At 34.6% G+C, this 144,179-nt stretch overlaps 11 protein-coding genes and 1 non-coding gene across 15 annotated transcripts in view; 8 read left to right on the forward strand and 4 right to left on the reverse strand.

The window, feature by feature from the left end:
* The first annotated feature begins 15,623 nt into the window (after positions 1-15,623).
* Positions 15,624-20,665, forward strand: LOC121262765 (protein PSK SIMULATOR 2-like). The gene is made up of 12 exons (XM_041165358.1): positions 15,624-15,875; positions 16,684-16,892; positions 17,042-17,134; positions 17,221-17,311; positions 17,591-17,684; positions 18,350-18,447; positions 18,607-18,676; positions 19,359-19,462; positions 19,560-19,670; positions 19,843-19,919; positions 20,048-20,089; positions 20,186-20,665. The coding sequence occupies exons 1-12, from the start codon at positions 15,624-15,626 to the stop codon at positions 20,418-20,420; spliced, it is 1,476 nt and encodes a 491-aa protein (XP_041021292.1). The 3' UTR covers positions 20,421-20,665.
* A 4,581-nt stretch (positions 20,666-25,246) lies between these two features.
* LOC121263064 lies at positions 25,247-27,635 on the forward strand. The gene is made up of 6 exons (XM_041165848.1): positions 25,247-25,651; positions 25,780-25,828; positions 25,948-25,999; positions 26,544-26,701; positions 26,789-26,902; positions 26,981-27,635. Exons 1-6 carry the CDS (start codon positions 25,296-25,298, stop codon positions 27,134-27,136), a joined length of 885 nt encoding a protein of 294 aa, XP_041021782.1. The 5' UTR covers positions 25,247-25,295; the 3' UTR covers positions 27,137-27,635.
* A 15,809-nt stretch (positions 27,636-43,444) lies between these two features.
* Positions 43,445-46,633, forward strand: LOC121263036 (pathogenesis-related thaumatin-like protein 3.5). Its single transcript, XM_041165809.1, has 3 exons — positions 43,445-43,672; positions 43,814-44,507; positions 45,846-46,633. The coding sequence occupies exons 1-3, from the start codon at positions 43,612-43,614 to the stop codon at positions 46,063-46,065; spliced, it is 975 nt and encodes a 324-aa protein (XP_041021743.1). The 5' UTR covers positions 43,445-43,611; the 3' UTR covers positions 46,066-46,633.
* Positions 46,634-55,112: 8,479 nt separating this feature from the next.
* LOC121263047 (thaumatin-like protein 1) lies at positions 55,113-57,387 on the forward strand. 3 transcript variants are annotated; one of them, XM_041165827.1, is made up of 4 exons: positions 55,115-55,532; positions 55,618-56,293; positions 56,673-56,882; positions 56,917-57,387. In XM_041165827.1, the coding sequence occupies exons 1-3, from the start codon at positions 55,466-55,468 to the stop codon at positions 56,869-56,871; spliced, it is 942 nt and encodes a 313-aa protein (XP_041021761.1). In that variant the 5' UTR covers positions 55,115-55,465; the 3' UTR covers positions 56,872-56,882; positions 56,917-57,387. The 3 variants fall into 3 exon arrangements, with proteins under 3 accessions (XP_041021762.1, XP_041021761.1, XP_041021760.1); XM_041165826.1 differs by having other exon boundaries at positions 56,673-57,387; XM_041165828.1 differs by lacking the exons at positions 56,673-56,882; positions 56,917-57,387 and having other exon boundaries at positions 55,113-55,532; positions 55,618-56,297.
* Positions 57,388-57,709: 322 nt separating this feature from the next.
* Positions 57,710-58,633, forward strand: LOC121262766. Its single transcript, XM_041165359.1, has one exon. It carries the CDS (start codon positions 57,710-57,712, stop codon positions 58,631-58,633), a length of 924 nt encoding a protein of 307 aa, XP_041021293.1.
* Positions 58,634-64,805: 6,172 nt separating this feature from the next.
* On the reverse strand, positions 64,806-70,742 carry LOC121262836 (endoplasmin homolog). Its single transcript, XM_041165471.1, has 15 exons — positions 70,581-70,742; positions 70,257-70,374; positions 70,012-70,165; positions 69,847-69,927; positions 69,585-69,696; positions 69,349-69,475; positions 69,113-69,251; positions 67,977-68,094; positions 67,541-67,746; positions 67,237-67,452; positions 66,965-67,130; positions 66,523-66,664; positions 66,258-66,408; positions 65,735-66,139; positions 64,806-65,341 (listed from the first exon to the last, which is right to left on the reverse strand). Exons 1-15 carry the CDS (start codon positions 70,645-70,647, stop codon positions 65,066-65,068), a joined length of 2,478 nt encoding a protein of 825 aa, XP_041021405.1. The 5' UTR covers positions 70,648-70,742; the 3' UTR covers positions 64,806-65,065.
* Positions 70,743-71,838: 1,096 nt separating this feature from the next.
* On the reverse strand, positions 71,839-79,811 carry LOC121262816. The gene is made up of 2 exons (XM_041165428.1): positions 79,462-79,811; positions 71,839-75,362 (listed from the first exon to the last, which is right to left on the reverse strand). The coding sequence occupies exon 2, from the start codon at positions 75,251-75,253 to the stop codon at positions 72,200-72,202; it is 3,054 nt and encodes a 1,017-aa protein (XP_041021362.1). The 5' UTR covers positions 75,254-75,362; positions 79,462-79,811; the 3' UTR covers positions 71,839-72,199.
* Positions 79,812-85,786: 5,975 nt separating this feature from the next.
* LOC121263891 lies at positions 85,787-85,919 on the reverse strand. The gene has a single exon (XR_005940377.1). It is a non-coding gene; the product is annotated as a small nucleolar RNA snoR111 (small nucleolar RNA).
* Positions 85,920-90,268: 4,349 nt separating this feature from the next.
* LOC121262902 (synaptotagmin-2-like) lies at positions 90,269-95,353 on the reverse strand. Its single transcript, XM_041165595.1, is given in 13 exon segments — positions 90,269-90,563; positions 90,795-90,926; positions 91,161-91,511; positions 91,841-92,087; positions 92,162-92,238; positions 92,517-92,591; positions 92,960-93,061; positions 93,180-93,298; positions 93,886-94,009; positions 94,112-94,162; positions 94,276-94,304; positions 94,307-94,373; positions 94,853-95,353. Coding segments are annotated over 13 exon segments (1,617 nt in total). The 5' UTR covers positions 94,964-95,353; the 3' UTR covers positions 90,269-90,431.
* Positions 95,354-111,969: 16,616 nt separating this feature from the next.
* Positions 111,970-113,528, forward strand: LOC121263103. Its single transcript, XM_041165896.1, has one exon. The coding sequence runs from the start codon at positions 112,438-112,440 to the stop codon at positions 113,164-113,166; it is 729 nt and encodes a 242-aa protein (XP_041021830.1). The 5' UTR covers positions 111,970-112,437; the 3' UTR covers positions 113,167-113,528.
* An 18,411-nt stretch (positions 113,529-131,939) lies between these two features.
* On the forward strand, positions 131,940-138,010 carry LOC121263141 (rac-like GTP-binding protein RHO1). 2 transcript variants are annotated; one of them, XM_041165949.1, is made up of 8 exons: positions 131,940-132,060; positions 132,193-132,419; positions 135,727-135,814; positions 135,906-136,015; positions 136,143-136,206; positions 137,341-137,405; positions 137,491-137,556; positions 137,650-138,010. In XM_041165949.1, exons 2-8 carry the CDS (start codon positions 132,321-132,323, stop codon positions 137,746-137,748), a joined length of 591 nt encoding a protein of 196 aa, XP_041021883.1. In that variant the 5' UTR covers positions 131,940-132,060; positions 132,193-132,320; the 3' UTR covers positions 137,749-138,010. The 2 variants fall into 2 exon arrangements, with proteins under 2 accessions (XP_041021883.1, XP_041021882.1); XM_041165948.1 differs by having other exon boundaries at positions 131,948-132,419.
* A 1,388-nt stretch (positions 138,011-139,398) lies between these two features.
* LOC121262844 (vacuolar protein sorting-associated protein 35B-like) overlaps positions 139,399-144,179 on the forward strand; it is a 9,470-nt gene continuing 4,689 nt past the window's right edge. The window contains 13 exon segments of the mRNA XM_041165487.1: positions 139,399-139,608; positions 139,707-139,803; positions 139,891-140,014; positions 140,368-140,553; positions 140,997-141,084; positions 141,283-141,339; positions 141,430-141,519; positions 141,678-141,800; positions 142,448-142,522; positions 142,595-142,654; positions 143,409-143,525; positions 143,729-143,968; positions 144,043-144,108. Coding sequence (XP_041021421.1) covers positions 139,513-139,608; positions 139,707-139,803; positions 139,891-140,014; positions 140,368-140,553; positions 140,997-141,084; positions 141,283-141,339; positions 141,430-141,519; positions 141,678-141,800; positions 142,448-142,522; positions 142,595-142,654; positions 143,409-143,525; positions 143,729-143,968; positions 144,043-144,108 — 1,419 coding nt within the window. The 5' untranslated portion in view covers positions 139,399-139,512.

Genomic DNA, 144,179 nt, shown 5'->3' on the forward strand with positions numbered 1-144,179 from the left:
GAAAAATTAGTATTTTAATGTTTTGTGAATCAATTGTGGTTCTTCATATTTAGCCAACCACTGTAGCAAAAGTCTAAATTATTTTACATTTGCCCAATTCAATATGGGATGTTTTTTATATCAATTATACAAATTTTAGCCAACCTCCTCATCTGGCCAAGCCAATGAAAATGCTCTTATAAGACCACAAACCAATGAAGGGTTCCTTGGTTTGATATGTTGATTGATTGGTGCTTCGTTTAGTATGTTCTTTGACTTAAGAGTTTCTTGTTATTCGTGATCAACTACTTTTGAGATATGGGTTGATTGTATAAGATGGGCCATAACAGTTGCATCTGTTGATGATTCTCGTTGCATACTTGAACTCGTTGAAGGTGGTATTTATATGGACTGTGTTGGTATTTTGTGGACTGTATTGATAATTTATATAGACTGTCACCTTCATTTTTGGTAATATAAAGTGTATTTGCAAAATATATAAAAAAAAATTTCATCAAATACTATTAAAATATATAATATTAGATTATTATTTTGACTTTAAGATAGCTAGTCCAATATAGATTCACTTAGCCAAAAGTTGATGTTATAGCCAAAAATTGAGATTCTAGCTAAACTTTAGACTTGGCAATGCCATTGCTCTTAGGATTTAGCTAATCCAATGTGATGGTTTTTTATGTCCTATTAGCTATTTGAAGATGTATTTTGATGTTTAGCTAATCTATTGAGGATGCTCTAATGGTGATAATTTAGAGGTATTTGTCGCTTGTTTAGGCTGACCTATAAAAATTGGCCGAATAAGAATAGTGACAATTGACGGATACCGGGCCGTATAGCGGGAGAACAAACTAGAATGTTATCCATTTGGGGTTTACTATTCATTATCCTCAAACACTATATTTATTTTTATTTATTATTTTTCTTAAAATAATTAAATTTTTTTATTTATCATCTATGTACTAAATATTTGATACGAGAAAATAAAAAAATAAAAAATTATGTGTTGTGTGTAATATGAGAATGATGAGTAGAATTTTTAACAACTCTCATAATCATTTTATTTCTTCATTCCATTTCATTTAGTTCAACATTTCCTATTTAGGATTAAATAGATCTTTTTAGTTTTATATGTAGCAAAGAAGATTAGTCTATTTTATGAAAGTATCGTGGTACTGGGACTGATAATTTAACTGACAAAGTGACTATAAGTGCAAATGCATTTTTTTTAATTTGCCTTTTCTTTCAATCTTTTTTTATACATCTTTAAATATTTTAAAAAAATAATTCACCAATAATAATTTCCTTAATTATTATGTAAAAAAATAAAAAATAAAAAATTCAATAAGTCACTTTTATCAGCTCAACCGGTATTTTTTTTCTAAAAAGAATAATTCATCCCCAAACGCTAAACTCACTTTTTAATTTTTTTTTTCTTTTTTTCATAACAAGTATGTGGTATATGGATGATAAGTAGAATAACTCAATTAGTTTAATATGAATAAAATAAAAAAATTAAAATATGTGATGTGGTGTGGAATGATGAGTAGTATAATCCCTTTTCTGTAGAACTATCAATCCTCCATTTAAGCCTCCCATTATCTTCCTCCTCAATTTTTGTTACAGTGCCCAATGGTTGGTTTTCACCAGTCTCTCTCTTCCCATTTTCGACTAGAAAAATGCTAATTGCAAGTGCATGGTGTAAACGGCATAGCCACGTCAGTGTGCTGTCATTTTTCCTTCTCTCTCTTAATTTCGTCCTCTCTCTCTCTCCTTTGAAATTTTTAGTCGTAATCCCTCCCTCTCCTCGCCTCCGATCGACCGATTCCTCTCATTTCTCCTCCAACCGACCTTTGTGTGTGTGTGTGTGTGTGTGTAAGTAAACAACCAACATTCTAAACAAATTTCAATTACTATTTTTCTTTCTTCTTTTGCGATGTTTCTTTGTTTGGATTTGTGCATAAAGTAACTAAAAGACTGGATTTTGTTTTGCTTTCTAACGTTTTGTTTTGCTTTCAACGTTTTGGTATTTAGCATCAGATTTAAATGAGTAAAGGCGAAATCAAGGTTGAAAGAGCTCTTGATATGAGCCTATGAAGTTTCTCTAACTTTTTTTCATTTTGGGTTTAGGCTTTTGAACTAGTTCTATGAGTGCAAGTGTCTGAGATGGAACAATCTTTAAATACTGCAAAGTCCGGCCGCCATGGGAAGAAAAATGAGAGAGAGTTCTTATATTTCTTTTTTTACTTTTTCTTTTTTGCTCTCTGTTTTATTTTTTTATTCCACGTAAGACTGAATAAACAGCTAGTTATCTGCCGCTTGCACACCTCGCTTTTACCCAGCAGAACTGGAGAGAGAGACTTGTGAAACCCCCCTGATTGTATTCTCAGTCCATTGGACAACACCATCGTTTGCAGGAACAATAGTCATAAATGAATTGAAGTTTGGGAAGTAATATGAGATGAGAATTTTGTGAATAATAGTAAGATAGTTGAATTAATGTCTTGTGGGATTTTAGGAAATGAAAGAAAAAGTCGAGTAAAAAATATTATAAAGTTAACATTTTGTTAAAATATATATTTTTAATATTATTTTTGTTTAGGAATTTGAAAAAGTTGATTTTTTTTTTGTTTAAAAGTTTGAAAAAGTTGTAATGATTAGTTTGAAAGTATTTGTATTTAAGTGATATTTGAAAATGTGATAGGATGAAATGAGATAAAATAAGATGATAATTTTGAGATGGAAACTTTTTCCAAACAAGCTAGAATATTTCAATAAGTTTAGTTTTTGCACTATCATGAAAAATTCCCATCATTTCAGCGGCTAAAATTAAGTAATATAAAAAGTGAAAACACATTGTTGAAATAGAAATTTGGGAGAGAAAATGACATGCCGGTGACTGATAAGAGGGAAATTGAGAGAGAGAGAAAGAGCCCGAGAATTCTGAAATACCTCATCAATTAATGAATAATATTTACAGAGTATTTATACTGAAATAGAAACTGAGTAAAGAACATTATAGCTTACAGTGCACGTGAGTGTAGGTGATGAAGAATTAAAATTAATACAATATATACTAATAGCCCCCTCAAGCTGGAAGGTAAAGATTAATAACACCCAGCTTGCATAAAAGACTAGAAAATCTATCAGAACCTAAAGATTTAGTAAAAAAATCTGTTAACTGATGTTCAGAAGAAATATGAAGAGTTACAAGATCTTTATCTTGAACCATATCTCTAGTTAGATGGTAGTCTATTTCAATGTGCTTAGTCCTTTCATGAAATACTGAATTAGCAGCAATGTGAAGTGCTGCTTGGCTATCACAATAAAGAACTGGTGCAGATGTAAAATGGATCCCAAAGTCACGGAAAATATATAGTAGCCACTTGATTTCACAGTAGGTAGAGGTCATAAAGCGATACTCAGCCTCTGCAGAGGATCGTGAAACAGTGACTTGCTTTTTAAATTTCAATGAGATTAAAGAATCTCCAAGAAAGATACAAAAACCAGTAACTGAGCGTCTGGAATTTGGACAGGTGGCCCAATCAGAGTCACAGAAGCCTTTCAGTTGTAGGGGAGAGTTGCTGGGGAAGAATAAACTTTATCCTGCAATAGCCTTAATGTATCTCACAACTCGAACGGCTGCGTCATAATGTGACTGCCGAGGCTGGTCCATGAATTGACTCAAAGTTGCAATAGAAAAAGATAAATCAGGTCTAGTAAGAGTTAAATAAAGAATACGACCAATTAATCGTCTATAAGAAGCTAGATTATCAAGTAAAAGACACCAGAATCAATTCTAGAAAGTTTGAGATTTTGATCCATTAGACTGCTAGCAGGCTTGGCAGCTAATAAACCAGCATCAGAAACAATGTCAAGTGCATACTTGCTTTGAGAAAGAGAGATGCCCTTATTGGAGCGTGCAACTTCCAGACCCAAAAAATATTTCAAATGACCAAGATCTTTTAATTTGAAATGCAAATTGAGAAAGTGCTTAAGGGCAATAATAGATGGAGAATGATTAGAAGCAATGACAATATCGTCAACATATACCAACAAAACCATAAAAGATGCACCAGAACGTTTGGTAAACAAAGAATAATCAGATTTAGATTGAATGAAACCATAAGCAATCAGTGTGGAAGAAAATTTAGAGAACCATTGTCTAGAAGCTTGTTTCAAACCATATAAAGATTTGAGCAATTTACAAACTCGAGTATCTCCAGATTTAGAAAAACCTGGAGGAAGCTTTATATACACTTCTTCATCCAAATGGCCATGAAGGAATTCATTATGGACATCCAATTGATACAATTCCCAGTTATTAATAACAGTTAATGCAAGAAAACATCGAACAGTTGTTAGTTTTGCAACAGGTGAAAAAGTAACAAAATAATCAATGCCTTCGTGTTGGGTGTATCCCTTTGCAACCAACCGAGCTTTATACCTTTCTAAAGTACCATCAGATTTCAACTTACACTTATAAACCCATTTACAACCAATTGGTTGCTTTCCAGAGGTAATTCAGTGAGGATCCAAGTTTTATTTTCTTCAAGAGCAGTAATCTCAACTGCCATTGCATCCTTCCAATGAGAGTATGATATGGCTTGATGGAAGAATTAAGGCTCATAAAGAGAATCAACAGAAGCACAAAAAAGTTGATAGGATGGTGAAAATTTAGAATATGACAAATAAGAAGAAATAGGATAAAGAGTATCTGATAAAGAAGAACCATCAACCAGAGAAGATGGAATAGTCGTTGCATTTGAAAGCAAAGAACAATGGTAATGCTGCAAATAATCAGGTGTATTTCTATTTCGAGTAGATCTTCTGAGAGGGACAGGTGGTATGGTAGTTGGGGTGGAATCAGGAGAGGGGGAATGAGAAAATGGGATAGGAGAGGAATGAGAGGATCTAGGAGGTAAAGAAGATGGAAGTGTAACATCGGAAAGGGGAATAGGTAAAACAAGATCTAAGAAAGGAAAAATATTCTGTGTTAATAGTCAGGTGATGATATGGAGAATTTGATTTAAAAAGAAAAATATGTTCATGAAATATAACGTCTCAAGAGACAAGAATTTTATGAGTGTGAAGGTTATAAAGTTTGTATCCTTTGATGCCAGGAGGATATCCAAGAAAGACACAAACTTGAGCTCTAGCAGAGAATTTATGGAATAGAGAAGTACCAAGGGAAGAAGCATAACAGAGGCAACCAAAAGTTTTAAGGTGAGTATATTGAAGTTTAATGGAAAATAGTACTTCATATGGTGATCTGTTATTTAAAACAGGTATGGGTATTCTATTAATAAGATAGACACCAGTGAGGATGCAATCACTCCAAAAAGATAAAGAAATATTTAATTGAAAACGAAGAGATCTAACAACATTAAGAATATGTTGATGTTTTCGTTCAACAATAGCATTTTGTTGAGGAGTGTATACACAACTATGTTGATGTATAACCCCTTTAGTAGAAAAAAAAATGTTTCATATCAAATTCTAAACCATTATCAGTACAGACATATTTGATTCTACAATTAAATTGGGTCTCCACAAAAGTAAAAAAGGATTGTAAATATGATCGTTTTCAAATTTAGATTTTAACAAATAGATCCAAGTACAACGAGTGTAATCATCTACAATAGTAAGAAAAAATCTGAAATCATCATGTGAAGTGACTGAGAAATGTCCCCAGATATCACAATGAATGAGTTCAAAAAGAGAACTAGTAGTAGAAGAACTCAAAGGAAAAGAAAGTCGCTTTTGTTTAGCAAGTGAACAGACATCACAATGAGTGTTATTTGTATTTGTAGAACAAGGTATATCAGAAGCTAGGGCATGCAATCTAGAATCAGAAATATGTCCAAAACGACAATGCCAAAGGTAAGAATTGTTTTTAACAGTATTACAATGAGAAAGTGTATTTGATTTACAAGAAACAGAACTGCTGGAAATATGCAGTAAATGATATAAACCTTGAGAAATTTTAGCTACTCCAATCGTCTTCCAATTCAAGATGTCCTGAATGTAGCAAAAATCATGAAAGAAAATAAGAAAACAAGATAATTGAGAAGTTAGTTTGCTAACACAAACAAGATTAAAGGTAAAAGTAGAAACATAAAGAACATCATCTAAGACTAAAGATTCAGAGAGTTTAACCGTGCCTTTGTGTGTGACTTGAATGTAAAAACCATTAGGTAATTTTACAGAGATGTTAACGAGAATTGGTGGTAATGTAAAAAATGAAAGAGAACTAATCATATGATCACTTGCCCCAGAATCAAGAATCCAAAATTGCGGACTAATAACAGAGAAAGTTGAAGATATACTTGAGAGGGGTTGTGAAGAGGTCGATGGTGCATTGGAGCTAGTGGGATTGGTCATGACGGCGCAGTAGTAGATTAGGGTTTCATCGCAACTGATACCATGATAAGAGGGAAATCGAGAGAGAGAGAGAGCCCGAGAATTCAGAAATACCTCATCAATCAATGAATAATATTTACAGAGTATTTATACTGAAATAAAAACTATCATCAATCAATGAATAATATTTACAGAGTATTTATACTGAAATAAAAACTAAGTAAAGAACGTTATAGCTTACAGTGCACGTGAGTGTAGGTGATTAAGAATTAAAATTAATACAATATATACTAATAGTGACCATAAAGAAACACTTGATTTCTTCCTTTTTTTGCATATTCTTGTACATAGAAATTCCTTATTTCAATTTTGTCGACATCAAAAAATAACAACTAGATCTCAAAAAAAGAGGGAAAAGGTTACTTCACAATAAACAATGAACTTGAAACAACTTGAACTCCCATGAATTCATGAATGGTTGTCCTGATTGGATCTGGCTCCATCTTTAAGACTATAGCAGATGAAAACTCGATCTGAGAAATGCGGACAACACCAATGAGTCACTTTGGCAATTCTTAAATGACAAAGGCACCAAAGATCGACGGAGAGTGACAAAGGCACCAAACTTCGATGGCCTTTATGCTATGACGAAGATCGATAGAGAGTGCCCTTGATGATCGTGAGAGAGTGACGACAAGTGGTAAGAGTAAAAGAGTTGTGCTAGGCTGCTGCCAACTTTGACCGTTGGGCATGCTGCCTAGCACAAATGTGTGTTTTTATTTTTTTCTCATTTTTTTCATACTTTTTTAACATATTTAAATATTTTTAAAAAATAAAAAATACATCAATATACTAAAAATCAATTTCTTAATCATTAAATAAAAAAATAAAATAAATATATAAACGGTCAAAGCGAAGGAGCAAAATGAAGAGACAAACTAAAATTTTCTAAGAGTAAAAAGAGATAGCAACGTACATGTTGCTAGAGTAGAGTGACTTTTATCACTATATTTAAGTACACGGTAAGAATAATAGAAATATGACGTGCCTCACTGCCATTTAGAGTATTCTCATTGACTTCATCAAAAGTTTAGTTAAATATAAAATACGATAAATTTTATCAAAAGAGAGCTGTATTGGATTAGCCAAAGAGATAAGCGTGAAACTTTGAACTACAGTAAATGGATATATTTCTTCAAATTTGAAGGGTTATTGTTCACTCATCAAATCTATTTTTTATTCATTTTTAAACTCCAATGGTCTTTTTTATTTACGTTTAATCTCCAACCGTCTTATAATAATAATGTAAGAATAAAATAAAATTATCAATTAACATATGATTAGTGTAATTATAAAATATGAAAAAAATAAAATATTATTATTAAAAAAATAATATTATATTATTATTTTGATGAATTCAATAGCTAATCCAATATGGAGTTATTGATAAACAGGTTTTAAATATATGGAAAATATATACTTTTTATCAAAATTTGAAAATGAATTTAATGAGTCTAATGCTAATGCTCTTATAGGTATAAACTTCACTTTCTCATCTCATTTCGGTTTGAAGGTTATCTCCTTAAGTTTAATCATTGAAAAATGTAGCAACTCACCTCAACTTATCTCATCTTATCATTATAATTTTTTTAAATTTTTACACAAAATATAATAAACAATTCAATTTTTTTCAAATCTTAAAATAATAACAATATTAAAAATAATATTCTAAAAATATTTTATTCAATTTATCTAAATGTACTAAAGAAAAATTTACAAACGGGGCCTAAATGTACTTAAGAAAAATTTATAAAAAAAATTAATTCTCTACATGTAAGTTATTAATACATTGAAAATTATAAAATTTAAAATTTAAAATTTGAATTTCAAACGAAAACTAACAAAATGAGTCTTGTAAATAAAAATATGAATAAAAATATAAATACATGTAGCACTATACTAAATCATTTATTGAAAATTCATGAAAATGCTCGTTTTTTTAAATAAAGAACTCAAAGATGTCAAGTAGGAGAAAAAGTGACACGAATGAACACTTTTTCCTTTTTCTAAGATTGGTAAAGCATAAATTATTGTATAATTAAATGCAAGAGAGACTTCCACCATGGGTGAATATTATTGACATTTTCTGATCCTTTTCGGTTTTTTATTTTTGGAATAGAAAAGTATTTCCTTTTTTTCATTTTTTAATATTAGGGCGTCCTTTTTCACAGCCCTCCATCAGGTTGACCGAGACACATTTACTATCCCTGATATTGTGTATCACGTTAATAACAAAAACAATATTTAATTTAATTATCTATGAAATTAATAATATTATTGTTGATATTGTGTTTCGCAGCTCGAAGGGTTCCGCAAAACCTAAACTCCTTGTCGCCTGCAACTAAGAAGAAAGAGAGGCTCTGGTGACCTCCGGGGTCACTCCGATGCTTAAGTCAGTGGGTTATTATCTTGTGAAGAAGGGGAAAATATAGAACAAGGTTAGATTATTAGGCAGATTGAGTCTAGAGTCTCCTGTAGGAGGGTTCTCCCTTATTTATACCTGATTCGAGCTCTTTTGTTGAGGGAGATCGTGGCGTATCAGACATTAGGCCTGCCACCACTCATTCTATATCGCTCCAGTAGATGTCAGTCCGTGGCCTAGTGGGAGATCGTGCCGTGTCAGTCGTCCTAGGCCTGTCTGGCCGCCACTTCCCTGCCATGCCAGTGGGTGTCAGATCGTGGGCGAGCCGTCCTTTGCTCGTGGAATGTGCCGTCGCGCGCCAGATTCTCTGACATTGACCTAGGTTGCCTCGTGCCTTGGGTTCGTGACTCTGGGACCGGGTGCGTGCTGCTGTTACGCTGTAGGTGCATGTCTGGCCCAATGATTAGGTTTGTCAATTCGCCGATTCCCGAGAGGTTCCTTCTGATGTTCCCGAGCCCCGAGTTGACCTGCCAATCCTGATTCAGTTTGCACTTACTTCCTGATCCTTTCGCCCTGGTCTCCCAACTTCCTCCTTTGGGCGGATAATTTCGTAGGTCGGCCCCTTTTGGGCTTGGGCCCTTCTACAAGGTGTTGTGCGCTTGATTTTTAATTCTGTGGTCTAAGATCTTTAGCTCTCTCCTTTCAACCTAGGCTCCATAGTTGAGCTTTTTTAAGCTCGGGCCCTTTTGGAACGGGGCTTCCCCCACAATTACTGGGGTATGTAATGTGTTAAAGTGTTATGGATAGATGTTTACCAATTGACGTCAGTCAAACATCAGGGTGAGCATTAGCAACTCAATATAGTAGACATCTGTTGAAACTTTCAGTCATTTTACCGATTGTTTTTTTATAAAAAAATAAAGGAAAATGTTAAGTTTGTCCTGGAGTTTGATCATTAGTGTATTTTTTTTTTAAATGTTATTATAACTAAGAAATTTATGTCTTTTTTTAAATATTTTAAAAATATTTGTTTAAAAAAGCAAAATAAACTAGCGGTCAAATCCAGTAGTAAGAATTGAACGGTACAGTAGCACTATCCCAAAATAAATGAAAAATGATTTATCCACAATATTTTTGTACAATATATTGTATAACAATATATTAAATGAGGAGTATTTTTATAAAATTATGTTTCCTTTATAAGATGTTTTATAAAAATATCCCTCATTTAACATATTGTTGTACAATATGTTGTACAAAATATTGTGGATATATCATTACTCTAAATAAATTACAATAGTTTTTGATTGTGCAATATTATATATATATATATATTTATATTGTGTTAACAAAAAGTTGCATGCTTCTTTAATTTTCACATTTTTTTAACAATTATTTAGTAATAGCTCCTGCAAATAATTCATAAAATTATATTCGTTATTTTTAAATTAAATAGTTTTTTATCATTAGGAGAGATATAAATTTAGACCATTTAACTTAAATTTTTCATTAACATTTTGAAAAACTCCTTTAGTGTTAACTTAAAATTACCATATAACTTTAAGGATGATCAAAATGAATCTCACATGCGCATAAAGGGATTGTTAAATGTTTGAATTGAAGAAAGAATTGTAGGAAGAAAAAAAATTAAATAGGGTGGCGCTACATGCATCGATTGATCGTACCTAAAGGTATTGTTTATTTATTTTTTAAAATCATTTGTGTATATATTTTTTTAAATACTAAAAGATACACACATACCAATACTTAAAAAAGAAAAATGATAAATACACAACACTTTATACAACACTTTATATAATAATATTTTAAAAAAAGAAGTATTTTTATAAAATACCTTATAAAACTAATGTTATTTTATAAAAATACTCTTATTTTATAATGTATTGTAAAAAGTATTATATAAAATGTTGTATGTAAAAAGAACACTAATCGATATACTTTAGCGGTGTAATAAGCATTTTCTTTTCAAATAATATGTTTAGATGAAAACGTTTTGTAGATATTTTTTTAGTTTGAGATAGAGAACTAGGTGGAGTCCGTTGAAGTGAGATTAAGACATGTTTGGATAGTAAAAATATTTCATCTTATTTAATTATTGTAATTTTTTCAAATTTTTATATAAAATATAATAAATAATTCAATTATTTTAAATTTTAAAATAATAATAATATTAAAAAATAATATTTTATTAATATTTTATTTAACTTTTATTCTAATTTATCTTATCTTAACTCACTATCTAAATGATACCTAACGATTGTTTAGAGAAATAATAGATATGCACTTTTTGTTTTGTTAAAATTGTTTTTTAAAATAATAAAAAATTATATAAATGATTAGATTAATATTATTTTTAGATATCTAAAGATGTTTAGATTGAACGAAAAAAATCTAACAAAAAATTGAGTTTTTTTCTTAAAAAAATGGTTTTCAAAAAAAAAAAAAAAACACCACACAGATAAGATAAGGACACGATTACCGGTGTCTCTTTTTCTTGAATTGACTTGCATGCCCTGGATTTACGCAAATTATTTTTCTATTATTTACGTGAGTAATATTTTTTTGTTTTTTCTCGATAAATTAAGTATTTATAGATAAATTAACAGATATAAGATACAAGTTTAGTAGGGTAGGAGTCCCTATACTCTTCCTAAAGCCAACACACATTACAACACAAAAATAACAAAACAAAGTGGGTGATCGGAGCCAAAAGATTTACTCACACCCAATTCTCACGAGGGGAAACCGTTTGGTGACGGATTTTAAATAGTCTGATAAATAGACTATAAAACTGCAGCTAGAAGCCGTAGTACATAGGGGTGTGCTGCAACGTGTTGGTCTAGATTGACTGGAAGGAACTATTACATGCACTTTCACTTGATCTTTAATTAGGGAAAGCGGGAACATAGTGTAGCAACCAAAAACTCTGTCAAATCACTGGCAAGGGGGTGTTACTGGTGGTGGCGGCGCGTGCAGGCCACACGCCACAGTTGGAGTGAAAAGAACAGTCGAATCTGGAAGATCTGAAGCCGAAGATCCCGAAACTACCTCTCATAGTGGCAGAGTGTTCTCCAAGAGGTGACGGCACGTGAGGATCACGCACAGCATAAGCCGCGCGTGAGGCGAACGCGCTGCACGGATGGGCGGATTTCTTCCGCCAGATTGACGATCGGCACTTGGAGAAGCTAAAGAAGGGGAGCGTGTCCACCCTAGGTCGCCGGAAAGCAACAGATCGACAGAGATGAATGGTGCTACAAGAAAACTAAAAAAAAAAAGGAAAAAATACAGATAAAAGGAAATAAATGAAAATAAAGGCGAGGAGGGGAGGTGGGTGGAGCTGAAGCATCAACCCTCCTCCCCCTGGTGAACGAAAATACTTTCTGGGAGTGGCGATGGAGAGAAACGGCTGGGAGAGAACGAAAAAATGCTTGATGTCTACGTGAGTAATACTTGATAGTCCTACAACCGGCCAATTGAAGTTTGGAAATATTTTAGAAGTTTAAACTATGTCTATCTGTAATAGATATATATTTTTTTAATTTGTAATAAATACAATACCTTTAATTTATAATAAGTTAATGAGGAAGGTAGATAATGTTTGTGTGAGGGAAGGCCCGCTCCCGTAGGGCCCATGCCTAAGAAAGTCGAGGTCCATTCCTGAAGGGCCCAGGCCGAGGAAGGTTGAACCGCGAAGTCCGGGCCCGAGTAGGGGGCCAAAGACCTAGGGCGAGAGGGTCGGAAAGTTGAGTAAGCACATGACCAGTCTATCCAGCCCTGTCCATCTGGCCTATCCAGGCCTGTCCATTTAGGGTTCGGGAGGATCGGGGTTTGCAAAATCGAGGTACCGGGCACGGTGGACAACATCCCAGGCACGAGCCAACCCAGATCGATGTCAGGAAATCTGGCGCACAGTGGAGCATCCCACGAGCCAAGGACAACTCGCCCGCAATCTGACATCTCCTGGCATGACAGAGAGGTGATGGCCACACATACGTAGGACAGTAGACACGGCGCAATCCCTCGCAAGGCCGCAGACTAGCTCCCACTAAGGCGACAACAAATAAATGGTGGCAGGTCTGACATCTGACATGCCACGATCTCCCATGACTGGGGGGCCTGACTCAAATATAAATAATGGATAACCTTCTTATGGGAGGACCTCGGTTTAATTTGTGCAACTCTTATTCTGCATTATATTTTCCCTTCTCCAATGAACAATCACTGACTTAGGCATCAGAGTGATCTCGGAGGCCACGGGAGCCTCATCTTCTTCTTAGTTGCAGGTATCTGGAAGCTTGGGCTTTACGGAACTGTTCGGACTGCGAAACACAACATCAACAGTTTGCATAATAACTGACAATGCCATGATCAATGGTGTTAATAATATTTATTATCTTTTTGTTTTGTTGAGAATGTCTAAAAATATAATCTTCACATTCCTAATATCTTACCAAAAAGAGAAATAAAATTTACAATCTTAGAGTATACAATTCCCACATATTCATTTTGAAAAAAATGGATAAATATAAGATCTATATAAAAATATTATTTTTTTAATGGTGACGCTACTTTTTTTCTAAAAGGATATGCGAAAACTGCACATTCTAAAATTGTATATAGATGTTTGTATTCTTTCCCCCTCATCAAACTAAGCCACCAATTCGTTGTCTTATAATTCTTCTTTTATAGATAATTTTATAGATAAGAGAACATCTATTTATAAGTTTTCTTTTTTACACACTTAAGAGAAGTATGCTTAGTATTTTTTTTTTAAAATTATAACAGGTTTAACTATAAGTGGTGTATTAACACACCTGCTTATAAGTAGGAAAACTCTACAAATAATATATATATATATATATATATATATATATATATATTATATGGAGGTAAATATCTGTTTTTTTTAAAAAAAATTTTCATAAACAATGAAAATTCATCTTTTTTTTTTTTTGAAAATCCATCTTGAATAATGATTGCGCGTGAGTTAAATTGGCTGAAAAGAAACAAAGAATATACGAAGGAGATGGCCTTGGGGTAAATATACCATACTCAACTCTATATTATCTAATTATGCGTACTTTTTTTCGACTAATAACACATTTTATTAATGTTTGTTTGTTTTATTTCTTTTACAGCAATTATATACAAAATCAGTAGATTGACTCTGATCATAATTTTTTAACCGAGCTTAGCTTATATCCAGTGAACAATCATTAGACATCCTGTTATCAGTTATGTAAATGGATGAACAAGATTAATTGAAGTAAATAAATAGTATCTTTTTTTTTTCTCAACAAAAAGGGGAGGCGGTAACAACTAGCTTAACAATCTTCCATGGGTATAACTATAGGAGCTCCTCTTTATTGTGAAATATCCGGTTTAAGCTATAGCTATTGTCCAAAGGGCGAGCCAGTCACCGCAGCACCCCTAAAGTATCCAGTTAGTCCAAGACCTATCTACATGGCCCAAAAATTAGGTTTTAGTACTACAAGTAGTTTCAACTTATGTTTAGACTTGAACTTCTAAGTTCGAAACTATGAAATATCAGCTCGTAAGTCGTACTGGGCTACTATCTTAATGGTAAATAGTATATTTTTCACTATTTAATAGAACATACTCAATGAAAAACTATTTCTAAGTAAGAGTAATTATTAGGTATTATGGGAGTAGGGACATGCAGTATTAATCTCTTCTTATCATAAAATGCCACGTCAATTAAAATTGATACTTATATAAATAATTTTAATTATATAACATGTTGTATGATAAGATAATTGACGTTATCATATTTCTTCACGAACGCCTATAATTTTCCTCTAACCAATCAATCTAGAAAGTAAGAAAATCACATGTTCAATCAAGAGCCGTAGACCCAATTATTTTATAATTTGTTAGAGGATAACCTATTAGTTCCATTACGAGAGGTTTAGAATTTAAACTCATCTCAACTCATCATTATAAATATTTTAAATCTTAACATAAAATATAATAAATAATTTAATTTCAAATCTCAAAATAATAATATTATTAAAAAATAATATTTTAATAATATTTTATCATCTTAACTTAACTTAGTTCAACGTTTAAACGTACCATAATTTGATAGTACAGCAACACGTACAATAAACAACGGAATTTAAAAACTTCTAAACTGAGCATATTCCTTGGGAAGAACATTACAGAAGTTATTCGGTCATGTTCCGGACAAAGCTATGTATTTCTCAACTGGAAAAAAACAACAGGATTGGAAATTTCTCGTTGTTTAAGAGGTTGACTTTTTTTTTTCCACAATTATGTTCAACATTTCAAAGCCAAATTATGTTAAAGTCAATGGATCTCAGTAAAGTTATATATATATATATTAATCAATCGTAGATCATGCGCGCATGCATGGATGAGTCGACGATTGCTTGATGGAATGGACGCGGCATGGCAAGTGCTGTGCCGGGTTTGAACTTCGAGTTTGACCCTCGCATGGAGTTTTTTTTATATATTTTTTTTCTTTTTCGTGAATCTATATAACACAGTCAAAGCCATGAATCATATCCCCCTTTTCTCGACATTTAATCATTCACTGTAGCTAATCAGAAACTCTCCCTCCTCCTCTTCCAATTATTTGGAATCGGTACTCTGAGTCGACTGTGTCGTTCTGTTGACTTCTTCAGAAAAAGCTTGGTCGAACTGTTGCATTAGTCTCAGCTGATTAATGTCTACTTTTTTTTTTCGTCGATGCGGTTTCTTTGGGTGTTGAATAAATTAACTTAATCAAAATTGTGCAACACATACAAAGTTGCGAGATTTTTTGGGGGGAGATCGAACAATGGGAGCGGTGTGCTCCTGCGGGGTGGCGAAGTGCAATGACAAAGTAGCAGAGAATTTTTCTGAGAAGGTCGATATAAAGATCAGCTCCAGTGAACCTAAAGGGGATTATGATTTGGGTTCTCATGCAGATGATTCCGGCAAAGCGACAGGAAAACCTGTTTTGACAGAGGCATCGACGCCGAAATCATCAACGTCACCGACTGCAACGCCGCCTTGGTCGAAGCCAAAGCAGCCAATTTGGGCAGGCCAGGTTCGTTCGACGACTGCTAAATTGATTATGGTTGTTGATTTCAATGTTAGTATGAAAAAAAAAAAGGATAATTGGTTTCGTGCTAGCTATAATAAATGCATAATGCAATAATGATGCTAATTGCTAAGCAATGAATCTTCATGCCCAATTTCATTGCAAAAGGACAAAAGCTCCAACTATCATCTTGGTTCAAGTTATGGTATTGGGAGCTTCATGTTTCCAATCAATGGTGATCTGTGATTGAAGTCATCGGAACAGGACTGTTTGTCTCAATAAACACGAACGAGAGCACTCATCATATTATGCCTTTGAAATCATCACTTATCCCAAAAGTTTAAGCTGTTGGGAAGAGGTAGATTTTATTATTTATTTTATATCTTAACACTCTCACTTAAGTATAGGCCAGACTCTCATTCAATGAGTGAGCCTAACACATGGAATATTTAATTAAATATGATATAGTGTGGAGTCGGGATTTGAACTCAAGACTCCTGTTTTGATACCATGTGAAATCACCACTTATCATAAAAAGCTTAAGCTGATGGAAGAGATAGATTTTAATATTTATTTTATATCTTAACAATGCCTTCTCGGGATTTTGGAATTGGTTTCTTCCTTGCACAATCTAGGAAAAAAGGATTGAAGCTTGTATGGAAGTCTAAATTTTTATATCATATATATATTCCGGACTCAATAATATTGCTCTGCTTAGATTGGTGATACAAGTTTTCAGATAGTTATTTGAGAAAGAGAATGTTCATATTGTTCATGCTATTGATGCACTGTCACTTATCTAATACTTTTGTAGAGTTTTAAAAAGAGACTCGGTAGTGGGAAGAAAATATCCATATTGGCATTTGAAGTAGCTAATACAATAGCCAAAGGTGCAAACTTGTTACAATCTCTTTCTGAAGAAAATATCCAGGTCCTGAGAAAAGAGATTTTACATTCAGGAGTACAACAATTAGTTTCCACAGATACAAAGGAGTTACTGAGTTTTGCTACTGCTGACACAAGGTTCTTCCTTGTTAGATAGAATAGTTTGCTTTTGCTATGATTGTGCTTGTCTTTAGGCCTAGTTTGCTAGGATTTAATCACAACTAGTTTTGTTTCTTTCATCTTCTCTAATTTCGTTTTCCTTTTTTTGACCTTGGGGGCATTTCTAGGCTGGAGTATGAAGTTTTCTTGCGGGAAGTAATTAGATTTGGTGATCTGTGCAAAGACCCACAGTGGCACAATCAGGGTGCCTACTTTTCCAAGTAAGTTGCTATTATAAAATTCAGTATAGTCAGTATAGTTTGCTGAAAATGCAAATATAATTCTTGAACTGGTTGAAATACTTCAGATTAGATTCTGATGGTCCAAGCTGCAAACAACTTAAAGTTGATGCAGACAAGACAATTCGGGAGTTGACTATGCTGTCTCGGCACACTTCTGTAAGTAAATTCAAAACTTGGCATTTATATGTGCTGCTAATTGGAGAAGTACTACTGATTGTGCAAATTTGTAGGCAGCATTTGATCATCCTTCACAAAGGTTGCATGATAAACAGTTTTTAAAGTATACACTGCAGTTTTTTTTAAATATAGTAGTAATTTTTCCTTCTTTTTATACATTTTGTCATTTCATCCATCTGCCCTTGAAATTGGAATTCATATCTTGCATTATGACTAACATGTCTCGCTCTAAGATGCTAACTTGTTTCACTTATGTAGGAATTATACCATGAGATGAATATTTACAAAAGATTTGAACAAGATTATAGGCAACAGCTGAAGGAAATGGAGTCCCTAAATCTCCCTCGACAAGGTTAGGCATAACAAAAATTTCCACTCACCATAGATTTCTTAGATATATCTGTCATATTATATGGAAGTTTGTATCTGTCTAACACATGCAAAGCAATAGGTTCATATTCTATAGGAAAAATATACCCTTCTTCACATATCAGTAATCATATATCATTGATACGCAAATACTGCCTTGATAGAAGATATAATCCTTATATTGAAATCAGGCAAAATTACTATCCACCAAGTAATATACTAGTGTTATTATTTGCTAAGGATTTACCTTTTAAACGACTGACGAAAAAAAAATCTCTTTCTGTATCAGTACTTATTTTTCGTTTTCTACCTTCTGTCATGCTTTGTGGGACTTCTGTCTCTTCATAATTTACGAGCATGCATTTTGTTTTTTTGTTTTTTGTTTTTTGTTTTTTTTTTTGGCTTCTATTTCATCAATGTCCTCTTTAGTAGATAATATACTCATGGATGAAATTTCAAAAAAAAAAAAAAAATTCAAATTCTTACTGATTTTTATTTGTGCTACCATTATTTTGTTCATGGATTAATTTTGAAAAGGTTTTCAAAATTCTAGCTTTTGATTGTTTATAGCGTCTAGTTTCCTCCAGAAGCCAGTCAACAACAGCAGGACAGTATTTCATTAACTGGGCATTCTGTTTGTGATTGTAGGAGATTATCTCACAGTTTTTTACTCTGAGCTAAAAGAACAAAGAAAGCTTGTAAGGAGTTTGAAAAAGAAATCTCTTTGGTCTAGAAATTTTGAAGAGGTATATATCTATGAACATGTCATTATCTGAAGAGATACTCTGATACTGAGCATGGTGTCTAAATAATTAGTCTTACCCTCCACAGAACAGAGTAGAATTATTATTTCTCTCTGTAAAGTTACTTATTTTTCTGTTTCAAATTATTCTGCTCATTTGCAGATTGTGAAGAAGCTTTCGGATGTTGGCACTTGTATACATAAAGCTATATGCGAAGCTTTTGGAAATAATGGTATGAACTGAACATCTCATAATGAAGTGTTCAACATATGTCCATTAATCCCCCATAAATGTGATAATGCATGTGTTCATAATTTTCTTTTCTTTTACTTGCTGCATAGAACTTAGTAAGGTTATCATTTGCGTGATTACCCAGTCAAACACACGGCTTCTCATCTGGGTATAGAAGTGGTGAGTTCTAGGAGGACCATTTATGGAGGATATAGAAATCTGTTTGAAATGAAAGTTCTATACTGCTGAGTATCGACTAATACTTCCAAAGTTCCTCTACCTTCCCTTGAATCTCAGTAATTTCAGGTTTTTCTGGCCAAAAATGAAAGCTTGTGTAAAAGAAAAAAAGATCCTATTTTCTATTGCAAAATCTCCTGTAAGAATGCAAAATCTTACTCACCCAGAAAATATAGTGTAGAATCTCATCTGCAGCCTTTTGTCTTTTTGTAACTACAGATGCCCTGATCTTACTAAAATTTCTATGCATCGATCTTTTCTCACTTTATGGATTTATTGTGTCAATGCAATAGGGAATTGCTCCCAGATTTGATTCCATCCAATATTTATTTCCATCTGATCAAATGCAAGTCATTTGGACATGGTTTTTGAGTTGTTGGATTTGGATTTATGTGCTTCAAATGATTTTCTCTTTAATTCTTCTGGGGTTTTCCAATTCATGGCAGGTATAACATTGATTAGCATGGAGCATAGTCAGGGTTCTCCAAGACTTGGTGAAACTGGTCTTGCATTACACTATGCTAACATAATCAGTCAGATAAATATAATTGTAAGTATAAATCTCCCTTCTCTGCAATGGCATGTTCATATAATTGGTATATTTTTGCCTAACACATGTCCTTGAATGGAAATCTATACGTTAACAGGCGATTCACCCATCCTCCCTTGTCCCAAATTTGAGGGACCAATTATATAGGGCATTGCCCACCAGTGTTAAGATGGCTTTACGTTCCCGAAATCTTTATCCCAACGAACGGGTATGTTCTCTGAAGAATAGTTAAACCCTTGCCCATTCTTGTACTCTACTTGTTCATATTTTTGCTCCATGGAGATTTAGCCCAAAGGTTTCTTTCTCTTGTCATGTGTCAATGTCTGCATATGGATATGTAAGTGCCATTCTTAATTTCTTCGCATTCTGTTTTCGTACAGCTTTCAATTATTCAGGTCAAACATGAAGTGGAAAAGATTCTAAAGTGGCTCGTTCCACTTGCCACAAATACCATTAAGTAGGTTATACCATGTCTACTCTCTACGTACTTCTTGCACAAATAGGAGTGAATGTCTTCCACTTTACTCTTTCCTTTACAAAGAACACTTATTTTCCTTTTGTTGTTGTTGTTGTTGTTGGTGACAGGGCACAGCGTTTTGGCTGGGTTGGAGAATGGGCAAGGACTAGGTCAGTGTATCAGTGTGCGCTACATTTACTGAATGACAAGATGCTTGATTCCCTAGAATGATACTTAGTAGTGTTTGTTTTGTTTCCATTGAACAGTAATGAGTTCAGAAGGAAATCAAGCACAGCCATTAATAACCCGATCTGTATCCAGACGCTACATTACGCAGATAAGGAGAAGACAGATGAATACATCCTCAAATTGTTGACCTTGCTCCACCGTGTGATCAGTTTAACAAGACATAGAGATCATGCTTTCAGGCCTCTACCCTTACAATCTCCAAATCGTACGGCACTTGATTTCACTCCAAGATGCAGCATTTCCTATCCATGAACTGCAGTTCTAAAACACATGGACTTCAACTTTGTCAGGAAGATAGAAATCAGTTAGATAAGGTGATTGGCATTGCAAATTTGAGCAAAACATGATAGAAGAAGACTCATGTTTTGGGATATCTTGATCATATCCCTCCCATTTCAGGCATTTCTCCCTCTTCATACTATTGTGTATTTTCTTTATTTTATTTTATTGGGAGCATAAATACCCATACTCTAATGTACATACCTATCTTCGGTGGAAATAAATAAGCATATGATATGATAATTGTGAGTCATTTTTTCTTCTTGTCTCAAATTTTGAAACCCATTGTATTAGAGGTGGAGGGTGTTCACACGGTTCGGCTTCAAAATTCAGTATTGTTTTGAAACTGGTAGCATCCTGCAAAATCATATGCCTTTCACAAGGTGTTGTGAGCTTTTGCTCTCTTTTCTGAGCGAAACAACGTAGTCCAAGTCCAAGATTACGATAATAAAACGTGGGTCATATACAGGAAAAGATCTCAAGTTTTTCTCTCCCACTTAAAATCAGGTGCGGCACGATACAAATTAATGCTTAAGATAAAATTTAAGTGAGTTATTCTTAATTATAATACAATATAATATAAATTATTATATGAAATATTTTTAAAATTTTCAATAAAATGAGATCTTATTTAAAACTTTAAATAATTTATTTTGAACTTATATTTAATACAACTTAAAATGAGGTCTCAATGCAAATTTTGTACCTCAATTTAGCAAGATTTTTAAAAAAATTTATTTAAAGATATAAATATTAAATCTAGTATTATGAGGCCTTGCACACATTGAAAATATAAAAATTATTTAAAATTTTATTTAATAAAATGGTTTTTATTTTTTTCCCAAAAAGAAAAATTAATAAAAAAAACACCTCACTTTTATTTTTGAGGCCTTGCATAGGGTGAGGGGTTTTAGTCAATGGCCTAAATGCATAAAACATCATTTGACCAAAGGGTGTGCAACCAGACCGGTTTTTTTTTTTCGGTCTGGTCCGGAACCCAGAAATCTGGGTGTATCCGGGCGGTTATTCTCCGGGATTACACCCGGGAGGGTAGGAAGAATCCGGATCAGGTTATGTGACCCGGTTATCCGTAACCGGGTCCCTTAAAAAAAAAAACCACCCCGTCTTTATTCATTCTCGTCTTCTCGAATCCCCTCTCTCTCGATCTGGCAAAGCCTTCGAACTTGCGCATCTAGGTAGACTGGGTTTGCACTTACGCACTCGTCTTCAATTCTTCGCAATAGCCTTCTCTCTCAAGTCTCAAGTCTTTCCCCTGAATCCCTTATGGCCTTTGCTCTCAATTATTTCCATCGAATCTCTCAAGGCTCTGTTCTCTCTCAAGTTTCTCGACCTCATCAAAACACAGAAACAGAAACTTCGAAGTCATTTGCGCAACTGGGTGAGAGACGCGGAGGCTACCATCCATATTCTCTCTCTCTCTCTCTCTCTCTAAGCTCGTAAGGTATCTTTCTTTGTATTTAGGGATTTTTCTCATCTTTCTGTTAGATTCGTATGAAATTAGGGGTTTTTTTTGGTTTTTTTGGTTTATATTATTTGTTCTTTGCTCTATAAGCTTATTTCGATACCTTATCAGTGGATTTTTTCTATTCAATTCGTGTATGAAATGAAAAAAGGCAAGTTTTAATCACTGTTTTATGTAATACTCTATTTGTTTATTGAAAAAAGTCAAAGACAATGACTAGATCTATAGGTTCGTATTATTGAGATATGGTTGAGAGACCCATATGGATTTGTTTGTTCTAATATATCGATCTGAGGCTAGTTGTGTGCCTTAGCTTAAATGATCATCTCTCTTGTCATTGACTTATATTAGGTCGAATTTTTCCCATTGCGTTTTTGAACTGACAAATAGTGATTATATTTGGTTTCCTATGGTTCTATGACAGTACTAAAAACTTGCAGGGGATTACCTATTGCTGTTGAAAACACTAGCAAACATGTTTAATTTTGAATGTTTAATGGTCGTTTAAGAGCTCCTCAAATGTTTTTGGCAGCCCGATGTTGGATGTTGTTCTAAATAATTCCTCACTGGACAGGGAGATGGTGCAATGCCTGAAGCACAAACCTGCTATATTTCAGGCCACGTGGGATTGGTGACCCATTGCAGAGATTAGGAAAGCAAGAGTCATTAGGCAACTCAATTGTCAATTTGTCATTCATTTTGTATTGCAGTTTCTCCTCATTCTTGTGTACAGTTTTTTTTTCCACCTTTGTAATTTGTGATTCATTATGCAGTAAGGAGCATTGTTTATCTCTAATTTTATGAGAAAAAAATGAAAAGGAAGAAAAACTAGTTTGTATGATCAGGATTCTGTAGTTGTAATATATTTTTTTTTCTTCCTGTGGAAAGTTTTAAAGTCTTAAAAAAAAAAAAAGATTTAACCGGATTTACGGTTATAATCCGAATTAAATCCGATTATAACCCGGATCCGGTTGAACATTCCTAATTTGACCCCATATATAAAATCAGATCTTCTCAAATAGACATTCTCAAACTATGTCATTATTATTCATAAATAATGTGAGATACGAGCCTTAATCTTCAACATTGAGGTGGGAAAAAAGACTTTTAGGGGAAGTTTGGATAGTGAGTTGAGATAAAAGTTGAATAAAATATTATTAGAATATTATTTTTTAATATTATTATTGTTTTGAGAGTTAAAAAAATTGAATTGTTTATTATATTTTGTGTGAAAATTTGAAAAATTGTAATAATTAGATAAGATAAATTAAGATGAGTTATGATCAGATTGGTGAAGAAGGGGAGTGCTTGAGTGTCGTAACCAGTAGGGGTGTAAACCGATGGTATCAGTGCAGTTTCGGTCTTTGGACTGAAACTGCACTGACAGCTACTACACACTGATAGAACGGGCTGAAATCGGCCGGTAAAGGGGGAGAAACATGGCGACATTGGTTTTGGCATGATCCCAATTGGTTGTCGGTCTCCCTTTGGCGTCGTGAATGGCTAGAAACTGAGAAGGAGATGGCTCAGCGTCAGTCTCCCTTGGGCGAAGTCGTGATCGTGCGTTGAGAGAGGGAGATGGCTCGGTGTTGCGATGAGAGAGAGAGAGAGAGAGAGAGAGAGGGAGATGCGCCGCTGCCTCACGCATAGAGGAGAGAGAGAGAGAAAAAAAAACTAAAATGAAGAAGAATAGAAGGGGGAGGGGTATTAAACCTAAACTAAAATGACATTATTTGGTGTATTAAATCAAAAGGTATTTTTTTTTTTAAATTTTTTTCTAAACAATTTGTGTAAAATGATGTTGTTTCACTTAACAACGTCGTTTTACTTAAAACATATAATATATATATATATATTATCGTCCGGTTTGCAGGTTTGAACTTGGTTCAAATCTGATTGAACCGGCTGGCATCAATTTCTTCAAATTCCCATCGTCTACTGATTGGTTCTCCACCAATTCCTAACTTCGGCAGCCAGTTCCAATCGATGTTGGCTCGTTCCATATTTTCCTATACACCTCTAGTAACAGGCTTGGAGATGACACCCATCTCGTATCCTTTTTGTGAGAACTAACCACTCATCACATCCCGTTTACTGCCTATTAAAGGCATATGATATGGGATATACATCAACTCCCAATCCCTATCTCTCCATCCGAGTACCAAACATAAAAGGGCCAATCATAGACCAAGTTGTAGGAGGACAAACAACAACTATCAAATGATGAAATTCGGAACCGGCCTTTATTTTAATTTGAAAAATGATGGAGGCAACCAGCTGGGAAAACTGTGGGGTAATCTCCACCCACGTGGCATAAATAAACGCCACCGTTTCCTGCTTTAGTCCAAAACAGATATCATGGAAAAAGGAAATGTCTTGACGTAAACAAGGAAATATTACAGTGAGGAGTGATAAGGCTTAAAAAACAAACCAACTTGCAGAAAAGGAAAATAAGTGTATTAGGGGCAGCTCAAGCAGTATGACGAATCCAAACTCTAGAAGCCTTTGCTCATGGCCAACAAGGGCCAGATCTACGATGGCAGAGTAGGATGTTTTATGGACCAGGTGGACCTTATGCATTTTTTACTGGAAAGGATGCTAGCAGAGCTCTCTCAAAAATGTCTTTTGAAGGGAAAGATCTTACAGGGGACATATTCGATCTAGGTCCATTCAAATGCGAGGTTTTGTAGGACTGGGAATTCAAGTTTAAGTTTATGAGACGTTTAATTCAGTGGGTTTGTTCTCCTCTTTCTGAGATGGTGAGGGGTTGGGTTTTGGAAGGGGAGTTGGAAGATATTTTTGCTGAATATTTCATTGTGGGTCAACCTGTGAAAGTCGAGTTCTTTGGAGAGATGGTTATAGGCTCCATGCTGGGATTCTTTCTTCCTTTATCTCTCAATCTTTTGCTCAGCATATTTCAAGGACTAGCAAGTCGATAAATTTTCTTCATGTTTGTTATGAGAATTATGGTTAGGCTGATGCTGTAACAGAAGCTGCCATAAGTGCTGGGATGACAACAAGAAGAGGGGGCTTGGGGTGCGGTGAAACTGATTCCCTTGAGACCTTAGTTGATGAAGCGACGAAGAAGAAATTGCAATTCAGTCTTCCAAGAAATGAAGAAACGATGTTGTTTTCATTTAATGCCACGTGAGATTCGGTTACGCACGGTTTCCCCCGGCGGTTGCCTCCAGTAAACTGTTTTAATTTAGTTGGGCCTTTATGGACATCACCTTCTACTGATCGTATTCATATCCCTATCTAGATCGGGCCCAACTCCCGGGCCTCACGTCGGCTCCTTTTTTGAGCACACTGGTCCGGTGACGACGGCCTCACACTAGAGATCGGAGAGTAACACACCGTGAAATATGGCCAACCTGGTACGGCTTCTGAAGCAATGGCCGACGTTGCACCCCCTGTTCTGCGCTTGCGTAACGCCGCATCATTTCGCGTACTCAACCTTGGTACCAGTCACAAAAGCGGTCACTCCTCGTCTCTCCCTAACAGGAGTGCCTTCGGCTCACCGGAGCGTCCATCACCGATCACGTGGCCTCAGATTGCCCAATGCCCCAATTTCGTCCGACCTCGAAGAAGGCGGCGCCAGCGACTCCGATCCCGATGTAAGGAAAAGCCGAAACCAGCTCAAGCGCCAGGCTCGGCGCGCCGTCCGTTGGGGCATGGAGCTCGCCTCCTTCTCTACCCCTCAAATAAAACGTATCCTCAGGTTCCCCAGCTAAAGCCTCCTTATTACAAAACTAGCATTACATATACGTTTTTTGCCATATTGCCAATTGTTATATTCATCTCAACTGTGAGGTGTTATGGTGTTAAACTGACATTGGAGGATTGCAGAGTGGCTTCACTTGACCAAGAGGTGTTCGAAGCTCTAATGATAGTGAAGGTGCTTCTGTAGTTGTTGTCTTTTTGTGTTTACTTTGTTAACATTCTTCCTCGCGGTGCAGTAGTTTTGGGTCTGGGTTTTTTTGTTGAAGCTAAACTGTTCGTTTTTTGGTCTCGCAGAAATTAGGTCCTGATGTCCGGGAAGGAAAGCGAAGGCAGTTTAATTATATCGGTAATCAAGTTCATCCCTTTATGATATTGGCTTGTAATTGTTTGTGGGATCGGGTTGATTGGCTGCTTATACTGTTTTCCTTGTTTATCGGCATAGAATAGAATGTTGTAGTAGTTCGTCGCTACTTTGTGCATACATTTTATCGCATCGGTTTTTCAAAGAATTAGGGATGAGGAAGGAGAAGCGAGACCATTAATTATAGAGGTGTCATTGTGTGAGAAACTTTGTTATGTCTGAATGGTGCCTCCAAATTTTAAAACTTCTAAGCATCTAGACCCCAGTACATTACCATCTCATGGGATTTCACAACTGTCGAGTCTTCATACATTTTTCTTTTTCCATATTTTGTCTGATAATACCTATCATAACTATTGTTTGCTTTTATAAGTTTTGACATGCCCCTAAACCGGTGAAGTGAATTCTGCATTCCCATGCTTTTGTTTTAATGTACTGGATGGGGATTTTGTAGCAAGTTTGGCAGGTGATTATGTAAATTCTACAGTTTCTGCATGTGATGCTAATAGAGATGCTTCAACTATGTTAGGTAAATTGCTACGTGAAGTGCAACCTGAATTGATGGATGGCTTGATACAGGCTACAAAAGATGGAGACCAGAGTAGGCTGCAGGCATTGTCTGGTTCAGTACTTATTGGAAAGGATGACGAAGAAGCTGAAGAATCTGAATATGAGGAGGAAGAAGAGGTACCATATCATATTCTGGGAAACTTATTAAACATATCGATGTCTCTGAATCCTTATTCCATTTTATTTCTCGAGTGATGCTTCCAGGGTTCTGATGACTGCATTAACATGGCCACCAGATGGTTTGAAGGTCTGATCGGTAAGGACACTAAAATCACCAACGAGGTTTATTCAATCCGGAGTGTTGAGTTTGACCGTCAGGTTAGTTGAATTCACCTTTGCAGAATAATGGGATTGTATATTTTGCTCCATATTTCTTATGTTAGCATCTCTTGACAGGAATTGCGCAAACTTGTCCGGAAAGTTCACTCAATTCAAGAACGGCAGGCCACTACCGATGAAAATGAAAAAGAAGCAGATGCAGCAGTAATGGCTGCCAGAAAGTCCCTCACCCGTTTCCTTCTTTCCCTCGCGAAGCGAATGCCTAGTGATTAATATCTGATTATATTGGTTACTACGATTATTTTTGTGACACCTCTCTTTGATGCATGATAATATAGATACTTAAACAAGATCGTCCTGTGAGGGCACCGGAGTTTCAGAGGTTACACTGTTACAGGTTGATGGATGCCATATTAGGCCACCATCCGGTGTATGTGGTGCAAACTTTGTAGTGAATTGCCAAATTGAGAGGAGTGGAGACTGCCATATTTTCTTCTTCTTCTTCTAAGAAAATAGTAATGAATTGAATATTGGTGCTATGTACAATTGCGGAATGGCTAAGTAGTGCAGACTAAGCTATGGCTAGTCAAGGGCGGGCCCTCAGTATGGCATCTATAATTTTGACCTGTGGTGTGCTGGATTTTCAGGTTTGGGCCTTACCGGCCTAAAATTATGGTCCAAATTGTAAGCTTAATTTAACCAGATCAATCATTGTTCGCATAACTCTCTCACCCACCAATATGTTTCTAAGAATAATTATCTTCTACAACTATTTTATAATCTATTATACTACCAACTAATATGATAGTGTCACTCTATTTATTAGAAATATGAAGTTCTTTATTTCAAATTCCAAATTCCCCAATTTAAAATAAAGTTCTATAAAGGGTTGTAAGGATATTATTGAAATCAATATTGTGGTCCTGAGAAAGTGAACGAACCTCCTTACAAAAACATAAATTATAAGCCAACTGATGTGGACAGAGTGATTTGAGTGGTACTATGAGTAATACTAATATTCATCTTAAACTTTACCATTTTTAGTCATATATACTGATGTGGCATGTTTTAAGTGGTTTTCTATGTTTTATCATTTAACTTGTGCTAATCAGCATGGCATTTGAGATGACGGAAAATATGATGAAGAACATAATTGATCTAGTAGTATAAGCTTGGTTTGGATAGAGAGATGTTTCCATCTCATCCGATCTCATATCATCTCATCTTAATATCTAAACACTACAAACACAAATACTTTCCAATTTCAAATATTCAACTTTTTCATCTAATCATTACTTAATTATTACAATTTTTTCAAACTTCTAAACAAAACACACAAAATAATTCAACTTTTTCAAATCTTAAAACGAAAATTATATTAAAAAATTATATTCTAATAATATTTTAACTTTATAATCTTTTTATTCAACTTTTTCTCTCTCATTTTCTGAAACCTCATAAATCATTTTAACTCAAACTATTTCTAACTCATCTCTAACTCAAATATCTCATTATTATTTACAACTCATCTCATCTCATTTCAAGTTACTATCTAAACCAGGCCAAACTGTAATGTCGGCTATGATCAGATACAACTCATTGGCTTATGATCATCATGTTCCTGAACGTTTCTTTTATGCTTGTGAAGAACTACTTGGCATGTGAACAGAATCTACGAGTGCCATGCTGCATGCATCATGAGCCTGCTTTTCCAACAATTGTTCATCAAATTTAAATAATATCTTGTCAACTTGTAGCTATCAAGCATGGGGAATGATTCATTGGCGAAACATATAATATAAGATGGCCGGTGCTGATCGTTCTGATCATCTCAGATAAATGGGTTTTCAGTGTAGACAACTACTAAAGAATTGTTGCTAAAAAGACGCAACCATTAATCTTACATCGCAATAATGAAGTTGAGATAATGAAATTTGGCTAGTTTTTTTTGCATCGGTTGATGTGATTTTAAACCTTGTTATTAGTTTTATAATTTCGTCCGATCCAAATGGGTTTGTTTAATCTGGTGATTAACGATGCGATTTCAGAATTTGGGCCTCCTCACGACGAGATCAGCATGCAAAAAGATCTTTTGTTTTTGTTTAATGTGAATCGTCTTTGAGAAGGGCTGCAGGGTTATACTACTTGTCATGAATGCTCGCTCTCTCAACGGCTGCCATTTCTTTTTCGGCTTTGAAATCATAAAAACAGTCACTCTGATCAGCATCCACCATCTATCTTTCTAGCTTAGACGAAATTCCAGCTTTCTTGTAAAGCCCGACATCCTTTTTTTAAATCATCTCACAGTTTCAACATATTCTGCCTAGCTAGCTACCCCTTGATCAGGATAATTTGTAGTTTATGAGATCCCGGCCAGAAGCTGTTATTGTCAAGACACACAAGAAAACTCCTCTTTTGACGAGTAATTCATTTGTTTTATGCATGAATCAGCTAGAAAATGTTAGGAAATGAGTCATGACCAAATTGTAGTGTCGTTTTAAATTTTAATGACCTTGTTCTTTTTATAAATTTGCACGCGCCAGGATAAAAAAAGGCACTTGACTGTAATACTAGTTCAGAAGCATATTCCAATTAATGTCGTTTTCTTCATGGTAAGGAGGCCAGCTTTTAATACCTTTTTTTTCCCCTCATGATTAGGAAATGATTTGATAGAATTAAGGGTGAGTGCTTGCTGACGAAACAGTACTAGAAGTCTACATCTCATTTTGATTAATGAATTGGACAAGATTGTAAGATATTTATAAGCAAGACTGTCGACAGATCTTACGGATAGGATGAAAATTTTATATTTTATTTTGAAAGTTTAAAATATTATATTTTATTATTATTATTATTTTATAATTTCAAAAAATTAAATTAAAATTTAAAAAAATTGAATTATTTATTATATTTTATATAAAAATTTTAAAAAAATATAATAATTATATAAAAATTTTATATTTTATGTTAGGATTCAAACCAGCCATTGGAAGAGATTGTACGTATAAGATATATATTTTCAGTCTCTATGATCAGTACTTTCTTTTCTATCTTTATCGATAGTCGAAAATCCACTTGATATTTTTTCTATTGGTGTTGTCAATGTCAAATTAAGTGCATGCATGCTTGCCGCCCCTTCATCCGATGATAGTACAATATTAGGGTTTTAACTTTCCGTGCAAAACGATGAATGCAAAGGATTGAGGATCCTCTTGATTCATAGTACTCTCGCACTTAAGGGCATGCAGCTTAATTTGGTAGTGGGATCCATATTATTTTTGTTTTGGTTTTCTTGGTGTTTGAACTTTTTTTTTTTATTATTATGATTCTTAAAAATCTATTCTATTGGATGATTTTTTTTTTTTAATATTATTGTCCTCAAAATCATCAAGATATGCATTATATATGACAATGCCAAAAAAGCTAGAAGTAAGAATATACCAGAAGCGTGCATGCAGAAGGGGTGGACTAGCTAATTCACTGACATATTGTCTAAAGATCTCCCTTTGCCTCAGTTGGCACAAGATCTCTTCCTATCCAAGTAATGTTAGGTACAAATTTTAAATATATAAATTTCATGCAGGTTTTTTATAAAAAAAGATTTTAAAATAGATTCTACTAATAAAGAATAGGTTTTTTTTTTTAATACTTTTTCATGGTGAGGTCTGTTAATGCCTAAAAATAGCACAACAGGCCGAAAGGGGAGAAAGAAACGTTCCCGATCCGCTGAGATTATTTGGGCTTCGATCGATGCTATGGAGAGCCCCCGATGGTGGACCGGTACAGCTGTACGGTGTTTGCACGTGTGTTCATGGCGGTGAGCAGTAAATAAATACAGGAAAAATAAAGAGACGGGGATACACAAATTTACGTGGTTCGGTGTAATGTCTATGTCCACAGGAGTTTGAGGAGGGAAGAATCCACTATAATATAATTATTTTACAATCTCTCATGGTCTTTCATCCTTACTGTACAATAGAGATCTAAGCTCTATTTTCTGGTGGAGATCCCGTTGCTGGAATCTCTGTCATGAGGTTGAAGAAGCTCCCCCCCCCAAAAGTCATCTGGAAGCCCCCTTTATTCTCTGTTCCTCCCTTACTTTATGTCACATATTCTCTCCTTTAAGTCATATCTCCACCATTCCCCCTACACCATTTCCTTTATCAGCCTTTGTCCTCTCTTTCTCTCTTATTCCTCTCTTATTGCGTTGCCTTCTAGTAGGGACCCTTTAATGGACTGGGTTTTTTTTTATTTGGATCTGAGATATTTTATTCCCTCCAAATTTTTTAATAAAGAAACTGTGTGAGATTTATACAAATCATTATTCTCCCTATGCATGAGTGAGACCAATGGAGAATTCTAGCAGTACTCCCTAGGCTATGTGACACACAAACACACACACACACACACACACACACACACATATATATATATATATGTATCTTATATATAATAAGAGCCAATGTAGACGAATTTCGTTTAGCATTTGTTTCCCATTTCTGTCTCTGTTGTCATTATTAGTCAATTTACAATTTCATCCTTTTTGTCCTTATTTTAATTCTTAGTCAAATTCTTGTATTTTTTTTTTTAACTTCTAAATTTTTTCTGTTCTTCCGTTTCTATAGCCTTCTCGAATTCTTTTTTTTTTTCCATATTCTTGTCCTTCAATTGGTATTTGTGCCATTTCTGTCAGATTCTACATTTCCATCCGTTTCCCGCCGTCTCGACTGTTTCTCTTATTAAATTCTAATATTTTCATTTATGATTTTATCATTTTGTCTTTACATTTGTTGTTCTCGAATTTATGTGTTCTCATTTTTATCAGATTTTAAATTTTTCTTCTACCGTTTTCCGTCGGCTTCTAGATTTCTTCCTTTTTTTGCTTCTTCTCAAATTCTAGATTGTTTCTCATCTGTTTCCTACCGCCCCCACTGTCTCTGTTATCAGATTCTAATTTTTTTTTACATTTCTTCACCGCTTCCACCGCCTGCATATTTCTATAGAAATTATCTTCATTTTTACATTTCTACATTTATCAGAATCTGATCTTTTTTGTCTTTAATACTGCTTAAGCTACTGACTATCTCGTATAAGAGTAGCTTCCCTCTCCTTTAATTTCTACTGTTTACTATCTTTCCTTTTAACTTCCTGAAATCTGTTTCTTTAGACTCTGGATTCTAAATTTGTCTTCCACCTTTCGAATCTTGCAGGTCAGTTTTTTTATATCCGTTTTCTGACTATTTCCTTCAGTTATTTACATGTATGCAATGGTTAAGAAATAAAAAATTTACATCACTATTTGGATTTAAAAAACTAAATTTACTTCAGAAAGAGGATTAAATCTCCATTTCTTATTGTGCTGCTGTTCTGGCCTACATTATTTTATGAATCTTCATTTCTTTCTGCTCTCTTTAAATTCCATTCTCTGTTAATATATATAGTATCTAAAAAATTTCTTTCTGCTCCTTTTACATTTCATTCTCTGTTTATGTATACAGTATCTGAAAAAAAAATATAAGAAAAAAATACAAGTAAGAAATAAAATGAGAAGAGAAATAAAATTATAAACTTCAAAACATGTAGTACATCTATACATCTACAAATATTCATTAAACTCAAAGGAAAACTGATACTAAAAAAAAAAAAAAAAACTATCAGTATAGGTCGGGAAAAAAATTTCCCAACAAATATCAAACATCTCAAATTATACTAAAAGAACACAAAAGCATATATAAAAAAATAAATCAGAAGATGCATCTACAGATATTCATTAAACTCAAAATAAAAATGATATTGACAAAAAACTTTCAATATAGGTCAGGAAAAAAGAAATTTAGCAACACATGAACTACACATGTTCAGATGACATGTAAACAAACATGAGACATAGTAAAGTATGCTAAAACAACACAAAAACATATATAAGAAATAAATAAGAAGATAACAAATAAAAACTTCAAAAGATGTAGTACATGCGTACATCTACAGATATTCACTAAGCTTAAAAGAAAACTGATGCTAAGAAAAGAAAAATTCCTCACACATGTTCATATCACATCTAATCAAATATCATATACAGTAAAATATGCTAAAACAATATAAAATCATATATAAAAGATAAATCAGGAGATGAGAAGCAGAGTGGTAAAGATTTTTAAACATTAAAAAAAAACTTTCAACCAATATATTCATCACAACAGCCCAACGCATAAAATAAAATGGCAAAACAAATAAATAAACAAAGATTGTTTCCTACCGCCCCCACTGTCTCTCTTATCAGATTCTAATTTTTTTTTTTACATTTCTTCACCGCTTCCACCGCCTGCATATTTCTATAGAAATTATCTTCATTTTTACATTTCTACATTTATCAGAATCTGATCTTTTTTGTCTTTAATACTGCTTAAACTACTGACTATCTCGTATAAGAGTAGCTTCCATCTCCTTTAATTTCTACTGTTTATTATCTCTCCTTTTAACTTCCTAAAATCTGTTTCTTTAAACTCTGGGTTCTAAATTTGTCTTCCACCTTTCGAATCTTGCAGGTCAATTTTTTTATATCCGTTTCCTGACTATTTCCTTCAGTTATTTACATGTATGCAATGGTTAAGAAATAAAAAATTTACATCACTATTTGGATTTAAAAAACTAAATTTACTTCAGAAAAAGGATTGAATCTCCATTTCTTATTGTGCTACTGTTCTAGCCTCCATTATTTTCTGAATCTTCATTTCTTTATGCTCTCTTTAAATTCCATTCTCTGTTAATATATGCAGTATCTAAAAAATTTCTTTCTGCTCCTTTAACATTTCATTCTCTGTTTATGTATACAGTATCTGGAAAAAAAATACAAGTAAGAAATAAAATGAGAAGAGAAAATAAAATTATAAACTTCAAAACATGTAGTACATCTATACATCTACAAATATTCATTAAACTCAAAGGAAAACTGATACTAAACAAAAAAAAAAAACTATCAGTATAGGTCGGGAAAAAAATTTTCCAACAAATATCAAACATCTCAAATTATGCTAAAAGAACACAAAAGCATATATAAAAAAATAAATCAGAAGATGCATCTACAGCTATTCATTAAACTCAAAATAAAAATGATATTGACAAAAAACTTTCAATATAGGTCAGGAAAAAAGAAATTTAGCAACACATGAACTACACATGTTCAGATGACATGTAAACAAATATGAGACATAGTAAAGTATGCGAAAACAACACAAAAACATATATAAGAAATAAATCAGAAGATAACAAATAAAAACTTCAAAAGATATAGTACATGTGTACATCTACAGATATTCACTAAGCTTAAAAGAAAACTGATGCTAAGAAAAGAAAAATTCCTCACACATGTTCATATCACATCTAATCAAATATCATATACAGTAAAATATGCTAAAACAATATAAAATCATATATAAAAGATAAATCAGGAGATGAGAAACAGAGAGGTAAAGATTTATAAACATTAAAAAAAAACTTCCAACCAATATATTCATCACAACAGCCCAACGCATAAAATAAAATGGCAAAACAAATAAATAAATCAGAATCTCATCAATGTAACCTTATATCTGTAGTGTTGTGAAGAAGAATTTAAATATCAGCACAGACATAGTTGAGAAAATATATCAGGAAGAGTAAACCTCAGAAGATGGTAACTGTTAAAATAAAATCAGAATGTTATTAATGTAATCTTCGATCTCTCTATGTGTTGCCAAAAATAATTTACATATAAGCATAGACATAAGAAGGAAATATATTAGGAACAATAAACTTCAGATGATAGTAACCGGAGTATCTGAAAAAAACAATACAACTAAGATAATCAGATAATAAACAATATTGCAGTGACATGCAAGAAACAATATTAGAGAGATTTCTTAAACTCAAAAGAAAACTAAAAAAGTATGACTTACAAATACTCAAGCCACATCCAAAGAAATATCAAATATAGTCAAGTATGCTAGAACCAGAGGAAAGTATATATAAAAAATAAATTAGAAGATAAGAAAGACAAAAAGATTTCTAGCCATTCAAAAGTTAAAAATTTCCAAAGAAAATATTAATTCCAACATCCCAATATATAAATAAAATGACAAAATAAAAAAACATGAAAATAAATCAGAAGATGAGAAACATAGAGGTAGAGATTTATAAGCATTCAAAAAAAAAATCAACCAATATATTCATTACAACATCCCAACACATAAAATAAAGTAAAAAAATATGGAAGAAACAAAAACTTCATGAATATAACCTCAGATTTGTATGTGTTGATAACAACAATTTAAATATTAGCACAGACATAAGGAGAAGCTGGATCAGAAAGAGTAAACCTCGGACGATAGTAACTATTAAATCTGAGCATAAAAAAAAGGCCCATTTGGGGTTTTTTCAACCCAGATTCTTCCAAGAGGATGATAGCTTTGGAATAAATTTGAGGATTTTGACCAAATCAACGCTAGGGTTTCCAGGGGTGTACCAAAACTGAGAGATATGGAAAAGCTTTTTTTGAAGTTAGATTTATATGAATAGATCCAAACATTCTATAAAACCTCAAAACATACGGGAAAAGTTAAAAAAAAAATCGCACATTTGGGGAGATCCATCACTGTTCTTGTTTTGGAGGCACCTTTGTTTGTCGTTTGGGTGTAGCGTGAGGGTTCCTCGGCATCCGTCTTCTTGGTCTTCGTCGGGCTGAGAGTAGAAGCAGGTGGGGCTGAGAATAAAATGAAGGCAAACCGAGAAACGAAAAAATGGAGACAAAAAAAAAGAGAAATTGAGACCAAAAATGAGAGAAACGGAGAGCAAAAAGGAGAGAAACGGAGATAAATGTTGAAGATGAAGTATGAGAGAGAGAGAGTTTCCTGAGCAAGTTATAATCAACCAGGAAGAGAACAAAGGAAATTATAAAATGCGAGAAGGGAGAAGAAGAAGAAATGAGGATGAAAATGAGTCAGGATGCGTTTATACAAGTGAGTGTAAAATTAGGGTTTTACTTTGTCAAAGCGGTGTCGTTTTCGGTCTGAGATTGGGTGGATGGACGACTCATTCTCTTATTGGGTTCCGGATGAAAAAAATAATAATTTTTATGTGTTTGTAAATTTAACTACTACCACATATTTTATTTAGGTATATAAGATACACATAAAATTGTATTAAAAATTTAAAATATCAAGAAAATAAAATTTACATTGTCATAAAATTGTATTTGTTTTAATTTATATTGTAATAAATATTTCAAATCTAATATTAATGTTTATAAAAATATAGAATTTAACAATTTCTTATGGGAAAACAAATAAGAAAAAAAAAAAGAACAAGTTGGGTTGAAAAAAAAAATTAAAGATAAAAAAAATTGAACATTAGATCTTATTACAAAAAGGTTTAAAGATAAAAAAAATTATTGAAATGATTATGTTATGTCTTATAATATATTCTTTTTGCAACAGACTTTCTGCTTCTCTACTTATCTTCCTGTTCTTCAATTTGCTGGTTCTTGATCCGCTCTATTCCCGCTAATCTCTTATTTGTTTCCTACCTCCGGGTATGTTTTATTATTATCCACAGAAATAGATGTTATTGTTTTCATTTTATAATATTTTATGCATTTATTTGTGTTAGACATTTTATAAATATATGAAATTGTGATTATTAATTAGAATTATTCAATATTTGCTATAAGTCTATTTAGATTTTTAATTGTAAATAGTTTATTATTATATTAGTTTATTTGATTTAAATATTAGACAGATTAGATGGTATTTCTTTATGTTTTAAATATAGATGAATGTTTGACAAATACAGAAATATTTATTTTCCTGCTTTATATATACATTTGTACTCATATCTTTCATATGTTGTCAAATGATTTTTAGATTACATTCTGAAATTGACGCAGGATTTATAACCTTCTACAACTTTATGTCGATCGGTTAGACGATATTGTTAAAAACAAAAATACATTTAAACATTATTAACACCATTTATTTTCATTTTTATCTAATTGCTTCTATAAATAAACTTTGAAGAACATGCAAAAGATGTAGTAAGAAAAAGTTGGTATGTTGCCCAATTAGAAGAGAAAAAATAAGAGGTCTGCCGAAAAAAAAGAAAGAGATATGTTGAGTTGAAAAAAATTCGAAATAATAAAATTCAAACACAAATACAGTCTTAGCATATTCTCTCTTCTCTTTCAAATGACAATGAAGTCATTTGTATAGGAGAAGTTGATTCGTCTTCGAATGTTAATTCTTCTGAAACTTCAATACTTTGTCAAAGAGATTTATGTTCTGACAACATAATTGCATCTACCCCGATATTGAGCAATCAAGTTTATTCATAACTATCTCTTATTAAAAAATATTTCCTTCATTTTTTTGCCATTGTTACCAATAAATACTAGAAAAATCTCTTCTACAGGTTAATTCTCTATATGAAGAGGGATTCAGTTCTGAGAAAACGTCAGAATTTCATTCGGGACCTCGAGTAAACTACAAATTATCAACTTCTTGCATTTTTTTCTACATCTATTTAATACGTCGTCCTCAATTATTTTATTATTTCTTTTATATATATATATATATATATATATAGGAAAACAACAAGACAAATCTGCACCCTAATGTGTCTGAAAGAACAGAATAATTGTTTTAAAACTTCTTTCCAAAAGTTTAAATCATTGTAATATATAGGTACAAAGTACTTCTGTGTAGTTATAAATATGTTTGTGAAAGTTTATATCTTATAGTTATGAATATTTTCCAGATAGCATATGTGATCTTTTTTATGATAAGAGAAAAAATGTTAAAATATAAATAGAACTGCCTCATAGTTAAATTCGGAAATTTGTATATATTTATACTCTCATTTTTTTTGTTCATTGTGAATTGACAGGTAGCCAAATAAAACTTAATTTACTATCATATATGTAAATTTGTCGGAAATTACCTTCTATTACATTTCATAACTATATGTTTTAATTTTTTCTTTCTTATTATTTGTTTTTACAAGAAAGTTCTATTTTTAGGATATTTTCTATGTTTTTGCAACTGGGCACACATGCAACTTGACTTCTGTTATTTTATTTTTCCATTTTTACAATTTTATTCATCTTTTCTAACTTTTTATTTCTTGCAGCGATCCGTTAATGTATTTTCTATTGTGTTTTACAAAATTGTGTCCGAAGCCTAAAATCTTAAAATATGTGATTTTGTACATAATATATGTGATTTTTTTATGATCAGAAATAAAATCTTAAAATATAGATGAAATTATATCCATTGATATTTAAAATTAAAAAATTATATGAATTTAAATTATCATTTTATTGTTCATTGTGGATTGACATCATATTTTTTCAATTGAGCACACGTGCAATGCACATATCTGCCCTTACTAGTGTGTGTGTGTGTATATATATATATATATATATATATTTATTTATATGATCTTTTCCAATTCAAGTTAAATAAATAGTATCAATTTAGAATAGAACGTAGATATTTTGATAATTAATTATCAATATGCTAACAAGTGAAATGACATAATTACTACATGTTTGATATTAAATGGATGTGAAGTGCTACATATATAAAAAGATTGCATTAAAGTAAACTTAAAATTTGATATGGCTTCCTATGCTACGTTAGATCTATTTTATAATAAAAATAACTTTACAATTTAACGAATATTATATCATAATTTATAAATTTTTTTTTATAAATTATTTTTTTTTTTTTATGACTAAAGCATTTGATAGTATTATTTCACTTAAAAACGAAGATGAATCTCCTCTCAAGCAAAAGGAGTCGCATGAGGCAAAATGATCTATACGCGCAGGTATCTATATATCCAATCAATAGCTCAAACCTAATTTTTGAGAAGGATATAACATTTTTTACAATACTTTATATAATTATATTTTAAATAAAAAATATTTTTATAAAATATTTTATAAAAATAATATTATTTTATAAAAATATCTTTATTTTATTATTAAATAATATTTTATGTATATATCATTACTCGTCTGAGAATGGTCCAAGAATCAAGGCCGGCTGCTGGCTGCTGGCTGCTGGCTGCTGGCTCCCAAACATGCTGACCCACATTAGACGAGGATTTGGTAGGGACTAGACGAGGATTTGGTAGGGACAAACGGATAAGATAAGCCTCTTGGACTATTTATACACTGCACTGAAACTTCAAAGCCGCCTCCTCAACAGTAATCCGATTCATGAAGTCTAGTGCAGTGAGTGCTTAATTTTGAGTATTGATACACACATTAATATTATAAAATAAAGATATTTTATAAAATAATACTATTTTTATATAATATTTTTTAAAATTATCCCTTATTTAATATATTATTATAAAATATATTATAAAAAAGATTATGTATAAATTATTTTCCTTAATTTTAGTAGTATTATATATAGTACATCATGTACTCTAAATAAAGAAAAATATTTTAGTTATAAAAAGATTATAAACAGTTTAATAAATTATTATATTTGTCATATTATAAAATTATTTTTATTAAAAAATAAATCGACGATATTATAAGCCACATACGTCCAAATTAACGAAGAACCGAATTATTGGGAATTAATTACTAATAACTACCACCCATGTCGAAGAAAGGACCAAATCAAAGCAGGAAAGAATTACTTAGTACGGGTTCTTCAGTTGTTCAACAGAAGTAGTATTCAAAATTAAATTATTGGGAATATATAGCTTTCCTATAATTATAATTCCAGCCCTAGCTAGCTCTACTACCTCTACGGGCCGGTTAGCATCAAGAAAACATGGCTTCAAATACACAACTTTTTCAGTCAAGATTTTTGCGCTAAACATACATATATATATTATAAAGGTCGTAGACTAGTAGTGCATATATGCATGCATCTATTGTTTAACGCACGTGAATGAAAATCGCACTACTTGTTTTATCTGAATATGATGTTTTGAAACTTGAAGGCTCTTACATACGTACGTGTTTGGTCTTGATATTGCCAACACTAAAGGCGACACAGCTAGCTATTTAAAGCACCAAACAACAATAATATTATTTTCTGTCGCGTTAATTTGTTGAAAGTTCATCATGATATTTTCTCTGCTAAGACTAGTAGAGAGACCAGTAAAGACACTAGTCTGAGAGCTTGCAGTACTTCAAGCATTATATAAGGTGTTTATCATTTTTATTATAGCGCGCGCTTTGTGTGTGTGTTGTTTTTTTTTTTTTTTGGGGGGGGGGGGATATATAAAACTGTCGTTGGAGGAATCCGACGATGCTTGATGGGCAGCACTGCTCTTAGTGCTTATAATTGGGACAGACACAATGGTCATAGAGTAAATATGATTTGCTGTTGACCTTGTTAAGACATAAGCGAAACGAAACGCACGTGTCCTAATTCAAAACTAGCCTGTCAAAGTAGACTCGTCCAACATTACACTAAGAGAACTTTCAGCCTCTCTTGACTGTTGAATTAATCCATGTCTTATTCATCTTGACTGTTGAATTAATCCATGTCTTATTCAGCCTCTCTTGACTGGTGCGTATATGTTTTTTTTTTTTTTTGAAACATGCTGCATATATGTTTGAGATCTTATTAACATGTACTTTCCTTTTCTCTTTTGGGTACTAGCTAGTGATCTAGGCTACATCTCATTCATTGAATAATTGAGGTAATTTATTAGCTGCGCAGAGATATCTATATGGGTAAATGATATTTAGTTTCCTTAAATTTATTGTTTAAAGTTATCGTTTAAATATTTTATTTTTTTATTATTGTTTTAATGATTAAAAATTGATTATTAGTGTAGTAGTAGTAGTAGTATATATATATATATATATATATATATATATTATTTTTTCTTAATAATTAAAGATGTTAAAAAATATTTAAAAGAAAATAAAATTGAAAAAATGAAAAAATTTCACACTAGAGGTAAGGGTGGGCAGCAGGCTCCGCCCCCGGTACCCCGCCCTATATGGAACACCCCATGCAGGGGCGGGGGACGGGTTGATCCTAGCAGGACCCCACCCCCGCCCCCCATGCGGGTAGCACCCCTAACTAGAAGTATGCCCGACAGCAAACCCTCAGCGGCTGACTAGCACTATCCATCTATATATGTAAAATATACACTATAGTTGTACCAGGACTAACTTAGGGCTGGAAATCGAAACCGCACCGATACTTTTTTAAGAGGGTGGTGCCGATCGAAATCGGCCGACAAGGAGAGAGAGAGAGAACCGACTGTAATCTTATGGTTGGTACCAATTGGTTCAGTGGTAGGTTCGTCAGTTGCTAACCCATCCTCAAATTCACATCACACATTCACAAATTCAAAACAAATAAACCAAAATCCACAACATATAAAAAATTCACAACAAATCAACTCGAACTTCACAACAAAATCATAAATTCATAACAAAACCTCAGAATGAGAGGTGAATAGGAGAGATGAGAGGAGAATGAGAGAGGTGAACCGTCAACCATGAACAACAGAGAGCTTGAAAAGACAATTCAGAGATGAGAGATGAGAGAGCTCAGAGAAGTAAGGGACAGGTAGAGGATGTGAGATCTCGGAGAGATGAGGGACAGGCCTAGCGTCGAGCGGCATGAAGAAGGAAGAGAGGAGAGAGGAGGGGAGGGGAGGGGAGGGTTATTAAACCCTAGATCTAAACGACACCATTTGGTGTATTAAATCAAACGGCGTTTCACTTATATTCTTTTTTCTATATGTTAACTGTAAAATGACGTCGTTTACATCATTTAAGCGAAACGACATTGTTTTATCTAAGATATAATATATATATATATATTATATTATATTATATCAGCCGGCTTAGCGGTTTGAATCTGGTTCAGACTGGGACTGAACCTGCTAATGTCGATTTCTTGTATTTCCTACCGTCGACTGACCAGTTCTCCATTAATTCTAGCTGGTTCCTGACTCCGATGGTTGCTTCTCGTCGGCGACAGTCGGTTCGTTAGTTCCAGTACACCCCTAGTCTAACTTGATTCAATTGAGGAGTTAGAAAAAAGTAGAATAAAAAAAAGAAACTACAAAAATGGCATCATTATGTTTGAGTTTTCCAAATCAAACAAAAATAACAATAACATGAAAAAATAAAAAGTAATGTATAAGTCTTAAATAGACAAATTTCGTATAGATATTTTATAAAAAAGTAAATCTCACTAAAAAAATAAATATTTTTATTACACTTTCTTTTTGTAGGATTCAATTTTTTACAAAGTGATCGATTGCTCGAAATTTGTCTGACTTGTACAAATCATTTCTTAAAAATAAAAAATATATAAAAAAAAAACCAACGAAATGTGCCTGTAAATATTTAATTCTTTCACACCGTGATTTCAGTTTGTTTTGCGGACTTTAAACAAATATACAGTACTAAAAACTTGCATAACCAGGAATGGATTCATTGGAATGTAGACGATCCTGATTTAAGAGTTTCCTTGATTACTTGCATACCCGGTTTTGATAGGTGGGGTCATGTACTACCTAACTTCTCAAGCAAGGCTAACATAAGCGGAGTTCCCAAGCAACGATATAGAGCACTAATATATATATTGGGCAACAATATTTTCTATTTTTTTTTAGAGTGAAAAATATAGATAAAAGAGACTCTACGTATTTCATGTTTAATATTATCTCATATTTTTTATATGATTTTTTAAAAGCCTAATTATATGGAAAATATATTAGCTCCTTGAAACCACGAATTTAATTGAGTCGCACACTCTTTAACAGTGTTAGTGAATAGTGGGCAGCTATCCAATCTAGCTATCCAATCTAAATTTCATAACACATATATATATATATATATATTTATATTATATGGTACCTCTTAAACAATCTAAATTTCATAATATATAATTATATATATGTATATCTTAAAAACTCAGCTTCCTTATCTGTTTTTTCCTACCATAGTGGAAATTAAGACCCGCCACATGATTTCTGCTATGTAAAAAGGAGCAATACTACATACAATCTTTATTTTGGAGATTACAATGTAAGTCTAAATAATTTTATCTTTAAAATTTTTTAAAATTATAAAAATATCCCTCTTAAAACGATTTTTTTTCTCATTTAATAAAAGATCTGGATATACAATCCCAAGTAGGAATTACAAATAGACTTTCTCCTGTAAAAAGATTGGTAAGGTTGTTAGGAGCACTTGCTTATTATTTATTAATGTTAATGATCGTGATTAGAGGAAAACAAAAAACCTTAAAAAGGCTTTCCTTTTCGGGATTACTGTGCCATAAGTGATTACACAAAAGTAATTTCACAAATTGACGTGACTTCATATAATCTGTCAGATTTGTTTTATAATAAAAGTAATTTTACAATTTGATAAATCACATTAAACAACATCAATGTATGAGATTACTTTTGTGTAATTAATTTATAACTAACTAGAATATTTCTCTTTCCTTTTTCCTTTTTTGCTTTGATAAATTTTCTTTTTTCGTAATCTGCATAGTCTCTATCTTTAACTCTTTCTTTCCGTCTATAAATACCCCATTGCTCGCTGCTTTTCAGACCCTCCCACCTTAAACTCCCATTCCTCATTTTCCTTGCTGGAGAAGAAGAGTTTGGGATCACCACCACATAAAAGCACAGCTTCTTCTTCTCCTCCTCCAATTCCTACGTCTTTCCCCTCCCTCCCTCCCTATACTCACTAGTACTGAGTTTGAATGGCTCAAGTAACAGCATTATTATTAGTGCCATTAGTAACACTTCTCTTATCAGTATCAGGTAGTGATAATCAATAAATATCCCTTTACATGAAAAATATATTGAAAAGCTCTACTCTTTGATACTATATATAATCATTTTACTCATGAATTTCTTTTTATATGCATGCTTAATTGTATCGCTGCACTATTTCAACTGCAGGAGTAATTTCGACCACCTTCACAATTATAAACAGTTGCGGCCACACCGTATGGCCAGGCATTCTCTCCAACGCCGGTGTACCTCCGCTCTCCCCGACAGGCTTCGCTCTCCAAAAGGGCGAGTCCAAGATCATTACAGCGCCGACTTCCTGGGGAGGCCGCCTCTGGGGCCGCACTCTCTGCTCCTTAGACTCCACTGGCAATTTCTCCTGCGTCACAGGTGATTGCGGCTCCGGGAAAATCGAATGCTCCGGCTTTGGCAAGCCACCCGCCACCTTGGCCGAGTTCACGCTAGACGGCGGCAACGGTCTCGATTTCTTCGATGTCAGCTTGGTCGACGGGTACAACCTCCCTCTGCTGGTCGTGCCCAAGGGTGGCACCGGTCAGAACTGTACGACCACCGGCTGCGTGACTGACCTGAACGACTCGTGCCCCTCGGAGCTGAAGGTCACGAGCTCCGGCTCCGACGGCACTAGCGTGGCTTGTAAGAGCGCGTGCGAGGCCTTCGGCCAGCCTCAGTACTGTTGCAGCGGCGCTTATGCCACTCCTGATGTCTGCAAGCCGTCAACTTACTCTCAGATATTCAAGAGCGCGTGCCCGCAAGCTTACAGCTACGCGTACGACGATAGGACCAGCACTTTCACATGCGCCTCCGCTGATTATACGATTACTTTCTGCCCCACCCCTAACACCAGGTAATGCAATTTACTCAAAACTCCCTACTCCACCGGCTAGTTTTTAGTTATCTCAACTTAACGGTAAAGGGTAGTCATGTCTGGATAAAGGATTTTCTTCTCTAACGTTAATGTCCCCCATGTTCTGGCCCAACTTTTCATGCTAGACAATCTTAGACAGCAAGCATATCTTGTTATTTGTGGTACTTAACTCACCTCATTCGGCTGATCATTATCTCGGTAGACTGACTCTTCTTACAGGTGAGGATTGATATAAAAAGTTTTTAACTACCTCGTTTTGTTTTATTTTATTTTATTATTATAATTTTTAAAATTTTTATTTTAAATATAAATAATTTAATTTTTAAAATTTTAAAATAATTATAATATTAAAAATTAATATTTTATTTAATTTTCAATTTTTATATCAACTCATCTCAATTTATTATCAAAACCTCTCATAATGATCTTCCAGTGACTTAATAAGAATTCCCATATCCGGATTCCGGAGGACAGACAATTCGATCAAGATTTTCAGGGGAGAGAGGGAGATCACTTGTTTGGTTGGAAGGGGAATTATATTTATGGGACTGCCCTGTATCCTCTTTTCCTGCGATATTGTCTAAATTATCCGTAATCGGGGACAGTGGTCCGGTCGGAAGAGATCGACCCCAATCCCTCTATCATGGGTCTATTGCCGACCTGGTTTTTCTCATTAATTATCACGTCAACAAATTGGGCACGCATAGTAATTAGTGCGCACATCATTTTCTTATCTACATGACCCCTAATATGAAAAAAAAATTAATAAAATTTTACGATGCGCGCACTAATTATCAATGTTAATACATGTCTGTTTCAAAAAATAAAAAAATAATATATATATATATAATATATATATATCAATATCTCGAAATATTTTTACGACCTTTTTTTCTTTTGTTTTTTGCTCAAGTTGGGTCGTTTTCTGTGTTATTAATCAATATATCAGGTATGTCCGCGGTGAAGTAAATCTCTGAGAACTGTGATGCAAAACACGACACTATTACACAATGCTTTTCATAACATTTTTTATGATATAAAATAAGATATTTTTATAAAGTAATATTATTTTTATAATATTTTTTAAAATTATTTCTCATTTTAAAATATAATTATAAAATATGTTATGAAAAATACTGTATCTTTATGATTTTTCTATTATAAATATGTACTGACGTAGATATTCGGTTCAATTTTGTCAGATGCTTAGTTTAACGGTCACCTAAATAGGTTAAAGGCTGCCCAATTACACCAGTCACACCACGACACGTATTTATTTTTATATTTACTGACAGTTGAATTATTCTGTGCATGCAGCAAAAAGGCTTCGGAGGGGCAGACCACGGCGTCGAACCCAAGGACGACAACCACAGAGACACCGTCCGTCAACAGTGCGATGATCTACGAGGGCGCACTGGGCGAAAGCAATGCATCACCGCACACGCGTGGCCAGGTTTCACGGTCCCACGCCATCGCGGCTGCGCTCAGCATCGCATTGGCAATATGGCGGTCGTGGCACTGTCGTGATCTCTTCTAACTTCCTTCGCTTAGTTTTCTCAAGGCAAGGACCATGCATGTGACCCGGAAGGGACCCGCAGGGTTGGCCGGAATGACGAGGATACGAGTCAGAATGAAGCAGCTCTCTCACCTGTCACAATATATTGAAAGGGTTGCTCACTACCCAGAAGTTAGAGACATGCATTGAATGTCAACGAGAGCGAAAGGAAACTAAAAATATAGGCAGGGGATGCCATTTTTTGTTTTTTTTTTTTTTTTAAATCATTTGTGGTGGTGTGCAGAAGTGCACGTAATAGACCTGTTAGGCCAAGAAAATTCTTTCCAAACATTATTATTATTGAGTTCCATCTCTTTATAATATCGGATGAGAGATTCATTTGTTCAGTTTTGGGTGAAGTGTCAATCATTTTTCTGTAACCACCACCCCATTTGGTTGATCTATAGGTAGGTAGTAGTTTTTTTTTTTATAGAAGTTTTTTCAACTTGTATTCGTGTTTGATGTTGTTGTATAAACGATGAACACGTATGTGAGACGTGGAAGCTTATGCTTTGAGTGATAAATAAGCAGTTAATAACAGTACCCCGCCCCTACTGCTTTTGTCTCTTATAAACCTCCCTTGTGTGTTAATTTTTATGTTGGTGAGGCAATTGTCGGTTGGTTATCCTTTTTTTTAAAAAAACATTTATTAATGTAAATATATTTATAACTGTGAATTGTATAATTATCATGCAATTGCTTTAAAATAAATAAATAAAATATGAGACCCATACGAAAAAAATTAATTTTTTAATAGTGGACCTCACTCTTTTTTAAAACGATTACGTAATATTTACGCATTTCACGATTATATATAGAATTATTTTTCTTTCACTGAATGATAAAATCTAGAGTAATCATTTTTCAAAGAAAATGTTGTGGCTATAAGGTAACTTCAAGAGCAAGAGTTAAAAGTAATGTGAACTAAAACCCACAAAAAAAGCGATGGGTAATGGCCGCCCTATGGTGGACCCTATCATGATCATCGAATATCCTTAGAGCAAGTTGAGTATTCTCTACATCAAACATACAATTGAGCTCAACTTTGAAATCACATGCAGTAGCAATCAACTTTCTTATGGTGGACCCTTTAATCATTGATTATCCTTAGAGCAAGTTGAGTAATGATCAGTACTACATGATCAAGCATTCAGGCTCAACTTTGATATCACGGCAACAGTTAATTTCCTTATGACAACAGGCATATGCCACAATATATTTAGAATTTGGATGAACCATTAGTTAGTAGGTGAAGCAAATTAAATAGCTGTACTAGTACTCATTTCGTATTTATTTTTGAGTATTTTAAAAAAATACTAACACAAATAATTTTTAAAAAATAAAACATAACACACTATATATTCAGTTCCCGTTTCGGCATTTTGGTATCGTATGTAGGTGAGAGTAGTACTCCTCATTAGTTTATGATACGTCGGCCAGTCTCTCATAAAAAAAATTAATTAAGGGGTGTATATATTATCCATAATTTTCTAAGTATATATGCCCTTGTTTATGATATTTAAAATTATGGATACAGCTTTTGTTTATGATACAGCACTCCCCATTAGCTTTTGTTTTCCAGTAAATTTTAATTCTATTGTATTTAATTTGAAAAAATTATAATTTAATATTGTATTATTAAATTATAATTTTTTCAATATTTAAATTTATAATTATCTTAATGAAAGATATTTAAAATTAAAAAAAAAAAACCCACGTTTAATATAATTTACTATTATATATTATTTAGAAATTAATCCAAAGTTTTGTTTAATTATCTCTTTTTTATAATTCATATATAACTTGTTTTCAAAATTTAGCCTTTTTCTTTTAATTGCAATGCATGAAAGCTTATATGTAAAATTTTCAAAATTATTGCATGGAAGAATGAAATTTCGTATTTTTTCCTTCTTGTATTTTTACTCACTTTATTTATTTATTGTATCAGTTTGTTGTTGGTGTTCCTAAAAAATTCAATTGAACTATTTATTATAGCCTAAAAATATTTGGTCGCTCCAAATTTATAATTAATCATAAGAGCATTGGTATTGGCTTGGCCAAATACCAGTTCATCTTCAAAATTTGAAAAAATAGAGATGAAATCATCTACATTAGAATAGTCAAATACTAGTGGCCGGTTAATGGTATTTTGAAACTTAATGTAGATGGTGCAATCTTCAAATTAAGATCAGCTAAGAGCAGGTGTGGGAGCAATTCTAAGAGACTGCAAAAGTAAGGTTATTATGGCAGCCAGTGAGAAGGAAAATAAAGTGAATGATCCTACTGACATTGAACTTTTGGCAATATTTAGAGGCATGCAACTTTGTGCTCATCAAGGAATCCAAGATCTTATTCTAGAAGGTGATTCTTTGTTGATGGTTAATGCTATAAAAGCTGCAGGGTACTCTATGTCTCTCCTAGGAAGCCTCATAATGGAGATATAATGAAGATGTTTCACAACTGCACTATTCAACATACCATTCGTGAGGGCAATGAGGCTGCCCATAAAATTAGCAAAATTTGCTTGAAATGTAGATGATATTTGTGTGTGGTGGGGATCTTTTCCAAAATGTATTGCACAAGTCATCTGGTCTGAAAAAAATTTGTAATGTTTGGTGTGAAATGAATGTGATTTGGCTATCAAAAGAGAAAAAAAAAAAAAAAAAAAAAAAAAAAAAAAAAAAAAAAAAAAACTATGAGCTACAGTATTTCTTCATAATTAAAGATGTACTATTATTCATCTTCAAAAGTAATATTTTATTCTAAAATAGCAGACCCAACTACTTGAATATTTTTCACATTTTATTCTAAAATGTGTTTGTTGAATAATTAGGTTGAAGAAAAAAATTAATTGGAAAACAATAATTTAAGTAATATTTGGCAATTATTAATTAACATATGGTTAGTGTAGGGAAAAAATTAATTAATATTATTAAAAAATTAATATTATATTATTATTTTGATTAATCTAATGTGAAGTTATGGTTTGAGTGGTTTTGAATTTATAAAAAAAATATATTCTTTTAACTAAATTTTAAATAGCAATGCTCATACTATAACTTCGTTCTGATTTTAATGGAAATACCTAACACGCAAGATAACCTCCAGTCTCCACTTAGTGCATAAACCAGATTAATCCATGGAGAAATAAATATTCTTAAAAGTTTCAAACTTTGTGGCAAAGGTACATGTGGGCGCATATCCCATAGCCACAGGACTCCAATACGTTATCTTTTCATGTTTCACATGCCCTCAATCTACGCCACCTTTTTCTCGTAGCAGCAGCAGGAAGGGGTAGTAAAGTAACAGTAAAGAAAATGTAATGGTATTATCATGATTATCCAATTTATAATGTGACTCGCTTTTGCATCGTATATATATATAATATATCTAACTGGGATACGTCTGTCGACGTTGAAATTCGACAAACCTTTTTCTGCCTAATTCATGAACCTTCACTGTTTTGGTCTCGAGAAATAATTTCATAATCTGCTTGGATTATTATTGTACGTACGTCAAAGTTATTGTTCATGAACCTTCACTTTAAGACTTTTGAGGCAAGTTAGCTTTCAATCATCAATAGATAGATGGCTATCTAATTAGGAAAAAAAAGGATAAATCTTTTTAATAATTAAATATAGGTTTAAATTAGTTAGAGAGTACTGAATATATTGCATGCGTGCTCAAAATCATGAATATCTTCTTATATATACATACATATATATTATATATATAGAAAAATCTTCTTGCAAGTGATTTCGCACACCAAACCTTATACCAATAATAAATATAAGGTATTTATTTATTTATTTTTATAATAAAAAAATTATGTGAGTGTTGATACGCAGTTTGATGCACCAAACCGTTTATACCTAACAAAATCCTATACTGTAAATACCAATTTTAAGATTTGTACTGGTCCTATATCAGTTTGGCATGAGCTTGTATTCAACCAAACACCAATTTTAAGATTTTTACTGGTCCTGGAAAATGGATCTACTGTAAATATGGACAATTTAACATCCAAAAGCCCCGAAAATGTCACGAGGCCAACCCGGCCCAAAGCATTATTAATATTGTCCATATATATATATATATATATATATATGATCCATCTAGAACCTGAACCCTTCCATAATTAAACCAAAGCATTATTAATACGGGCTTAAGTTACTGTTCTTTAATCACTACTTGTCTGAATACATCTCGTCTTGTCGTTAAGTTTTGTGAATCCAGATTCTCCTAATTAATTTACTGGCGCTAGCTCAGAAAGTCATGTTGGTGATTTTTTTTTTTTTAAACAAAATTGGTATTCTAATTTTATTGATAATTCTCTCTTATAATAAAGAAATACCTAGGTAACTTAGCAGTGAAGATAATCGTGAATATTCACAATCAATTTTTAAACATATATAGATAAATATTCCTTAATTTTCTGTTACATATATAGGAAAAAAAAAATTCTGCTTTGGTATTGGAAAACCCAAAAAATTAACGACACATGTTCATGACTTTGCATGTCCTGTTACAGTCTTATATATATATATATATATATATATATATATATATATATATATATATATACAGAAAGTATATATAGTATCTGACCCAGAATATAATCTAAAAGGCCGGCCAGGTACCACATGCATCAATAGAAATAGCTCCAGATCATGCTGTCTACGCGGAACCCCTTATGGAATCCAAAACTAAATTCCACAGGGTCCAGATTCGGATCTTTGATGCATGGGTGGACGTGTGCCTTTACGCCTATGTTGTTCCTTTTGATGTCTCGGATAATCTGATCTGCATATGAACGCTTAGTCAAACCAATTAACTTATCCACGAATGCAAATTGCCCTCCGATCCATACTTCCAAAAGATTTTTTCCTAAATTCACGGTAATTAATTAACATTCTGTATTTTTTTTTAAAATATATATATATATATATATATTTGTAAGATTCACTTGATCACAATTTAAAAAAATTAAATAAAAATTGTTGACAGTTTTTATATATACAGCTTTTTATAATAACTGTATGGGTCTCACGATAATTTATGTCATGATATGATTAAATATAACAGAGCTAGCTACAAAGAAATAGAGACGCAGAAAACTTGGCTGCGAAGATAATACAGATGATCCACCTTTTGCTACTTTGTGAGAAACTAATTAGTAGTCAGAGACTACGTACTGATCATAATTTTCTTTAGTACTACTGGTCGCTAGTATATGCGTATGCCTCTTTTGCATGTCCACGTCGGCCATTATCCACTTTCTTCACCTTTAATTCCCATCAAAATCAAGGTCAGCTTAGCATGTTCCGTGGCCAGGGAAGAATATATATGCATGAATATAGATCATGTACACATGAGATGACTCGTCAGAGTCTAGTCATATATTGTTCGGAGACACTCATGACCACGAAGTACTGAAGTATTCGATCGAAGTTTGGAGATCAACAAAAGGAAACATGAGTTAATCCTTCTTTAGAGGTTTCAAACTGCAAAGGCTGTCTGCTGGTAGGTGTGACGCAGATCTTCAGTAAAGATAAAGCATGCACAAAGAAAGAAAGATCGATATCATGAGTCGGCAAAAAAAAAACAAATTTGCATACGTGCAATAATTATCCGAACGGTTCTTTACACGACAGATAACATGTGTCACTTTGCATTCTAAATTTGACGTTGAGAGAACATCATTACTGAGGGGTAAAGAGATCGGTTGTTCGATCGTCCGTCACCTTTTTGAGATGTAGACCACTTCAATATCCTAATTAATTCGAGCTAGAAATTTCAGCACTCTCGTTACTCGTAGTATAGATTATCCAAACTGCATGTTACTTTAATTCCAAGCTTCCAAGGGGTAAAGCAATTTATCCAAACTGCATGTTACTTTAATTCCAAGCTTCCAAGGTGTAAAAAGCAAAATTGCTTTACAAAGTTATAAGGTTCCCTTCCACTTGACGTGATATATATATATATTATATGTGATCGATCGATGGTAAACCTATTTTCCACAAACTGGATGATGATGATCTCTGTTTGTCGATATTGAATTTATTAGCAAAATTATGATGCGGGATGGGCAATAAAGCTACAATATCAAAATGTTGATCTGCTTGGCCAGCACATGCATGCACGAGACCGTTGGAGCTTCTTTTTTTTCAGTACTGTATTAATAGAATATGGTCCAAAAGATACAGCGGTAGCTTAAAAACCACAAAATGTTTGGCTGTTTAGGACGAGGAGTAGACATGGGCACGTCACCGACCATGAACTTTAGAGCATGCAGCGTCGGCATCCCACTTTTGCATGTCATCACGTAGAGTACGTAGTATTAATGCTAACATTAATCCGATAAGTGTTTTACTGGGTCAACAACCACTTCTAGCTAGCTGCTAGCTAGTTTGGATTGAAACAATTGATCTGGTTCTGCTTTCATGCATCCTGATCGGTACTATTTTCTGATCTTTTATGTTCTTTTTTTCTTACTTCTGCTTTATATTGATCTGAATATTCAAATCTCACATGCGTTAATTCAATGAACCACGTCCTTTCTTTTATAAAGCATAATCTCCCAATTAAGATGAAAGCTAGCTGTACGTAAAAGTTTTATTTTACAAACATCAGTACGTACTATATATATTATCTGATTCACTATATATCTATCGTAAAGATCTCACTTGAGACTAGAGTACTTTTAGCGAGCAAAGTTGCCATTGTATATGCTGTAGCACGAATTTTTTAAATTTTTTTAGTAAAATAATTTTTACTGAAAAAATCTATTCATCGACGACTTGACTTGATACTATAATTTTTCCTTAAACGTTTAGATCAACCCAATTACAAACAGCTAGCTAACTTGCTTATGTAGAGATGAGATTGAAGTAGTTTTGAACACATGAGACCTTGTCGCGGGACTGGAACACGATCGAGTCCTGCTGCAAATTCATAATAATACGTACTCATGAAAGCAGGCAGCACTCCCCCAGTGAATGAGTTGTGGTAGCTATAGTTAGGGACCCACGATGAAAGTGCATTCCACGTCAGCATGTTCCGTTTGGTGAGTCTCAAAGCATGCATGCAAAGCCGGCTCCCCCGACCCTTTTTCTTTTCAAGGTTCCACTTCCACCTATGCACGCATAATAAATTAAATAATAATAGATACAGTTATAAACGTAAATGTTGTGTATTTTTTTTAAAAAAATATAAGATTTATTATTAAAAAATTAATAGGTAACGCATATGGATTCCACCTAGCTAGCTAGCTACCTAGCTAATAAACGTGTTAGGGCCATTATATTTAAGAATCTTGGCTTTTGGTTCTTATATATATTCAATGATTCGAAATGGCAAATCTTCAGACATTAATTTGCATGCCGTTTGACAGCTTTCCTAGCTAGCTAGTGCCATGCATGCATATATGGAATTGGATTCCAACTGAAAATGACAAAAGGAGGACAATTTTTAAACATATATATATATATGGATCAATCATGAGCTTGTTTGATTATAACTAGAATCACGTAATTGAGTTTATTCAACAAACGTACTACGATAACTTTTTGAAGTTGACACCTAATTAATCATCATGTCCAGTCGACCGATCGAATTAATCTCATCAGAAACAAAAGAAAATATTCCCACCAGATTTCGATCTGTTTAATTATTATATGGTCTGACGTTGTTCTATCACAATATTATTTAAGCTGTATGCAGTTCGCATGATAAATTTTGTCCAGATGTATACACATGCATGCATATTTGTCTCTGGGCCAGCATTGCATGCAGACCCAATATCCAGAAGTATATATAGATAATAAAGAGCTATTCAGTTTCTTCATCCTATTTTACAGACTGCAGGCAAAAACATATACGAGCTAGCTAGGCTTATATACAGTTAATAGCTAGCAATATGTTTTTTAAAAAGATATATAGAAATAAAATTAAGGAAATATTGATAATCATTCCTCGGAGTACTAAAATGTTGGATGCATGTCTCCCAAGTGGTGCTTAAATCATGAAAAGGTGAAGAAATATTTCATTCCAACTAGAAATGATCCGGAAATTCTAGAAATGATGCATGGGTCGGAACTACTAAGGGGGCTTGGGGCCCTTGGCCTAGAAATTTTTAAAATTTGATGAAAATTAAATTTTGAATTGTGTTTCTATAAAATAGTTTATATAAAAATTAACATTTGATCCCAAAATTATTTTTCTGTAACTTGTCCCCCAAACCAGATTTTCTGGTTCCAACCTGGTCGGAGCTAATTAAAATTCATTTGACTGTTTTTTGGCCAATAAACTTTACCAATACAGAAAGTAAAGTTATCAATGACCACTAGATCAAAAGTCAAAAGAATTTTTTCATATATATCTCTTTGATTTGGTTTGATCATTATCATGTCCCCTAAACTCACTTGCTGGATATTCATTATCTCTTTGTAATAATATATTGAGAAATGCTTGCCTCAAAGTTGACAGTATTGTGCACATATCAATAAATAAATATTATATATGTATAAATATATATTTAGAAAAAAAAAATCTATTTATTATTTAATTTATGAATACACTCAATATACTAGTATTAATGTGACAGGCTCTTACCTGATCAGCTATTAATTAGATCAGTTTCACCATCCAATTTAGTAGAAACTAGAAATTAGCATGCAGATCCCCACAGACAGTAGTATTTATGGTATCGTATAAGTGGGAATGGATAAAAGTAGTTGTACAAGAAATTTCCTCTGATCTAAAGAAATGGGGCCTCCATACCATAATGATCTCCTGTTTTTTTATACTCATCCAATCTGAAAGTTTTTTATTTCTTCCATACACATTGATGCTCCGTCTTGATCTCTTTTTACTGTCATCTAATGATCTATATATTTCATATTTAACTCTCTCTCTCTCTCTCTCTCTCTCTCTCTCTCAATTGGAGTGTTTGACCATCGTCCTTATGGAACAGTAGATTTTGATCCAGCTTTCACGTACATATTATATATATATATAGAGAGAGAGAGAGAGAGAGAGAAGTACAGACTTGCGTATACTAATCTCTTTAATTCCCGTCATCAGAAATCTTCCTACCATTTCCATTTCTGCCATTAAAAAACAGTAAAAGCATTTCCTCATGAATACTTTCATGGTTTAAAAATCCCATCTTTTTCTTCATATATTCCTCTTCCCTCACAATCACTGGTATGCATCATCTATCCTATATTTAATCCCTCCCTACAATACCCATCATCTCTATCATCGTCATCTTCTTGTTGTTGTCAGCAGGCAATGCAGCTTTTCTTTCCTATGAGAAAGTTCTAATTGCCACCATTAACCCCATATTCTTCATCTGTATCGTATTAATTGTATCTCCGAAATGGATCCCATTGTGTCCTACACTTCTCTTTACATCAGTCTCGTAGTTTTGTTTGCATTTTGCAGAGGTAATGATTTCTCAAAGGTTCCCCATAATGGTCGCATATAAATCTTGTTTCTTTCACCTAATTAAATGGTCTTTTATGCTACCAGGTATATCGGCGGCTTCATTAACGATAATAAACAGGTGTGAATACACGGTATGGCCCGGGATTCTATCCAATGCCGGTAGCGCCGTATTAGATAGCACTGGATTCGAGCTCCAGCAAGGCAAGTCTCGCTCCTTCCAAGCCCCGCCGAATTGGTCCGGAAGATTCTGGGGCAGAACCGGTTGTACATTTGACCCCAACAACGGTCAAGGGAGCTGCGTCACTGGTGACTGTGGCTCCAACCAGGTCGAGTGCAACGGGGCAGGAGCGACCCCACCGGCAACACTCGCGGAGTTCACGATCGGGTCGGGCGCCACGCAGGACTTCTACGACGTGAGCCTGGTCGATGGGTACAACGTGCCCATGATCGTCGACACTAGTGGCGGGTCGGGCACGTGCTTGTCAACCGGGTGCGTAACCGACTTGAACCGACGATGCCCGAAAGAGCTGCTGGTCGGGGACGGGGCGGCGTGCAAGAGTGCATGCGAGGCGTTTGGGAGCCCCGAGTACTGCTGCAGCGGCGCGTATGGTTCACCGGCTACTTGTAAGCCATCGATTTACTCGGAGATGTTTAAAGCCGCGTGTCCGAGATCGTATAGCTACGCTTACGACGATGCCACGAGTACATTTACGTGTACAGGAGCAGATTATACGATAACATTCTGCCCTTCGGGAACAAGGTAAGGATGGTATTCCCACCTTTCTCCTTTTTATTTATTTATTTATGGAAAATGTTTGCAGATTCCACAATAATAAATTTATAAATTAATATAATTTAATATGTTTTTTAAAATTATAAAATGTATTAAAAAATTTACAATATAAAATGTTTCTTGTATAAATTGATGTAAATGTTTAATATTATGGCTTTTTTAAAATTGGATGATTTAGACCTGTAGAGAGTCTTATTTACAGGCCGTATTGCTATACAATTCTATGAAAAAATTGATATCATTTAGTGTATTTATTTATATTTACAGGCCGTATTGCTATACAATTCTTTCCATAATTGGAATTTTCTAACCCTTTTTTTTTTTTTTTTTTTTGCCTATTGATCAGTCAAAAATCCGCAAGAGATGCATCTCCAACAACAAATAGCTCCGGAACAGAGTCGCAGGATGTGGTGCCAAACGAAGACAACAGTCCCTCATGGCTTCCAAACTTCTTCTCTGGAGACTCATCCAAGACCCTTTCTCCTTCTGCTTCAGTGATTGCTTCCCTGGCTTCGTTTCTCTCTCTCTTTTTGCTGCATTCTTAGTCTCTCTCTCTCTCTCTCTCTCTCTCTCTCTCTCTCTCTCTTTCTGTGATTGCAAAGCCCAATTTTTTGCGCCACCTGTGTAGATAATTCTCAGTACTTAAACTTCGAGTCAAACTGTTCCCTCTTACCTTGCGAGGAATTTGTGATTAAGAAGTATTATTCAACATCAAATGATATTGTATTAAATGATTGGCAGATAAATTAAAGATAACAAATACTTATTTAATTATTTGATACTATATCAAGAGATAATGAAAAGATAGTATTCAAAAAAAATGACGAATAGTATTTTTATTTGTTAATTTATACCACAAGATACAAAGAAATCGCTTTTTTCTTTTTTTTTTTTGTTTTAATAATGGAGCCGACATACATTTGCTAGAAAAGAAGTGTTTGCTTGACTTTAAATCTACATATGTTGATTGGTGATCAACAACTAAAGTAGGCCAACTTTGCTGCAATTGCAAGCTTACTGATTGTATATTATTAGTTTGGAAGGCAATGGTGGTATCTATTGGAAATGGGGCATGTAATCATTCATTACAAGATCCATTCTATGTTTGCAACACTAGTTCTTGGGAATCATGAAGCTTCTGAATATAATCCATTTCGCTAATTAATAAATGAACCGACCCAAGAAGGGGAAAATAATGCAAATGAATAATACTCCATATGAAGCGGAAGGGAACACTTGGGAGAGTACTCAAAATCTTGTATCAATTGTCCTCTCTCGCCCACTATGAGTAGAGGTTTTCTTTCTCGCCCACTGCGAGTAAAGGTCGTTTTCTTCTCTTTTCACGCGTTTTGTTTTATCTATTGTTTGTGGTTTGTGGGGCTAATGGCGGAGGATTTGGAAGGTCTGTATGGAAGGTTGTCCTTAACGGAATCTGAGGAAGAAGTGGTTTTCGTCGATGAAGAGGTGGTTCGCGATACTGTTCGTCGGGGCGAAAGGTGTTTGATAATTCAGTTCCTGACTCTGAAACACTATAATAAGGAAGCTTTGAAGCAGATGCTGCGAAGAATTTGGCGTCCTGCGAAGATGATGCATATTCAAAACCTAGATTCAAATTTCCTGATTGCAGAGTTTGATGATGTTAAAGATAAGGAGAGAGTGGTCAGGGATGGCCTATGGACGTTTGATAAACAGTTGGCTTTAGTCAAAGATTTTGATGGTGCTCAACAAACGCAAATGTTGCATCTCACTGAGGCGTCATTCTGGGTGCGAGTTCACGATCTGCCTCTGATGGCCCGCAATGAGACTGTGGGTAAATTGATTGGAAATGCGCTAGGTATTGTAGAGGAAATTGACCTACTGGAAGGGGAACTTGCTTGGGGTGAATATTTGCGGATTCAGGTTTGTATGGATATTACAAAGCCTCTGTTAAGGGGCAAAAAATTTTGTGTTGGTGCTCATGTGCCTTATTGGGTAAGATTCTCTTATGAGAGATTACCTGATTTTTGCTACGTGTGTGGGAGAATTGGTCATGCTCAGCAAGACTGTGATCAGAGGGAAAGCAATGACTCGCATCAGGGTCCTCTTCCTTATGGTCAATGGTTGCATGGACTAGGTCGTGGAGGAAAAATCTCTGAGGGTTCAGGGCATCCTCAACCATCTGCGGTGAAGGGGGTGCCGGACCCTGGTTCCCGTAAAACATGCACTGTTGCGGAAGCCGTTATTGAAACGACAATGTTGAAACCCTTGGGTGCTGATTTTTTGGAAATTCCAAACCCACCCATTAAGGCGATAAATTTAACTGAGTGAAGTATCTGGGAGTCGGATGCGGTTATTGTTGCGAATTGTTTGAGTTTTACAGGTGGCGTGGCGAGTGGGGAGCGTAGTATTGGTTCAGAGATGGTAGTGGAATCGTTGGCAGGGGTGAATGAAGATTGTGTGGGCCGGGCTACGGCAAGATTTCCCAAGGTGAGTGTAGGCCTTGGTAAACATCTAAGTCAGGATGCTAGTTCCGTGGGCTGTGCGAGCTTTGATAATATGGTTATGGGCACTGCCAAGGAAGGCTTTCAGAGTGAGTTGGGGCCTTCTAAGAAGTCTAGTAGGGCACTTGGAAAGTGGAAACGGAAGACTCAGGATTTCACTCATCCAGTCCCTGTATGTTCTATTTTAACGAAAGGTAGAAATGTGAATAGGAAGGTTTCCTTATCTCCTTCTTTGGAGATTGCGTCTTTAGAGGGGAAGAGGCAGAAGGGTGGGGCTCTCTCGCAGGATGAAGGCGACCAGCTCCATGAGGTTCGAATTGAAGTATCGGCAGAGGCTGGAGTCCAACCCTGCCGTCAGCCATGAAAATTCTGTGTTGGAATTCCCGTGGGCTTGGGAACCCATAGGGAATTCGAGCTTTACGTGATCTGATCACGAAAGAAGATCCCAGTTTGGTCTTTCTTCAGGAGACTAAGCTAAAGGTGCGAGCTATGGAACGTTGTAAGTTTCGATTGCACTTCACTCACTGTTTTACGGTTGATTGTGTGGGTAGAAGCGGGGGTTTATCCTTATTGTGGAAAGGAGATTCTTGTGTTCGTATTCAATCTTTTTCCTTGAATCACATTGATGCTATGATCAAAGATGGGGATAGGTCCGAATGGAGATTTACAGGAATTTATGGAAATCCTTACGTGGCTAATAGATTTCTGACTTGGAATCTAATTAGACGGCTAAGTTCTGGGATGGATGGTCCTTGGCTTGTAGGGGTGATTTTAATGAGTTATTGCATTTCAATGAAAAGAGGGGGAGGTAGACCACGCTCAGAGACCCAAATGGAGGCATTTAAGAATGTCATTCTCGACTGTTCTTTGCGTGATTTGGGGTTTAGAGGTCCAAATTTTATGTGGTGTAATGGTAGAGAGGGTACTCGAGCCATTTCTGAACGTTTGGACAGGTTCTTAGGGAACAATCAATTATGTGCTTTGTTTCCTCAATTTGGGGTTATGCATGGCATGGCAGCTTATTCAGACCACCTTCCTGTGTGGTTCGAATCTGAAGAGGTAGATGATAGAAAAAGGGTAACCAAACTGTTTCGGTTTGAAGCTATGTGGGTGGGTGAGGAAAAATGCTCTCAGATTATTGACCGAGTATGGAATCATGGTGGGAACCGGAGGAGAATGGAGGAAGTGATGAGGTTAATGAAGAGGTGTGGGGAGCAGCTTTCTGAGTGGAATAAACAGTCGTTTGGGAATGTTTTCAAAAATTTGGATTTGGCAAAGAGGAATTTGCAGCAAGCTCAAGATAGAGATTCATTACAACCAGACGGTATGGGGGTGAATAATGCTAGAAAACAAGTTCAGTTATGGCTTGAGAGGGAGGAAGTCATGTGGAAGCAAAGATCTCGGGTCCAATGGCTTCAAGAAGGTAATCAAAATACTCGATTTTTTCATTCTCAAGCAAATGGCAGGCGAAAGAGGAACTTTATCAAAGGTTTGAAGGATGCAAGGGGTGTTGTTAGGGAAGGTTATCTGAGGGATAGATTAATTGTGGATTTCTTTTCTAAGCTCTTCACTTCTACACCATAGAGGCATCAAGAGGAAGTTTTGGCATGTGTGCATCAAAGGGTGACACCAGAGATGAATTCAGATCTGTCAAAGCCGTACCATGCAGATGAAGTAAAAGCTGCCCTCCAGCAGATGCATCCTTCTAAAGCACCAGGCCTTGATGGTATGTCCCCCATTTTTTTCAAAAAATATTGGTCTATTGTGGGTAGTTCTGTGATTGCTGTTGTGTTGCACACTTTGAATTCTGGTCACTTTCCTAGAAACCTTAACCATACTTTTATCAGCCTCATTCCAAAGAAAAAAACTTGCGATTTAGTTTCTGATTTTCGCCCAATCAGTCTTTGTAATGTGGTTTATAAGTTGGTCTCAATCTTCATCTTCCTGCGATTATATCAGAATCTCAATGTGCATTTGTGAAGGGTAGGCTAATTTCGGATAATGTGTTTGTTGCTTACGAGTTGGTTAATTATCTAAGGCACAAGAGGTATGACAAAAAGGGTTATATGTCTCTTAAATTGGATATGAGTAAGGCCTACGACTGGGTGGAGTGGAGTGGAGTGGAGTTTCTTAGAAAAAATAATGATCAAACTAGGATTTGATTATGGTTTTGGGCAGCTGGTTATGAAATGTGTGACAACTGTGTCTTTTTCTATTTTGATTAATGGAGAGCCTCATGGCCCTATTAACCCTACTAGGGGGCTTAGGCAAGGGGATCCGCTTTCCCCTTACCTTTTCCTTTTATGTACTGAGGGCCTCACTGCGTTGTTAATGGATGCTGAGAGTAAACAATTAGTCAGGAGAATAAAGGTTTGTCGGGGTGCTCCTATTGTAAGCCACTTGTCGTTTGCTGATGATAGTATAATTTTCTGTAAAGCTGATGTGCAAACTACCAAACATATTCAAGGGGTGCTTGACAAATATGAGGCAGCGTCGAGACAAAAAGTTAATAAGGAAAAAACTGATGTGGTTTTTTCAAAAAATGTGGATGAGGGGCAACAGCGCGAGTTGCTGAATTTGTGGGGTGTTAGGTCTTTCCAACAATATGATAAATATTTGGGGCTGCCTAACTTGGTTGGGAGGTCAAAATCTCTTGCTTTTGCTGATATTAAAAGGAGAGTTTGGAATAAACTACAAAGCTAGAAGAAGAATTTGTTATCACAAGGAGGTAGAAAAGTCCTTATTAAGACTGTAGCTTTATCGATCCCTACTTATGCTATGCCGTGCTTTCAGCTACCTTTGGGTTTATGTCGGGAATTGGAAGGAATGATGTCTCGGTTTTGATGGGGACAGAAGGGCAACGAACAGAAACTGCATTGGTTAAGCTTGAGGCATTTAGGTGTTCCAAAATTCAGAGGGGGGATGGGGTTTAAAAGTTTACACACTTTTAATATGGCTCTCTTGGCTAAACAAGGTTGGCGACTTTTACATAATGAGGGGTCCTTACTGCAAAGGCTTTATAAAGCTAAATATTTTCCCAGGAGTACTTTCTTTCAAGCAAAGTTGGGTTTGCATCCTTCTTACGCATGGAGGGGGATTTTTGCAGCTAAGAAATGGTTATTAGAGGAATGTAGATGGCGGGTTGGGTCTGGAGCATCTATTTCTATTTGGAAGGATTATTGGGTTCCAGTTCATAAATACTTAAGAAGGTGTGCTGAGAATGGGTTTTCGGCTTCTCAAGAGGAGGCAACTGTGGATAGCCTTATCTGTCCGGAAACAAGAAATTGGAGGTTTGAAATTGTTAGAGCTCTCTTTGATCCAATGGTAGCTGAAGAAATCTTGAAGATTAGATTGTCTTTTATGTCTTGTAGTGATAAATGGATATGGTCCGAGGAAGTAAGTGGTTGTTTTACTGTGAAAAGTACTTATAGGTTATTTCAAACTTTGAGGACGAGGGAGATAGGTGAATCATCCAGCTGGGTGCAAGATCGGCATATGTGGAAAAAATTATGGAAGATGAATGTACCAAGGAAGATTAAAGTTTTTGCATGGTGAGCTTGTAGGAATATTTTGCCTACACTCAAAAATATGAAGTATCGAAAAATTGAAGTGGAAGGGGGTTGCTATTTCTGTGGAGAGAAGGATGAAGATGTTACTCATGCACTGTTGTTCTATCCTCAGTTAAGTGAGATGTGGAGGCGGTTTGGTCCAATAGGTTTCAAGTTTCAACATGAAAAAAGCTTGATGGATAATGTGAAAGGTGTATTAAATTCTAGAAGTGAAGCAGATTTTACCCTCATGTTTGTTCTATGTTGGGGCATGTGGTTTCGACGAAATAAGTTGAAGATGGAAAGTGAGCTTATCACCCCCTTTGCAGCAGCTAATATGGCTCTTTCTTTGTACAAATCCTTTTCAATTTTAAAGGGTTCAAATGATGTAGATGGGAAGAAACTGTGCAAGTGGATACCACCTCCTTCTGATTTCCTGAAGCTCAATGTTGATGGGGCGGTCTTTCCAGAGTACAAAAAGACTGGGATTGGAATGGTTCTATGTGATAGTACGGGCAAATTGGTGATTGCTGCAACTGTTGCTGAACCTGCAGTGAATGAACCATCTACCATTGAGTTACTTGCTATTCTGAGGGGTCTACAAATGTGCCTCCCACTAGGTATCCCAAAATTAATTGTTGAGTCTGATTGTTTGTTGATTGTGGAAGAGTTGAAAGATGTTCAGGAGTCTCTTTCTTCTAATGGTAATTTAAGTTAGGAGGTCAAGAATCTAATGTGCCTTTTCCAGGAAGTGATTATTGAACATGTATATCGGGAAGGTAATGGTGTGGCTCATTGTTTAGCTAAGTACGCATGGAATGTATTGGATGTTCAGATGTGGTGGGGTGCTATCCCTGCGTTTGCTGATCAGGCCTTGTCGTTTGATCATGCTGTCATGTAAGTTTGTTTTGTGTTTGTGAAATGAAGCTGTTACCTTTTATCAAAAAAACAAAAAAAAAAAAAAAATCTTGTATCAATTAATTATCAGAAAGTGAATGATATTATATAATAGAAAAATGATGCTCATCAGCCAGTTTAATAAATCTACATCCACAAGTTAGGTGGCAAACTGGGTACACTAAAAAGTGAACCGGTTATGCACCTCAGTCCCTCCCGAAGCAGCAAATCATGATTTCTCCCTTCCCCTTTCTTCTGTGCTCCCCCTCCCTTTTGAAATTCAAATCAGCAGCTCCCCCTCCTTTTTCCCCTCCCAGTGCTTCATCCCATATCCCTCTTCCTTCTTTCGCTCTTCTCTGTGACCAATTTTCATCACTCCATAAACTGAGTTTTTCTGTGTGTTTCATTTGAGAAATGGAATTTCACCAAATGGAATTCCCTTCACTAATAACCAGATATTTCAGACCACAAAACAAAGCCTACCAAAATGCCAAGGAAGAAACCAAAAAAAAAGAGAGAGAGAAAAAAGAGAGAGAGAGAGAGAGAGCTTGCAAATCAAAATGCCCGAAAATTGAACAGACGTCGAAATTCCCGATCTACCACTCCACAACACAACACAAGCGCAAATGCATAACAAAAATACTCTTTGCACAAGAAAAACAAACGAAAACAGAGAGAGAGAGAGAGAGAGAGAGAGAGAGAGAGAGAGAGAGAGAGAGAGAGAGAGGTATTGCATTGGGAGGGAGGAGCTGGCCAGAGGGAATGGCAGTTAATCGATTAGTGACAGCGACGCAGCACTGGGCAGAGGGAGGGGCGACGACAATGCGGTATGCTGGGTAGAGGAAGGGCGACGCGGGGATGAAAATTGAATGGGTTGAAATTCAAATGAAATTATTGGTATTTTTACGTCTGGTGTGGGATGTATAATGAACAAGGGCTGATGTCTAGTACCACTCTATATAATAACTAGACTTAGGTGTCGTTTGGATTCGAAGATAGTTGTGAATAGTAGTGAGATGAGTTGTGAATAGTAGTGAGATGAGTTGTGAATAGTAATGAGATTTATGAGTTAAAGTTGATGAATAGTAATGAATAATAGTGAGATGAGTTGAAATAAATTGCGAATACAAACCTCTCCTTAAACCAATTTATCTTTGAGCCAACTTTTTCAAAGAGAGAATACAATAATAGTAGAGGCTAGACCTAAAAAACCAAACACCTAGAATCGTGAAAATTAAGCGCTTACAAAGGGAGTGTAGAGTGTCGGTATTCATTTTATTTGATTATTTGTTATTCTTTTGATGGGCACAAATAACAAGTAAAAACTACTTCATGTACCAAATTGAGCTGAACTTCTCGCCCAGCATAAGGTAAATATAACGAACGGGCTTAGGATTGGATAACTAGACTATCTGCTAGACAGCTAGAGATAGACATCACGAACAAGATAGTGGAGCATCTTTTCCCAAACTTTTAAAAGGAAAAATCTTGTTTTCCGCAAATAATTGCCGAAGAAATCAGGAGATCACAGATGAAGATAAAATGTATAAACAGTTTTTGCAAGGCACGCATCATAATTTATAAACTCATTAAGTAACTGGGTGGGTGGTAGAGAGCAAAATTCAGGGCGGTAACAATTACAGTTCCATCTATTGATCTAACGTTTCCTCTTAGTGAGCTTCTACCAACGTAAACAAAATGCGAGTAGTACCTTTCAAGTCACCTTAACCGCAGTGAAAAACCCCAAAAAAAAAAAAAAAAATTTAAAAAAAAACGAAAAGAAAACAAGTGATGTTGTCTTATCTTCAAGCAATCTACAACTCATCCTTGTCAAAAGAAGGCTCTGAATCTGCATCATCCTTCACAGCTTCAGCCTTGGGTGTAGCTGCGGCTTCTTTCGAATCAGTTTCAGTCTCAACTTCTTCGGCATCATCTTCCTCCTCAACTGCTGCATCAGGACTGATGTTTAGGCTAGACTTCACCGAGCTGTAGATACGAGATGCAAAATCCTTGGGGTCACTCAGCGTGAAGCCGCTCTCCATGAGTGCAGTCTGGTAGATAAGATATGCTGTTTGCTTCACGCTCTCATCCTGGGCGGGCAAACAAAGCATGTTTTTAACAGAAATTAGCACAAATTGCATGCCGGATTAAACACATTGAATGGCATACCGTACTTATGCAGTGCACAAAACATATTGGAAAATGCTATATACTACAACCTTGTCCCACTCATAATCCTATTCCTTGAATTTTTCATCATTTTAAAAATCAAGAATTGAACCAATGGGCGTCCAGGAATGCAGCCACATCAGCAATGAAATAAGTGAAATGCATAGCATAACTAATCATGTTATTTGCAAGGGATTCCATATCCTCCAATCACTTCTTACAGGGATTGCTGCATGTGATGCACTAATTATCTTTCTAAACCAGAAAGTTGCTGAGATTTTCTTGTCGAGAATGGGAAAAGTTCTAAAATGTACCTCAGGGTTCGTCACCACTCTCTCCTGGAGCTCCTTAATAATTGGGTGCCTTGGGTTGATCTCGAGTACCCTCTTTCCACGCATATATGCTTGCTTGTTAGCATCGGATAAAGTCTGCGACTGCATGATCCTCTCCATGTTTGCACTCCATCCATACTTTGATGTCACAACCACACATGGTGTGTCAGCCAAACGGTTGGATATCTTCACATCATCAACATTATCACTGGCAAGAGCACCCTTCCACCATTTAGTGAGTTCCTTGAACGATTCTTTGAGTTCTTTGTCTTTAGAGTCTTTCCCAAGTTTCAGACCCTCTTTGGACACATTCTGGAATTTTTTGTCTTCATAATCCATAAGGTATTGCATCAGGTATTCATCGACAGGATCGGTAAAGAAAATGACCTGCAGCAATATGAGCAAAACAAAGATGTTTACCAGCGTCAAGATCAGGGGAATGAAACACAACATCAAGGAATGGAGACTTTTCCATTCAAAGAATGGAGAATTTTTGAAATAGTACCTCATAATTTTTCTTCTTAAGCCGTTCAAGGAATGGAGACTTTTCCAATTGTTCCTTGTTGGTTCCTGTTATGTAGAAGATATCCTTCTGCCCCGATCTCATTCTTGAGATATACTGGTCTAGAGAAGTCAATTTGCCATCTGATTTGGTACTGTAAGAGAGTTCAAAGACCAAAAAGTCCCTCAGATCCCCAGAAAGATGGATTACATTCAAAAGGCAGCAACACTAAAATGACATACTATTAAAAAAAATAAAAAATAAATACCTCTCAAATCTGAGAAGTTTTGCCAATCGATTCCTGTTAGCTGCATCTTCAACAATACCAAGTTTAATGGACTTGCCAAACTCATTCCAGAATTTGGTGTATTGACCCTTCTTCTCATTGTCATCACCAGATTTGTCAACTTCTGCTCATCCATCAAGATTCAATACCAACCAAACAGCAAATCAAGTGAAAATCAGCAACACTTCCAGATCGTTTAATAATTAGCAAGAACAAAACCAAACGTTGCGGATCAAAAAGCAGAAATTAGCATGTTGTTCTCTTTTATAACGTACTAAAAGTGTATGTCAGGGTTGCCAATAACAAAACAGGAACAGAATGGTCACTTATCCAACCGTTAAGCATGACACAAATCTCTAAGTTGATTGTCTGAAACAACAGATGAAACTGTTTACCAAAACTCAGAAGAAGCAACTGCATTCACCTTTCTTTTCTTTGTCATTGGATTCATCTGGATCCTCATCAGCAATTTTACGGATCATATCAAGAGCCTTGCGGATGAGCTTCTTCTTGATTGTTTTCAAACTGCTATGTTGTTGAAGCATTTCACGTGATACGTTGAGTGGCAAAGTGTCAGAATCAACAAGACCCTGCTCAAAATGAAAACGTACTTGAGCAGAAATTATAGAAACCACATTTCTTCACCATTTCATTGACATAAGCCTTCTTTCAGCAATCAATAATACTCTGATTTACCATTAAAAAGTTCAAATACTTCGGCAAAAGCTCATCAAATTCATCTGAGATGAAAACCCGCCTAACGTACAACTTCAAGTTAGATTTTTTGGCATTGTAATAACTCTCGTATAGATCATGAGGCGCCTTGGGTGGCACGAACAAAACTGCCTTGAACTCAACGTCACCCTCAGCTGTAAAGTGACTCCATGCTAAAGGTTTCTCATCACCAAAGTCCTGTCGAGTGCAGAAAGTACAACTAATAAAGAGAACTAAAACAAGAAGTTACTCAGTCATCCAAAAAGTTATCAAATATGCAAATTACCTTTGAGAGAGAATGGTAAAATTTGGCGTATTCATCATCTGTCACCTCCTTCGGGTTCCGCAGCCATATAGCTTTAACATCATTCAGAAGCTCCCACTCTGAAGTTGTTTCCTTAACCGTTTTCTTCTTTGGTTTCTTTTCAGCATCTTCATCATCACCTTTCTCAGAATCCTCATCTTCCCCTTCCTCAGAAGAAGTGCTTTCGGCTGTTCAGAGCAATTGAGCAAAGAGAATCAGAGTTCGTAACAAGAAAAGATGCAAACATTAGTGCATAAGATGAATTTTGGCTACCCACAAAAGTCTTAGAATACATTAATAAACCAATACATATTAAATACATACATACATGACAAAAAAATATATATTTTGATATGTATGTATATACACACATAACTAGGGAGTAAATATAAACATTTCAGGCATTTGAATTGCATACATGATTCCTCTTCATCGCTAGATTCATCTTCATCAGCTGGAACCTCTACATCAACCTCCTTGGTTGACCAGATAAAGATGGGGAAGTTGATAAATTCAGAATATTTCTTCACCAATTCCTGCAAAAAAAGAACAACCGTGCATTATTAATATCTTAACTTCAGTCAAATAATAAACCAAAACTGGATACCGACAGAAACATTAATATATCCCTTGTAATATAATCTAACAAGAAAATGATTGCAATTGACATAATTCAAGAAAATAAATATCCAACCTTTAGTAAGCAACCAAAGCATAAAAAAAATATCATCAGAAGACTTGATTACAAAAAAGCACAAACAGCAATTGTTCGGAACAAGACAGGACAGCTGGAACGGATAAGCATGATAAAATCCAAGAATTATCACGCAACAAAATGCATAGTGAAAATGCCACACAAGAAACTAGATACTGAATTATTGTAGAGTATATCAATTTCCAAGGTTAACACAGCACACTGGAATGTTTAATTATGTCGAGGAAAGGGTAAATTTAAAGCCTATAATAAAGAGCTTTACACCAAATTAGAAAATGGATGAGAATGTTTCGGCTGACACTCCTCTTGGTTCAAAGTATCTGATGGTTTTCCAGATATTAAGAGCTTCTGACTATAAAGGAATTAGCAATGATTGATATGGCAAAGGCATCAACAACACATTGTCGGTGAAAAAGTTATAAGAGCAGGACAGAGTAATATTGTTGATGACTGAAAGAAAGTTTAAGTGCCAGCAACCAGTCGACGATGATCTCAAAAATCCAATAGGATTAAGAAAGGACCAACTAACCACTGCTTTCTATAGATGCCAAAACCAATTACAACAAACGGGACAAGGAAGTATCAAACAGTAATAGCAACATAAAACTGTAACACTAACCAGCAGCATATTAGAAAGTTTACAGGAACATGGCAGATCAAACCTATCATACTAAGGAGGGGCAAAAGCAAAATAAATCTCCAACTACATGAGATGATAGTCAAGTAAGTGCTTACCCTCTAGCCATAATGCATGTTTTCATGTTTAATACAAGCATCACATGTAACAACTAAAGAGGCAACAAAATTGTTCAAGGTCAAATATGTTCAATAATACGCACTTTTAGTTTGCTCTCCTCCAAATACTCCCCAGCTTCATCTCTGAGGTGCAATCTAATCTCAGTTCCACGTCCTAGTGGTTCATTCCAGGTATCCTCAGATACGGCAAATGCCCCATCAGCCTTCGATTCCCACACATACCTGAACGGAGGGTAAATTATATGATGAACAGTTATGTCGATTCAACAGTCGGAGAAACAGATTCAATTAAGCGTCATATTGAAGCAACAAGTCTTACTGTTTGTCATCATTATGTTTGCTAATGACTTCAACATAGTCCGCAACAAGATACACAGAGTAGAAACCAACGCCAAACTGTCCAATGAGATTGAAATCCCCACTTGCCTGCATTTTCTCCACAAACGCTGTGCAGGAAAAAAAAAAAGATCCAGATAGTCAAAACCCAACTGTTCTCGATAACAAAACTTTGGGTGTAAAGTATTAAGTACTTCGAATTTAGCGTGACATAGATACCTGAAGTTCCAGACTTTGCTATGGTACCCAAGTTCTTGATTAAATCCTCCTTTGTCATTCCAATACCTCTGTCACGAATTGAAAGGATTTTCTTCTCCTTGTCCAATTTAATCTGCATTATATAAGTTCATACTTCCATATTCAGCATTGGATGCAGTGAATATAACGGAAGAATTTATGCTTTCTTATTCCTCTCTTTAGCGAAAAAAAATTCTAAATTTCACTCTCGTGTGTGAAAATTGCAACGTATCGTCATTCTGACCTGGATCTCAAGCTTCGCGTCATCACCTTCACCCAAAATCTCTTTGTCCGTGAGAGAAAGGAACCTGATCTTGTCCAGTGCCTGAAATATACAAGTAAATAAATTTTCATTATCAAAATTAAATCCTACTAATAATCAGAGAATATCGTTAAAACACAGGCTTACATCAGAAGCGTTGGAGATCAACTCCCTGAGGAAAATGTCCTTGTTGCTATAGAGGGAGTTAATAATAATATCCATAAGCCGAGACACCTCGGCCTGGAACTGAAACTTCTCCGCGCTGTTGCGCAGAGATCTACTGGAGATTGACTCCGACTCCCTGCAATCGAAGTTAATTTTTAAGTTTCAGCATTCTAAGTGCCATATGCATGTGCTGTGGGACTGAGAGTATAATTAAGAAATTCACAAACCTCTTGACAACATCAGAATCGGTAGACAGGCCATTAGGTACGGCACCGATCTTCTCCTCCACCTTCGGAGGATCTACAAGCTCTTCCAAAGCATCTGCATTAGCGTGTAGCTTCCGACCTACATAAACAAATCCAACCAAGTAAACGGCGCAGTTTAGCAGGGGAGAGCACCAGTAACAAGATCAGAAATTCAAGATCCAGAAATTTCAAAGTATGCGTAAACAGAAAACGCCGAGATCCGATAAGCAGCACTTTCGTTTCCTGTGAATAGCTTTCCGAAAGAAAGCTTAGTGGGCGAAAACAATGAAATGTAGCCTACCGTACCTTGATCTGGAAGGACAAAGAGGAGGCAGAGAACGAGCAGAGCTGAAGGGATCGTCCACTTCCTCATCGTACTCTAGGACTTCTAGTATTCCTTCAGGAAAATCAAACAATCCGTCTAGGTTAGCCAAGGCCCAAGGCTTCTTGGGACTTCGGGTTTCTGCGAACGTATATATAGCTCTGTTAATGAACCGGAGACCGTGGTTTTCACGGGACCTTGACCCTCCTACTGGTTTAGGAGGTAAAGGTGCCTTGGATTGGTTCCATTTTGCCATCGTGGATCGTCGAGCGGCTCAAGATTTGTAATACGAAACGTGTCGTGATTTGATTGGGTAACGTTTGTTTTCTTGACGTGGAGAAATCGAGTGTGGAGGAGTGACCCACTAGGAGACTTGAACGAAGTAAGTCTACTTGACCCGTCCGAATAACTTCGATCTGCCACCGTGGATGATCTAACGACTACATTTTGTTCCCCTCGTTTTTGTGGAAACATGGCAGGGCTTTATTGGTCTCTGCTCTCACCATGACGTGGAGAAGTCGAGCGTTCTAGATAATTCTACGGGGCTTGTTTGGCTACCTTCGATTTTGTAGCGTTGTCCATGTCCTAGATTAGAATTGACTTCGACTAGGAACATCCTCCCAATTCCTAATTCCTGTTTTTTTTTTTTTTTTAAATATATATATATGGTTTATCTTAAATCTTATTATCCTTATTTTATGTTTGAAAATAAATGTACAATCAAAATTACACAACATAAATAAAAAAAATTATAAAACAAAGAAAATAAAATAGAAAAAAGGTTAAAAAATTTTAAAACACAGTAAATTAAAAAAATGATAAATTATTTCTTTTAGAAAATAACAAAAGAGTTTAAAAAAGTATTAATAAACAATGGAAATTAAAACAGAAGTACAAAAATTTTAAAATAACGTTAGAAAATAATTATTAAAAAAAAAAAAAAAAGGTGGTCAAGTGGTACCAAGGGCCAGCCCTCGAGTGGCCCGATCTCTTATGGACAGCCCGATTGCGGAGTGGCCACCCCCTTTGGATCGGGGCCACCCACAGGCAGCTGAGCCACAGCACGATCAATTGGCGCTGCATCTTTAGGGGGACATGGTTACAAATGCCAACCAACTCTCATTTATTTTTGTGTTATTTACGATGTAACGTTGTTTCCACGTGTAATATGGAGATGTAAAGGAAAATAGAATTTTTCAATAAAAAAATGCAAGCAAAAGTCCTATACGAACTCATTTATTCTCTAACCTTGAATATAAGCACCATAAAACAACGTAAAAAGAGACCAGTTCCTATAAATTTCTGTGATATAAAGAAAGGGAAATTACAGCTAAATGAACAAAGCCTCCTATGACTGCGATGGCCATCTATGAAACATAAAAGGAGATAAGTAAATCAAAGTTAAATAACAAAACCTAATTTGCTTTCCCTTCTTCAGCAATTAATGGTAAGAATCATATGACATTCACAATTCCCCTGGCCTTATTCAGTTCTAATTCCCCTCCCACTAAAGCCAATGGCCTCACCAAATATCCCGCATCATTTGCTTGGTTGGGTTGATGAACTGATCCAAAGAAAGGAAGTAGCTTAAGATAAACCGCCTCTATTTCCACGGTGGTTGTTGATATTTATAGTTAAACGGATAGGGTTCCCATCCGCTATCCGGTTCCTTTCTTTTCGGACCGATGCCAGAGCTTGAAGAGGGTTGTAAGTTGGTCCTCAGGTGCTCCTCCAAAGACCTACCTTGTCCAGGAAGAAAAAGCTGCCTCAAACCCGTTGTCTCTCTATTCCCTCCCTCAGTCGTAAACCCAGAATTCAGATCAAAATTTGGGCGAGACTGCCCAACATTATTTATCCCTGGCTGTACACCACTCATGCTCATGATGAACGGGTAGGCAGGCGGAACAGCTGATGCAGACCCCACAATTTGAGGGACAACGGGGGCTCCTCTAGAATCCACCATATATGGGATCGGGCTAGATGATCCATACATGGCTGAGGAGAAAGACATGGCGGTCCCTGATGCCAGTCCATTGTACCCAAAAACCGGAGAATGGGCATAAGATATTGTGGGGCCTATCCCCAAAACACCCCCTGCTCTCATCATGCTAGTATCCATTGTACGCTCTGTAGACTTGCCATTTGACAACGATGGAGTTTGAGAGAGAAACTCTTTCCTATTGACTTCCACTCTGGTGCCCATGATAGAAATAACAGGAGCATCTGGTTTAGGCCCTCCATATGCATTTATATGTTGAGACAACTTACTAGGCCCGTGATCCAAAGCATCACTGTGAAAAGGTCTGTCATTCAAATCAATATTCCTCAAAAAAGGCTGCATTGACGAAGATGATGATGCAGGAGATGGGCTCCGATGGTTATTACGGTTGTTAGAGAGCTGTTCTCCCATAATTGAATTCAGCATTGGAGCATCGCCATCATCACCAATACAGTTTAAATCCAGCTTCAGCCTCCCTGATCTCATCTGGCTCACTTCAACTGAAGATTCCCCAGAGGGAAGGCCTGATGACATGGGAATTTGTTTTCCCAACTCATCTCCACCTTCAGCAACATTCAGATCAAAGTCAAGGCAATCATGCCTCTGCTTTGAAACATCATTGGTTCCTTCAATAGAAAGACTCTTACCAATATCGGGAACTCTGCGAGCAAATGCTGGACGGAAAGCACTAGTAGCAGCACATCCTTTCCATCCAAGACTCCCCTCAAACTGCAAAGGGGCTACAGGCAATCCAGGAGCTGCTGCTGGCCTTGAAGCAGCAACAAAAGAAATGGGTGTAGAGGGGTTCACTGCACAATCCGTTTCATCAGAGGAGACTTCTTGATTCAGATCAAAATCACATAGGCCTTTCTCTGTGTTAGCCTCTGGTTCTTGAGCTGCTTCAGTCACCTGAGAGGACTCCATATCATGTGTGGAGTTTTCTGGTCCATTCGCCAGATTAGCTGAATTAATTGAGCCTCGATCCCCATCAGGATTTGTCTCGGCAGAATGACTTTGCCCAGTTGGTACATCTTGTGCAACCCCTGTAGGGAGATCCTGCTTTCCATTTATATAATTGGGGCTATATGGCTGTCTGATTCCACCTTCTGAGGTTTTCTCTGAAGATGAACTGCAGGAAGGTTCTCTATAATCCACCACTTCCCTCTCTACTTCTTGAGCAACCTGCCGAGCAACTTCTAGAGCATCAACTATCCCATACTCAAGTTCAATATTGGACCTTCTCCTGTCAATCACATCGGGAACTTCCGTATCCATTGCTGGTTGAGGAAAATCAGAAGCATTCATCAAATCATCACCTTCATCACTAGTATGCTCCTTATCTTCATCAGCTTCGACAGCATCTCCCATCCTGGAAAAAGTAGGGTCTAAATCCTCTCGTTTTCCTGATATACTCCCATTGGTAGATAAGTCCAGATAAGCATTGGAATAACGCTCACCATCTTGACCGGTAGTCTTGAACACATTTTCACTGCTATGATTTATAAGTCTCATATCATCTAACCCACTCTTAAAATCAGAAGTGGGTGTCCTCACATCACCAAGGGCAGTGGTTTTCCAACAGGCATCCCTCTCATTGGCAGCAACACTGTCATGCAAAGCCGGTTCCTTCACACTCTTCTGCATACTTGCAGCATCATCACCAGTACAAGCAGCTCGAGATTCCAATGCACCAGAGGTAGTAGAGACCTTGGTCATGCCCAAGTTCTCTGAAGAATCATCAACTTTAATGACCTGCTTTTCGTTTTCTGATGACTCATACAACTTGAGAACATCAGAAAGTACCTCCTCAGTGCACTGCTTTGTAACTGGAACATCACAAGTACCGGGAGAAGTAGTTCCTTCTGCAACACCTGTGGGGGATTCTTCCTTTTTAGAAGGGTTTTCTTGCAAATCATTAGACGAAGATGGTAAAGAGTCAGGAGTCCCATCTTTAGCGTCGTCGTCGTCCGATATGTGGGATCCAGGCTGATTAGTATGGTCTGGAATCTGGACATGTTCAGTCTTTTCTGGCTGAAGATCATCTGATTTTCTCAAAGGTGAGGTTTCATCTCTGGCATGTTTTAACACATGATGTTCTTCATTAGGACTTCCTCTAGCAAGAGGATTTTCTAAAACAGATCGCACACCATCCTCTTCAGCAAGCCTTCTACTTTCATCATCAACATCCTGGCCAATTGAATCAGAATTCTCACTGTGCTTCCAGCTATCAAATAACATTCTTGCTCTATCCTGAACCTTAGAGCTATTGTGGCCAAGAAGATTCCTGACACTTATCCAAATCCCTGAAGATATTGATCTCTCATTGTCTATTTGCAGCTTTTCAATTGCTCGTAACAGTGCAGTTATTGACTCTTCCACGAAACTCTCACTTGTATCATTATCGAATTTTTCAGCATCCTTCAACCATCTATCAATAAACCCAAGTCCATCTAACTGAATAAAAAGATCAAGACAATCTTTATTCTCTGTGGCAGCAATAGTGCTGGCAACAGCAGCCCACTGCCTGGTTGCATCACCAACATTCTTCACAACCGAATCTTTCTCCTTCTGCATTACATTGAGGAGTTCTGCAACTCGAGATGGGGCTGTGAGCCCATCTTTCATCTCAGTCAAAGTAAAGAAGTCCTCCAGTGTCATCCTACTTCAAATACCAAGTTTCCAAGCATCAAAGAAGTCCTTGACATGCTGATGCTTTTTCTCCCATTGAAAGTGCTGCACAATTTCAGGACAATGTTTGCCAAATGACCTGCAGAGCATAAAATTACAAAAAGACTAAACATATAGTTCTTTTACATTAGCATAATTCCTATATAAGCATAATTCCTGCAAACTACAACAATAAGTCATCCAAAATACTTTAATATGGATCAACAAAGGGGGAGGAACAAGAAACCTAAACCGGAATTTGTACAAAAAAGTTCAACCAAGCAGGTTCTGGTGGCACAGAATTAAGTTTATACGACAAGACTCGTTGTTGGAAACATACTCTAACTTTGACTAAAGTGCATTGTCAGCATTTACAGATTAATTGGAAACAACGAACACAATGCACTAACAGTTTATAGTAAAGCATAAACAGCTAGATATAAAGCCTTAGCCATGATAAATAAATTACAAAGAATCCATATGTTCTAAAAAAAGGAACACCAACCAGAACAGATAAATTAGGAAAATTATCTTTCAATAAATTACAGTATTCACAATGATAAAGTCTTAACTTGGCAACTGGCCCAAAAACAACACCCAGATTTTTAAAGATAGAATCAACTTCAAATTAGGCAAGATTAACTGAACTAATTAGAAATTGAACAAAAAGAAAGAAAATCAATTTCAATACCCTAATTTGTCAAAGTAATTCCAGTATAAACTCAAAAAAGAAAGGCTTGTTCTCCACAGAATTAGTCAGGTTTAAAGAAGTTCGACTTCGTGAGAGGATGAAACATGCAAGAAAATAATGCGCAGTGCTTTGAAGGTAGGGAGCGCACAATGACGGAGCTTCAGAATTTTTTTGTACACGTGTTATTTCTTTGGTTTTCAGCCATTGTGCTTAATGGAAACAATGCTCATGACTTCTTATCCTTAATTTAGCGATTCTAGAATGTATTTAAGCGTTCTTTTGTATACCTCATGTGTACATGGGCTATGCCTATTTCATTTGTATCAATAAAATTTACCGAATAATTCTACTTATCATCCCCACACACCACATTTATTTTAATTTTTTTTTCAGTTTTCTTATAATAAGTATGTGATGTATGGATGATAAGTAGAACAACTCAATTAATTTAATAAGAATAAAATAAAATAAAAAATAATTTTAAAATATATAAAGTGTTACTTATCAAAAATAAATATAAAGTGTGTGGTGTGGGATGATGAGTAGCATCCCTCAAATTTACCTCTTACTCATCAAAAAAATACATGAAAGAAAACAATTATGCACTAGCAGGAGCATGTGCATCTGTGGATCCATTGATGTGCATGTTAATCAAAATTATCAAAAGGTATAATCTCAGAATATTTTGACCTGTTGCGCTTTAGAATTTTAGGGGTAGGTTCTCAGCCAACAAACTGAATTAGCCTATGCACTAGTTCCAGTTCAATGAGACATGTGACCCCTTAATACAAGTACATATTTGTCAGCATATCTCGGTCAGATAGAATTAATTTTCCACCGAGATTTAATTTTCCTATCTATTCATGGCCCATTTTCCAGAATCATGCCCAATATAGGGCAAACTTTACATCAACTAAATTGAAAGTTTTGAACAAATTCAAGTTAAACAAAGTACCAATAGATAAGAGTCTCAGAGATGAGGAGGCATCTGTGTTCAGGATCAATAGTCAAACTACTACCCAATTTTGGCAACATGCAACAAATAACACGAGGCAACTAATATGTTAAGAACAAACATAACTAATTATAAGAAGTTGGTTGTCTATGTTCCTACAGTTCAACAGAGATAAAGAAATGATCGAAGGACAAACTTTTTAAGTAAAAATAAAATTGACAAACTTGAGTTAACAAAAGATAAACATGCAATTTAAAAAATCAGACAAAGAAACTGAATTTGTAGTAGGAATCATAAAAATTACTAACATTAACTTCCAAATAGCTACAAGGCACTAAAGCAATATTTTTACGGAATTGGAATGAAGTCCTTTTTTAACGTAACTTTTCAGTCATTACTGGACAATGAAATAGAAGGAAAAAACTAATAATGAAGTCAAAAAGCTTAACACAAGCAACTTTACAAGGAAGTTCATTTTTTTCCTTTTTAGTAACTTTACAAGGACATTCATCAATGATACAGCGTACAAAAAAATTACTTAAAAACTTTATTCAAAAGCATAAGAATAATAAAGTACAGGAGAAGAACCGTACGGCCCAGACCAAAACATATACAGAAAAAAATTTACCACTTGTGGCACAATAAACTTGCCAAATCATAAGGATCACATTGAATGAAATAGCTACCAGAACTCTTACCAGATGATTATGCAAAAAGAAGACCATACACTACATATGGGAGGAAAATAAGTAAGCAAAGACTATATTACTCCACAAAAAGGCAAGCCCAAACCAGGAGAATTAAAAACCTCTAGATGAACCCTACAAAGCAGACAAAAGGGTTAAATAAAAAGGATGACGTAATCAAAGTGGTTTTACTTTTTTTTTTATGTAATTCGGAGTGGTTTACACCAAGAACATGTATTGATTATTAATCCTCCCAAAATCAGATAGCAAATAAAAGCACTCGTTGTCAGAACCAGTTGAAACAATATTGCCTTTGGACAATGTAAATTACAAACCCCATTTTTTTTTTTTTTTTTTTATCGGCACCAGGTGTCTAGAATCAGCGTCCCAACAATTACAAACCCCAAATTTGAAGACCATATTTAGGCTATCCTGGTAAATATCGGGCCAGTATCATGAGAAATAAAAAACAGCTGTCAACTTATAATGTAATATTATATTGAGCAGTTGTCCATTGTCTTCCTAGGGGATAGTGGAAGGATATACAGCTCCTCATAGTTTACAATGGCCCAATTTTGTGTTTTCTTTTTTTGGGAGACTTGGGCACTTTGCATATTTCTTTGAATATTTACAGGCATTCATCAATGTCTTTCCCCGCATGTAATTTGTTTACTCTTTTGCCAAAAAGGAAAATGCATCAACAAGTGAAACCAAAAATATATGGAAATGAATAATGTGATCATATTGGTGACCAAAAGTAGTAGAACAAGTTTGAGAATGAAAAAGGCAACAATACAATGAAGAAGCTTAACTCTATGTAACAAACAACCATGTGATGAGAAGATAACTTGTCAATTTTTTCCCACACTCATCTGTCAGTGATTCGCAAAGACAAGAGTCAGCTAGTATGGAGTTGTCAACATGTCTGGCACAAGCTATTGGCATCCTTGTTGGGTAAGACTCTCAACAATGGATTTGTGTTCCACTTATCAAGAAAAGAAAACAATGGCTTCACATTTCCTTAATAAAAAAATAAAGGACCTTCCGGTGTAATAACATCAATCAATTAATCTAGTAGCGATCTCAATTTATTTTGGATTACATGTACTATGATCACTTTCCAATGTACATACGTCCTGCGCTTTTAAATGAAAGTGTTAACAAAACACAAGGTGAAAAAAGGACTGAATCAGGCTCGTACCAACCTATCGTTTACAAAACAAAGTTTCACTGCAGCAGAAAATGCTGGCCAAAGTTTGCAAAGCGATTAATTGGGGAAAACAACCAATGGAGCAGAAGATTTGAAAACAGTAAAACAAACGCAAATATTTTAACAGAACTCCAATTACCTAATTTTTCAATGACTTACAATGTCTCAGAAATCGAAAATGAACTATCAATAAAGGTAATTCAGTCCTGACTCGGCAGCAGAGGGATGAATCAAAACCCAAAAAAAACTACATCTGAACAGAAAGATTGATAAAACTTAAGACTCAATAAATCGAAAGCATAATTCTAAACAAAACAGCTTGAAACCATACAAAATAACTTCAATCTTCTCTGAAATAACAAATACTCCCAAAAAAGAACAATAAAAGAGAGAGCACAAATTACCATAGACAGAGAGTACCAAACCCTAGAATTCAAAAATAGCAGAAACAAGGACATTAAGAAACCCCAGGCTGATGGTTCGTTTCCGTAAGAAGTGGAGTGAATATAAATAAATTCTGGAATTACACAAAAAATATTATGATTAATGCTCGTAGACAGGTGATCAATGACGCTAATAACTGAGAATTAATTCATAGACGAAAAAAAAAATAGAATGCAAAAAGCAATCATTATAACCGTGCCATGTAATTCTTACCTTCGTCAATGCGTTGGAAACCCTAGCTCCGACTCAGTCTTCATAAAGAGAAGCTAAACTCCCTCGCTATGTCCCTCTCTCTATCTCTCTTTGTGGGACTTTCTCTCTATGTCTCCTAATGCTATCTCTCTCAAGACTCCAGAGCTTGGATTTCCTTCTCCCTCTTCACAAAACCCTCGCTTTGTTCTCCGAACCAGAGAGCAAGAGCAACGTTCCCATTTTCTTTTCCTTTTTTAATTTAATTTTCTGGGATCGGTCTGTCTGTTTGTCTTGGGTTCGCCATTGGTTAACAACACGCGGCGAGCGTGCGTGAGAGTCGTGGCTGGGATCGAGTCGGCTCGGAAGGGACCGGGTGAACCGGTAACGTTGGGTTCTAGGGAGTTTTTTAAAAACGATCAATTCCGGTGTTTTTTAAAAGCAGTTGGGAGTTTTCGGAGAAAAGGAGGACGGTTTGGACATGGTCCAAGTCGAAAAGAGAATGGACCTATCGTTGTTGATGTCTCACTTGGACTTGGTCCCCGTTTTGTGTACTCTTTTTTCTTTTTTTTTTTTTGAAAAATGCTATAAGAAGATCTTATGTCATGCACATTCACTTAATCAGTATTTAATTTATTATTTTCACATTTATACTTAAGCACACATATTTAAACATTAAGATAAAATAATAAAAATAACAAATAACATATTAATTAGATAGAATAGTATCGAGTAAGACTTTCATGTATGATTTCTCTTTGTTTATTATTGATAAAGTATATTCGAAGATTTTTTAATATTAAATGCAGTCATGGGTTGTATAAGCGTTTTACAATCTTTATGAGAAAATTGTAAAATTTATTATTAAAAATTTAATTTTTTTATGAGTTCTATATATACTTATTTTTTAAAAAATGAATAGATGATGCTTGTATGCTTTATAATTGTAAATATCATTTCTAAAAAAATAAAAAGTCTAGAGCTACGTGAGTTGGAACTAACAAAAGGACCCAACTTGACTTTGTTTCTTCCAATGTCCGCATAAAATGAATCAAGCATGGAATACTTGTTTTACTCGTGCTTTTGTGCCAATTTGTCGACTTTTCTCTGTGTTTCTTTTAAATTATTAATTATTCTCTGTGGTCGCAATTAGATGAGAAAGGCTGTGTTGTTACAACATTATTTGTCTTAAAATTTTAAATTAATAAAAATTGATGAGTTTAATCGTCTATAGATTAAGTTCTTTATGTTTATCAACCTTTTATTGATTTTGAGATTTCAAATATAACCTTTGACGTTGACCGTTAACTGGTCAACACTGAAATAACACATATTATGTCATGTCAGCACATCTTCAAAACATGATGACATAAAATGTTAAGGAAAAAATTCTCATCAGCCCATTGTTATCATCAGTCGTTACACACCCTACGTGGCATCCATTCGCGCTCTCCCCCATCACACGATTCCTCTCTCATTTGAAATTCATTCTAAATTTTTTTCCTTTCCCGTGCAAAACTTAGGCGCCTTCATCTTCAAACCCCATCCCACCTCAAGGCTCGAATTTTTTCCTTTCCCGTACAGAACTCAAGCGCCTTCGTCTTCAAACCCCACCCCACCTCAAGGCGCGACCCTCAGTTCCCCACCTCAAGGCTTCATCTTCAACCTCACCCCGACCCCAACATTCGACCTCAACCCAATGGAAGACGAAGTTCCCAAGCAAAGAAGCTTCCAGTCCAAACCCCCGACCCCAAGCATGTCATCTCTGTGATTTCTTCTATGTGATTTATTCCCACTGATTTATTGGTTTTACATTTTGAATGTCTTTGTGATTAAGACGAATTGGTTGTACATTTTGAATGTCTCTATAATTTTTTCCAAATTTTGAAACCCTAACTTCAGCTTGGCCAGTCTTCATTACGCAGATTTCGAATTTCCCCAAGGTATGCTAATTTATTGACCTCTTTTATTCAATTTGATTCTAGAAACATCTTGATGAAAGACTGTCAAAGTCTCTGCTTGCCTCTCTCCCGCATTCTGATACTCTCTTCCATTTGTAAAAGAGGTTCATGTAAATATATAAAGAGGTTCGGCAGTGAAACAGAGCTCCACCAGAGCAGTGTCGCTGGTTTGGTCCGTTCAATCAGCTCGCGAGAAGTGGCAGATGGAGGAGCATCGCGAAGTGGCGCTGAATAGAGAGACGCCGTCGCAGGCCGGCACTGGGAAGAGGAAGCTGACGCAGGTCCTGGCGAGGGAGGAGGGGGCGCGAATATGAATCAAAATTTGAATGGAGACTGAAATGTAAAACCCACGATGCAAAACATGCGTTTTGCTTGGAAAAAAAAAATTAAAGCCACGTAGGATATGCAATGGATAATGAGCTACAGTAGGTTGATCCTAATATTACTCAAAATGTTAAATCGTCATTGAATGGCCAATGGTAAGTGCAATAGGCTAGATTTGAATTTTATTATAATAATATTTAAAAATAATATTCTAATAATATTTTATTCAACTTTCATCTCAACTTATCTCATCTCATCTCAACTCACTATCCAAACCTAATCATAATATCATTCTTTAATTAACATTGCAAGATTTGGTTTCGTTTAGATAGTGAAAGTATTTCGTCTCGTCTCATCATTGCAGTTTTTTCAAATTCTCATACATAATATAATAAACAATTCAATTTTTTCAAATTTTAAAATAATATTCTAATAATATTTTATTCAACTTTTAACTTTTATTTAAAATCATCTCATCTTATCTCATTATTCAAACTGCACCTAATAGAGACAGATAAAACACTTTTTAGAAGTTAAATGAAATAAAACTAATGATACACAGCTATCTTTAATCTTATTACAAAAGCTGAATAATAGGTTACAACCCATTTACGACATTTAATAAAATAGTATTTGTCCACAACTTAAGTCTTAAACACATAAAGTCAAACTAAATATAAAAAATATTATTTTAATCCATAATTTTATAAAAGTTGTCGTCAAGTTGTTGCTTTATATTTGTCATAATAAATAAGTACACATTTATGTTCAAATTATTAATAACAATTTAATAGACTGATTTGGAAGATGAGAACATTTTTTTCAAATATATAATAGTTAGGTGCCCATGTGCAAATTACGTATGACTTATTGAAAGTGTTTTTGTGTGTTTGTCATAAAAAAAAAATACAAATTTCAATAAGCACATTAATTACAACAAAAAAATACGGTTAATCAAATGATAGTCATAAATCTATGCAACAAGAACAAGTTTTACAAATAATTATAATTCCAAGTGAAAAATGAACTAGAAATAATATAAAATTATGGAAGATATATAAAACAAATCAAATATTTAGAACTCATCATCCATGCACCAAATAATGATATTTATCAATACGAATTTTTAAAGGATAAGACACATAATTAATTTTTTTAATAATAATTTAACAATTAGATTACCATAGATTCATCTAAAATGCATCATCATAGAAAATGAAATAGTGAATATGATAAATGAAATGGCAATCATAAATTGATGCATAAATTAGAACCCAAAAATAATAAAGTTATTTTTTAAATGAAAATAATATTAGACCGAAGACTATTAATTAATTTTATGAATTATTGCAAATCCAAACCAATCCCAGTAGTGCTTATGAAACCCAAAGCAAAATTTAAGTTCAAGAGTAGTGCTACAGTCAGGCATAAGTCTGTACCTGCCCGCGAACCACACTGACGTCAGCAATTATATATCAAACAAACAAACAAACAAAAAAAAGAAGAGGGAGGGGGGGGGGGAGCAACAAGCGGGAAGAAGCTTTGTTCATTTAAGTTTGGAAGGAGAAAACGCAGTGGCAAACACCATCTCATTCTCTTCCTCAGCGTCAGATCTCTCGTCATTTGGTTCAGATTTCTTCAATTGAACATCAACTAAACAAACATATTTGTTTTTTTCTTGTAGAGGACCTTGAATTGACTTCCAACAAGACCCAACTTGCAAAAGACATAGCCCATTGTCTCAAGATAATTACAAGTACAATTAACTTCATATACTGCCAAAATAAGAAAAATAATTCATTTCATGTGGCTAGTAAGAGAGGAAGAAAGGTCAACAAGCATCTATGAAAAGACAAGCATCTTATTGAACAAGCATCTATGAAAACATAACACTACAAAAGAAAAAAAAAAAAAAAAAAAAAAAAAAAGGTAGAGAAACTATTTCTTGCAAATCAGTAGTTATGCGTCACACAACTTAATTTGAATTGCAAATCAGTATCTAGGATGGCGTTGCACAGCTCTGTCGCGTTAGGGTTAGAGTTGGGAATGAGAGTCGCATAGAGAAAAGGCAAGGGAGAGAGATTGAGCAGGGGGAGAGAAACCAATAAACACGAATATAAAACGCACCATTTGAAGAAACTTTATATAATTTCGGCTAGTTTTTAAACGCACAATTTTATTTACTTCAAAACGATATGTTTACCTCCACGTAAGATGTCGTCGTAGTCAAACATGAGTCTATGCTTGTGTTTAAAATTTTTCTAAGTTCAAGGGAAGAAATGCCCATGAAAAAGAGCACCTCTAATAAAACATCAAGGACAAAAACGCTACGTAAGAATTGGAAGAAAAATTATAATTCCTCCTCTGATAGACTCTTATTTACCTATTAATCATTCTCTCATGTTATTGATTTTCACGACCATTTTTTTAAATTTAAAAAAAAAAAAACGATGTTTCTCGTTTTTATTTATTTATTGAGTTTTTTAATACTTTTTCAGGTATATGTATACTTGCATCACATATTTTAGGAAGAGGGTACATTATAAATTTTAAATAATATTGAAAAGTGTGCAAATCAAGTAATTAAAAAAATATATAAATTAACATAATTTGATGTAAATATCAAATTATAAAATTATTTTTATTATAAAATAAATTTAACGAATGATGTTAATTTATTTATTTATTTTTATTAAAAAAATTTGTGCCGTAGCACTTGTAAAAAGGATATTAGAGGTAACAAATCAAGGCTTCCAAATTAATTATGGGTCATCTACATGATTAGGAAAATGATCTCACAACATTCTGACAAGACCTCAAAAGATAAGAACGATAAGTTTGAGCTACTCAGTTGGGACCGAGACGTTGAAAGCAGTCACGATCTCTTTCATTTGGCTTAGTCCTATCCATTTCGGCGAATATATCGTAAAAGTTTTTGAAAGGAATTTATGGCCACACCTCACTGAACGTTCGTTTGTGGATCCACCAAGCAAACGCGGCACAACTTTTCAATTTCAAAGCCTTTCCAATGGTCGAATCTCTTTTAACATGACTCCTTCAACTCTTAATAAAAGTCTAAAGAGTTTTTTATTTTGTTTTTTAAAAATTTCTTTGTTTAGAGCACATGTAGATGACCCATAATTAATTTGGAAGCATTGATTTAATATAATTTAATAAAAGATAAATTTTACTTTTTATTAATATAAGATAATTTAATATTAATATTTTTAGGTACTTGTTAGGCACAAGTGATTTGATATATGAAACTGCGTATCAACACTTACATAATTTTTTTTTAAAAAAATAAAAAAATGTCTTATATTTAATATTGATGCACGATTTGGTGTGCAAAATTACTTACAAGAGAATTTTTTCATACTTTTATTAATTTAATTTAATTTAAAAAATAAATTTTAAATTTTAAATCTTAAATCTTACGTATCAAATTTTACTTATATGAATAGCATGCTTTGAATACGTACTTGAGAACAATAGAAAGGGTGATGGAACACCCATCGAGGATACCGAGAATCCTCACCGACCATGTAAATTTTTATTTTTTGTCTTTTTTTTTTCAAACATTATTTTAAACACCCTAAATATTTTTAAAAAGAAAATTCCCAAAGTCATTAAAAGTAATAATAATAAAAAAATTCTATTTGCAATCTTCCGGTGAGGACTACGTATGTAGACCCATTGATATATTTCATTAAATAAAAATTATTGTAATTTGAGAAGGACATTATTGTAATTTTAAAAAGCTTTTAAAAATAAAATTATCCAAGAGTAATTCTATTCTTAGGCCACTTAAATCTCCAACACCACACACCAGTTGAGCTGGCTTTTTTTTTTTTAAACAATTCATTAAAACGATTTGTTGTTAGACTACTTCTTGAATCTTCTATTTGAATTTCTTTCTCTGCTCTCTCCCTCCCTGCTCTCCCCCCTTTCTGCCGAAGCCCAACCATTCAAATTTCAAGTAAACACGTTACTCTATTCTTCTTCTTCTTCTTTTCTTAAAAAAAAAAATTTATCATCAATAAACGAGACAATGAAAGCAACAAATGTGGACGAGCAACAATCGAATCGTCAATAAAAAAGGATGACAACCAAACGATATCTTGACCATTGATTTTTGCTATACCTCAATGTTCTTCTGAACGTAGGAGACACAGAGCTATTTCCCATTTTCTGTTAAACCGAACAGAGGCTTTGATTTGAAAATAAAAATGAAGGAAAATCTCAAATATGAGCGATTATCAGATTTAAGAGATCCGTAAATCCCTTACATTTCAATCGACTGTAGAGAAGAACGAAAGCGCAAATATCTCTGCTAAATACCTCTGTTATATGTATTCATTAACTTTTTTATCAGTAACTTAACTTCAAATATATGGGTTTGTGAAACAGAATGTTGTGAAAGATAAAAAAAAGAAGAGCTAATGAATTGCTATTAATTTATTGGGTGAAAAAATGCTCATCTTTCTCGCACGGCTTTGTAGGGAGGAATTTTTGTTGATGTCGACTCCGGTTTTGAGAGATTCGTCCATTCACTACCCATGATTTAGGTGAAAAAAAGGTGACAAAAGTCCAAAACCACAAAAACCATCCATATAAAATCCCACCAGAAATTAAAGCTTCAACCCAAAAAAAAAAAGAATAAGAACTTCAAACACTGTACTTGGGGCTCGTTTTCTCTTTTGAGTGACTAAACTCCGGTTTTGGGAAGGGGAGAGGGATTCGGCAAAGGGAGAGAGGAGAGCAAAGAAATGAGGGAGGGGGTAGAGCAAAGTCGATGGGTAGTGGTTTTGGGAGGGGGAGAGAGATTCGCAGAGGGAGGGGGGCAAGAAGGATTCGGCAGGGAAATGGGAGAGCAAATGAGAGGGAGGGGGAGAGGGAGAGAGAGGGAACTTGAGCCGTTTTTAAGAAATCGGGTTTGCCACATCATTAGTGTGTGGTGTTGGAGAGTAGACCGGCTGAAGAGTTGAATTACTCATTATCCAAACTTATATGAGCAGTCTCCAAATAAGAATTGTACGTAGCATTATTTTTAAAAAAAAAGTACAATAGGTATCCACTCTCGGTGATATTCTCGGTAGGACTGGCTCGTTTGTTTTTAGAAATGAGATGAGATGAAATTAATGTTAAAAAGTTGAATAAAATATTGTTAAAATATATTTTTTAATATTATTTTTATTTTAAGATTTGAAAAAGTTAAATTATTTATTTTATTTTTTGTTAAGATTTAAAAAAGTTGTAATGATAAGATTAGAAATTTTTAAAAATTTTAAAGTTTTAGATTTTACTCTTAAAAACAAACGATCCGATTTTCCTAGAATGAATACATCCTATCCCCTCACTTTATTTATTTATTTATCAAGTGGGCACGCGAGCCTCGCCCTCATTCTCCCATATGGGAATAAGTTGTTTTGTCTTTAAATATATAATTAAAAGTATAAATTATTATTTAATAAATAAAAAACATAATTTGTATTATTATTATTATTTGCATATGGAATAAACTTTTCCGTTTTTCCTCTATGAGTTTTCGTGTTTTAAAATCATTGCAGAATTTCTTCAAGTTTTGAATGTATTTTTAACTTTTCCAAAGGTGAAATTCTTTTTTAAAAGAGAAATCTAATCGTTTGACGTTTTTTTTTTTTTTTTTTTTTGAGAGAATTGAAAATAACTTACACTTTCAGCTTCAATTATAAATTATAATCTCCAAACTTGTAGTACCAAATCTAAGTCCTGTTGAAACCTTTTTTTTTTTTTATTTTCTCTAAATAAATACTTTCTTTTACTATTATTTTCGGGAATTTAATCGAGTGGCAGGATACAAAGATAACCACATGGGGTAACCAATAGCAAGCTCATCGTTATCGGCCACAGCGTAGAATCTTCGATCTTGTGCTATTCGGCTCAGTTGCAGAATGCCTCCAAAAATGTCCCCACCTACCAACAACTCTCCTAGGTGTGTAAATCAGTCCGGTCCAGTCTCATCATCCCTCTGGATCAGATCGAATATCTCTAGAGACCGGATCAAACTAGTAACTATCGATTCATTTTATTTAATCTAATTAATTTTTTCTTTTTTTCTTATTTTTTTAAATAAATTAATAAAAAAATTTATTTAAAATATTAAATTAAAATTAAATGAATTATTAATGTAAATTATATAACTAACTCAATAAAAAATTATTTTATATGATCAATAATAATAAATTAGATGAAAATTACATTCTTAACTTATATAATCACTACATAATTAGTTAATAATATTATACATTAGTTAATTGATATAATATTAATTTAAAATTTTATATTTTTAATGGTAATAGGTTAGATGAATATTACATAATTAATTATATAATTAGTATATAAATAATATATAATATATATTTTTTAAATTCCGTCGGTTCGGGGTAGGAAACTCCTGAACTGGGACTGGATCGAAAAGTCTCAATTCTCTATTTTAGGGACCGAGACCGATCCGTCTGGGTCCCAATCTAGTCGGTTTCTCCAGCTCGAAGCAACCAACTTTCATCTCTATTCACGCCAATTAAATTAGGCGACGCAAATGTGTTTGGTGTAAAAATATTAGAATAACATTAATTTTTGACTGACATGTCTTATAAATTATGTCATATGTGCGATGTAAATATATTAAAATAACATTAATCTTTTACGGACCCATCTTATAAGCTCTATCATTGATTCATTACTAGCGAGGTACAATTTCTGCAGAAATGAACCGTATAAATAGAAAGAAAATGCTAGTGTTTCACCTCTTTTTTTTTTTAGCTTATGTTTGTTGTACGTTGGCTCAAAGAATGAGCCTAGGAATCTATTGATAAAGGTTTTTTTGTCGCAAGGAATACAACTATGTTGTACAAATCTACACACTGTACACAGTCAATGTATGGCCCAAAACTAAGAAAAGTTCCGAGTTAAGAATCTTCTTTCTAATTCTATGTCCTATATTTCAGTATCATTCTCCGTATCTTTGTCTCCATCCATGTTATTTTAGCTATTTCAGTCTTCATATATTTGGTTTTGTCTGATCTCCAAACGTATTAAACTTTTGTCTCATGAGACACAAATGGGAAAACTAATCGGGATAAACTCCAACTCGGACCTAAACCATGTTTTGTGCATGAATATAGGCATCATCATCTTGACTTGTATACCATAATCCTACTCCCACGAAAGCTTTGCAAAGTCAATTTCGGCCTCCTGATATGTAAGGATATTCTTTGAACGACAGATGGACATGGTACCTTGCCCATCCTCCGGAAAGCTTGTAGGCAGTCAGTACTGGATTTTGAGAAATGATAGTTACAGTCATGAATATGTAAGCGCCGCGCAATCATTTTGAAAAAAATAAATAAATATAAAACTCCCATTAAAAAAAATTAATTTTTTAATAGTAAATTTTACTATTTTTCAATGCGACTGTATGACACTTATACACTCTACAATTGTATGCAGAGTATTATTCATTAATTTATTATGTTAAACGCCAATATGATTTTGGTGGTGAACCTTATCAACCATCAAGATTATGATGAGATAGTTGCGCATGCAACAAAAATAATTATGATTTGCACAATTCTTTCTGTAATTACTTGACAAATTTTGGCCTTTAATATTACTTAATTTAGAATAATACTAGATATAGTTTTAGGATATACAAATCTCGATCATGACTTACACATCTTAAAACATCTTTCTATTAAATTCCTTTCCCTTTATTGTTAGTAATATGCATGCAGAAATAATGCAGATTCTGACAGTTTCCAAGAAAGATATTTTATTAAGATGAAACAGAATAAGAAAAAAAAAAATCATAGTTTGACCCTTTATAAGAAAACTTGGGTTCAACGGCGAAGAAAGTTTCTTGAAACTACACATAGTTTAATCATTTTGTCCGTTGAGCAGCGGACTTATCTTCCACCTATAATTTATTAGAATGATAGTTGAAGAGCGTGTCAAAGGTCAGGAATAATTGGCACATGGGGCTTGGTAGCTGGGCAAGGAGACTGATTCTTATGACAAAGAGAACCTTATTCAGTTTAAAGTTTGAACTTGAAGTAAGACTTACTTCAAAACAAAAAAAAAGTTTGAAGACTGTTTATTCAGTTTGAAATTATCTGTCACAACGATAGATATTGGAAGGTTATTTTTAATGAATTATTTATTGCTCTGATTGGCATTCAAGAAGAGTATTTATTTTAGAGATTTACTATACATCGCCACTAGTCACTCTCACACCCTACAACTATAACTTTTTCATAAAGTATAAGAGTGTTTCATAAGATGTGAAGATATTTTTTATAAGATGTGAGATGTAAAGTGATAAATAGTGACTGATAAGAAGAATTATTCAATTTAATGAGTGTATTTTACCACAAAGTCCAATGTACTCATTTAATAATTACATACGAATTGAGGAAAAATGATGCCCCTTGAGGTTTGGGGCATGAGAAAGTTAGAAACCCAACATTGAATCAGCTTCTATGCTAAAAGTTAGAACACAAATTTGGTAAAAGCAAACTTCAAGCTGGAGTAGATTGTTTTTCTTCTTCGGTTTCTTTACAGAAATAAGTTTTTGAAGCATACATCAAATCCTACTGTGAATCGAAGAACGAATACTTCTGAAGCATATATTCCCTGTGGAATTGCTACACAGGTCATGAAAGCATAGTGTCAAGATGAGGTTCTCCACTGCAGCTCAATTTGGATACGCCCATTCTTTGAGTCGATGAGATGATACTTCTCGTTAATTCTTTTGTTGTTGACAACATCAGCCAGATTTATATCCACATAGCCCAGAGTTTCCTGATGGAGAAAGAATACAATAAAAGGAAACATAAAAGCCTGAACTATAAATGGCTCATTTTCGCATGCTAAAGAGAATGCAGAAACTAGACTCATTTCGGTATTTTAAAAATCAGCATATAAATTTCCTGCAGTGTGCCCCCCAATAGATCTGGCTCTGCATGAGTTCAATGTGTTACCATCTTAAAACTGGTGCTAAGACCATGAGTTTGTAGTGAATGCAATGTGTACCTTCGGATGCAGCAGGCCCATCCTTGAGGAGGCACTAAGTACTTCCACATGAAGCCTATCCTTGGTGGGTGGTTCCTCAAGCATAAACTGGAACTCCTCGTCCCATCTTGGATCTCGGTTTTTCTTCAGATGCTGTGCCAATTGCACAAGATTGTCAATTAGGTTGGAGGCAAGGACCCCATGAAAAAAAAGCACTTGGGCACTTTCAAAAACAATGTTACAGCTAGTTTGGAGGCAACCCATCGAATGAGCAGGATGCCGTATTTAAAAGAGAGATCTTTGCTGCTTTGAACAGGATAGCTGTAAAAAAAGGAAAGAATGCTGGATTTATCATTAATAGAAAACAAACTAGTGACAACATTATACCTTAGTTCTTTTCTCTTCCCCTTTGAAAAGCAACCGGACATATGGATTTGTATGGTGCTTTCCTTCCACATCTTGGGCTTCATGGACAATAATTACAAGCAAACCACCACCAGAAGGTGTTCCTTCTGGAGCCTTTTGTACGTCATTCTGATCTTCCATTTCATCAGGAATTTGTTCGTCCTTGAAAGGTTTGAAAAGCACTTCCACAACAAGTTGCCCACGTGACTTTTCATTTTGAACATCATTTGGGTCCATGTTTTTTAGTAGTTCAAGAGTTATAACTTTAGGCTCATCAGGTTTAAGCTCTTTCAAAGGAACAACATTCATACCCATCTTGTCATGCTTGCCAACCTGAGTACAAGGAAACAGAACTTGAGAAACAAGAGGAAAAACTAAAGAAAATCATCAATAGTTTCATAATACGAAGACCTGTACAGCTCAACCAAAGGATGATTTTGGACTAAAGAGAGGCTCTGAATTTTCCACTTAATTTCTAAAGGTATGCAGTGAAATCCAAAAGTTGTACCAAACAAAGAAGGGGCTGGAGGTAATGAGTGCACAATTTGCCACATTTTCAATTGGAAAGTTTCTATGGACTATAGGTAAGGGTGTACTTGAACTCGAGTATTTACCAATCCCCACCCCCAAAAAAGAAAGAAAAAAGAAAAAAGAAAACACACCTGTTCCCAATCATAAACAATTATCTCTAGGGCTTGAGATTCTGGATCCTTAACAACCATATTAAATTCCTCATTCCATTCAGGATTCAAGTTCCTGTGTTTGACAGTTGTTTTCTTTGAAGGAAGCTTGTCCTCAGTGAGCTTAAGTTTCACATAAGGATCTGATGCCCCGAGTAGATCTTTCTTCTTAAGCTTCATTGCCCTCACAACCTTCATATGGAGAAGCCCGACAGGTTTTTTCATGGCTCTGCCAAAAATTAACGTTAGCAAATCCTAACAAAAGGCTTGCATCATAATTTAAAAGTACAACGATACACTTACTTTGATGGATCCAATATTGGTACTTCCAGGGCTTTCGGCCATAGATACATGTTTGCAACCTGATCTTTAATAAGCTCCTGGGAAAAATGGGATATCAGGGAAAGAAACATGATTTTACTAAATACAACTAAGAAAAGTGGAGTAAATTCAATCAGATTTTCAGTGAATTTACCAACCAAGTATATGCTACTATTTCGTTTCATTAATAATTTACTCCCCCCCACCCCCCTCCAAAAAAATAATCCATCCTTGAAATGGATCAAACGTCAGGTACGTAATGATGTCCTGGCCAATAACATAATAGACTCATAAATTAAGCCTCAAGAGGAGGGGGAAACCAAAATATAACTGTTACCTGGACAAACCTATAAAGTCCAGGAATGGACATAGCATCTGCTCCAAGCAGTTTTAGTCCGAAGTCAACATGAGGCTGCAAAAATCAGAATAAAATTACCAAAAGTGGACAAAAGAGAAAGGACAGAGAGACTGAGACATCATGCTATGGATATTATTCCTGGAAAGTTCTCTTGCACCCCTCTTTTTTCTTGTAAAAAAATACATATTATGGACATTATAACCGCACACCAACACTGGCAATTGTGCCCTACATAAATGAGATTGAGTTTTTGACTAAAAACAGGTGCTAAGAAATTGTTCCTTAAGCATGAAACCTTCTTATCGAGATTTAAACACTATCGGCATCGGCCCAGATAAAGCATATGTAGCAACAAGGATAATTTTTTAGTAAAACTACCACTGATAACTAAATATTTTAAAAATTCAATCATTGACACGCACCTTCTCCATGAGAGAGACGTAAATTTTAGAAAAACATGGAAAGGTTGGAACCAAAGGCTTCAGGGTGATACGTGGAGCAGCAAACACTTGCAGATCAACAACCTGAAATGCTCCCATGAAATCAAAACTCTTTTAGGAACTTGAATCCATCAATAATTCTCTCAACCCAACTGACAAATAGCAGTATCTTTCCATTCACCAGCTATTGTTTAAGAAATACCTGTACTGTGGCTCTCAACCCAAAAGCCTTAACTGCAATAGTGATGTTAGGATTCCCTGCCCACTTCACTGATGGTTCCATTATCAACTCCTTATCGTCAGTGACATAAACTTTCATTCCTGGCATGGAACAAGATCAAGAATTAGCATTCTATCTATAAGCACACTATATGGGATAAAAGCGTGCACATAGAGTAAGGCTCAAGATGAATGAAGTTACTAGTCATTGTTGACACTTGGTATATGAGTCAAGATGAGGACAAGAATTCCTCTGATGGAAACTAGGAAGGTTTGGATAGTGAGTAGAGATGAAAGTTGAAAGTTGAATTAAATATTATTAAAATATTATTCTTTAATATTATTTTTGTTTTGAAATTTAAAATTTTGAATTGTTTATTATATTTTGTATGAGAATTTGATAAAGTTATAATGATTAAATAAGATGAGTTGAAATGAGTTGGAAGACTTTTGTATCCAAACCGGGCCTAAGATTTCAACAAGGACAAGAGGAATGGTGATAATGTGCCTTATTTGGAATGGTATATATTACATGGTACAGCTCAAACATAAGCCTCTTAAGTTCCAGATCAATATAAACAAAAATAATGGTAAAGGAACATAGATAAATTTATAAAATAGTTTAATAATTCAAAAATAATCCCTCCCGGCAGGTGCGAGTATGAGAGAGAAATGGAGATTGGTTCCACCTGGAAAAGTTGGTGGTAAGGAGCCCAAGGTCAGTGCTTCAAATTCAACGGACTCAATTTTGTATTGTGGAATTTTCTCAGCAATAATGGGCTTTGCTATACTCCTTGCAGTCTTGCATATTGCCTAGAAATACTGAACATTCAATACTCAAATAGCAAAAGGAGAAAAATTCTCCAAGGAATAATGTCCGCTACAAGTAATAAACATTATCACAGGTATGCATACCTTGTCCAGATAGGGCCACATAATTTCAATAAATTTGTTAAGCCAGTCAAGCTGCAGAAAAACCAAAGTACAAGAAACTTGTTATTATTTTTCAAAAAGCTAATTCATATAAGAATCAATCATTATAAGAATTGAGGGAAAAAGAGTTCAAAAGAATAACATACGCGATCATGATCAGGATTTTTAACCCAGGGGGTATCTCTGGAAGCAAACGTTGCAAAGTTTTGGTATCTTGCTCAACCAAAGGGCGAACTATAGGATCCTGGACGTGCAAAACATGTGAAAAATGCAATCAACTTATAAGTAGGTTTAACATGCTACATAATTTACATTCATTTTGCTTTTCTCTCGAAGTCTTGTGCGTCTGTGCTTAAAAGAGCCAGATCGAGATTAAGAATTGGCCAAATTTGGTACCATATATTGTGAGAGAAACCAAGTTTGTGTGATTTAAAACTGCCTATATGCAATGCAAGCACAGCAGTATCTTGCAGGAGCTCAGACATGGCCATGAAATATTCATAGTGTGTATGATTTACTCGATAATTTATACGGATGAATGGCATTATCATGACACGTAACTGTAAAACCCTTTTATCGACAATATTAGGCTTCGCAAAAATTCAGAGCAGCAAAAGAAAAGATACATTCAGACAAACACGACTAAGAATAACCAATGGAAAGCCAAAATTGCTATCAAAACAAAATTTATACGGGGAGAGAGAGAGAGAGAGAGAGAGAGACCTTGACGTCAGTTGGCTGGAAGTAGATGAACATGTAGTACCCAATCACAAGCCCAATTGAAGTTCCCACTCCAAAACCCCAAAAACCCAGAATAGTACTAAAAAAACCCATCTCAAACCCAGTCCCAGACCACCCCAAATCTCCAACCACTCCGTCCCCAAACAAAACAAGAAAAAGAAAAAAGCAAAAGACCTCCCGGGTTCACTTCCTGTGCACAGAAAAACACCTCAAATGAAACCCACAAGCGAAAGAGATCAAGCATCCACTAAAACATCTCCGCCTTGCTGCCTGCCTTGAGATTTGTGAAATGACATTGTGTGGGTGTGGGAAAAATGGAAAGGAAATAAATACTTTGCAGTAGTTATATCTATAATTCTCATCTGCAATAAAGGAGCATTTACTCCTGTGACCAATCTCAAACGTTCAACGACCATTGGATACACAGCGGATTGAAAAGGAAATTTTCAGAAGCGTGAAGGTTGGGGTGTCGGTAACGTTTCAAATGGGTGGGGCTGGGGCCATGAGTCCATGTCTTCTCTCACAATGTTTTGAAATATACATCTTTTTGACGGAGGTAAAGGGACCGTGTCCGTTGGCCATTGCCACTGCCGCTACAGCCTACAGCGTTACAATAATAAATTGTCATTATTATTATTTAAAAACTTTCGATATCTCAATATTTATTTATGTGTCTAAAAAACGCGATTTACATATATATATATATATATATATGATATTAGAAAATATTAGTTTTTCAAATTAAACTACTAATATCTAACCAAAAAGAAAAATCTCAGAACATCAAATTTTAACGGTTTCATGTTTTTAATGGCGAAGCTAACGTTTTTAGTTATCTTTTAAATGAATTTTTAGTTTGGTTTTATGTCAAAGAAAGTAATAGTTTTTAAAGTTTATAGACGTATTTTCACCCAATAAAAATTAAAAATCAGAAGACTTTTTTTTTTTTTTCCTTTTTATTCTCTTTTTGAGAATATTTTCAAGAAAAATTTAAAGAACAAAAACATAGATACATAATCCAGGTTTTATATTTTGACCTTTTTTTTTTTTTATGGGAAATAGTTTAACTACATTGGTATAACTGATGTGATTGATCATAAAGTTAATTTTATTATAAAATAAATTTAATATATTAGATAAAATCATATCAATGAAATTATTTTGTATAATTATTTTTTAACGTAATGGTACTTTTTTATTTATTTATTACGATGGTCAGGACCTTTTCGTTAATGCTGCTTTAACGGGCTGTTTGCAACTTTCTTATTTTCTTTTTTAGTATCGATACTCGATTAGGAACCCTACTTGGATTCCATCTTCCATTCGCGGCTTATTTTTAATCCCCAATCCAATACAAGTTAGATCATTCTAAATTCGATATCAAACTTCCTCCAATAAAGTATAAATATTCGGTTACGTGTACTAATTTTTAATTATATATGTAAATTAAATACTCAACATATTATGATAGGATAAGAGTAACAAATATATATAGATATTTTAATATTATTTAATAATTATTATTTATGATAGCTTGACCAAGTAATATTTGTTTATTGAAAAGAAAGAAATAATGGTATTATTGTGGCAAATGGGGATGAATATTTTAATATTCGATAGCTATAGCTGACTCTGTGATCCTTTGTTGCTGTTTTAAGCATTATTTACACCTTTAAATGGAAGAATAATTAATTTAAAAAAAAATGGAAGAATAATTAATTTCCTTTTTGGGTTTATGTAGGGCCAGCTATAGACCCGTTGAATGGAAGCAAGATAAGCTTCAAAAGTACAAAACATTGAAAACAAAAATGGAGTATTACCAAAGGGTTAGCTGATGTTTTTTCGCTTATGTTTTTTCACACATTTTTCTCTATGACGGGGATGTTTATATGTTTGTGTAGATCCATTATTGCCTGCTATCCAACTGTCACCATGTGCCCCCCTCGTTGTTTTGGTTTGGAAGATCAATCATTCCCGCCCACCAGACAAGTAAGAAGTCCGCGCACCACCAAGTACAATAACAGCAAGGTGGAGAAAGCTCTAACGAGTACCTTAAAACAATCTACTACATTACACGATTATCTATTGTATTGCATAGATTTTATGCGGATATATATATATATATAAAAATTTATTACAAAGAGATTTCGTAAAAATAAATTATCTAATTGATATGATTTGATGTAATATGATAGATTGTAATACTACTTTTATTATAAAGTAAATCTTGTTGTGAAATGTTGTACAAAACACACACATTAACGATAACAAATAAAGTAAAAGCAATCACGATCAAGCATACAACGTACAATATACATGATTCGGCAAATTGTCTACGTTCACAGAATTGTAAAAATCTTATTAACCAGAAAAGATTACAATCACTCAATCTCAACTCACACTTTCTAGGGATTTTTGCTCTCCCACACAATATGCACTCACAAAACAATTATTCTCTCTCAAAATATGCTGAAAGTCGTACAAAACAAATCAAATATGACATATATATATCAAACAGCGCTAGAAACCCTAATCTAGCAAAATCTGCGTTCTTCGCTCGAGTTGAGTGTCAAACACGCATCGAGCGAACAACACTAGCTCGAGCAGGGTGTCAAGTAGAGGTTAGCGAATAATAGGGTTTGTGTCTTACTCGAGCTCATTGTCGCGTGAGACTCGAGTGAACTCTCGGGTTGAGCTTCGCTCGAGCTCACTGTCAAGCGAACTTCGCTCAAGCACACGTCGAGCGCACATCAAGCAAACACTTTGTTTCTCAATTTTTAGCTCCAAAACCAGTTTTCACATACACCCCAACAATCTCTCACTTGGAGATTGGGTCTCCACATGCCAGCCATTGTTTCCAGTTAAGCCCTATCATCTCTGCAACTCATAATTCCCGTCTTCAAGTTAGAAGACGCACTGAAGTCAAGCCCGACTTCAGTCTTCCACATACATCGCCTTTAGTTAGCACATCCACTGGGCGACTCACAACTCCCACTTCACAGGGAGTATTTGGTGTCATCTTTTCCAATCTTAGCCAACTTTTCCAAGCTTTTCATGAGGAACGACAAAGATGATTCCCTTTGGCTTCCTCACATGTTTCGCGAGATCAAGCATGCCTTTTTGCACTTTTGTATTTTCCTGCACATCACTGGATCCTGTTGTTAAATACAAAGAGTTAAATCTCTTACCATGCGTTAAGACCAGCGAACCCTTAGTGATCTTTCAAGCTCTTTCAAAGAACACTATTGCAAAATCGTTGTCATCAAATTATCCCACAAGGATCAGGTTTTTCTTCAGATCTGGAGCGTGTCTGACTTGCTGTAAAGTCCACATGCTCCTGTTTGGAAGTGTGATGTGCACATCACCTACTCCCACTACATCTAGTGATTCTCCATTAGCTACATACATCTTCCCAAAATCACCAGTAACATAATTCTGCATGATTTCTCGATGTGAGGTGTTATGGAACGAAAACCCTGAATCCAACACCCAATCATCAATCGGACTATGCACTGTAAGAAGTAAGGCATCATGAATTTCTTCTGCCACTACATTCACTGCATCATCTTTAGCACTTTCTTGATTCCCGCAATTTCTCTTGATATGGCCTGGTTTGCCACAACTCCAACACATGATTTGTTGCCCAAATCTTGTCTTGCTCTTCCCTCTGCTCTTGGAGTTTGACATGTCATGTCTTCTGCCCCTATTGTTAACATTCAGGGCAGATACTAAACCCGAGAACTTACTCGAGTCTCTCATACGTACCTCTTTAACAAGGACCATGTCATGTATGTTGTTGTAGTTCAGTTTCATCTTGCCGGCTGAACTACTCGCAGTCATTCTTATTTCCTCTCAACTATTTGGTAGCGATACCAACATAATCAACACTCTGATCTCATCATCAAACTTAATTTCTACAGAAGACAATTGATTTGTGATCGTATTGAATTTATTTAAGTGTTGGGGTACAGACATACCTTTCGACATCTTCAAATTGAACAATTTCTTCATCAAGTGCACTTTATTGTTCGTCGACGACTTTTCATACATACATGACAAAATCGTCATGAGATCTACTGTGGTTCTCTCCTTACTGACATTGTGTGCCACTGTTCTAGACAAGGTCAGCTGAACAAATCCTAGAACTTGTCGATCTAATAGGGTCCACTCAGCATCATCCACTCTCCGGCTTATTTCCCAACAGTGAAATTTGGAGCCTCTTCCCATAGAGATAGTCATTGATCTGCATCTTCTAGTACTCAAAATCAGTGCCATCAAACTTCTTGATCCCGAATACGATCACTTTATCTCCAGCCATCATTCTCCTTCAGATCCGACCTTAGCTCTCTGATACCAGTTGTTGTGAAATGTTATGCAAAACACACACACCAACGATAACAAATAAAATAAAATCAATCACGATCAAGCATATGACGCACAATATACGTGATTCAGCAAATTACCTACGTCTATAGAGCTGCAAAAATCTTATTAACCAAATGAGATTACAATCATTCAATCTCAAATCACACTCTTTAAGGCTTTTTACTTTGTCATACAATATACATTTACTAGACTATTATTCTCTCTCAAAATATGTTGAAAGTCAAACAAAACAAATCAAATATGACATATATATATCAAACGGCGTTGGAAATCCTAATCAGGCAAAATCTGTGTTCTTCGCTCGAGCGTAATGTCGAGCGCGCATCGAGCGAACAACATTAGCTCAAGCAGGGTATCGAGCGGAGGTCAAGCGAACACTAAGGTTTGTGTCTCACTCAAGCTCATTGTCGCGCGAGACTTGAGCGAACTCTTGGATTGAGTTTCGCTCGAGCTCACTATCGAGCGCACATCAAGCGAATTTCGCTCGAGCGCACATTAAGTAAACATTCTATTTCTCAAATTTCAGTTTCAAAACCAGTCTCCACATACACCCCAATAGATCTAACATTTTATACGAAATTATGTCAGTTTATAAATTTATTTTTATAAATTTTTTTATATGTGTAGCACTTCTCTCTGTATATATAAAAACTAGCTCGGTCATTCTCTAAATCTATAAATACGGGATTTGGGCCAATATTTTGGCTTGATTGCCCGTTTCTTTGCTTTTAATATACTGGTTTTATCAAATTGTAATAGGATGTTTTCTTTACACTTATGAATCTTTGATATCTTATTTTCAAAGTCCTGTTAAAAGAAAAGAAAAAGAAAGGAACAAAAACAGAGCTAGCTAGATTGCAGAGCATATCTCAAAATCTTCGCTGTTCATTTGAAGATTGAAATAGGACCGATATATATATCATTTCCATTTTTTGTAGCCTCTAACTGTTGCGTCAAAAAGCCCAATGAAAGCAACAGGTGGCCCATCCTAAACACTAACACATAAAACATTATCTTCATTATTCTAAATTCTACTAATATTATCATTGCTTTTTTATATATGACGTGTGTGTCCCCTCTCTAATTCTCATAAGAAGAAGAAAAAAAAGAACAAATCCATATAAACACTTGCAATTACATTAGAAACCCTGCTAATTATTGAGGGTCGTCGTGCTTGTTGGCAGCACATTGAAATACAAAAATATCAGCATCCACTAGTAGGGAGACTTTTATCAGATAGTAACATGGTGGGACAAGTAAGTGATCTGTCTATGCCCCTATAATAATTATATCTTTGAGTTTTAAACCTTACCATCGTCATCAACCACTATTTGTAACCCACTCTGGACTGAACTGGACTGTCTTCCCAGTACATTATTGGGAAATGATAGCCCCACCGATAAAATTCACATAAGGAAGATATCGACAGTGTATTTAAAAAAAAAAAAAAAATACTTGAAAAAAAAAACACATACAAAAGATTGATTTAAAAAGACTCTTATCTATACGGTAAAGGGCGTGTTCTACCATCGATCGTGACTATTAACTTGTAAATAGTTAAGTGGGTGGCACGGTTTGTTTGTGATCCTTCCGATACTTAAATCAACAATAAGTGAGACATAATAATTCAAGAATACTCAATCAGATCATTCGAAAGTTATCTGTTACTCTTATATATAGGCATGCAAAATATTAGATGAGTACCATAAACTGATTAACTTTGTACAATACTCATCCATTAGAAGGCCTATTGCTGATATATCGGAGGAACCTAATCACCACGTTATTTATATTGATAATATAAGGTTTATTCCTCCATAATAATCAGGGCGGCTAGGGTCTGCGTTAAGCTACATAATTCCTTTGAGTAGTTATCATTTATAGATGATGGGCCCTAGGTCCGTAATTTGGGCCAGATCAATATTAACTTCTCTATGTACAATATTTCGATAGTGTTTAGATAGATTTAGCATTACCCTACATTATTAGTATGCTCTATTTTTATCTGGGGTCTCTTCTCTTGCGGTATACTATATGTTACTTTCTGTTTCTGGTGGCATATTAGCAGGGTAGAGGATTGGAATCTTGTGGTGGTGTTTTGAAAGAGCATCCCATTCAGTGGTAGGACATGGCTGCGTTTTGAGAGACAAAAGGGGTACCTCTCCATTGATGAGAAACAAAAATAATTTTTTTTTTTTTTTTAAAAGGTTGAGTTTAGAACTCATCCACAATTCCCTTTATAATAATTGAGAGGGATATGACGAAAAAATTATTGACCGAAATAAGTGAATTAGGCTTTTTTATAATATATTTTTCTAAAAATATTTCGAGACATTGTGTATAATTATTAAAAATGCTTGAATTAAATAATTATATTAAAAATTCTTAAATTAGAAACCCCGGCCCGTATTAAAGAGGACCCCAATCCGACATTATAAAAAATAATAAGCACACAAAGTTACAAATATTTTAAATTGTAAAAAAAAATAATAATAAAAAAATAAAATAAAATATTGCAACATATATATAGGTTAGAGTATGAGGTTTGCTAGAGTGGTCGGTTGGGTCAGCCCCCCAATAAGAATGCAAGAGACACGATTGATGACAAATGTAATGAATTGTGGATTTATTGCCAATAGCTTTCAATGCCTTTAGCTTTAGGTAAGGAAGATTGCAAAAGATGCTCATTATTATTACTACTATTATTATTATTTTTGTTGGCAGCTGCAAAAAGATGCTTTTAGAGGTTTGGACTTTAGTCCAGGAGATATCGAGAAGACCTTCTATATCATGTGCACTTAAAAATACTGTTTTTATTATTTGTTGATTTTCTTGAAAGCATTTTTGTCCTTGGTAAGTTAAGATATCACGATCACGTATGTGAAATTTTCAATTGTCTTAAAAGTTTAATCTAATAAAATAAATAAATTTTATTATTTATATTATATTTTTAACACTAACCATCACGTACAAGCTAATCTCTTATTTAATGAGTAGGCTCAACACGTAGAATATTTAATTAAATTAATAGAGTTTAGAGTCATGATTCAAATTTAAGACTTTTGATTTGATACTATGTGAAATCAACATTTGTCTCAAAAGTTTAAATTGATAGGAAGATGTAGATTTTATTTTTTATTTTATATCTTAACACTCTCCCTTACGTGTGAATCAGACTCGCCCTCAATGAGTAAGCTTAGGGGCGTAAGGAGTTTGGTTTGATTTCGTGGTCTATAAATTTTAGACCGGACCAGACCGAACCCCTATATATATTTTAAAGATATTTTTAATAATTCAATACATTATTTTTATATAATAATTATATTAGTTAATGATGTAATTTTCATATAATTTATTATCATTGACCATATAAAATATAAAATAATATATATTATCAATTAATAATAAATCATAAATCATGTGATAATTTATGTCATTATAAGTAAATAGTTAATACGTCATACATACTATACTATTTACACTTAATTAAAGTAATTAGGTAATTTTTTTTTAAATACCTAAGTTGCAAGCAAATATAAATAATTCTTGTATAATAAACTTATTTGATATTATTTTTTTGTTTTTTTATGAAAAATTGACTTCATTCACTCATTAGAGAAAAGTTACATCCATAACTGGATACATATAGGAAAATTCTCATATCACAAGCCAATTATTGCATTTGGAGCTCCACCAGTACATAAATTTCTTTGTGACTGGTATAGTCTTAACTACTGTTGTAGCTCTGTACAGATAAACCGTTTAAGAGACAGCACTCTGTCTAAAACAGAGACTCATACCCCATCTTCCATAGGAGGAGATAACTTAATCTCTACGGACAAAACGCCCAAGAGATGATTTTTTTTTCACTAAACAAAAGGAAACAACAATGAAAGCAGAAAGATAGATGTGAAAATAACGAATTACAGTTTAGATATACTCCGTTAGACTTCAAAATCAGCCATAAAGTCATAACTAAACGATCTGATCTGGTGATCCGCCACTATCTTTCCAACGATCGGTCTAGGAAGCATCTTATGCTACTCGTGCCTCACAGAAGTGCCGGAGAACTGTAGATCCGTTCTTTTCAACCTTAAATGAAACAAAATAAATTAAGAAAAGAAGATAAATGAGGGAAGGAGAGGGAGAAAATGAGGGAAAGAGAAATGGAGGGATGGAGATAAGAGGGGAAAGGAAGAGAAATGCGGGAATGAGAGGGGAAGGAGAAAGGAGGAGGAGGAGGAGGAAGCCCTTCCTCCTTTCCTCCTCCAGTGATTTGGAGGATTTTTGAGAGAGTTTATATTGACGAGGTTGTTTGTAGTTGTACTGCTTGTAGAGCAATCATAATTATTAATGAATACCATATATAAAATGTATGACATTATTAATAATTATGCATACTAAAAAGTAAAGTCTAAGTTAGTAAGTAGTAACTATCAACATCATAGATATAATTATTGTTAAATATATTTTTTAATGAGTTAGTTACATAATCCACATTAAGAATTCACTTAATTTAATTTTAGTAATTTAAATAAATTTTTTTATAATTTATTTGAAAAAAATGAAAAAAAAAAAATTGGATCGGACCAATAGCTACCGGACCCTATGGGTGTTCAGTTCGGTCTGGTCCTGAAAAATGATGGATCAAAAATTTCGGTTCATCAGCTCCTGGACCGAACTGATTTACACCCCTGTATAAGCCCAACACGTAAAATATTTAATTAGACAGAAATATGTAAATTTTATTATTTGTATTATATTCTAACCATCTATCAAGAAAAACATGAGAGATTAGAATATGAAGATTATGTGTACCATTCATTGAAATAATGATTGCATTTATGAGAAAAATACACCATTTATCTTCAAATTAATAATATCGTATTGCATCCTAAACTTCTAACTATTGAAGTTTACACATTGCACCATAATTATTATGGATAATAAATAACATCATTCGTTAAGACCCAACGGCTTGAATTGCATCAATATTTTCTTTATCGTTTCGAAAATCAAACTGGGGTAAGCAGTGCTATTTGATAATAATAATTAAAACAAAAAAGTGATATTCAAGATATGTAATGTAGAGAACACACTAGGTAGAACGTAGAAAGTAGACTTATATTTTGTTTACACAAGACATACAAACTACAAAGTACATTCGGCGGTTCGGGTTTGAGTTTGAAAGCTTAAAAAATATTTAGAACACTTTCAAAGCTGTTTTAAAAAAAAAAATAGTTTGTATAGAAAAAATTATAAAATAAATGTTTTAAGTACTTAAAAAACCTAAAATTCCACATTTCTTTAAAAACACCAAAGCTTTTGTTGAAAAGCTACTGTAGATGACACCATCTGTTTTTAAAATCTATTGTAACTAACTTTAAAACTGTTTATGTACGTGTCAAGAGTCTGATAATCTGATAGCACACAACCCACTTCTCTATATGGAGAATATGGATTCAAACCCGCTCTTCCATTATATAAAAAATACAAAAAACAAACTGTATATGTACATACTTATCAATAAGATTGGAATAGTTGCTTTTATAAGATGTTAAAGTAACAATTTTGAATATTAAGGCGATACTTAATAGGTTATCAAGACACAATTCGGTATATATGTGTGGCGATGTTACAAACTCACTTTTTAGGATGAGATTTTTTTTCAATTGAAATTTTTGCATAGTTACCATTTATTATATTTGACTACAGTCTACTAAGGATTATGGCTCAACGATTTTTTAGGTTACTCTCTTGTGATTTGACGTGTATTAGGTATTGAGTTTGAATTCGAATATAGATTCGTCTTATATTATTAATATTATCTATCTAAGTATTTATTGAATTTTTTATGGGATTGGGACATGGTTTACGACTCAAATTCAACTAATTGAGACAGTACATGTCACTTTCATTTATCTGTCTTCTCAATTAGTCGGATATTATTATAATCACGTTGAGATAAAGGAAAATATTAGTTTGTCCACTTATTTTGTCTTTTTAATTTGATTCCTCGTGTATTTAATTTTTTTACGTAATAACTAATAAAGTGATTTTTAATATATTAGTATATTTTTTTTTATTTTTTAAAGATTTTTAATATGTTAAAAAAATATGAAAAAAATAAAAACACACATTTAAACTATCGGTCAAATTGAGATGCCTGACTCTCAGATAAATAGGTCATTTCATACTATCCATGTACTCTTTCAGATTAAAAAAGAAAAGTAAAAATTTGCATACTATAGATATAGGCTGCATTTGGATGTTAAATTGAGTTGAGATGATAAAATATTATTAAAATATTATTTTTTAATATTATTATTAATTTTGATATTTGAAAAAATTAAATTGTTTATTATATTTTGTGTTAGAATTTGAAAAAGTTATAATGATGAGTTGAATTTGGTTTAGTAACCAAACATACCCTCTTTTATGGTCAGATTAGATTGAGAAACACTTTCAACTTATCTCATTTCATAATTACAATTTTTATAAATGTATACATATAATATAATAAATAATTTAATTTTTTTAAATCTTAAAATTATAATAATATTAAAAAATAATATTTTATTTATTTTTTTACTTTTATTTTAATTTATCTTGTCTCACAAACCTAACATTAATATTGGGTTAATGAAAGTAATAATTGGGGTAAAAATATTTATTTGTAGAACAAGATGATGACAATGGACCATGCTAAAGGTAGGTAAAAGATGATTTGACGATAGTGAATTGCTGATAAAAAAGAAAGAAGTTAAAAAGTACGAATAAAGTTATTGAAACGCACGTTCTGTCGTTCTAAAATATGTGGCCATGGTTCTTCGTCATTTCTGTCTCTCCAAAAAATCAACTTTCTCGAATTTAGGGCCCGTTTCATTTGCCGATCGTCTAGGGCAGGTTTGGTGCGGTCATCTTATCTTATTATTATATATTTTTTAAATTTATATAAAAAATATAATAAATAATTTAATTTTTTTAAATTTCAATTTAATTTTTTTAAATATCAAAACAATAATAATATTAAAACATAATATTTAAAACCTTCAAACAAAATACAAAATTTTCATATCACCCCTCAAACCTACCATTTAACCTATTTCATTTCATATTTTTTAATATTTAAATATAAAATTTTTAATTTTTAACTTATTAACTTTTTTATTTAATAATTATTTAATCATTCTAATTTTCTTAAATTTATAAACAAAACACAAAAAATAATTTAAATTTTAAAATCTTAAAAGTAAATTATATTTTAATAATTTTTTATTTAATTATTTTTTTTCATTTATCAAAAATTTATAAAATATTTTAACTTAAACTATTTTATTATTATTTAATATTCATAAATTATCTCATTATTATTTATATATTTTTCACTCTGGTAACTAAGTACGGTTGGCCGTGACTTTTTTTTTTTTTTTTTCTAAAGCGGTTGGCCGTGACTTTACTTATTTCACCAAGAAATTCTATAGCCTTTGCGTCATAGTTACGGAGCAAACTAGCTCGAAATGTTCGGTTGAAGCACAAAAAATTTATGGCTTGTAACTTCGCACAATTTAATTATCAAACATTATTAAAATATAAAAGATTTTTTAATTTCAGATTTTTAATTTTTTAGAAAAATTAATATAACTTTTATAAACTTAAAAAAAATTATATTAAAAAATTATTCAAGCAACTTATTAATTTTATAATATTTTTATTCAACTTTTCCTCTATTTTTCTAAAATTTAATAAAATATTTTCAATCAAATTATTTCATTACTAATTATAAAATTTTAAGTACCCAAACATGTTATAAGGTGATAATATTGAAAAGAACTTTCCGTATCAAATATTTTCAATAATTCGAAAAGCGATAAACAAAATATGTGGATTCTAAGGTAATAACGTTGTTTATGGGTAATATGGATCCCGACATTAAATATATTGAGAAATTCTATTTACTGTCTTTATTTAAGGACTATATGAGCAAGCCATTCATTAAATAGAAAAATAAATATTATTTTGATAAGGATATTATTATAATTTTAAAAAAATTAAAGATAAAATTAATTAAGTTTACAATATAATCCTCAAATGGAGACTGTACTTAATATTGTTCAAATAGATTATATGTTGTGTCTATTTTTCACTAAATTATAAAAATTATTTAAATTAAAAAATTATATGAACTCATCTTCTTGTAATATCAAAACCAAGGGACTTGATTATTATTTAATTATTTTTTAAACCAAATACCGTATTGAATATCCATATTGGGCCAAACAAAGCAATTTATAAGCAAACAATATCATTGGTTGAAATGAGTGCTGACATTTAGCTGGCTTGGAAAAGAAACTCGGACCTTTAACTATGAAAGAAAATGAATAATTCGGTTGCTAAGGCAATAATCTTTTTTGACCCCATACTTTTACTCTCCTAATTTCTTCTTTTAAAACTAACTTAAACATCAATCAATATTTCCTTCGAAAGCATATCCAAATCATCATTTCCTTATTTTCTAGACTATAATAATAATTATGCTCGATTCACAATTTAATACCTCGCTAAAAGATACAATAATATTTGCGATCATAAAGTACTTAAATGTCACGCACCTCTTTAAAAAATAAAAAATAAATATGAGATTTATATGAAAAATTTATATTGTAGTGGGTATCCCATGACCTATAATGTGTCCATATGAGAGGGGAGGTTATTAATTAACTCTTCACTAATACCATAATTATAGGAAAATTAATTAACCTCACATGTAAAAACTCTTTAAATATGAGTTTTACGTACATTAAAAAAATGTGTGTGGAAAAACTATACATACAAAAGAAAAACTCACTTCTCTATACAATTTCTTAGAAAAAACATCTAGATCTTTTTATCTTGAAGCATGCAATTTTTTAGGAGGATTTAGATGTGCAAACAATAAAGTGACATGGGCTGTAAGACAAGCAAAGATCTAGACTTGTGGGAATTCCATTCCTTGAGATAATTCGAATTAACTTTATGTAATAATTTAATTTTTTTAATAGTAGACTCCATTATTTTTTAAAATGATTGCGTGAAATTTACACAACTTATAACTATATATAATATTACTCTTATTTATTTATGATTAAGGTTTCTCAAATTTTTATCTAAATTCGAGGGTCTATAGTAGAAGCTGAGATAATGATACATAAAATAGGCTCTACAATATTTATTTCTAATTTAATACTATATGATATATTCATACTGACAACAATAAATATTATAGAATACATGCCATTTTTTTTTTCTATTTGAAACTCTTAAACTTTGACAATAACTTCAGAAGATATTTTTTGCTTCGATTATATTATATTTGTGTGCTTCGAGAACTTAAGTCCAAAGTGTGTTTTTCAACACCCACAATCTAAAATTTATTGAATCAAATTCAACTAATTTCAAATTAATTATTAATAAAATTTATTATTTTTTCAATCTATCGTGAAAAAGTTAAATTCATATTAATTTACTTTATATATTTCAATTTAAAAAAATTAAACATATCTTAACGTAATTTATAAAATATTATTATTCACAACTAATCGACCACGAGTTTTTTTTACCGTTAACTCCCAAAATCCAAACCACAAACTTTCGGTGGTAGAGAGACCTGTAAAGCAAAAAATAAGATCCCCCGTCACCATCAATTTTTATAGCAACCAAATTAGCATGGATTAGACTCAACATAGAATGCATGATCCATAGCCGTTAAGAGTATTAGTATTAGTCTATATATATACATATATAAAATTATATCTTTTACATATTTATTTTGTCATTCAAACAAAATTGTCACATTAGTTTATGTATATTTGAGATAAAATAATAATAATAAATTATTATTATTAATTTTTTGCTAAAATCAATTTTTTTTATATATATTTTATAATTAGCATCCACTACATACATTTGACATTAATAATACAAATATAATAATAAAAAATATAATTTTAAAAATATAATAAAATGAAAAAAAAATATATAATATATTATAGTAGTAAAATAAATGTGCAAATGAATGTTTGTTGTATTGTTAAAAGAGGGAGAAAAGAAAATAATTATGAGAGAGAGAATGAGAGAAGAGAGAAATAATGATTAAAATATGATTTGTAGGGTGAATAGTAGTTATCCAAATTTAGATAAGTATTATTTGTAGATAGCTAAATATTTAGATATGTATAAATCAATATAAAAAATTTTAAGATCATATAATATAAATATAATTTTACATAAGTATATACATAAACTAATACTAATGCTCTTTAAGTTGATATTTCAAATTCAAGTGCGAGGAAGAGGGTCCCGACAGAAGTTAAATTAAAGGCATAAAATATTGTACTGGTTGGTCCGTGTCATGTTCCCTGCGGAGATTTCTGGTCGTCGTTAAAAGCTGCACCCACCCTGCATGATATTAACGTAGAGCCGATTCTATTATCAAAATAAATATTCGAGAAAATCCGACCGCGTCATCCATCCGTCGATTAAAAATTTGGGTTTTCTATTTTTTCATGACCGACCAAAGCAAATAACTATAAAATAGACAAGAGCTTGTCACGTTTGACTTATGCCCATGATGTCATTTAAGAATTCTGATTCAGGATTTGTTTATTTTCAAAAATGAAATGAGATGATATAAGATTAAAATTAAAAAGTTGAATAAAATATTATTAAAATATATTTTTTAATATTATTTTTATTTTAAAAATTAAAAAAATTGAATTGTTTATTATATTTTATGTAGAAATTTAAAAAAATTATAATGATAAAATGAGATGAAATATTTGCTAAAACCAAACGAGGCCTTAGTTTAGATTTTATGTATTATGTTGTAATAAATAATGTTTATCATTTCATGATGATCTTTTTCTCTCACGATATTTTATTAATTTTTATTATTAAATGATAAATAATTTAAAGAACACAAATAATTCATGACATGACAACTTGTTAGAAAATTTTGGGACAACATTGTGATCATCCAACACAATTATTGTCATTGAGATTTTTTATTTTTTGGTGTTTCCACCTGTCATTTTTTCATAGAGGGTAAGTTTGATTTAAATTTGAATCTAAATCATAGCATCATTAAATTAGAACCGAACAAGAAAAAACTATAATTAAAATATAATTGGTTTGGAAGCAATTCCAATAGAAATGAGATCCACTAAACAATGGACATATATCTTGAGTGAAAAGTGTACAAAGTATACATTCAACCAACTCTTACCTCATTATAAAAGTTAAATAAAATGTCATTAAAATATTATTATTATTTTAAATTTAAAAAAATTAAATTATTTATTATATCTTGTGTGAGAATTTGAAAAAATTATAATAATAAGATGAAGTGAAATAATTTCTCAATCCAAACGAGACCTAAATGTATCACATTTTACATAATGAAATGAAAATGAGATAAAAATATGGTTTGTAATATTGCTAATTTACAATAAATACTCTTTCTAGTAATTTGACCTAATATGATGGTTTAATATTTAACAAAAATAAACAACATTTAATTTAAGAGAAAATCTATTTACAAATCTTTTTTTTTACTCACCTGATATGTTGTTGATGTAGAAGCCTTTCATATTAGCTATGTTAAAAAATAATTGATGTTTTAATTGTTTTAAAAGTTATAAATTGTGTATTAACAAACAAACCGTGTAGCAAAACTTTTAATTTTATATAATTATTATCCAAAACTCTTAGCATTATGAATTTCCTATAAATGATTTAATATTGATTTATTTGTCTGCAATTGCATTTAAATAATCAAGAAAAGAATCTCAAGTAATATATCTCTCAACAGTGTACAAGAGATTCGTATCCCTCTTTTTAAGGTATCCTCCGTTGAAACGATCCATGCCCCTTGTAAAGAGGAAAAGCCAATACAAGAAGGAAAACACTGCCCACATTTCTACCGAAATCTTCTACCGAAATTTTTATTTATTTTTTATTTAATGATTAAGTAAATGTTTTTAAATGAATATGTAATTTTTTTTTAATTTTTTAAAAATATCTAAATACTTTAAAAAAATGGTGAAAGAAAAAATAAAAAAAATAAAAAAAAAAGTTGAACTGTTCGTATGGAAGATGGATCCAGGGTCCAGGCCACGTCAGCAAAAGACTTAAATGTATACGTACCACTGTTATCATGGCACACATGGACATGGCCCCCTCAATGAATCATTAGAAAATCTAATCGATTTACGTAATAAATGGCCAACATGTCGCCACGTGTAAAAATTCAATTTGGTCCACCGCAAAAGATCTTTTAATTTTTGTGTTGCGCTCCCTTCTTCCACGTGAGGTCACAGGAGGACGAAAAAACAAAGCATTGTGGGGCCCATCATTCTGGAAACGTGTATGGCTGGGATTCCTCCCGTCTCCACCACTGACCAGACCAACCTTAGAGGAACCCGAGGAGGAGATCCAACGGTTATCTTTCCTCAGAACACAATCCAACGCTCGAAATCGCATCGGCGGTTGCCGCCCTACAGTATTCCGGGTCTTGGACTCGAGGGGTAAAGCTGACTGGAGCAAATTTGGAATAATTGTGACATTATAATTGAAAATAAATAAGAAATAATAAACAGTCGAAATGTAATAATAATAATAATAATAATAATAAAGTAGCCGTTGGAGCTTTGCTTCTATATAAAGGAGGTCTGAGCCACATAGAAAGCAATTCCAAAACCTCCTCTCTCTCTCTCTCTCTCTCTCTCTCGTATTCATTTCTGGGTTAGAAATCCTAACATACAATACCCATGTTTATATGGTAGCTTCATTATTTTCATGTTGGTTTTTCCTTATTGTTTCTAACACCTTAACATAGATCTGCTTTTCCTAACACCAGCTACTTTCTCGGATCGATTAAGCTTCTTGTCTTGTCTTGTCTATGAATGTATAAAATTTTCTGAAACTTCTTGATCTTTGTCTGTACGTTCTCAAATCAATCTCGACGAACGGATTAGTTTTCCACTGGTACAGGTTTTAATTTTTTGTAGCTTATTTTTCCTAACAAGTTTAAGGCTGTCGATCGTGTTATTATAAGATTGACGCCACTTTTTCTCTACTTTTTTCCTGGTTCAAATTATTGAAACTTTCTTTATTTTCTGTAAAACTAAAATATCGATCTGAGTATGGATGCAGTTGTGGCACCGTATTCATCACCAGACCAATCAATCTTTTCCTGCAGCTCTAAGCAAATCAGAACGCCAAGGAAAAACTCTCGCGCTTTCATTTCGAAAACCTCAGAGAATCTTGCACCAGCGAACATCATCCATGGCCGCCTCCTGCACCACCAGTACCCTCCTCCCAAACCTTCTCTCTCATCTTCCTACCCTCCCGCCTCGGTCTCAATCTTCAATCACCATCCATATCAGCGTCAGCAGCAGCAACAACCGCCTCTCCTTCCTCTACCTGTCCCCATAACCCACCACTCTCTCCCTTCTCGAACCCGAGGCTTCTCCTCTCCTCCTTCTACCCGAAAACCCAACAAACGCAGAGATCAGTCCCTCACGCCGAAGAAACCAAAACCCACGAAAAGAGAAGATCCGATTAAGCACGATTTGGCAACAACTAGGCAAGCTATTTCCGAGAGCTTGATCATCGCTTCCACCAAGAGGTTGGGGCCTGAACCAAATGATCTACCCAAGGATGTTTCTCGAGTTTTAGGTAAGAGTCTTGGTGCGGTTGGCATAGAAGAGCTCGAAAAGTTTTCGGGTACAGTGTTTAGTCTAGCTCCACCTCCGAGTAGCTTGCCGCTGCCCAAGTTTAGTTTGAGGCCGAAGCTTTGTTGCAACGTTGAGGCCGCCGGGATCGATGCCGGAGCGACGGATAATCTCCGGAGATTGTTACGCCTCCCTTGAAGCTGTACGGGTGAAGATGAATTAATTTGTCGTTTGCTCGTGTAAATAAAAGTAGTATCAGTGAGTGCAGCTTTGCTTAATATGCTTATTGTGTTGTAATAATCCTTTTCTGTTTCTGTTGTCGTTTTCTTTTTCATGAAATTTGTGATCACCACCTTTGTTTTTGTTTGGGGTGCACAAATGCGACGAATATTAGGATCGGGAGCTTGGAATTAGGAGATTGCCTAAGATTGGGTGTATTTTTTCTGTTTCTTTTCCAGTGTTTTTCTTTCTGGCTTCCTTCTTTTTTTTTTTTTTTTCCTGAAATGTTTTGTGTGTACTCTTTTCTTCTTCCTGAAATAAATTGCGTAGTTTCTCTTCAACAATGGTTTGTTCTGATTTTGTACCGGATTCAGAAAGCTCAATACAAATTTGCCGTTAAACTTTGCAAGCTGCCCTCTATAAAAAATTCTAACATGCCAGGGAAATCAATTTCTGACATGACTTGTGTGATTCGTCAAACTACAGTATCAAATTTACTCAAGTTATTTTTTACATGTAGCCGTTGGCAGGGACGAGACGACCCACCGTGATCTTTCCAAATGAACGGATTTTTAATAAAATTAAAAGTGGTGTTCTAATTGTTTAAGCAACATAAAACTTAATTCTCAGAAAATCTGTAGGGTGAATATTGAAGAAAGGATACTACTAACCCTCCTACCAACGACGTACTTTTATTATTTTCTTTTTAAGTATTTTTTTAACATAATTATTAAGAAAAAATTAAAAAAATCTCAGAAAAAAAAAACATTTTTAGGGTGAAAAATGTTTGAAGAAAAAACACATTTTCTAAGGAAAACACACACATACTTTTATTATTATGTTTGAAGGAAAATGCTGTGGACATTTTTTTTTTACTTAATGATTTTAAAGTAAATATTTTTTAATAATGTGATCTTTTTTAAATGTTTAAGAGGATTTAAAAAATGAATGAAAAAAAAGAAAAAAAAGTAAAAAAGGCCAAATGCCCCGGGCTCCTCTCGGTGGTGTGTGGCACATCATCGTCACTCTCTCCTTTTTCACATTTTTTTTTTTTTACCTGTCGACAAAATCGGAGTTTTTTCAGATCACTCTTTTTTACGTATGAAGTTTTTACATTTGACAACTGCACTTCCTAGTCATTAATCGGCGAGATGCCCCCTCCTGAGTCCTGATATCCCGCAGCACATAAGCCACCCGTGTCACTAAATCTCGTTTGTATAAATTTCTCAATTCAATTTCATCTCATTTTATTTAATTATTATAATTTTTATAAATTATTTTACAAAATAAAATAAATAATTTAAATTTTTTAAATCTCAAAAAGAAATTTATATTAAAAAAATATATTATAACAATATATTTTATTTAACTTTTAATTTTTATTTCAATTCATCTCATCTTATTTCTAAATCAAATTTATATTTTGATGATTACTTCTACAGCTACTGAAAAAATGTTCCCAATAGTGCCTTTCATTTTCTTTATTTTTTTAATAATCATAAACATTTTTTTAAAAAAATAAATAATTCATAATATTATTAAAAAATATTTTCTTAATCATTAAATAAAAAAGAAGTTTCGGGACACACTTTCGAGACCCAACTTTCGGTGGATTTAGCATTTCCGTATTTTGATCTCTATGATAGATATCCTACCTAATACAGGTTTTTGATGTTAATTGTTTTAATCTAAGAGACGATAAAGTATACGGTAATCTTAAAGAAGCCAACGAAAAGGCAACCTCGCAGATCACCCTTTCCAGTTTCCAGTGCAGTCAAACTCTTATCATTTTTTTTACCGTCCAACTCAAAGATGCAGGGTAAAAGGAAATTAAAAAAGAAAAGAAAAAAGAAGTCTTAGGCTCCAAGTATAACAGGAGCTTCATTTCTTTCATACAACTAGCAATTACCATACACTGATAATCTCTCTTTCCATCCCCATATACTCCCTCCCTGCCCTCCTAAATAAACACGCACACAAAAATGCAACGCCAAATAGATATTTTACTTCCACATCTGTCACAGAGGCAGACAGATCATATATGTTTGTACATGTAATTAAGCTTGAGCCGTAAAGGAAGACATGATAACTTGTCAACAAAACAAATGCAACAGACGCCCGATTTAAGGCAGACCTCAGCTGTGACTACGTAAGATATCTATCTCTCTTCCAGAAATCTCTGAAGACAAAGGTGGTTCATCAGGAATGTACAAATCAAATTGAAATAAGGCAGTAATTTATGAGCCCATATCATTGTAAAACCACTACAATCAAGCAGGAGATAGACTTACCATTCCATGCCCAGCGATACCTTTCACACTGCGCTGAAACTTGCACAGAGGACATTCAGCATACTTTGTTGATTTCAAAGAAAGCACTGTCCAACAAAAGTCGCAGAACAAGAAATCACGTGCATGAGAGTACTCCATCAGATGCCTCTTTGGTGAGCTGTCTAGTGAGGCAGTTCTATACAAAAATAAGAGAAACTGTAATGTTTTGATTTCGACAGACAATTGGGGAATTTCAAACGTACGTGCATTTGCACTCTAAAGATGATTAAACACGACAAGTTTTCTCTTCCACGTATCTGATTTTTTTTATAGGTAATATCTGAAACTAAAGTGCACAACAAACATAATTTAGTTGCCATCACAAGGCAAAAAAGATAAAAAAATAAAAACCAAGTGAGTAATTTTCCCACCTTTACTCGACAACATTAGTGGTGGAAACTGGAATGTGGCCATCGAGAAAAGTTGGAACATATAGACAATGTATATTTCCAGTGTCAGTTACGCAAATTATAAGACAATTAGCCAAGTTCAAGTGGCTTGTGAAACATAAGATAACATGCCCAACTTTCTAATTCTATCAAGGTAAAGGAGAACCCTTCTTTGTTTTAGCCATCTTACGTACAAGGATCTGTTGTGTTTCAGTGCGAGAAAAATAAGTGCATAACATTTAGTTCTATGTAATGTTTCTAAACATCAAACTGGTTTCAAGGATCGTAAGAATACTTTTTTTTTTTTATTGGCTCCAGGTGTCCGGGAACAGCGTCCTGACTAATCCCAAGAGTGCATATACCCTCGGCAAGGAATTTTTCGCAAGTGCACCTCAGTTAATTTAAGAGAAAAGTTCATCATAAGAATACTGCTATCATATGAACGAACAAATTAACTTTGTAGTCCATTACCAAAAGAGGGATGAGTGTGGGTGTTAATGTTGTGTTTCGCGGGCCTGGACAAATCCACACCCCCGGAGCCGCGATGTGAATTATTTGGAGCCCCCGGCAGTGTTCCGATTCGGCTATACGGTGGCGTTTCGTACGTCGATAGCAATGAATGAAAAATAAATACTGTGAAAGTAAAAAGAGATGACACAAGATTTATATGGTTCGGCAATATGCTTACATCCACGGGAGTTTGGAGTGGGAAGTCTCCAATATAATATATATCTGTTTACAATCACTCATGGATCCTCATATCTCACTATATGAAAAATGTTGGAGTTTTTTCTATCTGTATACTTCCATCGATTCATTCGTCCCGATGGTCTCTTTTTCATTAGTTCAGAAGTCCCCTTTAATGCAGTATGGGCATCCCCTTTTATAGGCTTGCATATCCCTTACTGTACATGCCAGCCTGCTTTGAGTCGGCAAATCTCCATTGCGTTAACCATTTTTCTTCTCCCCCTGATCCTTGGACACTTTATAACCTCTCACATCCCTCTTGTCTCCTTTTACCTCCCTCTGACATTTGTAGCTCTCATGTCTCACTCATGTCTCTTCTTATCTCTTCCTGACTCCCTGATATGTGCAGCCCTTACGTCTCACTCATATCCCTTCTTATCTATTCATGGTCTCCATTTTGTCCTTAGTACAGGCTTGGTGGGCTGGGCCCTAGTTTTATGGGTTATGGGTATTTTTCCCCTCCACAGTGGGTTGTTGGGTTTTTCTCGTAAAAAATAATATATAGATGATAAATTATTTGTATGTTTAAAGGCTGAAAAATGTCCATATGATAAGATCATCTAGTCCCAACTCAAGCGTTTTATCAAATACGTCATGCGACACTTCACTCACGTCACTCCAATGAGATTCAAATAAATCCATACAAGCGAGAACATAAGAAATATGATGTCAAAGAACCAAACCGGAATAGAGAACTGAAATATCAAATCATAGTCAAGCAGAAAGAGGCAGAGTCATAAGATAGTCTCCGCCTATTGTTTAGGAGAATACATTTATCAACAATAAATTCAAGAACCTTTTTTTTTAAACTAAAAATCGAGCTTAATAACAAAACCAAGTTACAATACGCATATGGAAGCAACAAATATCATATTGATGAAACGTTTGAATCTTAACCTAGTTCACCAAATACCAATACATAAACCCGAGTAACAAGTTCAAGTTCCGCAATCAACCAGATATTTACCGCAAGAAAAGAGCATAAGAAATCAAGAAAAAAGTTTGAACGCCAACCTGTAACAATTTCTCTTCTCGTTCTTTCGATATACTGCATTAAAGGTAAATTAACCATTTTTCTCGTTTGTTTTCAATTATTAGGTGAATAAAATATTATTAGGATATATTTTTTAATATTATTTTTATTTTAAAGTTTAAAAAATTTGAATTATTTATTTTATTTTATATAAAAGTTTAAAAAAAATTTTAATAATTAGATGAAATGAAATGAAATAGATTGAGAAAAGTTGTGAAAAATCCTTAAAAGGTAGAATAAACCCTGAGCACCAAGCAATGCCAAAATCTTACGCTGCTCGAAAAAGGAGCAAATCAGTTGGGGCTTGGGCTGGTTCGGTTTTGTGGGCCAAAACCAAAGTCCCACAGACTCTATAAATTTAGGCCCTAAACAACTTTATTTCAGCCACGAAAGCAAGGAGCTAGGCTCGGCGTTCGACTTTTAACTTGAAATGAAAGTCTCAGCAGGAAAGTGTCTCGCTCTAGTGGGCCGAAGTGGATCCGGGGAGAGTACTGTGATTGCACTACTGATGAGAACGCTTGAGAGGTTGAACTTGATTGATATCATCAAGGAATAAATTGGGTTTGGTTCAGCAGCTGCAGAAGCCTTGTTCTCTACATCATGATTTATGAGAACATCCAGACTCAAGAGAGGGGATAAGCATACGAATAATGTTATATATAATCGTATAGTGTATAAATATAGCATAATTATTTTGAAAAAGAGTGAAGTTCACTGTTAAAAAATTATTTTTTTTTTATTTTTTATATTTATGTGAGTTACGTATTTATTCATTTTTTTCAAAAAGATTACGCGATGCTGCACTCTATGATTGCAAATATCATTTATCTAAACAGGCATTGAAAGTGTAGTAAGGAGGGCAGCGAAAGCAATGTGTGCCCATGAATTCATTAGTTGAATGCTTGATACTTACAAAACTCTCGTTCCTATACACCTCTAATTATTATCTTAATTATTTTCGAGCATAGGTAACAAACTTGAATTGCACTTTTGAAAAAATCTAAACACTCTTAGATAGGAGTGGGCAACGGGGGCCCACACCCCACCCCTATCCACCCCGCCTCTGCCTTGCAGGGAGAATGCCCAGTGAGGGCAGGGGCAGGCTGACCCTAGCGGGGTGGGGTAGATGAGATTTTCAACCCCACCTCCGGTAATGGGACGGGGGGTCCTGCCCATGCCTCCTAGGGGCAGGGTTGCAAACCCTTCCCCCCGCATGGTGCAGGTTGGGGGAAGGGTCCACCCTGCCCTGCACCATGCGAGGTATCACTCCTGCTCTTAAATTGATACCCAACCTTCTCGGTTATATCTCTGGGAGGTTTTGATAGTGAATTGAGATAATATGAGATTAAAGTTTAAAGTTTAATAATATATTATTATAATATTATTTTTGTTTTGAGATTTGAAAATGTTGAATTATTTATTATATTTCATGTAGAAATTTAAGAAAGTTATAATGATTAGATGAAATGAGACATTGCATGATTGTATCCAAACAATTTTCATCATTTTCCTTGTAAGAATCTGAATCTAACCAAAAATAAATGAGATGTGTAGATTGAAATACAAAGAATAATGAAGGTATTGAAGATGTTATTGGAGGGCAATACTGCTACATACCACCGGGTGGTAATGGTAGGATCCCATGCTTTGTGGCCCATGGCCCATGCCATGGACCAGCCTAGCCCACCCATGGGCTCATGCATGCCATGGGTCAACTTGGCCCATACCAACTATGTTATTTTATTATTATTTATTTTTATTTAATTATTTATTTTCTAAAGGACCTATTGGGGGTTTCCAAGTTGTAATCCTTATAAATAGGACCATTAGGCTTTGCATTTACATCTTTTGGCAAATCCCTAGTGGATAGACTATTTTATTCTTGAGATTACCATTCGGTGTTAAGGCACTTGGACTTTTGGGGGTGCAATACGTGAATCCCCTAAGAGAGGATCACACATTGCAATTCGTGAATATGTGTAGTTCAATCTATTTATCTTGTTCTTTTTATCTTTAGGGTGCAATTCGTGAATCTCTAAGGATCCATTAATCTTATGAGTATTTTCCATTCCATCTCTTGTCTTCCATTTTCTATCCTTTGATCATATTACTTTATGTGCATTGTTCTTGAGTTTTTCTTGAGTATTTATCACTTATTCATCGTGTTCTTCATTTGTTCTTGGTGTTCATCTATTCCATTGCTCATTTGATCCATTCCATACTACATACTCGACCACCATCTTGTTTGTCAACCTTTCCATAAATTGACACACTTTACATAAAGCCTTTCCACCAACCAACTTGCCCTAGCCAAAATACCTAGTCACCATCTTCCATCAAACCCTGGCCATATTCCTCACTTACCATACTCGACCAACCCTAGTGTTGCCCTACTTTCCATAATAGTTCACATTCTCATAATTGGCCTTCATCCCTCATATCCATTGACCTAGCCAATCCCATATTTCCTACCAATTTCCATAATGCCCACTTACCATATTCAACCATACTAAAGTCGCCCATCATAAGACCCTAGCCCTACCATCCACTTTCTAAATTCGGCCATCCTAAAGTCATTCATCCATCAAGAGTCATTCTTGAGTCAACTTCCTTAATTTTAGGAAAGTTGATTCATCCCAATCACATCCCTAAAATCTCTCCATCTTCTTACCATATTCAAATTCAAATCCAAATTTAAATTCAAATCCCAACCCAAATCTCTTAATTTAAGGAATTGCAAATCCTCTTCAATTCCTTAAATCACTTTTCCTACAATCTCTAAGTCAACTATTGACTTGTCATCTTAATTCAAATTCAAATTCCCATTTTCACTCAAAGATCCTTTCCATCTTACAAACTTCCCATATCTACTCCTAAACCAACCAAATCTAGCCAATCTTCCTAAGACCAAGTCAATCCCAATCCGCCCACCTTAGCCACCAAACCCTAGCCTCACTCTTCCATCTCATTCCCAAACCCTAGCATCATCCTAAACTCCAACCCTAAGCCAACTCTTCCAAATCTTGAAATCCACCCTAGCCACCTCACAAAACCTTAGCTACACTTCACCTTACCAATCCTAATCACCATCCAAGTGGCCCAAACATCAAGGGTAACCCCTAAGCCATCCCCATTACATCAAACAATCCTAATCAACTCTTAGAACACTCCCACTCCATTAACTTGGCTTCACTCTCCAAGAACAAATCCTAACCTCATCTCTTCCATTCAACCCTAGCTTCCATCTTCTTGGCACTTCACTCAAGGACAAGTCTAGCCACCCACATTGATTTGCCTTAGCCTAAACACTTAGCCTACCTAAGTGCATCATCTTCATTATTCCATTACTCAAACACCATTCATTTGGTGAAAGCCAAGCAAGATAGTAAGATCACTCGGTCATCAACTTCACAAAGGCAAGCTCGTGGACTTTAGTGTTAGGGACAAGACCGGGATCCCTAACAGGTAACCCCGCCGTGGCCTCGCGGTTGACATGGCAGTTATAATTAGAAAAAAGGAAAAGAAAAGAAAAGAAAAGAAAGAAAACCCAGAAACATTACTTACGCGGGAGGGAGGGAATTGATTTCATTTTCGTTTGAAGAAACCAGAGCCCCAAACCAGATCAGAGCTGAGGTCTTCAATCCCTCCCACGGTCTTCTCTTCTGGATTTGAAGTCTATTCTTTCATCTGCATTTCTGGGTAAGAAGTCTTCATCTGTTTATCGTTGGGTTTTAGTTTTCTCTGGGTTGAGGTCTTCATCCGCCGTTCTCTCTGGGTTGCTATTGTCCTTTTTGTTTGTATGTGAAAAATGGCTTTGTTTGTATTGTACAAAATCAAGTGTGAAAATGGTCACATAGAGTGTGAAAATGGTAGCATAGAGAGATGTTCAGGATTCGGAAGCTCCTACATAGGCTTTTTAGCCATACATATTTACCCATACATATTTAGGTAGGATTATATTGTTTACCTGAATTTACTAAAATTAGAGCAGACAAAAAAAAAAATTTTGAATTTATTTACCTGTTTTGGGATAGTCGAAAGTTTTTATTAATTTTTCTTGCTATATATATCGTTTTGCTCTTTGTTATTAATGTCCATTGGAAGGTAATATAAAAGCACCAGCCAATAAAAGAAAACTGGAGTTTTTGCTTCATTTCCCATATGGATTTTGAAGGCTGGAGCATGCATGGTTTTTCCACTAGATTCGAAATATTATGCAACCTGTAACTTACATCTTGTTTAAAGGAGGTAGTTCTCATTTGATAATTAATATATTATTGTTGATAGCTCACAAAACTATTTGATAATTAATATATTAAGCTACGAATTGTCCTTTCACTTGGCATTTTAATTGCTTGAATGACATTTTAGTTGCTTTTGCATGATAGTTTATTTTTTTTCTAGCTATAAAAACCCACCTGCTGAATGTCAATGGGCATGCACGTCCATGAAATGTGACAGCAAGATTCATCCTAGCTAGCTAGCTCCCTTTCGTAAATTGTACAGAGCTAGCAGAGATCGATTGAACCAACCAACTTACGAGAAAACAAATTTCCTTTTGTAGGCCAGTTAGGGAGGCATTAATTGTTTTGTTGCAAACTCTCCAAAGAAACATATTAGCTTATTGAAGGCGCTAGCTCTTACTTTGCTCTAGCCTTCAATAAGTATTTCTAATCTTTCATTACATGATCGTCTCTATGTAGTTCGAGTTTCTTTATGTCGTTTCAGAAACTATGCTTAATGGTGTATTGAGTTGTTGGGCCTTCTTTGGTTCCGTAATGCAAACAACAACAATAGTAGTAGTAATTGCGATAGCAGTAGAAGTCAAGTATGTAGTAGGTGTAGTTTAATATCCAATTTCTCATAGATGTGTACTTTGAAAGGTCGTCTATGACAAGTAATAATAGATTTGTAGATATTGTTTATGCTTTTTTTTCGAGTGTTTCTTCTAAATTCTTTTTGTTTTGCATTTTTAGTATTTTAATGGGTATTGGAAATTCATTCATTCAGCTATTGAAAAAAGGTGGATATAATTTTGCAAAGATCATATGTCAGATTTGTCTAGCACTAGGTTTTTTTTTTGGTTTCATATATATGTGGGGCAGTTTGCTTTCACCTTTTGGCTCTCCTATAACCCGCAATTTTCTATGGATTTTGAGTGAAAAAATAGAACTAAGAGTAGCTCTTAACAACTCAAATAGTTGTGTAACACGTAGTGTCTTATGTTAATGGGATGGAGTTTCAGAAGCTACTTTAACTGCAAAGTGGCACTAATTGTTTTCTTGCTATATATATCGTTTTGCTCTTTGTTATATTAATGTTCATGAGAAGGTAATATAAAAACACCAGCCAATAAAAAAAAAAAGGGAGTTTTTGTTTCATTTTCCATATGGATTTTGAGGGCTGGAGCATGCATAGTTTTTCCACTGGATTCGAAATATTATGCAGCATGTAACTTACATCTTGTTTAAAGGAGGTAGTTCTCATTTGATAATTAATATATTATTGCTAATAGCTCACAAAACCATTTGATAATTAATATATTATGCTACAAACTGTCATTTCACTTGGCATTTTAATTGCTTGAATGGCATTTTAGTTGCTTTTGCATGATAGTTCAATAACATTGGTATTGTTGAGTCGATATTTATTTATAAAATACATCAATAACTTTATCTAATAACATGTTACATCATACTATCAACTAGTCCAAACATCCCAAATTACATGCCTGGTTACTTTAGACCAGTACCTACGTGGTCACCGACTTTTCTACCATAACCAATTGGCAACCAATATCCAATCAACATACAAGTGGTGATAACTGATCAAGATTTATTCTTAATAAGTTGGCTTCTTTGCACCTATAATAAGTTGGCTTCTTTGTAGGAGTTTAATTGCAGACTTTTTGTGTTTATTGGATAATACTGATTACCCATTTCAACATATCATTGAACCTCCGACTCCTATCAGAAATACAAACTCCGCCACAAGCAGAATAGTTGGTTCAAAGGATAATAGACCCGATGGTGGGGAAACTGAAGCGCCATGTGGATCTCCTAGAGTTGAAGAATGTACTGAGGATAGACCAAGTCCTACGGAACCTGATGATGGCAGTGCTGAGAAATCTTAGAATGTCCAAGTGGATGATGATGATATAATTGGGGAGCCAAAGTCGGGAATGGAGTTTAAATCCTTTGAAAATTTATGAAGTTATTATAAGGAATATGGTAAGAAATGCGGGTTTGGAGTGATGACAAAACAAACTGAGAGGGGAGAAGATGAGTTTGTTAGATATGTCACCTTTGCTTGTGCTCGTGGTGGGAAGGCTCGGTGGAAAAAGATTCTCGTAATTATATTAATAAGGCAAGACATTTACGACTTGGCGTAGGTGGTCCTGGAGCGCTCCGAGAGTACTTTTTATGGAATCAATACAAAAATCCTGGGTTCTTTTTTATGATGGATATAGATGATGATGGGAGGTTAAAGAACGTCTTCTGGGCAGACCCCCATAGTAGAGCAGCGTACCAAGATTTCGGTGATGTGGTCACATTCGACATCACATACCTAACGAATCGATATGGGATGCCCTTTACACAATTTGTTGGTGTAAACCACCATGGACAGTCAATTTTGTTGGGAGCATGCCTGATTTCCAGTGTAGGGGTGCTACCCGCATGGTGCGGGGCGGGGGCACCCCCTCCCCGCCCCCCGCCCCCCGCCCCCGCCCCGCACCATGCGGTGTTGGGGGTTTTTCCCTCGCCCCCCGCCCCCGGGAGGCGAGGGGGGGTCCCCCGCCCCGGTGCCGGGGGGCGGGGGAAAAACCCCCATCCGCCCCGGCCCCCACCATTATGTTAAAAAAAAAATTTTTTGGTCTAAAAATATTTTTTTAGACCAAAATTATAATATAATTTAAATAATAAATTAAAATTTATAAATATAAAAAAAATTTAAACTCATTAGAGTTAGATTTTGGATTGATTTGGCCTCTTAGGCCAATCTTTATATAGGAGGCCAAGGCAATACAATAGTCATCCTTAAGCAATGTGGGACTTACTACTAAGTCCCACATTGCTTAAGGATGACTATTGTATTGCCTTGGCCTCCTATATAAAGATTGGCCTAGGAGGCCAAAGCAATCCAATGACTTGAATATAATTTTAAGTCTTTTATAAATTATGTATATCTATATACAATATATTTATTTAATATATATAAATAATTTTTTTTTAATGTGGGGCGGGGGCAGGGCGGGGCCCCGTTGGGGTCATCCCCCCCCCGCCCCCGCTATGCCCTCTCTATGAGGGGCGGGGGACCCCGCCCCCGCATGGGCGGAGCGGGTTAGCCCGCCCGCCCATGCGGGGGCGGGGCGGAAGCCGGGCGGGGCCCGCCCCGCTGCCCACCCTTATTCCAGTGAGGATACCGAGACCTTTGTGTGGTTATTCGAGACATGGTTGCAATGCACGGATGATATTGCTCCGAAGGCTATTATCACTGATCAAGATAGAGCGATGAAAAATGCAATCGTAATTTTTTTTCCAAAAACCCGACATAGATTTTGTCTTTGGCATATACTAAAGAAAGTCTCCGAGAAGCTTGGCTTATATGGTTCGTACAAAACTGAGATGAAAAATACATTGATGAAATGTGTATATGATACAAGATGAGTTCGAGAAATGTTGGGATCAGTTGATTAACACTTACAACTTGCATGAGAATGCGTGGTTGCAAAGCCTATATGTTGAGCGTGACCATTGGGTACCGACATTTCTGAATGAGTGTTTTTTGACTGGAATGAGTACAATGCAGCGAAGCAAGGGCATGAATGCATTTTTTGATGGTTATGTTCATTCTAGGACAAACTTGAAGGAGTTTGTAGATCAATTTGATAACGCGTTGAAAAAAAGATTGAAAATGAAAATCTTGCGGACTTCCAATCATTTAATGTCACAATCTGCATATCTAGATCTCCGATTGAAAAGAGGTTTCAAGAGTTGTATACGAATGCTAAATTTAAGGAAGTTCAGCAGCAAATCAACGGCATCATTGACTTGAATCCAAAGTTACATAAAAGTGATGGTGCAGTAAAAACATATATGGTAGATGATGAAGTTTGTTTGGAAGAGTTCACTAAGTTGGTTACCCATTTTGTGGACTTTAGTGAGGAAGATACAGTTACAAAGTGCTTTTGTGGATTAATTGAGATGAGGGGGATATTGTGTCGGCATATTTTGGTCATATTCAGGTGTAACGATATTAAATTTTTGCCAGAAATGTATATTTTAGATTGATGGAGGAAGGATATTAAAAGACGATACACATTAATCCACCGCAGCTACGAAGGAGGGGAACAACTGGCAGATTCTAATAGATATTCAAGTCTTTTAAATATATGTTATCAGGTGATTACTCACACAGCGGGTTCGAGAGAGCATACTAAGGATGCGAGAACTAAGTTATATGCAATGATTGATTTGTATCGTGCTAATCAAGAACCCCCATCGATGACTCAAATTGGTTCCAATGTTGATAGTACGGCAAAGGATACTACGATCGGTGGTTCTAGCCTCTAGGGAAGTATGCAGTCCACGTGTTGTGCGAGACAAAGACATACCTCCATCTCTAAAGAGAGCATCCATGATGGAGATAGACATACGGAAAGCTAAAACAAAGACGAAGAAAGCACCAGCAAATGGGAAGCGTAAAGAGGTGATGATATTTTAATATCCGCTTTTTATTTATATTTTGTTGACGAAGAAAATGATTTAATGTAATTTTGTTTGTTAAATAATTAGTAGCGGGATGAAGGAGATACCCAAGTTGTGGATAGAGGAGATACACCTGTCGTGGAAGTATGTATGAATTTATTTGGCCATTTTGAGATGGTATATTAATAAGTTTATATTTATTACTAATTTCTATTATTTGGCTATATATTTATGTTTGATTTCCAGCAGGCTGTTCTAGAAAGAGAAAGCGTGGCTATAGACGTTACTAGAACCCAACCCCGAGAAATAGTGATGCAGAGTCAAGAAAGCGTAAGTGGTTCATAACTTTTTTTTCGAGTTTAATACTAATATATATTACCTAAATAATATATTTTGTTGTTTATTCTTTATAGATGCAATTTGGATTAGATGAATCACAACCATTGCAATGATGGGTTCCCAGTTAAACTTTTTTGTGTATTGAATGTATTGCAATGGTTCTTTTCTTTATTGAATGTATTTGAGGGAGGGACATTGTTGTGAAGTTGGATTGGATAAACTTTGTGTATTTGATAGACTTCGTTGTAATGATTGGGTTGGATAAATTTGTTGTGGATTGGATATATTTTGTGTATCTGAGGGACTTCGTTGTAATGATTGAGTTGTATAAATTTGTTGTGGATTGAATATATTTTGTGTATTTGAGGGACTTTATTGTGGATTGGATTGGTTAAATATTTGTGATGGGGCATGTGGAAGGCTTCATGCGATTTGCTTCTTTAATATAGCACTAGTGCTGCTTGGTTACTTTGAATAACTCTGATGCTTTAATATAGTACTGTGATTATTAAACTACTTTGAATAACTGTGAATAACTAGTGCTGTGATTATTCCTGCTCGACATGCATGCAAGCGGCAAGATTATTTCTGCTCAACGTTTCTGCAATTTTGGGTCATAATAGATGGATGAATTACTGCATAGGTACAAAGGCATCACTACTCAAAATTTCTTTACTCTATCTTGATCTGCAATTTTGGGTCATAATAGATCCCAGAAAATTGACTCAAAGCCAATTCTTAGAGTAGTGATGCCTATTGCCCAATACTAGAAAATTGCACTAATTAAGGAAACACACTTCCAACAAGAAGACAAACGAATGTACAAGTCCAATTCCAGAAATTGAAACTGAATCACAGGACTTTTCAGAAACTGAAATTCTAATAGATACAAATGTACAAGTCCAATACAAACTTAAAACATGTACAAGTCCAATACAAACTTAAAACAAATGTACAAGTTCAATACAAAGTTAAAATAAATGTACAAGTCCAATACCTAAACATAGAACTAACAACAATCCCAAATTACTTATATAACACTAGGTAAAATATATGTACAAATGCAAAACAGCAATAAATCTGAAGTATCGTGCCTACACGCCTTATTTTAGCTTATTGTGCATTAAGCACCACCTCCTTTTGCATAACTCTGTCGTTTTAATTGGATAGTACCATCGGCACTCTCTCGAGGCGGTCCACTATCTTACGCAGCTCAATCTCTCTCTTTTCAAGAAGCTCGAGTATCTTCTTGACCTCTTTTTCTTTCTTTAACAGTTCATTCATTATTTCTTCAACTTGTAGCTCAATCACTTCATTACCATCCAACCACTTGAAAAACTTATAGTATGGTAAGTCTGCTCATTTCATGCATATATTAGAAATGAATGAACTATACATCATATTAAATTAATATATATATAAAATGTTTTAGGTAACAAATAATGTAGTTATCTGGGTATTGTACTTTGAACACCCTAAGAAGGGTCGTCTAGGATTTTTTGCAGTAGTTGACCATTTCAATGTGGCTTCGAGCTCGTAGAAGCACAATGGTTTTCCCAAAGTACGTTTGGGAAAAGACGAAGAAGATATTGATGAAGATGATGATGACATTCTAAGATGAACCCCCATAAAATAATTGAATAACAGTTGAATAATGATGGAATAAAATTGAATAGCAGCAAGTTTTAATTAAGTATTTTAATTGTCCCTGCCCTAACATGAAAATATCATGCAACATGCAAGGCACATAATCATACACCTTGCATGTTGGGGTACATCATACAAGTGGGCTACATCATACAAGTGGGATACACCATCAGACATGTGTAACCATGTACACAATCAGCTCTTAGCAGTATTTAAATAAAGAATAGAATTCATGTGTAACCATATACATCATCAAGAAGATTAGCTAATGTAATTAGATAAAAAAAATCACTGATGGCTTTAGATAAAGAGTTACAAAACAACGATGACGATTTTACAATGGAATATCCCAAACAGTATATGCATTATACAAAGATCAAAACATCTAATAATGGTTGAACTGTTCGTTATATATTAATATACTTTTAAACTATCAAAATGTGACTATTTTTCGTTATACAAATGGCATGACCAGAAGACACTTTTATTTTGTAGGCTATTGTTCATTGGAATGTCAGTGGTCTCTTGCAGTTTTTTACAAAAATCAAAACATCCAATAATGGTTGAATTTTTGCATTTAATATCTTGTTATGATCATCACTAAATTGCAATATATATGCACGTTATATACATATCTATACATATATACAAATGTAAGGTACAAAGATAAATAAAAAAGCAAAAAATTCAAATTGCAAAATATATAAATAAACTAAATCAAAATCAAACAAAATCTCCAAATCAAGTAATCAATACTTAAAATCCCAAGTACAAATTTGATTCATAAAAGTAAAAGCAACAATTCAAAGAAAACCTGGGGGTTATCGAGTAGAGGGAGGACCGTGTCTCGTCACAGCCTCAGGGGTGAAGACGACGAGAATGGAGGTTCGGGGGAGAGGGAGGACGACGGGGATGGAGTTTTGCGGGGTCGTGGAGAAGAGAGAACGGTTTGCGAGTTCGTCGATCCAAAAAATAGGATTCGTTTGGGTTCGGGACCTCAAGGGTGAAGAGGACGAGTAGATTAAGGTTATGGTTCGTGCGAAACAGAGGGATGCAGGGGAAGGGGTTAGGGTTCGTGCGTGGGGGAAGAAGAGAGGGATGTGATGCGGGGAAATGGTAGATTAGGGTTAGGGTTTGTGCGAAACGGAGGGATGCGGGGGAAGGGGTTAGGGTTCGTGTGTGCGGGAAGAAGAGATGGATGTGATGCGGGGAAATGGTAGATTAGGGTTAGGGTTTGTATGAAACGGAGGGATGCGGGAGAAGGGGTTAGGGTTCGTGTGTGCGGGAAGAAGAGAGGGATGGGATGCGGGAGAAGGGTACCGAAGATTAGGGTTAGGGTTAGTCTTCGTGCAAAGGGATGTGGGGGAAGGGGTTAGGGTTCCTCCATGTGCGGGGGAAGGGATTATGGGGGGAATAAGAGAGGGATGAAATGCTGGAGAAGGAATTGGGGAGGGGGGGGGGGGGGGGGGAGAGAATCAAACTAAAACACTATATAACGTTGTTTAGTATTAATGCCATATAGGCGTCGAGACCGTAATAGAGATAAATCGCAGTTGCATTTAGCCTTTTCCTTTGGAGGGAGGTAGGGATGGCACGTAACAAGCCAGAGCACATGGAAGTGGTCCAGGTGTACGTACGTACTTGGCACTTCCCCATGTGCATCCTCAAATCCTAGGGCTGTCTGTGCATGGCATGATTGCACTCATCTTCGGCACGTCTCCATTTTCAGCACTGTGATATTCTAATACGACATTATTATTAAAATTAAGGAACATAAAAGTACTACAATAGGCTGCTAACCACGTTCGTCCGAGTCCAATGTTACTGTTAGCTATCATGCTCTCAACATTTATGTGTTTTTTTTTTTTTTAGCTGTTTATTACGTTTACATTTGTTGGTACGTAGTCATCATCCTTAATTTGCAAGTTTGAGATTACGGTAAAACTAAAAAGTGTTTTCTAATGTAAAAATGATGGTTATTTGATTTTTTAAAAATTATAATTATATTTTTAAAAGTTTAAAAATTGTAATTACTTAAAAGATATATGGATACTTTCGTCTATTGATAATATTTTTAAAATTCGAATTATTTCTAGAAAAAGTGAAAAAATTATACTTTTTTAATTTATTTGATATTAACAAATATTTTAATATATAAGACTCTACCAATCTAAATTTTTTAAAGATATTTTAATCACTTTTTAGAACTTATAACGCAAGTCAAACATGAGACACTTAAAAAATAATGATTAATTTCTCAACAGATGGATTTTCCTCATGCAATCGAGCAATAAAGATGCGCATTCGACACAGGAATATTAGAGAAAATAGTGAAAACCACGGAAATTTTATATACGAAATGAACATTATCTCAATTGGTCAAATATCCCTAGTCTTTGGAGAACCGATTCTCGTGGTCCAAATCAAGGTGCTAATTAAAAAAGGTATCAAAATCAATGACCCTTGATGCATCATGCTACTTCTTTCTTTTCCTTTCATAAATCATAATTCATAAGTTGTGGTTTTCTTAATTGGCCGAAATGAATTACCATGTAGAAAAAGATTATAAATGAATTACATAAAAAATTTCTATAACAAGAATATATGCTAATATGATAAGAAGAAGGGATGAAATTCAAGAAAGTTAAACTGAATTAAAATGATTTATACATTTTAGAGTGTACAAATTTTACACATTTTCATTTAAATAATTGAATAAATATGATAAAATTCACTATTTTTACACATTAATATGTGTATGCTTAAATAGAATTATAAAAATTAATTAATCACATATTAATATGTGATTTACGAAATGATAGGTAGAAATTTTTTTATTAGTAGACTTGACTTTTTTCTCCCTAAAAAAAGTATACAAGATTTTCACACCTAATTAATGAATGTAGATCGAAAGAGTTTTTCCATTAATATTAAAGTCCAAAAATTCATAGAAATAATAAAATGGAGAACTTTTTCATTAATTCTACCAAAAATAAAAATAGTAATAAAAAAGTTAGAAGGGAATATTTTTTTTAAAAGAAAAAAAAGAGGTTTTAATTTGAAAAATAATAAGATCCCGTTGGATGATCTCATTCATTTATTCCGTTCTATTTTTCTTCTTTGTTTTTTTTTATATAATGATTAAGAAAATATTATTTAATAATATTGTAAATTTTTTTTTTCAAAATATTTAAAATTTTGTTTTTTACATAATTTTTTTAATACTTTTAAATATTTAAAAAAATTTATAATATTATTAAATAATAATTTTTTAATCACTACATAAAAAAATCTTTAAATAAAGATAAAAAGAAACGGGATGATTGAACGGATTCCGACGGTATTATTGCCTTTTAGGTTTTGTTTGTTTTTAAAAAATATCTCATCTCATCTCATTTTACTTCATTATTATAATTTTTTAAAATTTTTACATAAAATAAAATAATTAATTTAATTTTTTAAATTTTAAAATAAAAATAATATTAAAAAATATATTTTAATAATATTAAATTTTTTCTTTTTATTTTAATATATTCTCGTCTTATCTCATCGAAACTAGCACTTAATTTTGATAAGCGGTATATGAATCACGATAAGGGGAACTGAAGCCTGTACTGGCAGAAGGTTGGGTGGGTTCATCGAGCGCTTAACAGCAATTGTTTTCCCGTCTCAAAGCTTGGGTCCCACCCTTTATCCCTTCCCTTTTTCTTTCTCCGAGCAATTAGGGCTTAAAGGCTACACCCTGAATTTCAATTTCAGTTTCCATTACATGAATTCTGAATCTTTGAGGGTTGGGTTTTTCTTCGAAACAGATGGAGTCTTGATGGTGATCTCTCTTCTGGAGCAGGAAGAACGACAAGACTGAGACTCGAGAGAGAGGGCCGGACATCATTGGAGTTTGACGAGTCAGTGGTGGAGATCCGGGGCTTCTCTTGTGGAAATGAGCGCTTCCAGGTTCATAAAGTGTGTCACCATCGGTGACGGCGCCGTCGGTAAAACCTGCATGCTGATATCGTACACCAGCAATACCTTCCCCACGGTGAGTCCCTGTTTCGTAATGTATGCTCTCACTCTGCTCCTTTCGTTTCTATTGTTGGGAAATTTTTCGATCTTTCTGTACGCCCATGTTCTTGGATGGTTCTTTCTAGGAGAAGTTAGATTCATTCCCAATTCTCCATTCCATTTTTGCTTAAAGAAGAAGGTAAAGAAAAAGAGAGAGGTTTCCTTTAAAATCGAGGGACATTTGTATCTGCTATTTTTTTGGACTCGGATGGACTTTTTCCTATGGGAGTTTACATCAGAAAGAACTTGACAACCTCATCCTTTTCCATACCTAAACCATGATTCAGGAATTCCTAGTTGAAAAACTGAATGTAACAATGATTAGCAGATTATCGTCTGCGCTTTGTACGGTGGCAAACTATCATTACTTATTGTAGTATGAATCAATAAACCGGACAATGTTTTTTTAATATTAGACTCCAGCAGTTACACTTACTTTTGTGTGCGATTCATACAGCTAGGCTTTTCCCTTGTCATGTCTATATGATGGTACTCTTTCCTTGATTATTCAAGACACTCTTTGCTGAGTGGCTCCACACTCTAGTAGATTAGATTTGTAGTTTCCTTATTTTGATTTTGTGGTAGATTTTTTTTTTTTATAAGTATGTGGTAGATTTTTTCTTTTTTTTGATAAGTAAAAATATATTAATATTAAGCGTAACCAAGTACACTGAGTGTATACAAGAGAGAACACCCAGCCCATAATAGAGATCCCCTAAGTGAATATCTCCCGAAAATGGAGAAATTAGAAACCTATCCAATATACACCAAGCCCTATTGGGAACACGCCTTCCCAAAGCAAAGCAAAGCAAGTCACTGTAACTACCCCAACCCTTTGTCTCTCACACAATTAATACTCCACCCAAATTATCCTATGAGGATTGAGAAAGGCTTTATGCCTTACCTCTAGTCCTCCCTCAACTTGTACTACCTCCCTTTGCGTCGTAGTTGATTGCCCAAGTAAGATGCTTTAACTCCCTGCTCTTCTTAAATCTTGATTTTGTTTCAAGCTAGTGACCTGTCTCAATTGCAGTGAACAATGTTGTGAATTGGTCATCAAATCCTCCACAAGTAACCCCACACACTACTGTATCTCATTAACCTTTTGCAAAACCCAATCCGATGATGATCCAACTATATTGTTTAATGGAGGAAGAGATAACAAGGGGGCAACATCTTCCCCAGACACAGTTCCCAATTGAACACTAGGTCCTAAACATTCATCCTCGCAATGCACCAACGACAAACCATATTCAAATCCCGTATCTCCTCAACAATTCTATTGGTTCTCTCCAATGGTAAGGTCATGGTCACCATTGGAGACTCTAGGTTGGCAGCAAGTCCCTTCACCTCTGGCGAGCCTTTATGTGCAACTTCGATAGACCCTACATCTCATTCAGATCTCGACGTTACACCATTTTCCTTCAACTTCGATGTGGGAGCCATAGTTTTTTCGAGGAGAACACTGACCAAGGGTGTAACACCTACTATCGGTCTTTCCTGTGTCACCTGTGGCGAAGGGCATTCCATTACGGATGTCTCTATGCCGATACCTGACCTAGAACCCACTTCAAATAACTCCGTTTTCCTTTTGACCCGCCACATTATCCTGGATTTGGTTATAGGGACAGGGCCGAATCCAATTTTCCGTTTTCCTTTATCTAAGTTTGAAGGATTTGGGTCTAACTTAGGCTTGTTTCTTACGCCCTTGTTGCCTCCAACTGAAATCAAGTCTATTTTCGTAGACAAGAAAGCGATCGTTGCCTTCAACTCGACAAGCTGGGTTTCCATCTCTTTTTATGTATTGTGTATCACGACAAGTTGGTTTTGAGCTTATGTGATCTGCAAACCACTTTCACAGTTCCCCTCATTCTGAGTCATCGAAGCATGACCCGTCTTCAGAGCTGTCGCATATGATCGCCTCGCCACCATGGTTGTGCCTGGGTCTTTTTGTTTCAACTCCAAGTTGATCTTCTCATGATTGGATGTCCACTTTCCATTAGCATGAAAGGAAAAAAAAATACCCACAGCTCTGCGTAATTCAACAGCAAAATTCTCCCAACCCAGACCTTCATACCCTTCAGGAATGACTACAACACTCTGCTAGCCGCCTCCACCATATTCGGTGACAGTTAGATACCTACCATGCTCGTGGAGCATCGTTGAGCCATGAATGCTCTGTTTCCTACGTGCAAATGTTTTGTGAAATCTGAATTTCTCCTCGCCTGTAATACTGCTTCCACCATAGCCACCAGCCATCCTATACCACTTCGACCCATAGCTACAGACCTCCAAACCCTTCTGCTCCTCTCCACAATTTTTAATGAGGACCTCTATGCTTCTAGTAAAAACTCAAACGCCTTTGATTCCACCCAAAAGTGCACCAACTGACCCATATTAAGTTCAAACCTTGAATTTCAGATGCAGGGGCTTCCCAAGCTAAAGGGCTTTCCAAGTTTCATTCCTGTTGAATGTTTATGCAAAGATACGAGCACAAGGTTCGGTGCAGATATGATCACAAGCTGTGAGAAGGACACGACTGAAGAGCTACGGAGCCCAGCTACGGATAGGGCTCACGGGACAGACAAATCTTGACGCTGGAGTACTCCCAGCAGACTTGCCAGAAGCCGGCGACTCTTTTTGTGTTAATTGCACGGCCAACAGAGCCGTTGGTAGTAAGCGCCACTACACACGGGCTCACTCTGAAAGACGACAGAGAGAGAAACTTGCAAAAGTCCAGGTCACTGGAGGGAGGACCGACGCCGGATGACCCTTAGCGAAGTCGTCGGGTCCCTTCGACCTTGTCTGTGACAGTGGTGAGGTGTCATACGCCGGCTAGGGTGGGTGAAGGGTGGTGGCGGGTTTGGGTGCCTTAGGGTTTTCTCTCTCCGTGCGTAGTCAAGTCCTGGCTGATTCACTAGCTTCTATATGTGGTAGAAAATACTTGTCACCAAACCCACTTTTTTGGTCTGGAAATAGTTAATTGGGTGTTTCATTTGTGAATAATTTTTGCTCTTAACATTATTCATTTCCAAATAGTGTTACACTGTGTGCTTTCTTTAAATGTGCTTCCGGTTAGAAGTTATGGATTATTATATCACAAATAGAGTCCATGTCATCATCTTAATTGGCATTATTCAGTTACATTAACCACTTTCCCGCCTCTACTCTTGTATATAAAAACGGAGTGCTCCTGCAAATTAATTTATTCAGTACAATCAGGTTCCCTTTTCTTCCAGTTTATCTGTTTAACTATCTTGTTTGTTCATTTCCATTGATAATAGGACTATGTGCCAACAGTTTTTGACAATTTCAGTGCTAACGTTGTTGTGGATGGAAGCACTGTTAACCTTGGGTTATGGGATACTGCTGGTAATTATACAACCATCCTTGTGAGATATCCTTGATCGTTACCATTTTATTCCATATTCACGAGGTTTTGAATTAATGAGGTTTTGGACAGGTCAGGAGGATTACAATAGGTTAAGACCCTTGAGCTATCGAGGTGCAGATGTCTTTATACTTGCTTTCTCCCTCATAAGCAAGGCCAGCTATGAAAATGTTGCTAAAAAGGTTTCAACTTCTTGAATCAACTTCTTCATTTTTGTATTTGTTCTAGAAATTCTATTCTTTCTATGTTGGATGTATGCATTTCTATGGGATGATAAATTCTATTCTCTTTTGATTTTTCCATTTTCAGTGGATTCCTGAACTAAGGCATTATGCACCTGGTGTTCCAATAATTCTTGTTGGAACAAAGCTCGGTAGGATTTATCTCATCTTTTCTTATTACCAACATTGATCTGTATACTGTTTTTCATCCAATTCATTGCATTTCATAATTGCTGTGGCTTTTTTGTATCAAATTTTAATGTAGATGGTCATCTTTGTTAGTAGGATGCTTATCTTCAAGACGCTGGGAAAACTTCTTCATTTCTGTTGCTTATTGATGTAGTGGTGGCAAGTGATGTTGCCATGGCACTTTTTTTTTTTTGGTGGTGGCTATGATATTAAATTTTGCATTTATTTGTTCAGCAAGTTCAATTGATCCCTCTTATGAACATTGGAAAACCCTGATTTGGTATCAAATTGAAGGTCTTTTGAAATTTAGGAACTTTGAGCTCTAGAAAATACTTGGGTCTTCTGGAGGGTACAAAAATAAAGGAGAAAGATGTCACATGGTTGGTCTGCCTTCAGTGACAGAGTGCTCACATATTAGGTATGGATATGGATGCTGGTGTGGTCGAGAGAATTGAACTTGGAGTTATGACTTTTGAAAGTGAGTAGTGGAAAAAAAATGCGGAGGGAGGTGAGAGGTTATTTCTGCTAAGGAGAAAAGTGTACAGAAGATATGGAGCGCAAGATTCCAGCAAACAAGGTTGGGGCATTGGGTATAGGATATAGATTGTAGAGATTTTGAGCCAAAGACACTTGTATTATGTGGACAAATTTACAAGCATTGATGCTTCATTTCATATCGCTGGACAATATTAAGGGTAACTTAATGTTGTTTGTAAATGATAGATAATATATCTTTGTAATTAAGAAAGTGAGCAATCGAATGGCGTGGCTATGCATGCTCATACTGGTGTGGAAGATATTCATTTTGCTGAGAACTCCCAAGAACTTTATGAACTTTTTAAGTGATACAACACTTAAGGGGTGCTGGTTAATTTCCCTAATTCCCCTTGCTCTTAATGTCACTCTATATTGTGTAAACTTGACTCTTGCAAATGACTCTCTGATTTATGTTTTCCTGTCGGTTCTTTTATTTTTGATTAGTAAGTTCCCTTGTCAATTTGTAATCTGGAGTTTTTCTTTCTGGCCGCTTTTGAATTTTCTTGACCTTATTCATAAAAGATGAACTTGTTTTTATTATTAGTTCCATTTGTCTGCAGATCTTCGGGATGATAAGCAGTTCTTTATTGACCATCCTGGTGCAGTGCCTATTACAACAGATCAGGTAAAGTTTATCACCCCTTATTTTTCTGTTTTAGTTGGTCAATGATATTCTCAACATATGGTTTGACTTTCATTTCTTGCTAAAGGGAGAAGAGCTTAGGAAACTGATTGGAGCTCCTGCCTACATTGAGTGTAGTTCAAAAACACAGCAGGTATGTTTTCTTCATTTATACTTTTTTTTTTTAGCAGAAAATTTGTTGATATCCCGTGGTATTGATTGGACTTATTTCACCTTGTAATTGCAGAATGTTAAGGCAGTTTTTGATGCAGCCATTAAAGTCGTGCTCCAGCCGCCTAAGCAAAAGAAGAAGAGAAAGGTACAAAAGGCTTGCTCCATATTGTGATCCGGGAGCGATTCTATTAAACATTGGAGACAATGACCCGCCAGCCTCTTACTTACAGTGTAACTGTCTTGTCTGTGTCTGTGTCTGTATGTCGACGGTATCTTTCAGATTCTATGTCCTCTGGAAGGAAGCAGCAAGCTGGTTGTGTATAGTCTTGACTCACATGCTAGGGATCTGTGTGAATGTGAAAGCATGAGATTAGTAGTTTCTGGCTTTATCTGTTAACATGACCTGTAACTGATTACAAGCATTACTTGTTGGCCCATTACAAGTGGTGTTTATTTTTTTTATTCTCTGTACTGCAGAGGTTGGATGCTTTAAATGCTTTTTTATCATGTTGACAGATGTCAATACACAAACGTGGTCCTTGAGTTGGCTGTGCACGGCCTTTTAATGGATTGATTATATGGAAAATGCCATAAACTACACCATTTTATCGATTTTCGAATATTGCATGTCTAATAACATTTGAATCAATCATTGTTAAAAAAGATAAAAGACCTAGTTGTCAACCCTTCAAATTATGAAGCTTACAGAGCGGACCAGTCATGATTAATGATTTATTACTAATAAATAAAATTGTAAGGAGTTAGTTTGATTTCAAGTTTAGAGTAATGTTAGATATAATTTTAGGTGTATAAGTTTAGTACACTCATTTTGAAAATAAATGGAGTTCATTATTAATAAAATATATATATATTTTTTATGTAGATTTTAAATTTATCAATTTTTTTTTTTTTCAAAATGAGTGTGCATAATTTGTACAAAATTATTAAACCCTTTAAGCATTTAAAAAAAAATCACAATTTTATTAAAAAAAATTCGATACAAAATACGTGTTCAAAATTTCAGTAGCTCTATCATTTCTCGATATAATATTTAAAATGTCAACATTAAGCATATGTGAGTTTGAAGAGGTCACGAAGTCTTTGCAAATAGGGTTTTTATTTTTTATTTTTTCAGCGGTTGACTTAAGAAAACACGAGATCATACCAATTACTTGATTCTATTTTACTTGATTCATAAAATTTTACGTAAGAGAAATGTTTAACTCAGAGAATTATACAAAACTACTTTACAAATTGATGTTCAAACTTACTAATTAAAAATAAATTTTATAGCATGATATATTACATCAAAATCAAATTAATTTATGAAAAATAATATTTGCAATCGTAGAATACGTAAGTGCTGTATAATTATTTTTAAAAGAATAAATAAATATGAGACTTATATAAAAAATTTAATTTTTAAATAATAGATCATACTTTTTTTTAAAATAATTACATAATACTTACGTACTCTACGACCGTTGATTGTATTTAGTATTAATTTTAATTTCTATAATTCTATTTATAATTTTTTTTATTGCTCCAACTTTCAGCAACAACCTTTTGTCGATGCAAAATAATGATAAGATTAGCCATAATAGCAACTGTATTATTAAGGAGTGATTTTGATACAGAGATGAGTTGAGATGATTTATGAATAATAGAATAAAAATTAAATTATTTATTATATTTTATGTCAAAATTTGAAAAAATTGTTTTAAAATTTAAAAAAATTAAATTATTTATTATAAAAATTTAAAAATATTGTAATAATGAGATGAGCTTAATTGAAATGAATTTTGAATGAAAACGAGTTCTAACCTTCCCCGGATAGTAACTTCTCTGCCAAACGTTCAACTCTCAAACGTACTTCTAGCTGCGTGGATTCAGCCTACCGGCCCAACCCAGTCGGTGAAGAACTGAGAGGGCAAAGATGATGATACCGGACGGAATTGAGGACGAAGAGAAATGGCTTGCCGAAGGGATCGCCGGCATTCAACACAACGCCTTTTACATGCACCGCGCTCTGGTACACTCCCACTATTCTCCTGTTTGTAGCCCCAATCTTTCCTTCCTAGAGAAATCTCCGTCGTAACCTAACTTTCAGAAAATTTCTGATCCTCTCAGGACGCGAACAATCTCAGAGAAGTCCTCAAGTACTCTGCGCAGATGCTGTCGGAGCTTCGAACGTCGAAGCTTTCACCTCACAAATACTACGAACTCTGTAAATATTCTTCTCCTTCTTTTTTCTATTTCAATTCACTTGGATTATTTGAAGTTGTATATTTTTTTTGTGGTCTGCGTGTGTGAGATATGCGAGCGTTCGATGAATTGAGGAAGCTGGAGATGTTCTTCAAAGACGAAAGCAGGCACGGGGTTTCGATCGTTGATCTTTACGAACTTGTTCAGCATGCTGGGAACATTTTGCCAAGGCTGTAAGATTCTTGATCGAAAAATAAATCCTAACCGATTCTTCAGTGTTAAATCATTTGTTTGCACATGCAACAAATTAATCTCTCTTTATTAGGATATGCGACATATATAGATCTGCAAGTGATAGAATGTGGAAGAATTCCTGAACATATTCCCTGTTAATGACTCAACAAATCAAATGGCTATGTTCAAATATTCTCCGTTTCTCCCTTTATTTTGCAAATGATTCCATGCGCACTAACTTCTGAGCTGTGCAATGAGAAATTCATCTAGTTTGTGAAGTTGCCCTCTTTCAAGGAGAAATGCCAAATTACTTTTTTCAGTGCATGTGAAACTCCTTTTATTGATTTACCAGGTATCTCCTGTGTACGGTAGGATCCGTGTACATTAAATCAAAGGAGGCTCCCGCTAAGGATGTCCTTAAAGATCTCGTGGAAATGTGTCTTGGCGTTCAACACCCAATGCGTGGGCTTTTTTTAAGAAGTTATCTTGCTCAAATCAGTAGAGATAAGCTACCTGATATTGGTTCAGAATACAAAGGGTAAGATGGTTCTTTGATTGGGTCCCTTTCCCTTCTCAAAATGAAGTTGCCGGTTATAGGAGTTAATTGCTTCGGTCTGTGTTTTTGTTGCCCAACATTCTAACTCGTTTGATATTGATGGGATTTTTGAGTTAAAAGTTTCTCCATATGACCTATGGCATAAGTTGTTTTCCACACAAAATTTCCCTTTTAGATGAATAATATCTTCCTTTCATGATCTTTAAATGAACTGGCATAAAAAACATTTTATAATAACTTAAATCCTAGCCTCACAATTTTTTTGGGACTATCTTTCATGTTCAAGATCACAATATACAATTACTGCAACGAATAGACTTATAGTAAATTTACCGTGTCGGTACGTTCAGTTGTTACTACTTGTATAATGCTCGCAAGCCATGTGGGACCACTTCTAATGTCATGGTGCCAATATTTTTCTGCAGAGATTCTGACACTGTTGTGGATGCTGTAGAGTTTGTGCTTCAGAATTTCGTTGAGATGAATAAGCTTTGGGTACGACTGAAACATCAGGTTTGTTGGACATCTACAAACCATTATCCACTTTTGTGCTTGGACATGCATGGCACCACAGTACTTGCATGCCATAGAGTATAAAATGAGTCATGAAGGCATGATTTTTGGCCATGCAGATGTTATGGTGCTTATGAATCATTCATAGTCTTTGGCGATCCTGAGTTGAGGCCTTCAATTGGGCTTTCTGGTCTGCAGGGACCTGGTCGGTTGAGAGAGAAGCTGGAAAAGGAAAGGAGTGAGCTTCGTGATCTGGTAATATCTGAAACTGTGACTAGATGAAAAGTTATGAAATAGATTGTGATAAAAGTAATAAACATTTTATTTTTCTCACTTTATTGATAGGTTGGGAAAAATCTCCATGTTCTAAGTCAGATAGAGGGTGTGGACCTCGAAATGTACAAAGATACTGTTCTTCCCAGAATCTTAGAGCAGGTTTTTTCTGGTTCTCTTCTCAGAGTTTTTTGTTTTGTTTTGTTTTTGTTTTTGTTTTTGTTTTTATATCTAAGTTTTTGTTGTTATTATAATATTACCTTTTCACCTGAGAAGCTTTTTTTATTAGCTCTTAAACTTGCATCAAAATCCTCGTGCAGATTGTCAACTGCAAAGATGACCTTGCTCAATATTATCTGATGGATTGCATAATCCAGGTCTTTCCTGATGAGTATCACTTGCAGACCCTTGAGACATTATTGGGTGCTTGCCCTCTGCTTCAGGTGGGTAACATAACATACTGGATATTATTTTGAGTTTCAGGTTTACCTAATTTATTTCCTTTAGCTTTGAGTGGAGGAGACACATGAAAACGAGTCAATAATTCCAAACTGGACGCACGTCCTACACCCCATGCTCTAGCTAGTTCCCATGTTTAAGGGGTAGGAGTTTTCAGACCCAGTTTGGGGGGCCTTGATCTTTTTTAAGAGCAGCAGCTCTTTTTTTATTTTTTTTTATTTGGAGAAACAACTCCTATTCTTCTTCTTAAAGCCACCTCAAATTTCCAAGCTGCTTCACAAAAAGTCGCACCATGGGTTACCAAACATTCTTTTTTGATAAGTAAAAAAGAATGTTTGGTAAGAATTTTTTTTTTATAAGTAAAAGAAAAAACTTCAAGTGAATTAAATCTTTTAGAAGCTTAAACGCCCTAAACATGAAAATTGCATTAGAATTGATCAGGATCCAAGATTTTTTAAAGACCTATGAACATTTAAAATTTTCTCCTAGTAGAATTAATGTACAACACTAGATGTGAAGAACATATGCATGCATACACATCTTTTGATTATCGAACTTTATTATGTCTTGCTTTTCTTTGATTGCCTTTCTTTTTTCCCTGCAATCCTCTAAAAGTATTTTTTATTTGCAGCCAACAGTAGACATCAAAACGGTGTTATCTCAATTAATGGACAGATTATCCAATTATGCTGCTTCAAGTACAGATGTGAGTTATCCATTTGATGTATTTGTGATTAATTCTCTCTCATCTTCTTTGATCTCGGTTTCCTTATGTTAGGTATTACCTGAATTTCTTCAAGTGGAAGCTTTTGCGAAATTGAGCAGTGCTATTGGGAGGGTAAGCTTTCTATCACCCTAATATTGTTATTCACTTTGAATGTTATAGGAGAAGAGCTCCACAAGCCCAACCATTATGTTTGGAAGGTTGAGTTCCATAAGATTAAATAATAAATCCCTTGGTACCGTTTTCATGAAAATTTTAATGAAAATTAATAACAGTGTAGAGAAGTTGAAATCCCATATGGTGCCTATTTTATGGATGATTTTATATGATCATACTCTATGAAATCTTGTGGAAGTTGAGTTGGAGGGTGCGGGCACACTGTTTCTTCAATAGAATGGTATATGTTCACTCGTGCGGTGGAAAATAGCATTTAGTTCACAACCAGAAAGGAATGGTCTCATAAAACTTAAAAGAGGATTCTGATATCATCACCTCCAAATTGCCAGGGATGTATCTAAGGCTTCGGATTAGAGCATGCCCATCTGATATATTAGCAATGAGAGAATAGGGTACATGTTTCCTAAAAGATATTATGGAGGAGTTACCTATGGAAAAAAAAGATATTATGGAGGAGTCGCCTAGTGATAACATGGTGATTATGGAAATCCAATAAGGGGCTTTAGAACAAAGTACCACACTGGCTGGGTTATTGATATTTGAAGGAAAAAGAGAGTCCTACTTTTTTCTTAACTGATTACACATGTTGGGCATGGAAATGCATGGATTATGCTTTAAATTTAACAGCAGCATTTTGCTTCATTTTTTGTAATAGCATGTTTCCATGTTGATCACTACAATGCAACTGCAGGTGATAGAAGCGCAGGTTGAAATGCCCATTGTTGGAGCCATAACTTTATATGTCTCTCTTCTTACATTTACTCTCCGTGTTCATCCTGATCGGCTTGACTATGTGGATCAAGTACTGGTATGTTTCCTCTTGAAGGTTGCTGTTTATAGCACTCATTAGATTTACGTTTCACCTAACTATGACTTAGTAGGCCTGCTGTTCAACAGAGCAATAAGCAACGATCACTTGTTCTTTGAGCTTCCATTTCCCAATGATTTAATCGCTGAAATTTATACTGACGATTGTTAATTTATATATTTATTTTTTAAATTCATTTTTAGGGAGCATTTGTTAAGAAGCTCTCTGGCAAACCAAAGCTTGAGGACAGTAAAGCAAAAAAACAAGTCGTCGCACTTTTGAGTGCTCCATTGGAGAAATACAATGATATTGTGATGGCCCTGACACTTTCTAATTATCCCCGTGTGATGGACCACCTTGATAATGAAACAAATAAAGTCATGGCAATGGTTATTATACAAAGTATCCTGAAAAATACGTCTTGCATCTCTACTGCTGATAAGGTAGGCGTCTTCTCTATTTGTGCTACAATCTCAACTTTTCTTTCTGGAGTATGTGGTTAATATTGTCTTTGTAGGTCGAGGTGTTGTTCGAATTAATTAAAGGACTCGTGAAGGACCTGGATGGAACCGATGCGGAGGAGGTGAAAACACACATACGTGCACGCACACACACACATATTGCTGCTAGAATTTTCATCTTGCAAGATAAAGT

Source organism: Juglans microcarpa x Juglans regia, chromosome 4S, assembly GCF_004785595.1.
Source record: "Juglans microcarpa x Juglans regia isolate MS1-56 chromosome 4S, Jm3101_v1.0, whole genome shotgun sequence".
Taxonomy (NCBI): Eukaryota; Viridiplantae; Streptophyta; class Magnoliopsida; order Fagales; family Juglandaceae; genus Juglans; species Juglans microcarpa x Juglans regia.

Coding starts and splice junctions, on each gene's coding strand:
- LOC121263103 (XM_041165896.1), top strand. CDS start 112,438: ATGGATGCAGTTGTGGCACCGTATTCATCACCAGACCAATCAATCTTT.
- LOC121262765 (XM_041165358.1), top strand. CDS start 15,624: ATGGGAGCGGTGTGCTCCTGCGGGGTGGCGAAGTGCAATGACAAAGTA. Junction 19,920..20,047: donor CTTGCCACAAATACCATTAA/GTAGGTTATACC, acceptor TGTTGGTGACAG/GGCACAGCGTTTTGGCTGGG. Junction 20,090..20,185: donor GGAGAATGGGCAAGGACTAG/GTCAGTGTATCA, acceptor TCCATTGAACAG/TAATGAGTTCAGAAGGAAAT.
- LOC121263036 (XM_041165809.1), top strand. CDS start 43,612: ATGGCTCAAGTAACAGCATTATTATTAGTGCCATTAGTAACACTTCTC. Junction 43,673..43,813: donor ACTTCTCTTATCAGTATCAG/GTAGTGATAATC, acceptor TTTCAACTGCAG/GAGTAATTTCGACCACCTTC. Junction 44,508..45,845: donor TGCCCCACCCCTAACACCAG/GTAATGCAATTT, acceptor CTGTGCATGCAG/CAAAAAGGCTTCGGAGGGGC.
- LOC121262836 (XM_041165471.1), bottom strand. CDS start 70,647: ATGAGGAAGTGGACGATCCCTTCAGCTCTGCTCGTTCTCTGCCTCCTC. Junction 67,453..67,540: donor TTTACCATTCTCTCTCAAAG/GTAATTTGCATA, acceptor TGCACTCGACAG/GACTTTGGTGATGAGAAACC. Junction 67,131..67,236: donor AGTATTTGAACTTTTTAATG/GTAAATCAGAGT, acceptor CATTTTGAGCAG/GGTCTTGTTGATTCTGACAC.
- LOC121263047 (XM_041165826.1), top strand. CDS start 55,466: ATGGATCCCATTGTGTCCTACACTTCTCTTTACATCAGTCTCGTAGTT. Junction 55,533..55,617: donor TTTGTTTGCATTTTGCAGAG/GTAATGATTTCT, acceptor TTATGCTACCAG/GTATATCGGCGGCTTCATTA. Junction 56,294..56,672: donor TTCTGCCCTTCGGGAACAAG/GTAAGGATGGTA, acceptor CCTATTGATCAG/TCAAAAATCCGCAAGAGATG.
- LOC121263141 (XM_041165949.1), top strand. CDS start 132,321: ATGAGCGCTTCCAGGTTCATAAAGTGTGTCACCATCGGTGACGGCGCC. Junction 136,207..137,340: donor TCTTGTTGGAACAAAGCTCG/GTAGGATTTATC, acceptor ATTTGTCTGCAG/ATCTTCGGGATGATAAGCAG. Junction 137,406..137,490: donor TGCCTATTACAACAGATCAG/GTAAAGTTTATC, acceptor TTCTTGCTAAAG/GGAGAAGAGCTTAGGAAACT.
- LOC121262816 (XM_041165428.1), bottom strand. CDS start 75,253: ATGACACTGGAGGACTTCTTTACTTTGACTGAGATGAAAGATGGGCTC.
- LOC121262766 (XM_041165359.1), top strand. CDS start 57,710: ATGGCGGAGGATTTGGAAGGTCTGTATGGAAGGTTGTCCTTAACGGAA.
- LOC121263064 (XM_041165848.1), top strand. CDS start 25,296: ATGGCCAACCTGGTACGGCTTCTGAAGCAATGGCCGACGTTGCACCCC. Junction 25,652..25,779: donor CAAATAAAACGTATCCTCAG/GTTCCCCAGCTA, acceptor GGAGGATTGCAG/AGTGGCTTCACTTGACCAAG. Junction 26,903..26,980: donor GTGTTGAGTTTGACCGTCAG/GTTAGTTGAATT, acceptor ATCTCTTGACAG/GAATTGCGCAAACTTGTCCG.